Source organism: Ruditapes philippinarum, unplaced genomic scaffold (assembly GCF_026571515.1).
Source record: "Ruditapes philippinarum isolate M1 unplaced genomic scaffold, ASM2657151v2 ctg5120_1_1_1_1, whole genome shotgun sequence".
Taxonomy (NCBI): domain Eukaryota; kingdom Metazoa; phylum Mollusca; class Bivalvia; order Venerida; family Veneridae; genus Ruditapes; species Ruditapes philippinarum.
In genome coordinates this window covers 120,477-221,423 of record NW_026859592.1, presented here as the reverse complement: position 1 = coordinate 221,423, position 100,947 = coordinate 120,477, and the positions used below count along the sequence as shown (strand labels likewise).

Genomic DNA, 100,947 nt, shown 5'->3' with positions numbered 1-100,947 from the left:
TAATTTCCTAAATTCTTGCCAAAAATTTCCATTCACGCGGAATGTTAATAATCTAATGTTAAGGTATTAGAACATCCGACCGGTCGGTGTTCAGTTATGTTTATTTATGATACTTGTCATTCTTGTTAATTTATATATACATATATATAACTATAGCATAGATAGGGCCAATATAGAGGGATCTTTTTGTGTTATATGCTACAATTTGTACATAAGCATAGATTATTTTTGTAATACATTCACTTCTCCAGGTGTTCCTTTCATTAAGAGTTGTTGTTTTACAACTGGGTTTTTTTCTACTTTCTGACAAATATGATGAAACTGATATTGCAAAAGGCGGTATTCATGAGGATTACAAGTGATACAAGACTTTGCATATAGATACATTTAATTATTAAATTAAGAATTCAGGAATTTGTTCTTGGAATGTATTGGTATTTAAAGCAACAGTTTCAATCCTTTTCCCAACTGTAACAAAATTATAATAAAATGAACGGCGGCAGAATCGCAATTTTACTAAATTTGAAATTATAACCATGAGCTGTTTATATATTGTAATGTAGCTTTCGGCGATAGTGTGAAAGAATGCATACAAGTGTCTCGTTGAAATGTAATTTCGGCACGAGTGTCTACCATCCGTCAGGTTTCGAAAGCTAGCCGTTACCTCAATAATCGGTTATTTTTGCTGTATACAAAAAAAAAAAAGATTTGAGACCATCAATATTAAAATTGAAGTGAAAATATTTTGATTAAACCTCCTATCAAACCATCTGTTGTAATATTTTACATTTCCACATATTTTACTTATATTATAATTTTGTTATGTTTTTCATATAAATTCAAATAAAATAAAACAAAATAGATTGTTCATTTTAGTTTTACTTTATTCTTTATTCAAATTAGAGAAGTATTTTCACCAAATTAGCATAATTTTGTCACGATTAAAATAACGTTGTCACATCTTTTACAATTTTTCTGGGCTACAATTTACAGACCATCTTCGTTTAAATTTTACCTTAAAAAGTTTGAGGAGATATAAAACTGACACCTGTATATCATAAAAACATGTTTAAAACATGTAAAAATTAATTTTAAAGTCTAGAATCTCATAAGATACAGTGTCAGGAACATCTATCTTAAAATTATATAAATACGACACTATTATATCAAATTTGACTTTAACTATGACTTTGAAATATACTCCATGTATTAAAGGGGCACCAATAAGGTGCTAAAATCTACAAACAGAACATTTGAAAATCTTATATCGATCAAATTGTAGTGCTTAAAACGGAAAAAAAACATTTGAAAAAAAAGAAAATAAAGAAATATATGCAGAATTAAGTAAATAATCGATATTAATCTTAGCCCTTTTTGACTTAAAAGCGATCTTCAAACGCTTTTTATTTAGTCAGTGGAGTCCTTATGCAGACTAGCAAATACTTAGGAATTATGTACACATTAACATATTTATTTCAGAAGTAAAATAGCTATATGTTAAACACATAGCATCTGAAATTTACAAATACATGTGTATACCATACAAATGCATTATACCATACAAATGCATTATATCCTGTTTTTTAAAAACTTCTTCATAAATACAAGATAGTTATACAATGCAAAACCTCGTGCATGATTATAAGCAGTTTGCCCACATGTCCAGTATACGTTTAGCACATAACTTGAGCACATAACTTGAGCGTAGAAATCATAAACCCGTTTAAATCATATACTAGTATAAAATAGCTGGTGAAGCAGATTCCTATGGTCACAGAACTGTTCGGCAACTATTATTCAACCAATTTAGAAATTATACAATCATTTATATAATTCTTGCCAATCTGCTAAATATAGAAATGTATAATTGTTTACGACTTGTGTCAAAATATTTAGTAACAAATAGGCTGACAAGTACAGTAACAGTAAACTGACAACTTGTCAACAACATGAAGATAATTTCCTAAATATAAACAATTTATTGTAACAAAGATAGAAATATACATCCTTAAAAAGAAAAAAGAAAAATCACAATCCCTACTTTATATAAATACATGTATGCTATATCTTTTAAAAGCTTAAATTCACGCGAGGAAGCAATTTGAATGTAATTATATACATGTATTTAGAAATAGCAGCCCATAATGATGGCCAGTAAAATAAATTTGTAGTGTTATTAGTCGACCATAGACAATGCTACAAACTAAGTGACCAGACATGCTCTTAAATAGTATTAAGAAGTCATAGTTTACCTCTAAACATTTTTTAAAAAGTTTATGCCAAAACATATAGTGATGTATAAACTACCATCCAAATTTATGTATTAAAAATGGAAGAAAAGACGTGGAATGTATCTCATTATTCCCACAATAAATGTTTGTGGCCTGAATGAATGGTCACCATAATGCAATGAGGACCTCAGTATTGTATAAAGTATTTCTTTAATTGTAAGAGTATTTCAAAGGTGATTAAGGTACATAATAATGTATAGGGAGATTCGAATGAATGAATCAATCAATCAATAGATCGATCAATTGATTGATCAATCAATCAATCATAATCAAATCATAATACATATTTTGTTTCAGTTTTAACTAGAACTGCCACTATCATGGCGTGAATACCCCCGCATACCACTTTGTCAGAATCAACAGTGGCCATTTAGAGCTCAAGGACAACCTCCCTGCCAAATCTGAGGTTACTAAGCCAGTGCATTGCTAAGTTATGTATTCTACATGCTTCAAATGTGAAAATGTCAAATCAATACATTGCGGACAGGACATTCTTAAGCAATTGAGAAGAAAAGCTTTTTTTGTCAAGGTCCCTGTGACCTTTGACCCAGTGACCTCAAAATCAATAGGGGTCACCTTATAGTCATGATCAACATCCATGCCAAATATGAAGACTGTGGGTCAAAGGAATCTTAAGTTAATGGTTGGACAAACTTTTTGAAGTCAAAGTCCCTGTGACCTTGACCTTTGATCCAGTGACCTCAAAATCAAAAGGGGTCATCTACTAATCATGATCAACATCCATGCCAAATATGAAGACTGTGGGTCAAAGGAATCTAAAGTTAATGGTTGGACAAACTTTTTGAAGTCAAAGTCCCTGTGACCTTGACCTTTGACCTGGTGACCTCAAAATCAATAGGGGTCATCTACTAATCATGATCAACATCCATGCCAAATATGAAGACTGTGGGTCAAAGGAATCTAAAGTTATAGGGCGGACAAGCTTTTTGAAGTCAAAGTCCCTGTGACCTTGACCTTTGACCTGGTGACCTCAAAGTCAATAGGGGTTATCTACTTATCATGACTAACCTCCATGCCAAATATGAAGACTGTGGGTCAAAGAAATCTTAAGTTATTGGGCGGACAAGCTTTTTGAAGGTCAAGGCCCCTGTGACCTTGACATTTGACCTGGTGACCTCAAAGTCAATAGGGGTCATCTACTTATCATGACTAGCCTCCATGCCAAGTATGAAGACTGTGGGTCAAAGGAATCGTAAGTTATTGGGCGGACAAGCTTTTTGAAGTCAAGGCCCCTGTGACCTTTACCTTTGACCTCAAAGTCAATAGGGGTCATCTACTAATCATGACTTGCCTCCATGCCAAATATGAAGACTGTGGGTCAAAGGAATCCTAAGTTATTGGGCGGACAAGCTTTTTGAAGTCAAGGCCCCTGTGACCTTGACCTTTGACCTGGTGACCTCAAAATCATTAGGGGTCATCTACTAATCATGATCAACATCCATGCCAAATATGAAGACTGTGGGTCAAAGGAATCTTAAGTTATTGGGCGGACAAACTTTTTGAAGTCAAGGCCCCTGTGACCTTGACCTTTGACCTAGTGACCTCAAAATCAATAGGGGTCATGTACTTATCATGACTAACCTCCAAGCCAAATATAAAGACTGTAGGTCAAAGGAATCTTATGTTATTGGGCGGACCAGCTTTTTGAAGTCAAGGCCCCTGTGACCTTGACCTTTGACCTAGTGACCTCAAAATCAATAGGGGTCATCTACTAATCATGACTAATCTCCATGCCAAATATGAAGACTAAGGGTCAAAGGAATCTTAAGTTATTGGGCGAACAAGAAAAAAACGACGGACGGACGGCCGGACAAGCTGATTCCAGTATATCCCCCTTACAACTTTGTTGTGCGGGGGTATAAAAATGCACTAATCAATAATTTGAATGAACAAAATAGACAGAAATATTTTCAACTTTTTAATTTTATGATACCATACAACATTAAATAGCAACAAGCCAATGATTAGGTTATCTTTAGTAACACGTGTAGATAAAATAATAATCTTAAAATATAATGCTTTAACTTTAACAGAACATTTATATAAATAGTTAGAAGACTGATTTTGGAGAGAACATTAACACAGTAAAGTTGAACTACATTTTAATAGATTCAAAGATGGAAAGTTAAGGATTAAATGCGCTGTCATTCTACTGCTTACTGCTGTATTTATGACTAGGAGCCTGAATTCTTTATTATGGTCATTATCCATTCATTTATACAGATGAAAGATTATTCATTAATCTGCTTGAAGTAATTAGATTGTGACCTCAGTATAAAGCCAGGCCAGCATGAACTTACATGCAATCTGCACAGGCTCTACACTGTTGGTAACTTATTTCTGTACTTTGATATTGAAATCCCCTAAACTTTAAATTGACTGTTCCAAAAATTCAAAGTAGGTTAAATCTGGCACAAGTTGGTCAAGAGTTATATTTCACTGCTGTCTTTCTTCATAGTAAGGTGTGATATGTAAATTATACAGAAATTAAACTTTTCTTTTTCTATCAGCTGCAGCTCTTTTAAAGTCACCTTTATGCTGAGTTTTCCATTTTCTATTACGCAACACCTCTGAGCTTTGACCTTGACCTTTAGGTCCACCTTTGACATCATGAGTCTTTGGAGCCTGACTGGGTTTTGCCCTCCCAGCTTTGTATCTTGCCCTTTCTTCAGCCCTTTGTCTAAGCACTGCAGGATCTTCAAACAAAATTGTCACGTTTTTGCAAGCATTTGCATCTTCATCAGATTCTGTAACCATAGCTTCCATGAGAATAATTTTAAAACACAAAATGACATCATATATAAATAAAACTAGAACTATCATTAAAATTGTGATTAATACCCCCGCAAGACTGCTTCAGAAATGAGGAAGTTACTAGTAACAGAATACCTTGCAGAAAAACTGAGTTATGGTTGTGGGCAATTAAAGATAGTTGTGGTTCTTGTATGTTGCATTTCCTTTCAATGTGGTTGACCATTGATGAAGTTTTCTTGAATTACTCTGTAATAAGTCCAAAAAGAGTTATGATTCTTGTGCACTGCACTTCCCCTTATTGTACTTTTTGACCATTGTATGAAGTTGTTTTGAATTCAACCAGTAGTTTTCAAGTTATGCTCCGGACAAGGAAAAGTAACAAAGGGCAATAACTCTGTAATAAGTAAAGATGGAGTTATGGTTCTTGTGCACTGCACTTCCTCTCAATGTGCTTGACCATTGTATGAAGTTGTATGGAATTCCAACCATTAGTCTTCAAGTTATGCTCGGACAAGGAAAATGCAACGGACGGCTGACCTGACCAACCAACTGACCGACCACCGAGTGACTCCTATATACCCACCCCCCCCCCTCAAACTTCGTTTTGGGGGTATAATAATGACTTGAAAAACTTAACATATAGAACATTTAAACCAGTGTAGGGTATAAGTGAAAATGGCTATACTTTAGTTAAAAGATTTGACAGATTATATGTTACAGTATAAACAGTTAAGTTACACAACCCATTAGGCTATATAGCAAACAAATGTTTATATAGAACCATATAACCTGTATGAATATATAACCAAAGTCATAAGGCTATTAAGCAAAAACAACTGTTTATATAGAACCATATAACCTGTATGCATATACATGTATAACCAAACCTATTAGGACACATAGCTAAAAAGCTAAGCACATGTATACAGAACCATATAACCTGTATGAATATATAATCAAAGTCATAGGGCTATGTAGCAAAAACAACTGTTTAAACAGAACCATATAACCTATATGCATATACATGTTTAACCAAACCCATTAGGATATATAGCAAAAAGCCAAGTATACAGAACCATATAACCTGTATAATTTTATAACCAAAGTCATAAGGCTATATAGCAAACAACCATTTTACACAAAGACATAACCTGTCAAGTCTTTCTAACATATATAATACTGCAGAAAAGCAATCTTCGAATTCAAAAATTGCAGCAGCTGCTTATATACATAGCATAAAGATGAAAATTGATGTTACATTCATAACGATCCTTAATTCAACTTTATACCATATGACCAAGTAAATGGCCTTGGTAAAATGTGTCAAAATACAATGTATAACACATTATTTCAAGCAAGAAACGTGACCAATAACTCTTGGTCTCTCTCGCCCTAAATTCTTTTCACATTACAAGGTCAACACATACATATATATATATATCATTTTGTTCTTATATCTCTACTGCCATGAAATAGTCCTACATAATGTAAATAAACCATTGTAAGTTATTATAACTACTAGTATTTGGATGTAAGGCCTTATTGTATACCTCAGATTCTGAATAATTATGTCTGTCTGTCCGTGTTTGACCTCCAAGTATCCGAGGTGTTGTAAATGGTCTGCAAATAAAATATTATAAACTAGAAATGTGTCCATAGGACACGGATGCCCCCACACGCCACTGTTCTGTCAATCTTATGACTCTAGGTCAAATATTTTTTGGACTACATGTGCCACAAGTTGAAAACTAAAAATCGACAAAGGGCCATAATTCTGTTAAATTTGGTCGCAGCAAAAATTCCTTCCTTTACTACCATCTACAATTAAGGTTGTTAATCCTTGGAAAGTTTAAGCAAAATCTGCCATCCGGTTTAAGAGGAGTTGCGTTCACAAAATTTCTACATAGTATATAATGAAAAAATCAACAAAGGGGCCATAATTCTGTTAAATTTAGTTGCAGCAAAAATTCCTTCTTTACTACCATCTACACATTAAGGTTGTTCATCCTTGGAAGTTTTAAGCAAAATCTGCCCATCCGTTTAAGAGGAGTTGCATTCACAAAATTTCTACATAGTATATAGTGAAAAAATTCAACAAAAGGCCATAATTCTGTAAAAAATTTGGTCGCAGCAAAAATTCCTTCCTTTACTGCCATCTACACCTGAAGGTTGTTCATCCTGTAAGTTTAAGCAAAATCTGCCATCCGGTTTTAAGAGGAGTTGCGTTCACAAAATTTCTACATAGTAATCTAGTGAAAAAAATCAAAAAGGGCCATAATTCTGTTAAATTTAGTCGCAGCAAAAATTCCTTCCTTTACTGCCATCTACACATTAAGGTTGTTCATCCTGTAAGTTTCAGCAAAAATCTGCCATCCGGTTTAAGAGGAGTTGCGTTCACAAGATTCGGACGTACGGACGGACGGACGGACTGACGGACTGACGGACGGACGGACAAGTGCAACGCTATATGCTCCCACATTGTGGGGGCATAAAAATTACATGATTTTATTCAAAGTCAGTCAAGCCAATAAACAATGTATTGTTCATCAATATCAAGCAAGTGTATATACATGTGGGATTTTTGTTGGGTTTTACTTCACACCAACACAGTTTAGGTCATATGGCGACTTTCCAGCTTTTACTGGTGCAGAAAGACCTCAGAGGCCCTTCAATGGATTGTTTCAGGCACAAACAGGCACCCCAGTAGAACATGAAAAGTTAAATGTCATGGTAAAAATGAATAAGGCTTACAAGTACGCATTTATTATACAAATGTGTACTTATTAACATTAAGTGTACTACTTTAAACAAATTTGCTCTAATTCAAATAAATTGCCACCAAATTACCCCCCCCACTCCCAAAAAAACCCCCCCAAAAAAACCAAAAAACAACCAACAACATATCTAAACATAATACAAACCATAAAAAGCTGAATGTTCTATTGAATATTATATTGCCCTTAATTTTAGACAAATATAATTAAAACATGATATGTCATTTTTACTACATGTATCATAATTATTATTTGCTCATTGCATATTCAAATTTTTGCATAAAACAGCAGTTTATGAATAACATATAAAATATTAACCTGTCATGGTTTAAAAGTGTTATTATCATTTCCTTCTTTTTCCCTGGATCATTAATTATCGGAAATTATTTGGACTCCTACCAATTAACCAAATTGCCATAAATAACCAACAATGAACCTTTGAGGCTTTCCATTTACTTTTATTCAACCTTTTAAAGATTCTACAAGGAAACTGGTTATCTTTTCAATTTGTCAACAGTGCAGCTAAAACATAATAGCAGTTTGTTTCATATTGTGCATGCAATTTATCACTTTCTAAAGATATCATTAATCCGGCGATGAAAAGTATTTTATCTAGACAAGAAAATATAACTTACGGTAATGTTATGCTGTGACTTAAAAAGTTAAAAGTGAAAGGTTAAGAGTGAAAAGGTTCATGTCCTTAAATACAATGTACAGGATTTACAAACTAAGTTACCAAAAATTAATGTTTTATAATTATGTATTAGTCATGTAATTTGTTTAATTTAGTTAATGTTTTTTTTATAAAACAAGAGCTCTAAGTGTGCTCATATGGCACACCTGAGAATATAAAAAAAATAAGTTTTCATCCATAGGAGTCCTACTAGAAAATACTACATACCAAATATCTTAGCTTTGGGCTTTTTAATTTCAGAGGAGAGGGATTTTAAATCTGTCAACGGTAAGTCAATACCAAATATATAAGCTTTGTGCCCTGAAGTTTATGACTTTTTATAAAGATAAGATTTTACATACTTCATGTATTTCTACCTTTTATGACTCACTTGACCATTAGGCTGGAAGCATTTACACGTATATATCTTTTAAGAAGACCACTTAATCTCAAAATAATTTGAGTGGCTTGGAAGGAGATATTATTTGAAGAAATTTTGAAGGAAAAAAACAATGGATTACTATCATCAGGCCACAAAAGCTTACTTTTTAGCAATATACAAGCCTGAAGGGCATCCTAAAACTACAATACTTATCTGTTCAAGTATATATTAAAATAGCATGTGAGGAAGTTATCCAGCAAGATTGATGTTCAATTTCTACAAAATTACCAACTAGGACATGCAAATAACATACAGAGTGGCAACAATATTATCCCTCCACCAGTAAACTAAAAGTTGCAGCCTAAGACCTATTAAATGTCACATGACTTACAGTTACAACAAATTCTTTAAACCTTATTGTTCGAAACTTGATTACAAAAATTAACAGTTAAAAGGCTAAATAAGAAAATAGTGACAATACTAATTTACCTGACAGTTGTAAGTTCATCAGCAGAGTCAGCATCATCTGCCCCTACGTTATTCACATCGTACGTGTCATCATACTCGTCATCGTACATGTCACGTGTATACGTCACCGTTCCGTCGTCTATCACGACCTCGTGTATCACACCATAGTCTTTACTTATAGCAGACTTTATATCCTTTAATTCAGCTTGGTCACCTATACTGACATTTTCTGTTTTGTCTCTAGAAAAAAAAAAAACTTATTTTTTTAAAACTGCCCAACTTCTAATAAACAACTGTTATCCCTTAGCATGTATCAACGGTTCGATTCAAATAATCTTTAACATCCAATAAAGAAAAGAACATGTATCTAAATGTTCTTTACACCAATACATTTTTAAATTAAAGTTAAAAGTAAATGAATGGGATATTTAGCAACACAGGCTCAGTTTGCTATTTCTCTGTATTTTCTTAATCTGAACCTTCTAATCATAATATACTGTAATACATGTCTTTATTCTCAAAGTTAATACAACAAGCAAATTCGTTGAATTTATATCCCCCACCGAGTACTGGTTATTATTAACACAACAACTGAAGACATAAGGCTTTATTTATATATAAATCATGGCATAAACAGTAATATTCTTTGAACTTGATAAATATTCAGGGCAATAACAGAGCCATAATTTTGTGTTAAATAGTAAAATCTGGAAATGCCAATGAGATGTATGCATACTACATAACTAATCAAGGGCCATAAATCTGAGTTATAAGTATCTGACCGGGAACAAGGCGACTATATGCACATCTCCTCTTAGTATCCCATAAAGTTTCATTGAATTCCAGCCAGTAGAAGCAGAGAAGTAGCGAAGGAAACAAATATTTTTCTATATGGATACTGCATAACTTATCAAGGGCCATAACTCTGAGTTAAAGTGTCTGACTGGAACAAGCCGACGATATGCACATCTCCTCTTGATATTGATGATTCCCATAAAGTTTCGTTGAATTCCAGCCAGTAGTAACTGTTGCAGAGAACTACTCCGGAAACGATTTTTACTCCATATGCATATTGCATAACTAATCACGGGCCATAACTCTGAGTTAAAGTGTCTGACCGGAACAAGCCAAAGATATGCACATCTCCTCTTGGTATTGAAGGTTCCCATAAAGTTTCGTTGAATTCCAGCCAGTAGTTGCAGAGAAGTAGCGCGGAAACAATTTTTACTCCATATGCATACTGCATTACTAATCACGGGCCATAACTCTGAGTTAAAGTGTCTGACCGGAACAAGCCGACGATATGCACATCTCCTCTTGGTATTGATGATTCCCATAAAGTTTCGTTGAATTCCAGCCAGTAGTTGCAGAGAACTACTCCGGAAACGATTTTTACTCTATATACATACTACATAACTAATCAAGGGCCATAACTCTGAGTTAAAGGGTCGGACCAGAACAAGCCGACGATATGCGCATCTCCTCTTGATATTGATGATTCCCATAAAGTTTCGTTGAATTCCAGCCAGTAGTTGCAGAGAACTACTCCGGAAACAAAATTCGGACGGACGGATGGATGGACGTTCTAACAGGAGAGTAATTATGTGGCTACTCTATTGTTCTCTCTATTGTTCTTTTTAGCCACACAAAAGAAAATAGCCACATAAAAGCATTACGGAATGAATGACATCAAAGAGAAAGAACAGTTACCTATTTTCCCTCTAGCCACATAATTACTCTCCTGTGAGTGCGGAAGGACGGACGGACGGACAACGCCGAAGATCTATTTTGTTGTATGTCACATCAGTACAAATGTGAATATCATTACACTTGTTTACTGTTATTTTACAACCGTTTATCAGGAAAAATTCAGGGGTTGTTCTGTACCATTTCAGAGCACTATAATGCACTTGATATCCTTCATATGCTGTAATAACTAAAATATCACCTGATGTGCTAATACATCATTTTTGTGTGGAAAAATTGTCATTTAATGACCTTGACCTTCAACAGATGTCATAACAAATGTGTAAATGTCATTATTACACAAAATGTAAAAATACTGGATATACAAAATTGAAATTTATGGATTTAGTATCTGTTAAAAATCTTTTATGTTTTAATTTTATATGAATGATTATTATGTAATCAAATGTCATTTCTGAAATGAAAAGGATAGCTCGGGAATTCACTGAATTTATTGAAAACGTATCAAAACATATTTGTTCCATGTCATGATAAGATGCATTACTAATTTTATACTCAAAATGACATTTGACAACCTTATAAACATTGCACACAAAATTATAAATACATGTATCATACTTAAATCAGAATCTTAAAATAGGATTTTATAACAAATATATTGCATTTTTAACACATACAGGAAATATAAAAGCTGAGAAAAACAAGTGATATATAAAAACGGTCAGATATTTTATGTTTCTTTAATACCAATAACATAACAACATGTGGTTGTTCATAAACTACATGTACATGTATAAGGAAAAAAAATGGATTTGGAATGGTACAAAAATTCTATCCCATCTTTGTCATAAAAGCACTGAATAAGGAAGAAAACCTGCTGAAAGTTTGTAAAACCAACTTGGGAACAAATGTGCATTAACATTGGCCAGAAGGTATAAAAAGTGGTATGGACAGACAAACAAAACAGTTTCAACTCTGATTTGAACAAACAAAACAAAACTTGATGCATATGGATATTCTTGTCTTGATGATTATATACTACAAAATAAGGATTTTGAATAACCAAGTGTATCCTTGAAACTGATCTGAGGGAGCCCAAACTTGCATTCTGCACATCAACCTATGCTTGAAAGTCTTAAGTTCCTTTCATAGGTCTAAAAGATAGGACAGAAAAACTTGAAATTCGTACTGAGGAACCAAAACCTGTCGTTTGCACATCATCTTGTTATGGTAAACATTTCTGCCATGAAGTTTCTGTTTCTTTCCATCAGTTCAAAAGATAGAGAGCAGACATGAAATTGCTAATGGACCAGGTGCAAAACATTATATGGAAAAAGTAAGATGGTAATAATACAAGTTACCATAAAAAAATATAAAAAAAACAGACAGTAATAATATAAATGATTACTTACAGTTTGCCTTTACGTATTTTCTGTTTGTCTATATCATCTCTGTGGAAAACATCAAACTCATCAAAGTCATAAATATTCTTCCTTTCATGTAACAAACTGGGTGGGGTAACTGCACGTTGCTTTCTGAATGCATTTGAAAAGGTAAAATTACAGGGTTACATAAAATTGACAGAGTCAAAGAAGTTGACTAATGTATTATAAAAACTACATTGTGTAAATCAAACATGGCTTTTATAACAATCTTTGGCAAAAAGATCAAAAGACAGTTATCATCATAATATTTCTATATAGGAATAAATAATTTGAAATTTGCTTTAATGTAGTAACTATATCTTAAGTTTTTATCAGTGCAACATTATTTGGAAAGTTGTTTTTTTTACAGAAAGAGGGTACAAAATATTTTTTTACAAATATTTATTTAATACCTTGGTATTTGTCTATCAACCTCCTGGAGTGATTGCGGCAGTCTATCCTCTAATACAGCATTTATAACTCTCTCTATGTCATAATTCAGCTCTTCTAAACATACCTGCAAATAATCAAACAATATATTCGAAAATAGATGAAACTTTTTCCACAATACTTCATGAAATTGCATTGGCCATCTAAATATCTAGAGACATTATTACGTCAAAATTTTACGATGATTTAATTAAAGATAAATATTTGTTGTGTTTTGATATATCTAACTTCCATGTTACAACAAGATGACCAAATAGTTCACTTGAGAACAAGACAAGGTCTGATAGGCATAGATATAACAGATATCAGAAAAAGATGCCCTAAACAAAGCTTAAAGACAATGAATAACTAGATTTTAATTACAATCACTAATAGGTCATTACTCATGGATATTAAAAAATCTTCAGTTACTTATTTTAAGACAAGAACTGTTCTAAGACAGCACACTCGACTATTATCAGTACAAACAGTTAGAAAAAGGTGCACCATTAACCGGTTTAAACTCCTCAGCAGTCATTATTATGCTGCTGACCGTTCCAAGGCGGCGCCCCACTGTGTTCCTCAGATGTATGTCTATGTTGTTTCATACTGTTTTGGTGACACTTTTGCTTGTGTCCCTTGTTGTTTTCTCGTCTACGGTAAGTATCTTTCCCATTGCCTCTAGTTTTTATTTCTTTGATTAACCCCCCCCCCCCCTTCCCCCGGTCTCCTGTCCCCTTCCCCTTTGTGGGCCTATTATTATTTTCTTTGAATTCCTAATCAGTTGCAAATTATTTATAATTTTAATTAACCTGTCCTTGCTCTGTCTTTGCCCTGTCCTGTTTTTGTTTGGGGTCCGTCTGGGCTCCTTGCCATTGGTTCTTGTTGCTGGGTCATATGGGGGTTGCGTTCATTGAACGCCGCCTTTCCTTGTTGATCTTGTTTATCATATATTATATTGGATAAAATAAGTCAGATTTATAGGACCTGTTTCCATGATGTAAGATAGTAACAGAGAACAAGTGTGTGAAGTTTCAACCTATTCAATTCAGTACTTTTGGAGATACCAACTTGCACACACAAAAAATAACCAACGTGTGAGGGCTATGGCAACGCCAGTATAAAAACAATAGCTCTCTCTTACCTCAATGAATCCCTCACCAAGGTCTGGTAATAAATCTTTCACAGAGGACACCATTGAGTCCAGCTCCACACCTGTCACTTGTGGGGCACATGCTCCTACAATATCCTGTACAAAACAAAATAAAAACTTTCTTACTGTGTCTCCTGTTTGAAATGTGGACATAAGGATATTTATATCAAACATAATGAATCTCAGAAAACAAATGGTATGAGAGCTGTCCATAGGACAGCAACATTCGACTATTTTTAGTGCTTGATAGTAAAAGAGCCTTGATAATATAAAATTATCTAAGTTAACAAAAGGGCAAAATTTTTCTTTAAGTCCATGTTACAGTCATAGGCCTTGGAGAGAGTCCTATTATGCTCTCAAAGAAGAGTATAAAACTTTCAACTTGTTTCAGGCCCATATACCACTTGGAAATATTTGAGGTATTTGAGGTATTACAAAAACTTCAACGAAAATTCTAAGTCGAAAAAGGGGCATAATTATGTCAAAATGCTTGATACAGTTACCTCCCCTTGTCTACAGTTTAGAGTCATGATGGTGTACAAGTGTGCAAAGTTTCATACTGGTTGGAGACCACCAAAACCGGACAACCACCAAACCCGGACGGCCCCGAAAATGCTTAATTTAGTATTTTCTTTGTTCAGTGGTTGTCAGTCACTTTTTTATCAACAATAAGTGCATGTTTCTTTTAAAATTAAGTAAATAAATTTATTTCAACCTCCGTAAATGGTAATATTTTAATGTCTATTTCAAGAATGTTGACGTTGAAATTCGGGGGTCAAGAAAGCAATGCCTGACCTCATATACCAGCTATAATCATTTGCAGAGTGAATAATAGAATATCCAAAACTTCAGCATTTGTGGCTGACATATTGTATATCATGTTTTAAATAAAAAATCTAAACACCCAAGCTTTTATCTGAATTAAATCACATCGTGTTCATATCTGTCCGGACACATGGTACTGTAGTGTAGACAATTTAGGTAATTTTGATACCCTCCTTGTCGAGCCTCAGATATAAGTGTCAATACAATCAGAAATAAACAAACTAGTTTGTTAGTTAGCAGAAGAACCTAGCTGAACCGTGTCAAATTGTTTGGTCTCTAGGTTAAAAATCAAGAAATATGTACGGAAAAATGCTCCAAAAGTGTCCGGTTGATGGTCTCCGACCAGTAGCCATATGTCAATGGACTTTGACAATATTTGAGGTATTACAAAAACTTTAACGTAAAATCTAAGTCAAAAAAGGGGCATAATTCTGTCAAAATGCTTGATACAGTTACCTCCCCTTGTCTACAGTTTAGATTCATGATGGTGTACAAGTGTGCAAAGTTTCATAGCCATATGTCAATGGACTTTGACAATATTTGAGGTATTACAAAAACTTAAACGTAAAATCTAAGTCGAAAAAGGGGCATAATTCTGTTAAAATGCTTGATAGAATTATATCCTCCTGTCTACAGATTGGGGTCATGATGGTGAACAAGTGTGCAAAGTTTCAAAGCCTTAAGACACTCGGTTGATTACAATAGCTCTACTTATTCTTATCGAATAGTCAAGCTAAAAATGTAGACTTTAAATGATTTTATATATGAAGATTATATGTAATATCCCTAGAGAACATTCACATCAAAATTTGACAAAATCTTTCCCGTTTGTTAGTCCATAATAAAACTTGAAAGAAAAACAAGTCCAATATAAAATGATTCACTCTAGAGTAAGGTGCTGATCCTGAACCCTTATGCATTGATAAAAGCATTTCAATGAAATAGATAAAATCAGAACTGTGGAAGCGCATTCTTCATCAAGAGCAATGGCTCATCTACTCTAATTGTATACTGATATTAAAATCTGTAAATGAACTGAAACCTGTCTGTTTGTTCATCTAGTTATTACAATGACTTCAACACAATTTTGGTCATTTCTTGACAGTTTGTCCATATATCAGGCTTTCCTAGATAATTAACCAGTATTATAGAGAATACATGGTTGATGTGGGGATGCAGAAAGTTTATCCGGTGAGCGAGAAAGTGTATCTTGGGGAGCTTTAGCGAGCCAAGATTCACTTTCGCAGCGAACCAGATAAACCTTCTCCATCTTGACATCAACCATGTATTTGATTTATCCTGCTTTTAATCATGTTTTTAGAATAAATAAATGGTTTCATTCTTACTTTTCTCTGATAAAATAGCATCTATATGTTGTTTTGTTTTGCTGCTAAACAGTTGATGTCATCATATGACGTAATGACTGGAGATAGATAAGTTTATTTGTCAAGGCTTTATCCAGCTGATGATATTGACAGTAGCAGGATAAAATTAATTCCTCTGCATGGGACTGACTACCCATCCCACATGCTCTCTGAATCAGCTTTGAGAGACAATTGACCATTAGAATCAATGTAAGAGATCAATCACTGAGAAATTTCGCCTCACCCAAGGATTGATCTAGCAAACAATCGTTTACAAATTCGGTCCTACTGAGCCAAGCTAGTTGTGATCAGCCTTCTAAAACAATGTAAATAAAGCTTACAGAATCTTCTACTTGGTATACATCTGCCGGCACACTTGTAGCCATCTGCTGCACAGGTGATGTGTTTCCTCCACCTACAGCTCCAACCATTTCACCAGACGACCCATCAGGACTTCTTCTCCCACCTCTTTTCATTGCACCTTTTGGGGACTTTCTCTTTCCATATGTAGAGAATGCACTATTAACAGCATCTTGTATATACTGAAGGCGTGTCTCATCACTGCTCTAATGTCAAGGTTATATCAGCCAATATCTAATGTCAATCTTATATCAGCCAATATTTAATGTCAAGGTTATATCAGCCAATATTTAATGTCAAGGTTATATCAGCCAATATTTAATGTCAAGGTTATATCAGCCAATATTTAGCAAGAGTAATACTCCTAAGTTAATAGAATAAGCGTTCCCTCCAATCTAATATTTATAATCAGACATATAATTTCAGCAATTTATAAAGGCAAAATTTTCAAAATTTGTTATCATATTTAAAACACTGTATTTCAGTAAACAGAAATCTGTTTCAAACTACGCAATTAGACTGGTTTATAAAACTTTTAAACTTGGCCAATACTTTGAGGTACAACTAATACTGAACAATTTATACATGTATTGTTATCAAACTGATAAAAAAAGAATGTTCCAAGTGAAAAATCATTGTTTTTAGTAGCAACTAGCAAGTACTAAAAGTTTGATACAAGGATACATTCCACATGCTGCCTGTGACAAAATCTCAATGTCACCTTGGAAACTGTGTAAACTCTCATAATCTGCCAAAAATCTGCAAAAAATACAAACATGTTTGTATCTTCAACAAAAATTAAACTGACATAAGTAATAGAAAGAGCATCGAAACACGAGGCTATCTGATTTGTACGAAGGGGCGTAGCCCCCGAGTATAAATCAGATTGCCGAGTGTTTTGATGTTCTTTCTCTTTTGTATCATAGTCAAACATAAAAACACGTTCCCTGATACCACAAAATGAAACCCCACAAAAAAGTAACCAATGAACGAGCATCTGAATATGATATTTCCATCGCTATCCCTTTCTCTGTCGTCACAATATGTAAACCCCGGACAAAATGAACCAATCAATGGGCATGCTCTGGAGTGCGGGTAACTAATACCTGCACTCCAGTTAACGCACTGTGCATGTATATGTATACGATTTAACTCGAACACATTTTCAACAGCAAGGTCCCCAAACTAAGATACAACAAATTTTGTGAGACTACATATGCCTGTTTTTTGGTCCGGTTGGATACTATATACATCATAAGGTGATTTCCAAGCTTAACTGAAGGTGTAAAAATCAAGTGCCCTTTAATTCATTTTTTCAGACATGAGAACAACCACCAACCTTCCTTAAGCTAGCTTTATAGCTTTCTCACAAGAAAAAATCAAAGTTTCATGTAGAATTTGTAGGGGCTTTTGGTTTAGTGTAAATGTATTTGTGCTACGCAATAACTGTTGAACAATAATTGTATTAATTTATGAAAAATAATAAGGCAATAACTTTAATGATGAATGACCCTCTGAACCTAAACATTTCAACACATAAACACATTAGGATCATACCTTCATATAGTTTTTTTTCCTACGAGTATATACATGTATAATCAAACCCAGATTGAATGTTCATACATGTTTTCTTGATAAAGTATGCATCTAAAGTAATCTCAGAAATAATAGTCCAACAAAAGGTTAAGGAAATTATATAGGATGTGGTTTTCTACCTTCGTTCTGCTAATACAGATGATACAATATGGAGATAATCATCTACAAAGTCTATAACTGGTTCCCTGTAAAATACAAACAAAATATCTGTAAACAAAACATGACAGCTATAAAACATTACAAACAACAATGTATTTGCAAAGTTAAATACCATCTTATCTCTAAAGAAATAGCTGCTTAATTAATAAGTTTTAATTAATCTTAATTAGTCTTAATTAATTTTAAGAAATACATAATTCAATTTTAAATGCAATTCTTAAATACAAGCCCTTGTTTCCTTGAGCAGGAAACTTTACACACATTGCAAGTCATTGCTTAGTACAGGTTGGTTTTAGGAAAGGATTCAAGAGTATTTCAATCAGTTTATAGCTTCCAACACAATGGAACTAAAATAAATTTGTATAAACACACTGTTTCAAGCAATGAGCATAAGCTTGAGAAAAACTTAACAAATACAACTGTCCATTTACATCAAAAATATAATCAATGCCAAGTTTCTACATTTATGTTTATAGCTGAACTTACCTTTTCTCTAATATAGGTTGTATACAGCACTGGGCCATTATAGTTTGGAAAACAGTCAAAAGGCATTTCTTGGCCTGGATTAAATACTGCTTCAGTAAAAGCTTTTCTCTGTAAATGATAATTTTTTTATCACATGTGTATAATACTTACAATAAAAAGTTGGGTTTCCTTTACATAGATTTGATAATACAGAGTTGGTCAGACTACAAAATAAAGAACGGTATACTAACTAGATGCAATTATGAAATTATTTCTTCTATTGAAGGTTATTCCAAAAATTATTTATTCTGATATGTTGATAAAGACTCTTTTTTTACAAAAGAATGGTAATTGCAATGACTTCTGAATTTAAGTAACTGAGTTTGTTGTCCATAAATATTATCATAACTTGATCTTCTTTATAACTTACTTTGTCTCAATGTCTCTCAGTTTCAAAGCTGACAAAGCTTCTGGTATAACAGCTTCATAAAATGATGGTAACCTATAAAACAGAAACACTCATCTTTAATCATGAAGACAGTTTACTTTTTCTTTCTACACTAAGCTCTAGTAATCCTAAAAAGGCCACGTATAATTATGTAAGCTGTCCTGAAATGGGATAATGCAGTTTCTGGCCAAACACTTCATAGCAAACATACAAAGATTAAACAGAATGTTTCAAAGAAAATGTGTTGGTATGATTTATGAAGGTTAAACCCTATGGCAACAAAACAACACCCTTAAAAATTCCACTTTGTATCTTTTGCTTAAGTGAGGACAAAACGGCTCACGAATATCTACCTCACTAGAAAATCACTATCATGAAACGCTTGGCAAGCTGATGGATAAACTTCTAAAAATGAGGTCAAGGTCATTCCAATATCTGACAGATACAACACAATGTCTGTATACTCTGTCACACTCATAGTAACCAATGGCTGTTTCATGTTGCTATGGTCACTAAGCTTCTGTGGAGAGTGGGAGCCACTGTCAAACCTGATTCCACATTTACCCATGACACTGTCAAATACCTGAAATATAAAATGCAGTATAAAATAAAGACTGCCCACTTATTTCTTTAAATACTACTGTAGTAGATCCCTTCCAGAAATGTCTTTGCATCATTTGAAAGTGAAATGCTAAAGCACAGAAAACAAGAAAATTTTATACATGTAAAACATAAGTAACTAAGCTGTAATTATATTATTCAAATGTTATACAGAACTAATTAATGAATTTCTATTTAATGTGGGCACACTCAGATGAGTCATAATTTTTCTTTAAATGACATTGCAATAACTAGCACTGTATACTTTAAATTGGAAGGTCTACATATTTTACAATGCATGAATCACTAAATAAAATTCATAGCTAGATAGTTAATTACTTGCCCCCAAATGCAGCAGCTGTGGGTTTGGACTCTGGATTATCTTATGTGAGGCAGCAGCTAGCTAGAGGTCAGTGGTTCTAGTCCGGTGCACTCTTGTGCCAGAACTAATAAACCGAGTGACACAGAGTTTTACTTCCACCAGATAAACTTAAAAGTTGTCATATGATCGTAATAGTGCCAGTTTTAGTTAAATCACAACCAATCACAGGATATACATTTGTATAAGTGAAAGACATGTCTTACAATATAAATAGAACTGTTTTATATCAAACCTGTGATAGTGTACCAATGGTTTGCTCCAGATCCTCGTTGTATTTTGGCTGCTTGGTAAAGATGTTTTCAATCATTTTGGTCAACAAAGGGCCATTACCCTGTCCATATAGTACACATATGTCTAACAGCTTTGGAATGTCAAATATAAAATTCTCATAAAGAATCTCACCAAATACACTTGGGGTAATATAACATTCCTGAAAATAAAATATAGCACGGTCATTGAAGCATCACATCTCTACTTTCATGATATTTTCACAGTAAATTTATCAAGCACTTTTAATTTGTAAAACAATGTTTAATGAACAAGCAAAGTACATGAAGCTACCTTAAGATATCTATAATTTACATTAATTACATATAATGTTCTAAAATATGCAAACATGGCTCATTTTTAAATTGGACTTCTTTAAGTTTGTGACTAAAGCAACTTTCTCAACAAATTCTGTCAGAAGGTTTCAATTTCATTTTAACTGAATGTTGTGCATTTAATTGAACACCATAACATTATTAACTTGTTACAACTTCAAAACTAGGCTACACTTCATAATTATTCTACACTTCAAAACTAGGCTACACTTCATAATTATTCTACACTTCATAACTAGGCTACACTTCATAATTATTCTACACTTCATAACTAGGTTACAACTTCATGATTAGGCTAAAATTTCATAACTAGGCTACAACTTCATAAATAGACTACTACTTCATAACTAGGTTACAACTTCAAAACTAGGCCAAAACTTCATAATTAGGTTAAAACTTCATAACTAGGCTAAAATTTCATAACTAGGCTACAACTCCATAATTAGGTTACAACTTAATAACTAGGCTTCAAAATCAACTGTATTTATATGTGTGAAAATTAAGTTCACTTTTAAGTGTCTACCATTTCACAAAACCTTCATATAACAAAAGAACTATTTAATTACAGTAGAACTTCTATGAGTCGAACTTCGAATAGGCGATTTTCTCGATGTGTCGAAGTAAAATGAAAGTCCCGATTTTTTCCCTTATATATTCCTTATAAAAACCTATGTATGAGTCGAGATTTTATGTGTCGAGTTTTTCGATGTGTCGAAGTTTTTTTGTGGTCCGTATATAATAAATCTAGTACAATTTACCACAAATAAGTTGAAGTTCTTCGGTTATTTTGACACCTTCGATCTCGAGACATTTTCACACCTTTTCTGGCCACGAAGACGACTTCCGATCAACTTAAGGTACAGGTGTTAATTACACAGCCGAGTGTTCAAACAGTCTTTGTATGCGTTTAAATGTGTGAAAAATGCTCTAATCATTACTATTATAATTGCCGTAGCAGTATTTGAAAGTACATGTAAACAGTAAGAACTATCATTTGAGTATTTCCGTGACCCGGTGTCGCGTGAAAATCACACGCGAAATATTTACTATAAGCTGTTTTAGTTATTGCCCTTTTGTATTGTTCCCCTTTTGTTACTTAATTGTATATGTCACGTCAACAGGGAGTCCAAATCATTAGCCGTGAAAAGTTACTTAACATGTCATATTTATCATTGTATAATGTAAAATATCAGATTTATGAATGAAAGAAAAACATGAAATAGGTTACATTATAGATCTTATAATTAGGGCTAGTCACGGGTTGAAATTTTGTCATGAAATTCAGACCGATTCATGAGTCGAAGTCCTGATATGTCGAAGTTTTTACACAAGTCCCTCAAACTTCGACTTACCGAAGTTCTATTGTATATGTATTTAATACAAATCGATAACTGTATATTTCAGGCAAACCTTGGATTCTTTATATGTCGACATACGGACGCATGTCATGAAGACAAGTCTATGAACTTGATTATGTCTATCTCTAGCATTGTCTGGGAAATCAGCTAGTATATTGTATGATCGTGGAGCAAACCGTAGATAACTGTCTATACAGCGATGCAGTGTCTCGTCAAATATTGCCTGTAATATGAGAGATATTTTTATTTCATACATAATATTAACCTTTATACTGATGACTTTGTGTAATAGATTTACACCCATATGATGTTTAAGGGATATTAACATCAAAATACAAAACAGCTCAATAACCAGCGGTAAAGATTTTACTATAAATCAATGCATCTAATAAATTCGATTTTCTTGAACTTACAGGGAATCATATTGATTTAGAATGAGATAAACATCAAGAGCAAATCACAATTAAATATAAATAATACATATTGAATGCAGATACCTGACACCAGAATTTGTCATGTGGAAGCTGCAGTAGCCAGTGTAGATCATCCTCTATGAACTTTAACCTTTCTAACCAAGCTTCATATTGCCCTTTGTCTGACAGATTTTTGGGTGGAGGCTGATAACTTACAAACTGTACTTGTTCCATCCATCTCGGATCCTAAAAGCAGTTTAATATTAGAATATTTTTTATTTCAAATCTTTGTAGAAAACTTTTTAATTTTTTAAAATTTAAAACAAAAAGTGGCGAGAAACTTAGTACAGATCCACTACGTGAGAATATAGCAATATAGAGAATATAGAGAATATTTGTTGATTTTTCGTTATATCTTTCAATACTTTAATATAGATCATATACCTTGTTCCTAGACTTTTTTTCCTAATTCCAATGATACACATTTTTCCAATGAAGCTCTTGTACTTTCCTGGTATGCTTGCAAAATATGTGAAATATATTTGCAATACACCAATTGACAGTTTCAGAACTAGCAGACGACAGGCTATTCTTATCAGTAGAATTGCAAGTAAAAATAACCAGTTGCGTATCTCACTGTATAAATCATATGTAGAATGGTCTGACTTGTGGTAGGTTTAACCGTCAATTTAAATGCCTTAAGTGTGAAACGATGTGTTAAAATATATACTGAGATGAAGCTAAGATCACAAGCTTTTCATTGGTGTAATAAATTAAAAAAACGGACATTAATAAATTGCGCCAAACTAGCAGTTTAAACACAACTAAATTTGTGTTGTTTTAGCATTAGAGATATCAATTTTACTTGAAGATAATAGAAAAAACTATTATTTTTTTCACCCGACATACCTCGGTTATTTATGTAGTTCATGTACAGACTGTCAATAAGTGTATTGTTAATTTCATTTTGGCTAATATCTTACCCATAATGACACCAGGAAATTTTATTCTTATATGCTACATTTCCCCTTATTTGTCTATGATGTATGTAGTTTTTTTACAAATAAATGAATAAAACTTTATTCACTATAATCTGTCAAAAATCGTTTCTACAATTGTCACCAAATTGGGGCGAATCGTTAGTGGGACGAATATTTTATCGACAAAATAACAGGCTTAACATTTTATCTTACCAATGCTGCAACAGTTTGTTTACTTTTCCCAGATTCTACAATAACATGCAGTTTATCTAGTGGACCACTCATTTTTAATTGTGAACTAACAAAACGTGAAATTGGTTAGGATAGTCAGCCTAGTGTCAAAAATTATTGCGCAACGATAGATCAAGAATTCATCCGAAAAGGATCCAGGAAAGGGAGAAACAATTAGTTACATGGTAAAATTGTATATTTGAGGTACAAAAATTCTACATAAAAAGGTACACAAAACTTAAAAAAAAAATTAAAATTTCAATAATATTTTTGAAAATTGTACAATTAAAAAGCTTCACTAGTTAGCAAGTCTTATTGCGATAATTATTCCATGTAAAATTACTGGTCCACAAGACAAAATGGCAGCCTCCAGCAAGGAAGAATATTTGAAAAAGTATTTATCTGTCAACGCAGAAGAAAAAAAGAAAAAGAGGAAGAAAAAACCTGGAGTTGCTCCGGCGAAAATAATTCGGTACTATTTAATATATAGATAATTGTTAACCAAATCACCAAAACACTGTCATTTGTCACTTTTAATGTTGGCGATTTTGTAGTTGTACGGATAAACGTTTCAAACAGTCAAAGTGTCGTTTGTCTGTGACAGATAACAGCTGCTGTCAGCTATATGCTACAGTATAGAAGTTTTCATTAATTATTGAAGAAAATTTTATAGTGATCCGTTAGGTTAGTCGGTCAAAATGTGGAAAAGTAGATCTATTTCTAGTCCTATAACATAAGACGTTTCCGTTTGTACTACGTACACTCCAACGTCTCATCGACTTCTTCATAAGTTCCTTTAGCAAAACCCGCCCACATGTATACAGGTAAAATGGTCAAATGTATATAGCGGTGAAAGTGGTAATATGAAATTAGTCAAAGCCTTTGAACGGGGAAGTCGTTTAAAAAATTCCTTTCATTCTTTCCGTTTTAAAGGTGTCATTCGGTATTACATGCACCGCTTCCGTTTTCACTCGGAAGACACGATGATTATTATTGATCCGAAAACTTGAGATTTGCTCCGTTATTGGAATACTCCGCGTATTATCATTGAGTTACATTGTGATTGTAAATTGTGGTGCCCGACTAGAACTGACACTGAAAATTTCATTGATACTATATTTTTTTTAATTGTTTATATTTGATTTTCTTTTAAATATACACGTGTAGTCTATAGCCGGGCAAGCCAAAGCCCGGACCCGCTTTGCGGGCCCGGTCTTTGACTTTCCCGTATAAATTGTATTGCATTGGATTTATTTACATTCGAAAGTGAGTCATTTTTTTTTTTGCTGCACATTTATGCAAAAATGTTTAAATTTACTGTCTGCATATCTTTTGACTCAAAATGTTGTTTTTGTAGAAAATTACAACGGTTTACATAGCGCTTCAAAATCGCTGCATGTTTTGCTAAAGGAACTTATGAAGAAGTCGATAAGACGTTGGAGTGTACGTAGTACTAACAGAAACATCATATGTTATAGGACTAATTTATTTCCAAAGATTTGGCAATTTACAAAAAAATCACTATATTTAGTATATATTTTTTTCAACACCTTGTTGGATTTATTGGATGGTGTATTGTTTTTATTTGATTTCTTTTTAAATATACACCTGTAGTCTATAGCTGGGCAAGCCAAATCCTAGGACCGCAGAACATATGAATTCCCCATATAACTTAGGTCAAGGCTGCCTAGGTCACTGCTACTGACAAAAGAACTATTAATGTAGCATTGATTTTCATGCTAAACATCCCAAATAATATTGGTTTGCTCTTATTATTTAAGAGCCAGTAATTAAGCCAAAAATAAGTGTTTATCTGATATATATGTGAACATGTGCATGAACCTCGTAACTTATGAAATTGAATAAGTTGAAAGTCACTAAGGCTTTAGAGAATTTTCTTCATTTCTTTCCTTCATAAATATATGAATATAGCTTTATAATTCAAGAAATAGAGCAAATTCTATATCATGGTTCATACAATTTAGCAATGTTTTATTTTTAACTTCTTAGATCAAGAATTGTTGATGATGATGTTGACTTCAGCAGCTTATTGCCAGAGAATTTAGCTAACACATTGGAAGAGGATGTTGGTGATAATGATCCTCAAGTTGCTGATTTTGTAGATGAGAGACCAGAGATTGTGAAACAGTTAGAGGCATACAGAAAATCAGGAGCATGGAAAGTTCTTGGCAAAGGTTTCAAAGTCTTGATTTTTTAAAATGCTTGATAGAGATACAGACATGTATGATTTATGTGACCAAAGCTTGTAAAGGTTTAGAGAGGTCAGTTTAAGTTGCACCCACCTTTAATTCAGAACAAAAATCCTTTTAAATTTAATCATAACAGATGTCATTTTAACATGAATAGATTGAAAGGCAAGTATTAATCTCGGTCTTTGTCAACATCTAAAGGTGAAAAGTAAAATTTATACTTTGGTGTGTAACATAAAGAATAAATCAGCATGTCACTGCAATTGTTGCCGATGAAAAATACTCTGTTACATGTTAATCAAAACCTTGAATTTTGTGAAATTGGAGAAATTTCCAAGAATATGTATTTTGAAATATGTAAGTTTTTTTTTATTGTTGATTTTCAGATGAAGAAAATAGACATGATTCAGATTCTGACCAATCACCAAGAAGAAGACAAAGGCATGATTCAGATTCTGACCAATCACCAAGAAGAAGACAAAGGCATGGTTCAGATTCTGATCAATCAATACCAAGAAGAAAAAGACATGATTCAGATTCTGACCAATCACCACCAAGGAAACATAAAAAAAACTCTAGTATAAGTATTGAAAGAAAGAGAAAAACAGGTGAAAATACGAGCAATAAATCAAAGTCAAAGAGTGATAGTGACCAATCACCTAGAAGGCAAAGGCACGATTCTGACAGTGATCAATCGCCTCCAAAGAAGCGGAGGCATGATTCTGAAAGTGACCAATCACCTCCAAGGAGGCGGAAACATGATTCTGATAGTGACCAATCACCTCCTAGAAGAAGGAGGAATGATTCTGATAGTGACCAATCACCTCCTAGGAGGAGGAGACATGATTCTGATAGTGACCAATCACCTCCTAGAAGAAGGAGGAATGATTCTGATAGTGACCAATCACCTCCTAGGAGGAGGAGACATGATTCTGATAGTGACCAATCACCTCCTAGAAGGAGGAGGAATGATTCTGATAGTGACCAATCACCTCCTAGAAGAAAGAAAACTGGTACAGGATCTGATCAGTCTGTACCAAGACGATCAGCATCAAATAAAAATGGAAATGGTAATGAAAGTGCAATAAAGTCAAAGACTGATAAAACCCTGTCTGGAAAAAGGGCAGGTTTATCCTCTGCCCAGGAAATGAGAAGAGAAGCAGAAGAGTTAAAAAAGAAGGAAGATGCCAAATTTAAACAGGTTTGTACTGGTTTTGTGTTACAGGCAAGCTGAAGAAAGAAGAGTACTCAATGTTATGTAATTAGAGGTCTTTGTCTCATATTTTCCTATCATCTTTAATCTAATTATGTATATTGTTAAGCAGTATAAGTGATTATTATAATGATAAATAAAACTTTGTACATTGCACAAGAAAGGAAGAAAATCTTAATTTGAATTTAAATACATGCAACTTTTTGCTGACATCCATATATATGTAAACAGCATAACAACTTACATGTATCTTGTGTTCACACCAATTGTTTTTTGTACTGTTTATTATTGTGTCAAGTAAGGCTCCCACGTTTACAATTTTTAGCTAGACTATTCGATAAGAATAAGTAGAGCTATTGTAGTCACCCGAGCGTTGGCGTCTGCGTCAGCGTAACCACTTATGTTAAAGTTTTTGTAATACCTCAAATAGGGGCGTCCGTGGCCGAGTGGTTAAGGTCGTTGACTTTAAACCACTTGCCCCTCACCGCTGTGGGTTCGAGTCCCGACAGGGACTTTGGATTCTTTCATGTGAGGAAGCTATCCAGCTAGCTTACGGAACGTCGTAGGTTCTACTCAGGTGCCCGTTCGTGCCTGAAATAATGCACGGAAGGGCACCTGAGGTCTTCCTCCACCAGTAAAGCTGGAACGTCGCGATATGACCTATACTGTGTAGATGTGACGTAAAACCCAAAACAAAACAAAACAATACCTCAAATATTTTCAAAGTCCATTGACATATGGCTTTGAAACTTTGCACACTTGTTCACCATCATGACCCCAACCTGTAGACAGGAGGATGTAACTCTATCAAGCATTTTGACAGAATTATGCCCCTTTTTTGACTTAGAATTTACGTTAAAGTTTTTGTAATACCTCAAATATTTTCAAAGTTCATTGACATAAGGGTTTGAAACATGTTGAAATTTTATACTCTTCTTTGAGAGCATAATAGGACTCTCTCCAAGGCCTATAACTGTAATATGGATTTAAGAAAAAATTTGCCTTTTTCTTTACTGAGAAAATTTTACCTTTTAATCAAGGCTTTTTTTTACTATCAAGCACTAAGAATAGTCGAGCGTTGCTGTCCTACTGACAGCTCTTGTTTGTAAGGCCCCCACGATTACACGTTTAAACGGATTCGTTTCGATTCCAATTCATTAAAGTAGGATATTTTAACCAATACCTCTAAGAGAATGAACTGTAGTTGATCTTACAAAATTCTTAATCAATAATGCCTGAATCATGGATCCTTCTAAAAGGGGGTTTATTTCCAGAATGAAAGAGAACAGAAGATAAAAAGAGGAGATTCCAACCCTAAACGGGTTTATGGGTGTTACAATGCAAAAATGTAGTGTACTCAATTGTGTATTAGAGTCCTTTGCCAACCATTCTTTATCTATTATGTATTTTACTAAATATTAAAATGAAATACATCTTTGGTACATTCGGAGAAAATTAATTTATACATGCAGTCTGTCATATATATGTAACAGGATAACCCAGACTGTTTCAACGCATCGTTTTTGTACTGTTATTATGTTCAAGTACCACGTTAAAACTGACTACGATAAGAAATTAGCTAGACACAGCTTTGGCGGAGCACCATTATGTTGTTTTGTAATACCGTCAATTTTAACCATTGCTTGGCTGAAACTTGAACATGCCATTACATTAGAAGGAGGTAACTTCTATTCAAGCAATTTGACGAATTATCTTTCTTTATTAGAATTTAGTTAAATTTTTAATAGCTCAATCACAAAGTTCATTGACTGGGTTTGAATCTGTCAGGAATTTTAGCTATTCTTTACATATGAGGAAGCTCATCCAAGCTATAACGTTATAGGAAAGTTGCGTGGTTTCTTACTGCAGAATTCCTTTATCAGCACTAAGATAAGAATGCACGTGCTGTCCGACAGCTCTGTTTGTACGTTTCCGATCGTCAGAAAGCTGGAACGTCGTTTAAATGGTGTATCTATTACTTTTCAAGTCGCAATTGCTGAATAAACTTCTATTTAATACAATTATAAAAATAAAACATCACAATTGAGTAGGCACATATTTTCTTCATTGTATCCCCATTTCGCTCTTTTGAAAGATCAAAGGAAAATCAACTTTCCAAAAAATGTATTATGTCACAAGGGATTTTTGCATGGTAATGCTGTGTGAAGGGTTGTAAACACCCATTTTCCCTTTCTTTACTTTGGAATAAATTAATTAGAACTGATAGAATTCATGATTACAGGCAATGATTAAGATATTTTGTAAGACAATATGGTCATTTCGATTAAACAGTAAAAAATATCGTAAACGTTTATGAATGAAAATCGAAATGAATCCGATTAAACGTGTAACCGTGGGTGCCTTAGTGTCAAGGACTGGTGGCCTGTATCATGAAATAGTTGAGTTGAAACTTAGAGAAATTCACCTATTAAAAATAGATATGCCGGCTACACTGGAACTGGTGAATTAAAACCAAGCTAGATTTGAACAGTATTTGGTTCTAGAACAGATATAAGTAACTGTGCAATTTGTTTTCTTTTTTTATGAATATAGATATCAGATGACAGATTAGGGAAAGGTGCCGCTACAGTATTTAGAGATAAATCAGGAAGGAAAAGAAATCTAGCTGAGGAACGCCTTAAGGAATCTGAAGAAGCAGAGAAGAAAGCAAAAGAAGATGAAAAATTTCAGAGTTGGGGGAAAGGGTAAGACAGAATAATAATGAAGAAAATAATAATAAAGCATAATAAACGTCCCTTATTATAACTCTTTAATTTCCTGACATTGTATGCCAAGGTTTAATTTTTAGTTTGTCAGTAAAACAGGTTATTGGTACTTCTGGGGTGTTCACTTATTCCTAATTTAATGCACAGAAAGGACAACAGAGATCTTCTTCCATTTAAAATCAATCCCTAATACTGGTGTGAAATTCAGCGGGAAAAAAACAATATACAAACCCTGATTCTTATAATCATCAGCATCATCAAAGTCATGTCATATTTTTTATATCTATAATGTATGTCATTATATGCATTTTCACAGCTAATTTCTGCAGAATGGTTTATAGATAATATAAATATAATGATTTTCCAATGAAAATTGATGTTGCACTTAAGTCATGCAGTATTATAAATATACATAATATGAAAAATATCATCATATGATATTTTTTATGCAGTGTTTGTTATAAATATAATAAAAAATTTTCATGCAGTATTTTAAAAATGATGAAATTTTTGTTTACAGATTAAAGCAGATAGAGAATCAGGCGAAACAAGTTGAGGAGGCATTACATGAAGCAAATAAACCCTTAGCACGTTATAAAGATGATGATGATCTAGATGAAATGTTACGTAACATGGATAGGGCTGAGGACCCTATGCTGGCTTTTATAACAAAGAAAAAGAGCAAAAATGCTGGACCTGCAAAAAAAGGTATGAAAGAAGTTGTTTAAGAATTTGCATAATATCTTAAGTTTGCCTGTAATCTACATTTACATTTCTTTCTTTAGTCAAGTGATAAACATCAAAAAACATGAAATACCTTTCTCTGACTTAATGGAGATAATTAAATACAGTCATCTTGTTGGTTGATTGTTTTACCTTGGTGCCATGTTATTATGCCTAAATTATGCAGGGTTACTACTGTAATGTCTTCGTAGATCAGTAAACTTTTAAAAGTCAACGTATAAAGTTAACATTTTTACTTCAAAATTCAAGCAAACTAAAATAAAAAGCATTGGGTATGAAAATATCAAAAGTAAAGTCATTTTGCAATATTAGTTTTGCTACATGCAATGTTCTTTTGATGCATATTTTATAGTTTCTTGATGTGTATTTTATAGTTTTTAATAGAATGACATACAGTGCTGGGATAAACGTAAAATTTAAATAATTTTCAGAGAAACCACAATACAAAGGTCGAGCTCCACCACCAAACAGATTTGGCATAATGCCAGGTTATCGATGGGATGGTGTAGATCGTTCTAATGGGTTCGAAAAACAAGTTTACGCAAAACAAGCTGAGAAGAAGGCTGTCTCGGAACAAGCGTATAAATGGAGTGTTGAGGATATGTGAAATTGTCTGTACTTCATAAGAACATCATGTTTTATTCCTAGGTTGATATTAATTCTGTTAAATTTAATCATGCATAAGAAATTGTGAAGCAGAAATTTTCAAGGAAAGAGAAGGCAGAGTAAAGGAGTTTGAAATTACAAACAATAAAAAACAAAACTGTTTCACTTTATAATGAATATTAAAATGATTTTATCTTTGCTTTCTTAACAGGAATTGAAGGTGCAGCATGTTGTCTTTCAATAAAATTTTGTAATTTTGTTCTTTAAAATGTTGTGTTTGTTGTTTATCAGTTGCACTAAGATATATAGAGGATATTTAAGTTTTTTCTTTTATTTAACAGGATTTATTTTCATTGAGTGGTATAAAATAAATATTTAACAAGTGGCAATAGTCATCAGTGAAATATGATAATTTTCATACCACAAGATGAAAATTAAACCAGTATTTATAGAAAAAAAACTTTATTGACTTATTCAGGAATGGTAATGTCATTAGATCAGAACATGGAAAATAATGTCACATATTTGACACCATTTTATTTGCTCCACTATTTTCATTCTTAGCTTTTGGCATGACCCTCTCAATGGAAAAGTTTAACCTATTGTTTAAAGTTAGTACTGATTTGTTCCAGTAATTTGTGTCTGTAATCTACACAATCCAGTTTAAATAAATTCTGTTTATATAAAAGGTCCATTTACACATTAAGTTCTATCAAAGTTACATGTATTCACTTAAAACTTGATATACTTGTGCATTATTGCAACTTCATGGTTAGGTTTGTTCATTTCTTTTGTTGAATATCTTACTCAATTTCCGCAATGCCTCATTTAGGGCCTAAACAATATAGTTATGAACTTGCTAAGTATTTTCTAGCATCTTAAAAATGCATTGCAGGTCAGACAAGAAAAACTTTAGCTTTCATAAGACAGTATATTCATTTATCCAGTTTTATTGTTGATCTAAAAAGTGTATGCCAACCAATAGAATAATATGAAGAAAAAAGAACATTTCCATATTTTGTATAGCCCTACATATATATAAATGCAAACTTATTTAAAGGGCCATTATGCCCAAGTAATGCTTTTATTTTCCAAAACTTTATTTTTGGTGTCCTGTGATAACTTCAAAATAAATTCTCATAGGCCAATTACCTGAACCCCCTTTTACGTCTGTTGCTTTTTTTTGGGCAATTAGTCCCATTGTAGTGGTTTATTATTGTATATGGTAGTAAAAATACTACTTTGTTTACATGTTGGTACTTTCATAACAAATAATATCACATTCAGCACTACTTTCTTTTTGTTTTAAGCATGTATCCTTATTAAGATGTTATAAAGTAAATGTTTGCCCTTTCTAAAGAAGGAAAAATTTATTTGTTTCTGAGGCAGCATGTGTCTTTACAGGCTTAAAAAATGCAGGCCTTTAGATTAGGGTTAGAATTTTTTTTTTTTGGGGGGGGGGGGGTCATGATTTTGTTTGTATGTAATTAGTTACATTATGCCAAAATTAATAATTATTTTTCTTTCTTTATAAAATTAAAACATCAAGTTTAATAACATTTATGGTTCAAGAGCATGTTACATGCTAAATAAAGCAGTGCTGAATGTGAAAATATTTGTCATATAAGTAGTAATATGTACAGAGATGTAAACAAAGTAGAGTTTTGATTTTCTTACAGAATACTTAATCACTATAACTGTATAAAGAGCCAAAAGGCAACAGAAGCAAAAGTTGGTTCTGGTAATTTGTCAATAAGTAACTTTTTGAAAACTATTACCAAAAATAAAAGCTTTTGAGAAATAATAATAACAGCATTTCTGGGGCATAATTGGTCTTTATGTGCAATGACATAGTCACCAAACGGAAAGTGATGTTAAAGACAAAATCATTGGCTTAATCATTTTTTTTTTCTCTTCAGGTAGTGTAGAACCCCATTCATTTGGAAAATCATATATATACATATACAATAAATATGTAGAATATATGATAAAGTTTCAAATTTTCAAAGTACACATAATTTTTTTTAATTGGAGAGATTATATCAAGCTATAATGTCTAGTTTAATGCTCCTTTATACAGGACACCGTGGTCTTTGAAATTAGAGAACACAAAGTTCACTAATAAGATTTATGTAAATTTGTTAGTCCATTTAATTAATAAGGAATGGTTTTTAACACTTGAATAATTATTTTTTATCAATAGCTATGAAGATAAGTTATGTCTGAGAAAATGAAAAATATTCCTACTGTTGATGATAACAAGAAAATATTTGACATTACAGTGATTTTTTTTTTTTAATTAATGCTGTTGAAAACAGATTGCGTAAGGCGTTAAACGGTTGTGTTCTCAATGAGAAAAGTGGATATAGTCAGTTGTTTCCCTTTGATCACTAACCTAGCCGAGATGACGTAAACTGACCAGACGCTTTAGTCGTAAGCAACTTAGATAATCACGTGATCAATATTTGGATGAACTCTGATATGTACGTACGTTTTGGTTTGAACCTAAAATGGAAATCTTTGTTGACAAAAAAGTTGAAATATCATCTTGATTTCATGCAAAAGTAGTTCTGTATTCACCGAGAAAGGTAAATTAGATATTAGAACTATCGGAAACTATGTTATTTCTAAAACATTTAAAGCGATAGTATCTATGTAACATTTCTGACATTTCATGAAAATTTTGAAAAAGTTCTAGTCTCATCATCAGTTGGGCATCAGCATGCTCATCCTGTAAATCTGTTTACTGTGAAATATTCAGTTGTGATATCTTATTGTTAACTAGATGATATATGCACAATTAGCACAATAATTTTATGTAAAACCACCACTTGGGACCACCAAAACCGGGGTAGACAGACGTTTTACTATTGGGATGGTTCACACCAACTTGACCAAGAGTCAGACGTTTTACTCCCAAAATTATTATGGGAGTGAAACGTCTTGAAGATGTTTCCCTCTTTTTTTAGGGTTTGCCTAAAATACGAAAGTGAGATTTTTGACGAAAGTGAGCGAAAGTGAGCGAAAGTGACTTTTAGAATTTGAATTGTACTGTTTTAATAGAATTTTACAGTAAAATTGCTGTTTGCATACGTATATTATTAGCAACTTATTATATGTATTATAATAAATAACCATAATCATGATTTAATCGCCATTTATTGGCATAATTTCTATATACAAGTTCAGCACTCTTCCTTTCACTTGCATATAAAAATACGAAAGTGACTTGTAAAGTATTAAATATAGAGTTTAAATTGAAAATGTACTATATCTGCAGTTTGTAAACGTGTATTATAAGAAATTACTATTATTTATTTTCTAAATTAATCATTAGACCCCATTTTTTTGCATAATTTCTATATATACACATCAGCGATCTTCCTTTCGCTTAATGAAACATACGAAAGTGACTTGTAAAATATCAAATATAGAGTTTGAATTGAAAAATGTACTTAAATTGCAGTTTGTAAACATATAACATCAGAAATAAATAATTTGATATTCAACACTATATTTCAATTAAACACTATATTTTAGAAGTCACTTTCGTATTTTCTATGTAAGCGAAAGGAAGATTGCTGAACTTGTATATAAAAATTATGTCAAATAAATGGTGATAAAAGATCATAATGATTATTTTTTAAAATAAAAATTATAGATTTCTGATAATATACGTCTGCAAACTGCAATTTTAGTATAAATTTCAATTCCATATTTAATAATTTACAAGTCACTTTCGTATTTTTCAAAGTGAGCGAAAGGAAGATCTCAGAACTTGTGTATAGAAATAATGCAAATAAATGGCATTTAAATCATCATAGACTATATTAGTGATTATTTTTGAAAAGAAATATTATTAGTTGCTAATAATGTACGTCCACAAACAGAAAATTCACTTTGAAATTCTATTAAAACGGTACAATTCAAATTTTAAAAGTCACTTTCGCTCACTTTCGCTCACTTTCGCTCACTTTCGTCAAAAATCTCACTTTCGTATTTTAGGCATACCGCTTTTTTTATGACAAAATTATCCTGTTACTTGTGATTTACTAAAATATACCTTGATTGGATCATCTAATATAATTTTATCTTATTATCTGATTAAATATCCCCGTACTGCCTCTTTCCGATCAGCTAACAGATTTTTCTATAATAACTGACAGTGAAATTCTAAAAATAGAATTTATCTTACAATTCTGCAAATATTATTATTTCAGCTAATAAATGCAACAACTTTTTACAATATAGTTATGAACTTGCTAAGTATTTTCTAGCATCTTAAAAATGCATTGCAGGTCAGACAAGAAAAAACTTTAGCTTTCATAAGACAGTATATTCATTTATCCAGTTTTATTGTTGATCTAAAAAGTGTATGCCAACCAATAGAATAATATGAAGAAAAAAGAACATTTCCATATTTTTGTATAGCCCTACATATATATATAAATGCAAACTTATTTAAAGGGCCATTATGCCCAAGTAATGCTTTTATTTTCCAAAACTTTATTTTTGGTGTCCTGTGATAACTTCAAAATAAATTCTCATAGGCCAATTACCTGAACCCCCTTTTACGTCTGTTGCTTTTTTTTGGGCAATTAGTCCAGTTGTAGTGGTTTATTATTGTATATGGTAGTAAAAATACTACTTTGTTTACATGTTGGTACTTTCATAACAAGTAATATCACATTCAGCACTACTTTCTTTTTGTTTTAAGCATGTATCATTATTTCGATGTTATAAAGTAAATGTGTGCCCTTTCTAAAGAAGGAAAAATTTATTCGTATCTGAGGCAGCATGTGCCTTTACGGGCTTAAAAAATGCAGGCTTTTAGATTAGGGTTAGAAGGTTGGGGGTGGGGGGTCATGCTTTTGTCTGTATGTAATTATTTAGTTACATTATGCCAGAATTAATAATTTTTTCTTTCTTTATAAAATTAGAACATCAAGTTTAATAACATTTATGGTTCAAGAGCATGTTACATGCTAAATAAAGCAGTGCTGAATGTGAAAAATATTTGTCATATAATTAAGTAGCAATATGTAAATAGATGTAAAACAAAGTAGTGTTTTGATTTTCTTACAAAATACTTAATCACTATAACTGTACAAAGAGCCAAAAGGCAACAGAAGCAAAAGTTGGTTCTGGTAATTTGTCAATAAGTTACTTTTTGAAAACTATTACCAAAATTAAAAAGCTTTTGAGAATAATAGTAACAGCATTTCTGGGGCATAATTGGTCTTTATGTACAATATGACATAGTCACCAAACAGAAAGTGTTGTTAAAGACTAAAATCATTGGCTTAATCATTTTTTTTTCTCTTCAGGTAGTGTAGAACCCAATTTATTTGGAAAATCATATATATACATCTACAATAAATATGTAGAATATATGATAAAGTTTCAAATTTTCTAAGTACACATATTTTTTTTTGAATTGGAGAGATTATATCAAGTTATAATGTCTAGTTTAATGCTCCTTTATACATGACACCGTGGTCTTTGAAATTAGAGAACACAAAGTTCACTAATAAGATTTATGTAAATTTGTTAGTCCATTTAATTAATAAGGAATGATTTTTAACACTTGAATAATTATTTTTTATCAATACAGTAGCTATGAAGATAAGTTATGTCTGAGAAAATGAAAAATATTCCTACTATTGATGATAACAAGAAAATATTTGACATTACAGTGATTTTTTTTTTAATTAATGCTGTTGAAAACAGATTGCGTAAGGCGTTAAACGGTTGTGTTCTCAATGAGAAAAGTGGAGATTAGTCAGTTGTTTCCCTTTGATCACTAACCTAGCCGAGATGACGTAAACTGACCAGACGCTTTAGTCGTAAGCAACTTAGATAATCACGTGATCAATATTTGGATGAATTCTGATATGTACGTACGTTTTGGTTTGAACCTAAAATGGAAATCTTTGTTGACAAAAAAGTTGAAATATCATCTTGATTTCATGCAAAAGTAGTTCTGTATTCACCGAGAAAGGTAAATTAGATATTAGAACTATCGGAAACTATGTTATTTCTAAAACATTTAAAGCGATAGTATCTATGTAACATTTTCTGGATTGCCATTTTCTGACATTTCATGAACATTTTGAAAAAGTTCTAGTCTCAGCATCAGTTGGGCATCAGCATGCTCATCCTGTAAATCTGTTTACTGTGTATTCAGTTGTGATATCTTATTGTCAACTAGATGATATATGCACAATTAGCACAATAATCTTATGTAAAACCACCACTTGGGACCACCAAAACCGGGGTAGACAGACATTTTACTATTGGGATGGTTCACACCAAAAGTCAGACGTTTCACTCCCAAATTAATTTTATTTCAATTTTCCTAAACGGTAATATTTCAATGAAAATTGTCTGTTTCAAGAATGTTGACATTGAAATTTTTGGACATCAAGAGTGCAATACCTGACCTCTTTTACTAGCCATAATCATTTGCAGAGTAGTGATAATCAGCAAGGTGTTCCAAAGGTCAGTTTTGGATATGAACTATTTTGAAATCATACTGATTCCTGGCACTTCTTGAAATATAGATCTGCTGGTACTGATTCCCGGCGTGCTTCAAAAATAGTAGGACAGGGAACCAAAATTACCTCCAGTGAAGTGCAGGCAAACTTTTTACCCATAGATTTGCTGTATTTCTGGCAAAAGTTTCAAAATCATCACTTTTGAAGATAGTTGTGTTACGGTAATGCTCCATTTGTCCTTTGGGCCTGTTCTTCTAGCTGACTATAAATTGTTTTAAGTCAAACTATTTTGTATAATGCAATATTGTGTTATTTTGTTGCTTATTTGTGAAAAATCTCCCCTCTTTGACACAGACCAAAAATGTCCCACAATTTAGCATTTGCACATTAAAATATTTTGATTAAACTTGTTCATTGCTTTGCCAGTTGCCACTGATGTCAATCCCATGTTGGGGACCCAGACATGTGCATATAAGTCATGCAAGGTGACTACTTCCTTGGAAAGGGTGTCATAAACATAAATCATATCAGAGGATAACAACTTAAGAACAGTTAATAAAAAGATATTATCTGGAACTTGGCAGATTTGGATTTTTCCAAGCTTATCCAATATCCACTCGGTATAAACAAACTTTTACCTTGTTTAATACCTTTTTAGCTTCATGGTGCAAAAATGTTTGCAATAAATTAGTTAGCCTGTTGCTTTTTTATATGCCCGAAAGAATTTCAGGCATATTATGTTATACCCCCTGGCATCCGTCTGTCCATCCGTCTGCCGTTAGCAATTTGGTTTCCGGAGCATAACTTAAGTTCCATTTGGCGCACAATATTCAAACTTCATAGGATGATTGTCCATATTGGGTAGTCACAGTGTTTTTTTCTCTTTTTTGGGAATGGTGCCGGTACCAGGCTGATTGGGAAAAAATGCGTTATTTTGACTTAAATTGGGAATTTTTTTAATGCATTTTTTCAGCTACAAATAAGATTAGTCATCATGAATAAAGATAGCTACACTGCCTCCACTGTCCAGGTTGAACTATTGTGTGGTGATTTATATGAATATGTTGGATTTAAATGATTTCAGAGAAATCACTTGGCCTTGTGGAAATTTTGAACAGCCATTTTGGGAATTTAAACATTGGAATTTGAATGTCTATTTTCTATTGGGAACAGTACCGTTTTAGGGTAGTAGTTATATAAAGAAAAAAAACACTGGTAGAAGACCCCTATTGATTTTGGGGTCACAAGGTCAAAGGTCAAGGTCACTATTACCTTAAAGCTGAGAACAGTTTCCGGAGCATTACTTAAGTTCCATTTGGCCCACAGTGTTCAAACTTCATAGGATGAATTTCCATATTAGGTAGAAGACCCCTATTGATTTTGGAGTCACAAGGTCAAAGGTCAAGGTCACTATTACCTTAAAGCTGAAAACAGTTTCCGGAGCATAACTTAAGTTCCATTTTGCCCACAAGTGTTCAAACTTCATAGGATGATTGTCCATATTGGGTAGAACCCCTATTGATTTTGGGGCCATGAGGTCAAAGGTCAAGGTCATTATTACTTTAAAACTGAAAACAGTTTCCACATCCTAACTTAAGTTCCATTTGGCCCACAATGTTCAAACTTCATAGGATGATTGTCCATATTGGGTAGAACCCCTATTGATTTTGGGGCCATGAGGTCAAAGGTCAAGGTCATTATTACTTTAGAACTGAAAACAGTTTCCATATCCTAACTTAAGTTCCATTTGGCCCACAGTGTTCAAACTTCATAGGATGATTGTCTATATTTGGTAGAACACCCCTATTGATTTTGGGGTCACAAGGTCAAAGTTCAAGGTCACTATTACCTTAAAACTGAAAACAGTTTCCGGAGTATAACTTAAGTTCCATTTGGCCCACAATGTTCAACATTCATAGGAGGATTGCTATTTGAAGGAGGTAATACTTTATTTAATTCCCATGTCTTACAAATGCTTCATCCTTACTAAAAAAACAAAACACTTTTGGGCATATAATGCTCCGCCTAGCGGTGCTCTTGTCTTAAATTTTGAAATAAGATGGGAAATTCCAAAATGTTCTAAAATTTGGAGTAAGTGGTAAAACAGTGATTTACTTCAAGAATATAATTTTCAAATTCCATTACTAGAATGGGTTTTTACTGTGTTATGTTAATTCCCAGAACAGATATTGACTAACTCCTACAGGACTTATGATTTTGTTATTTCTTTAGAAATGTAATGGCTACATCCATAACTACTAGATTTGCTGTGTTTTTTTGCTGTGTTTCTGGCTATATAGGTCTGTGCTTGTTTGCTGCTAGTGGTATCAAGCTGGTCAGCCTAAGAAATATCTTTGTTCTCCTTCTCTAGACTCCTGCCAGTTTTTGTAGGGTACCATAAGTAGGTATAAAATCTTGAATTATATGGATTCCCAAAAAGATTTTAAAAAACTGAATGCTTAGCAATCTTTTCAAAGTTTGGAACCATAGTTTCAAAGTTTTATTCAACATTCATCCCAGATTGTTTATTTGCAATGCTAAAACCTTTAGACAAGCATAAACACCTTTTTGGGAGCAGAATTTAAATAGAATTTATTAAGACCTTATACAAAGTTAATGCTTAATGCATGAAATTACAGCCAGCCATATTCATATTTGAGATTATGGAAATCTCATTGATACAACTTACAGAATGCGTGCAGCAAAATAACCAGCTCAAAATAAAGGTGATGCTATAGACTTGAATGTTGAAGTGTTCAATATTTATGCCAATTCCATATATCTTATACCCCTTATAAAAGTGACTGTCAGATTTTTTGTGTGCGATAACACCACCAGTTTTCAAAAAAAACTTAACCAATGAAATAATTTTTATTTATAAAAAAAATGAAAATTAAGAATACAGTCATTGCATTGTAAACATGTCTTTAATAAGATTTGTATTTATTCAGTTTATTTTATATTTTAGTGAATCCTAAGAAGGTTGACCAGAAAAATAGACCATGTAACGAGGTAGAAGTGAACATATCTGGAGGGCAACATGGCGAGCTGTGCTAGAAGGTGCATTTTTGTTTTGTATGCAACTACTGACTAGTCAATCAGAGAATTTAAGACCAGAAAACCACAAGCCATTTACTTAATATTAACAGATAGTAAAATTAAAGAGTAATGACTTAAACAGTGATTTTGTAATCCTACTCCCTGATACAAGGTAAAAGTTCCTGTTCCATCTGAAATTCAGCCATTTCATTTCTGAAACTAAGGTGATTGCTAATTTTTCACAGACCAGTCAGGTTAGTTATTTGGAAAACTTTAATTGCCTGACTAAATTACTACTAGCCTTTACCTATCTCTTCTGCCAAGATGGAAGTTACTTGGGAAAGGTCTGGTTTTTTTAATGAACATGAAGATAAACAGTATGAGTTATCATGACATCACATTAATGAGTGCTTAAATTAATACAGTTTAAGTTAATCTCTCAACACAAAACAATACAGAATTGTTACAGATTCTTTTAATGCTCTTCATTAATTTACCCCTTACATTTTAATATACATTATGAATATTCAACTACTTTTTACTTGTGAAATTTTAAAAATTTCCTTATATAATATTATAAAATGAACATAAGATAAAGAATTTACCCTGAATTACAATTGTTGGTGCAGACATGCTCTTGATTAGCTGATAGCAATGGTCCTGAAAATCTTGTATGTTGTTAACAAATTTACTTTGAAATCAATGTTAGTGAAAAACATGTACATGTAGATGTTTTTATATAACTGTTGGTGTATGGTACAGTGAATCATTTTACTAAATGGAGTATTTTTTTAAATATCATAAATGTTCTCTTTTGAATGTTATTCTCACACATTAATTCAGATGCAGCATTTGGTATGAGTTTTAGATTATGTCGTTTTTCTCAGTTACAGTTTCTTTGTAGAAAGACAAATAGAGTGTTATTGACTCTTCAGTCTGAACAGACTCTATACATGTGTAAGTTGACCAGATGGTTATGTTCTGGCTAACCAGACTCAGTATATGCAGGCTAACCAGACTCTGTGTGTGACGTACAGGTTAACCAGACTCAGTATGTCACATAATGTGAAGTACATGTAAACCAGACTCAGTATGTGTATACCTCTATATATATAGACTGACCAGACCCTGTGTGCGGGCTAACCAGACTCTGTGTGTGAAGTACAGGTTAACCAGACTCAGTATGTGTATACCTCTATATATATAGACTGACCAGACCCTGTGTGCAGGCTAACCAGACTCTGTGTGTGTGGTACTGGTTTACCATACTCAGTATACATATGCCTTAGATTAACAAGACTGTATGTGCACTGTAGGCTAAACAAATTCTATATGCAGGCTAACCCAACTGTATGAACAAGCTAACCAGACTCTGTATGTAAGCTATCCAGCTTCTGTGTATGCTGGCTAACAGATTCTGTATAAGTTCATGAAGGCTATTGATACCCTGTTTATGCAGGCTAACTAAACTCATACATGTGTATGTTGACCATCTGAGTTCATTTAGGCTACTAAATATGATAAAGAGTAGGTTTGATTTGTTAGACATGCTAGTTGAAACATTTGAACTGTCTTATCTATTGTGGGAATATGTAATTCTAAGATTTCATAGTACAAATCATTTAATTTTGCAGTTATTTTTTTATTGTTGAATTAATGATAGAATGAAACAGTTACTGTGACCCAGAATCTGGTGAAAAGTAAAGCTTACATCAACATCAATTTAGGATAGGTTTAGGTAAATCATGTACGTATTAACCTTGTTAATGTGTTCTGAAACAGTAGCTGTATGGTCACTGGCCTGATAAGCCAAGCCTGATGTATTTCACTTTAGCAAGCTTTGAACATAATTATCTAGAAGATGTATACTGAGATTTATCTTAGGGAGAATTTTCTTATAATTTGCTTTGAATTGATGGAAAATACTATGGGTAATTATATTTTGTTTTTATATTGTTATACTGAATAGCAACAATATTGTGTGCTTTTATAAAACTTGTAAAATAACAGTTCTTCAGAGTTGGTGTATATTTGCAAAGGTCATTGGACAGTTTATCAGGCTTATAAATTAGAGATGTCAGTGTAATCAGAATACTTGTAAAACATACTGAAGGTCAAAACCTTTTCATAGTGCTGGCATGTACATGTAATATGATCTGATAAATGTATGTAAAAGTATTAACAAAAGATGTAATCCTTCATTGGTTTCAAACTTTTGATATAGAATTTGTTAACTTAATTGTGAAGAAAGCTTTATTAAATTTATTCCTTCATTGGTTGCAAACTTTTGATTTAGAATTTGTTAACTTGATTATAATGAAAGCTATATTAAATTTATTCCTACATTTATTTCAAACTTTTGATATAGAATTTGTTAATTTCATTATAATGAAAACTATTTTACATTCATTCATGATTCAATTAAACACCGACTAATGTGTGCATGTTATTAGCAAGAATCATTTAAAGAAACGTTGGCGGTCCTGATGGTAGCTAAGGTTGAACTTACTAGAATATATTTTATATATAAAATAACTTCAGCTTTCATACTCGTAGAACTATAGAATAATACCATGAAATTTTAACTTTCAAATGTATTGTGAAATATCTGTTTTTTAATATCAAATGGTGAAGAAATCATTAAGATTTTTCTTTTTTGAGAAAATATTAGAAGCAATAATATAGAAATAAGATGTTATGTAGAAAATTGTATATCTTAGAGTGTATAAAGTCTGAACAGTTATAGTAAAAGTAAACAACAGCAATTGGTTGGCAGGAATTGTTTAGAGAACAGACACAAGGCAGCTGTGATGGAAATCTTGAAAATTATATATACAGTTTATTGTATAGAAATAAACTTGTCTAACTTTTATATGTCAAGTGGTTAGTTTTTTTTACCTAGTTTTTTTTTGTAATTTGTCTTTTAGTCAACCTATGCATGTTTCGGTAGTGACAAAAATTAAAAATCATTAGAAGTGGTTTTTAAAACACTTTTATGATATACAACAAGAAAGGTGTTATCACATGAAAATGTTTTTTCAGTTTAAAGGGAGTTAAATTGTGTTTTATTTTCCTGCTTTAGGATTTGTTGAGAAAAGTGCAGGAAATCAATGTTTATGATTAATATCAGGTTCAATGCATTAGCCTGGATATTTGAGGAGATATTGATAGTTGTTGAGTTTAACAAGCTGTTTTTGCCACTGGGATAAACTGGAGGTTTTTAATTGCAAAATTGTACATGCTAAACTGAAAGTTATTTTGATATTAAATTGAAATTTGATTTTATAGTGTACATTTAGCAAATGTTGTTTGTTAATATTCATGGTAAGTGGATTTTATATTTCTGTAGTGAATATTACTTGTGTTAATACAGTAATGGTGTGAATTAATGTATCTATTATGCAGTGAAATGAACATACAAAAATTTCTATGAATGTATTAATGTGAAATGGTAATATATTGAAAGATCTACCTGTGTTGAGTAGTTAGAAGTAGATTTTAAAATGTACCAGGTGTTGGCAATATATTAATCTAAGTACTGAATTCAGAAAGTTTTATTTAAGAAGGAAACTATTGCGATACTTCCTTATGAAATCACCACAAAACTTGATATCCTGTCCGTCTTGTGTCATGTTTATTGTTAGTGTATTGCCAGATCTGGTAACACTATTACGTACAGTACAGTGGCAATACAGTAATGACAAACTGAGACATTCAGAAAGTCAAAACACTGTTGTATTAGGAATGAGTGAACTATTTTGAATTTCAGCTCTTTTCAAAGACAGTTTTATTTAAAATAAAGACCAATGATGATAAATTGACAACTAAACTAACATTAGATATCAGGTGAAAATATATGGAGAAAAGAAGAACACCTGTATTGTTTTTATTGTTTTTATATTGTAATGGTTACTATTCAGTATGTTACTTGTTTACCTGTGCAATTGTGCTTATACCAAATTAAATGCATGAAATTTATTTTTCAAAAGTTAACCAGACAGTAATATGTTTTTACGGATATTGGAAATCAATGAATCTGTAAATGCATCCTAATGAAATTTGTATAAATTTTGCAAAGGTGTTTAATTTCACAGGTTGATTTATTGGGAATTTGGGAATCCTTGTTCATGTAGAGGAAACTTTGTATAATTCATGAATGTATGAAAACATATAAAATGACAGATTTTTTTTTGTGTTGTGAATTTTATTTAAAGACAGAATTTTCATTTTGTTTTCAATATCATAGATTTATTTTTCAAATGAAGATTTGATTTGTCTTCCTTTGACAGTATAATTATGACATTTTTGTGTTTTCATCTGCCAAGTTATTCTGAGTGGCATATTAGTTTCAACATGATTTTGATAACTATCCAAATTCTTTGTGAATTTTTACAAGAACCATTATTGTACAGTATACATGAATTCTCAATAATGAAAGTAAAACATTTGAACTTGCATATACATAAAGTAAGATGTTCTTTTAATCTAGAGATGAAAAGACGCAGGTATAAGCCGTATCCTTTATACAATTAAGCTAGTTTTAAAATGAAAGTGTGTGGGGATTAGTGGACGTTAAGTTGTGGAATTATTGGATAATTTCAAAATAAAAACATGAATGCGTGTAAACTATCTGAGGTATGTTTGCGAATAAAGAAATCAATTATTGATGAGGTACATTGATCATTATCAATGAAGACATTTTATAATGAATCAATATTCTGTGCATTAGCAGATTTTTAACTTGAACTGAACCTAGAGATAACATTGACAGGCTTCTTTGTTTGCCCTGTCTGATTACTGAGATAAAAATGACCTTGGAACTGAGTCAGAATATATTTTCAGATTCAATGTAACCACTGCCAATACAGTGCATTTGGGGCCCTCTGTTTTGTTATTTAAGATAATACACAGTACGTTTTAACTTTTCATTAAAAATATAAGGAATATGAAATAGGAGAAAGGGGTGGAACAAATGGTCATTAGAAGTAAAACCAAGTAAATTGTATCTACCTGGATTAATTTAAATGTAACGTAATTGTGAGATAAGGCCCAGGACACCAGTTAGTCTGTTGTAAGGTACCGTATGCTTATTTTGTCATGTCGGGTTATGATCTAAGTTCCGAAGATGCAATTTTGTTAGGCACATTCAGTATTATTGTCTCAGAAATTTAAGTGACAAAGTGTTAATGGCATTAATTGAATAAGATCTAAATATACATATAGTATCATCCTTAAATTGTTTGAAATCAGTCATGCATAATGTACTTTCATGATTTCCTTAAACTTTTGAATTATCAATCATTAATAGCCATATTATATCAAAAATTTCAGCCAATCTTATTAACTAAAATAAAACAGGATGAAAAGGAGAATCTCTTTGTTCAAGATATTCCCTGAAAGTTTGATAGGTTGAAAATACTTTTACCAGAAGGAGTCAAATTTCTCGGTAAATCAGGGTGTTTACATGCCTGGAATACTATTGCTAAATTTTCTCAGTTTTCCTCCATTGATGTTAAAGTCTGGAGAGATTCCAGTAATTAACCAACCATTCATCATAACTAGCATGCATGTAGTTGTTACCTTGTGCTTTCTAATATTGTTAGCAGGATATATAGGTGTTCAAAGTCTTAACTGTATTTTTAAACCTGAGCATTTGTTACTTTTGCTCTGTGTGTGTGTGTGGGGGGGGGGGGGGTGTGTAGTACAAGAGAATGGCACAAGTCAGGCAGCAAGTGGTTCTCTGAAGAAAAATCCAGTTACAGGCAGATTGTTATTTTATTTTTATCATCAGTGGGTCTGGTAAAATGACAAGGGCATTAATGAGACAATTCTGTCAAGATTTATAGTGCCCACATTATAAATGTTTCAAAATTTTGTTTTCTAAACTAGCGGGTATGTTAACAGAGGGGGGGGGGGGGGGTTTTATTATATTAGAATTATGGCACTGAATGATAAAAGAAAACTTTGCTTGTAGCATATTTAATAATAAAAAATTTATTATGTGGACATGGGAGATAATCTCGTTTAAGGTCTTATATGGCTAAATTAAGTGATATATCCTTTGTACTAGGGGCAATTACCTGGCCATTTGTGATTCAGTTACAAAAAAACTATTACCATAACGCTGATTTTTACAGAATTGATAGTTAAATACTGTTAAGGAAACAATACCTTAAAATATCCAATTACCTCTTTATTAAGCTGTGGATAGATAATAAATAATTGGGGAATGTATCTACTTATTTCTAGATTATTGTGAATTTCAGAATAAATGAACTTTCTCTGTATCGTGGACCTTTGACAGTATCACAGTGGTTATAAAAAGAACCTGAAACAATTGACTGCTTAAACTGACCACAGGAAATTTGTATTTATGCATGACCAGTCCAGTGGACAAAATTGAAACAATTGCTAAAATTCTTTGTTTTACATTATACAGCAGAATGTGCCTGTGAATATATCATTCATGTCAATCAGTGTACTGTAGGAGCATGTATGTGACATTTTCACTCTTACTAGTTGATTATTTCGTGGATGTCCTGTTACATTCCTGTAAGTCAAATGTGTCTAATTTGGGAGAAAATAGAATATCAGCAGATGAATATTTCATTACTTTGAGAGAGAAGTTGGGTTTTTTGGTGAATATTTAATTTCTGTGTTGTGTTTCACACACCTACACGGAATATTGTCTAAACAAAATTAGATTGTTCATTATTGGATTAAAATGTGTAGATTTCTTGCCGCATTTATTGTTCATTCATGGATGCCATATTCGATTTAAATAATAGTTATGAACTTTCAGCTTTTTGGTTTATTGTCAATTATTGGATCTTAAAAATTAAATTGACTTTTGTACACTCATCAAAAGTGGAAAATATTGATACATATCAACGAAAACAAGAAAGATGTCGACTTTAAATGACTTTTAATTTCTGTGCGGCAGTAGACAGAATATGTGTAACGATCCAGATGCTGAATAATGATGTACAGCAATTGACAGTTGGACAATCATGTTATTAATACAAGGACAGTTATCACATACTGGTATACATATTTAACTTTAACATAGAAACAGTATAATAAGTTATAATATCTTTGGATGTACAAGCTCATCAGTCAAGTTCCCTAATGGACATATGGATGTGTTACTTCAGCCGTCTGAAGAAATATTAATAATTTTATTCCTGTTAACAAAAGCTAAATAATTTGGTCATGATCAGGAGACAGAAAAAGAAGACATTGTACATTCTGCTCTATTTAAATAATGCAGGAGATATTAAAGACCTCTTATGTAAACATGATGTTAACTTCTTGTAAAATCATGAAATGTAAGACAATTCTACATTGTTACATTAGTGAGTATAAATCTGTTACAATAAATGTTGCTTTTTATATTTCACGAAAGGAAGAATTAAAAGAGCGGAAGCATAAATTTCCTGACACTTGAGTCCCTTGATAGTCTTTGTTGTTTGTTAATGACATAAAACTTAGAAAAATATACTAATCACTGGTTAATTTAAAGTGGTTAACTGACATGGAAGTAAGTGATGATAGTGAAAAAAATAATAACATTATATGATAATATTAATAAACACAACAGAATTGTATATTTTACTTTGGTTATATAAAGTGTGAAACATGTCGATCAGATTTCTAAATGATTGTTTTCCAAGGAAAGAGCCAGTGGATGGGTTTGAAGATGTTCATATTGAAAGCTGTGACAGGTAACAATATTTTAATCATATTGTTCATTCCATGGTTCTGTATTAAATATATTTACTATTGTCATCTTAAGTCAAGTTATACAGAGACTTCTTTTACCAAGAGGGATAAAGATTTAGAATCGAAATTCATCAATTTATGGACCATAATCCCATGCTCATCCTGTTTGAATAAATTATCAGTTGGTTGAATTTTGGGCTCAAGATAAACTTAATCTTCTTTAATATGGCAACATATCGGAGATTGACCCTTAGACTAGTACCTATTCCTGACATAGATTTCCATCTTTTTTATTTTAGTAATTTTCTTCGTTATCATACTCAAATTTGGGTAAGGTCAAAATGGCTGTTAGGCTAAGAAAGTCTTACGAGAAACAGGAACCAGTGATTAATAGTATGACAATCAATATATCAATCTATACTATCAATATATGGTAGGAAAGTCTGTCTGAAAGAAGTAGGAATGAATTTGTTTAACTGTCTGGATTCAAGCAAAAACAGTGATTGATGCTCGGTACACCTAACCTGAGTCTTCACATCCTGGCAGTCTTTGTAACAAGTGAAGATGCTGTACTTTTTGCTTCGTGAAATGGGCATTTTGATCTTGGAATCTCTTTAACCCATTGCTTCATGAGCATTTTGTGAAAAATGGCTGTTTTCATTGAAAAGTCTCTCGTTACAAGTTCAAATTGCTATATATATATAAAAACTGCTTCAACACTAATCAAACTTGGCACAAATGTTGACTGGACCAATGCGCTTGCAACAACATGCTCAGGCTTAAATTTTCTGTTACCATGGCAACGAGGGGACATCTCAAAATTGCCAAAAATCACTATTTTGCGTTGATTTTTTCCATCATAATTGATTTCAAAGTGCTGCAACTTCTCAATGGATTGAGATAGAGTCAAATGCTTTTCAGCGTTGGTTACACGTTACCTTATGATCAATCTGAGGTCATTTATAGCCTCTCACAAGTCCAAAATTTTTCTTGGCGATGAGGGGGACAAAAACAAGTGTTGGGGGCCTAAATAAGGCATTTTTTCACCATTTGAGACAACAAAAAGGGGGGGGGGGGTGAAAAGGCGTTAAAAGGCGTGTATATGAAGTAATGGGTTAACAGAAAATGATGAAAATACTTGAAATTACCCTAAATCGCGTTTTTCCATGTTTAAACATGGCCTGTCATATAAATTCGAAGAAAAATTGTTGTTTTGTAGATTTTTTGATTTTTTTCATTAACCCATTGCTTCATGAGCATTTTGTGAAAAATGGCTGTTTTCATTGAAAAGTCTCTCGTTACAAGTTCAAATTGCTATAATACTATAAAAACTGCTTCAACACTAATCAAACTTGGCACAAATGTTGACTGGACCAATGCCCTTGCAACAACATGCTCAGGCTTAAATTTTCTGTTACCATGGCAACGAGGGGACATCTCAAAATTGCCAAAAATCACTATTTTGCGTTGATTTTTTCCATCATAATTGATTTCAAAGTGCTGCAACTTCTCAATGGATTGAGATAGAGTCAAATGCTTTTCAGCGTTGGTTACACGTTACCTTATGATCAATCTGAGGTCATTTATAGCCTCTCACAAGTCCAAAATTTTTCTTGGCGATGAGGGGGACTCCGCCCCCCTTCAAACCCCCCAACCCCCTGATGTATCTTTTGGTTGGGGGGCCGCGCCGAAAAAGTGGTCACTTTTTTTAACAACATTTCTCAAACAAAAACAAGTGTTGGGGGCCTAAATAAGGCATTTTTTCACCATTTGAGACAACAAAAAGGGGGGGGGGTGAAAAGGCATTAAAAGGCGTGTATATGAAGTAATGGGTTAAAGGCACATTTAGCCTCAGAAATGAATAGCTATTTCTTAAAAATATGTTTTATAATATTTACGATAATAATGTGTGTTAATAATGGATTTAGAACGTATAAGATGCTAATTATCATAGGCAGATTGCAAAAGAATTTTTGATAAAAATAGCAAAATATACACAAAGTTGTATTCTGACTTCCAGATTAAGATATTATTTAATCACTTTAATAACTGTACTTATTGCCAAAATGAAAACTAAGCTATTCAGCTATATATGGCAAATCAGAACTGAGAACAAAAAAAAAGTTGCATTTTTAAAGCTTAATGGGTCTTGAATTTAAACAACTGATAATCACACTTAATTTAAGTAACCTCTCCTACATAAAGAAGCTTCACATTGTAGGTAATACTTTAAAGTTTAATTTAAAACACGCCTATCTGCTCAGTACATGTTACTGACTCCATATTGTATTTTTAAAACATATTTTAAGTTCACTGATAACCACTTAATAGCTTGATTCACTTTTTTTGTCTGAAGGCAATAAAAATGTACTTTATCTTCATTTTATATCAATATGTATACAATGAACTATTTAATGTTTTTTTATGAATAAATGAGATAAAAGTTAAATTTGACTTGCAGTGCAGGAGTGTTTACTATACCAGCTAGAGTCTATATATATAATTAGTTAAGAAAAACTATCAATGACTGAATTTATTTTTTTTCTTCAAGACATTATATTGTATTAATTGTTATTTCTTTGAAATAAGAGAATAAAATTTTATCAGCTTAAAGGTAAGCATTTATTATAACCTGTAAATATATCTTTTCTTATTGTTTTAAGTTTGGAACCAGTCTGTTCTTTATATTCATTGTACAGTATATTGTAGTGATGTGTAATAAATTATAATTATTTATAAAATTTAAATTTACACATGGTTGGTAGTGTGTTTTCAGTGCTTATGGTTTAGATGAAAGAAATATTGAGTGTTATGCCAGTACAGTCTGACCTATAGCTGAACATTTGATCAACTGCTCTGCATTTTGGCCTTGGAATCTTAGTAACATAAGCAATTGATTAATTATTCCAAATAAAAACCAAGGCATATATATCTAATTATAAGTGTTATATTCTACAAGATTTAGGGCTTCAGCTACATTTGTAATTTACACAATAAAGTTTTTATTCCTATAAACCGGTAAGACAGATTAGCATTGCTATACACATGTATAATTATCCATGTATTTTAACTTAATTACACACAACGTGAGAATATTGTGGCTGGAAGTGAGGAAACCACTACTTTGTACTCTTAAGTTGTGCTGGCGACAAAATTTCCGCAACACTCCTTGTTCAATTGATAAGAAATTATAAAGATAAAATTTGTTTCTGAAATCTCTTCTGGGTTTTAAAATGGCTTTGGCTGCAGCTTTTTATTTTGCTGTCTTTAAGTTTCATATAATAATGGATATTGGTTTATTTTGGTGTTTAGTTGGTCTTAAGAATTGTTTTATCAAAAGTAGATTACTTTAAAGGATTTCCACTTAGAGAAAAAAAGTCTCAAAACAGAAAGATTTGTAATTCTTACATAGATCAAGTGAAGCACTTAAAGTGGAGAAATCTGCAAAGGATAATGAAGAAATATGCTCTGAATTAAATTAAAAATCAATTCTTGTGCCATTCTTAGCCAAATTGAAGTTAAAGGGTTGCAAATTGTTTTCATTTTGGGGTCATTTTGCACAAAATAAAAATGATAACTCTGGAAAAAAACAGAACAAGGGAATAATCTGAAAATGTGCACACAAGTTATAAGTCAATACCTACAATAATACAGAGGACTTTAAAAAATATTTCTAGCCCCATCCTGTCAAAAAACCTTAGTGAGAGTCCTCTTAATAGGTATTATATTTCTTTTACAATTACTAAAGTTTTAGAGAAAATATAGATTTGTCATTATAGAAATCATACTTGACTTCATTGTAACAGTTTCCAGTGATTTATAAACTACCACATTTCTATCATTTTATGACTATTTTTAAGAAACAATGTGTCATTTGTTTACCTTGGCACTATTCATGCATTGTAATTTGCATTTTCTTTCCTGCAGAACCTATAAATTTTCAATAATTCTGTGTTTGCACAGCCATGCATTCAGTTGACAATGATCAATATATTAGGTGAACATGCATTTTAATGATCTCATATTCTAACAGGAAATAATTGTGAAAACCAATATTTTTACCAGGTTGTTCAAAGGGAAAATGTCAACCCAAAGTATTACCAATTTAGAAGCCAATATTTCTACTCTCATTCTATAAAATGATGTAAGAGCACGAAAAAAAGAAATGTTAAAATGTATTGATTTGAGAAAGCTTAGTAATACATGCATATCAGTGAGTAATTCATGGGCTGCATCATGATTATTGTATGATGCTGTATGGTAGAGGTTTTACTGGAGCTGACTTCTAATGTCACCTGGTTGGAAACCAACATGATCAGGTATCTTTCCTTTATAGAAATTATTGATCTCTTTCATTCATAAATTCTTGCTTCTTTTCTTAATATTGTAACAGTTGGTGTTTTTTTTATCATCAATCTGTTGGTGGTATTTCTGTTATTGTTTGTTATTAGAAAATGTCTAAAGACTGTTCATTTTCACTAAATGTGTTAATTCAGGGAGCCTTTTGTTAAGGCAATATCAGCTTTGATTTTAATGTCAAGTTGTTATAGATGTGTGTGGTTAAACTTGCTGTGTTATCTTTTCAATGGTCTGCCCATTTAGTTTAATAGAGAGAGCATAGTAATTCAGGAGTCCCTGGTTTGATCCTCTGTCAAGGCTTAATATCCCTGGTACCGATTGAGTCTAATGGTCAGTCGTCTACCGTTGCTGATAAAGAAATCACCAGGGATTAGTACCCTGTCACTTGCAGAGAAATTGGTTATTACTGATTAGTTGTTAGGTGGATCGACTGAGACATGACTAAAAAATAGTGTGTTAAAAAATGCTAAAAAATTAGAAAAACAAACAATCTTTTCGATAAAATAAAGTTGTCCTTTACATTTTCAAGCGAATATAATATTATAATTTATGCATACTCATTTATTTGAAGGTAACATGCACAATCATTGATTGATAACCTTGTATGTTTGAAATTTGGTGCTGTTTGTTTGACTAAAATGGACATTATAATAAATTACTTTCACGACAACATTTCAAATAAAAACTACTAAAAATTGAACAAAAAATTTAACAGTCAGTTGTCAATGTTGGCTTTGTAAAATCTACTTAACAAGTATGCACCACTAAATTTTGGTTGTCATACTATATTTTATGAGACCTGAAAATTATATTATTTAAAGGCGCTCCTAACAATAAGGTACATGAGTAAAGAAGTAAAACAATAATGTATGGTAATTGTCTGATACGATATTTTTCTTTAATCTATTGTACATAATTAATATTTTATAATTATCACATAGAATTACATCTATGATAAAATGTGACTAACTGTCAGGCTTCTAAGTAATGGGGTTAAATGCTTAAATACATCACCGTTATATTATATACTTTTAAACATTTAAACAAAGAAAATAATCAGAGTAAGCATCAACATGCCAAATGGAATTTATCAGTTTCTCATCTTTTACCAGTATTGTTTACTTTATCATAACCTTTCTAACCTCAACAAGAATATAATATATTCATCTTTAATAAGTGTGTCAGACAGGAGCGAGAGTTTTTTCTAGTCAGATATAATTACAAAAAGGAAGTCATCAATAACTAGAGGCGTGCAGGATTGTATCATACAGTTTAGGATTGTTGGAATATTCCCTATAGAGAACCTCCTCCTCCTAAAAAAATCAATGTCCGACTTCTTTTTGCCTTTTCAAGAGGAAAATGAAGTGTGACTCAGTTTACGAGAGTTTGACAACATCGCAATGCACAATTATTGAAAGCATGCACCATGATGCATTCTTTAAGGAATAGGGGCTGTCATCCGGAGTAACTTAAAATAATTCTTCACAATTATTATTCAGTCAACATGGATGTTCTGGGAATTTTAACTGAATTTGGTTAGTTAATCATCGATTCTTGTCAAAATTGGAACTGATAATGTTATTTCAGAGGAATCTTTGACGAAATTGCCTGACTTAAAAAAGATGTGGAACTCCACTTAAGAATTAATGTGCTGCACAAAGATTTTATGAAAATTACCAGGATTTTGATTTTTACAGGATGCAGAATATTTACATTAAATACAGATACCAGTGCATGATAATGACAGGAATTTTATTGTTTTCAAAACCGGAATATTTTCGTTAAGTAAATTAGATTGGAACTATTGAATAGCTGTGGCATTGATAAAGACAATGTGATGATTAATTCAAGAAAGATAAGTTGAATAGGTCTGGTATTGGTTGGCTATGGTGTTTGAGATCAATACTGAGATAAAATATCAGTGAAACATCTGATACTAGTCTATGATCAAACAACTCATGAAAATACATACAATTTCCTTATGTAGATGATGATTGTGTATAAATGTGATATAGGTAATCAGGATTGGAAACAAGGATATTAAATAAATAATACTGTTTCTTGTTACGCTATTGAAATATACATGAAATATATTGATTTTATTTCCGGTTTTCCATACCAGATGAATCAGCTGATGCTAATTTCAGTGAATTTCTCTCTTGCAAAGTTTTAAAAAGTGAAAGTGATCAGGTGTTGTTATTGATATTAAAAATAATGACCATTCATAGAAATAATTGTAATTTGTCACATGATCGTCGTAGATGTTACGTTTCAACATTCGTAAAAATTTGAATCATTTGTTCGTAAAATTGTGAGCGATATAAGATGAGAATAACAGGAGATAATTAGATATCTGGACTGTAAGCTTGTGACAGATAATTGCTCTATTTAGAATCTGTGATGATATGTACATATATGGATTTAGTTAAAATGGGAGCACTTTTATTTCCATTCTGCAATAACGTGAGGTGAGTAACTCAATTTTGTCCAAATTTACAGTGCTGTTATATAATGTTTTAAAAAAGGAAAACATGTACATTGCATATATTGAACTGTTGATTGCAAGAGAAACATTTCCAATAAGTTGATTTATTGTCTATCTAGAATAGATTTTATTTTGTAACTTACTCTGATTTAAGTAATTTCAAATGTACTGTCTAAGACAACTAACCAAATTGTCACTGAAGGAGTGATTGGTGTAGTCAGGTGCTGAAAATCTCACCAAACATGCTGATCATTGTTCGAAACTCCATTCCATCCCACAAATAATCATTTGTCATTATTTATTATCTATAGTATATCACAGTTTATTACAATCATGGTATAATAATATAATTATAATGATTCAGCACTGTGTATGTATGTGAGATTGTTCATCTCAATCAGTACTGGTTGGAGAGATAACTCCGACACAAAGCAATGTCTATAAACTTATCTTCCTGTATATTTAAAATATTGATCAAAGACTTTACAATATACTACAAAAATATTTATATAAATGGAAATGGAAACTGGTAGTTCTTTAAGGTCCTGCATGAGGTATCCAAAACATGGTCTTTTTTCCTTACAGCAGTAAATAAAGTTATCATGTAAATTTTAATGTAAAAAATTGCTGGAAAATCAGTATCAAAACAATTTCTCAAAAATATTTCCCAAATCTTTGGCCTATGGTCAAGACAGTTGAAACTACCTTATGGTAGATAAGAAGGTTTTTAAGGTAGTTTTTGTAAACAAAAAGTTGAAGTTATTTGACTCTCAATAAAAAGTTTACAAATTAAAGTCGGTCCTGCTTCTATATTACTAGGTGATTATATGCTTGTTTGTTGGAGAACAAGAAGGTTAAACAATACTATTTATCCAGTGTTGGGTTTATCTACAGTGAATGTGTCAGAGTTATCTCTCAAACCAGTACAGTTAATAGAGTATGGGAGATAATAAGTTGTCAAAGATGATGTCACAGAATTATTTAATTAAGATGATGTAAAAAGTTTCATAATATCACTGCACATTTTATGCCACATAGTACAGCATATATAGCTTTGCCCGTGTCCATCTGTCTGTCATGCTGAACATCCATAGATTGATAAAATAGTGGAATGTTGGAGCAATTTATGTTCCTTTCTTGTCAAACAATAATTTTCTTACACTTACTGCCTGGTACATCTGCTTCATGTTCAATAAATAGATAGCAATTTCTTAATTGAACTGTCATTTACTTTCTTTCAGCATTAGTTGTCATATTTTATAGATCAATATCTAGTGTTTATCCTAGAAGTAACATGTGGTTGGAAACAAGATTTAAGATCTTCTGAAGCTATAAACTGTTAGTGACACATGTTACACTGCTATTAAAACTGATCTCATTAATATTGTATATAGTGAACTTCTGAATGATATATCTGTTCTGTTCTATTCTGTTCAATATAATGAAAAACTGTAAATATTGTATGTCATACATTATTACTAACACTAAGTCCAGTGGTATTGGTCATTTATGTTTATTTCTTTTGTTGATATGTACATGTACATGTATATTGGGAGAGTGGCATAGACTGTTGAATTCCTCCAGTCATTCATTTCTATGGCTTAAAGCGTCCTCCATAACAGTTGGAAGGACCATAACTCTGATCTATAATTTAAAAAGAATATAAAAAAATAGAATTTTTTTAAGTTTCCAACTTCTGCCCTTCTTAGTATAATGGGAGCTGATTTCTGTCATGGCAATTTGTTTTGGCAGCACTTGGATTTTTAAAAAGGCTGCTTACTTTGGGGCCATGTGACTGTTTAAGTCTTGTTGTTTTCCTTGCAGTTATTAAAACTTGCCCTTATTCATCAATGAGAAACAAGGTTTCAGTGAGAAATAAGGTTGTGGTAAAAACACCTGAACTTTAACTGATTACAACTGGCACTGTAAACATAAATATTATTGTTATATACTGACTGGTATAATATAGACAAGAGAGTTCATCTGGTGGCTACAGTTAGAGAATGATTCATTCCTGGTCAGTTTATAATTAATGAGACATGATCTTCTCACCTGTATGCCAGTATTTTACCGAGCTACCTATGTTCATGTGGTTGGAAATTCTGGAGAATAATTTCTACCTGCAGTACTGATAATTAAATATTTGCATATTCCTCTTACCTAAATTTGTGTTATGGTGATGCCCTGTTTTGCATTCAGAAATGCATCATTGTAGATTTAAATGATTTAAAAATCTTAATGCTAAAATGTAGTAGGTTTGTTTGTTTGGTTTTGCTGATTTTAACAGTTTTGGTCATATCTCACCAGTTGATCCAACTTACAAACTTTCCTTGATAAATAACCAGTTATTACCAACTTCTCTACAAGTGAACAATTACTAATCCCACAGAATCAGCAATGAATGACAGATGATCATAAGTCTCAATGTTGAAGATCATTTGTCGAGGACAAGTTTGCCTCGCCCAATGATCCAACCGGTGACCTATGGATGACAAATCGGATGCTCTCCCCATTTGATCTATTTAGCCAGCAGACTAAATGAAGCCGGTTGTACTACAGTACACAGTCTGGCCCTACTGCACAGACTTGCAGGCTATGTCCATTTAAGATATTTAGTGTTGAATAAGTTAAGAATGGAAAGAGATTAGATAGTTTGGTATTTTGGACCATTAATTCAATATATACATAAAAAGTTGTAAGTGGCGTCCTAAAGTTGCTGTATTATGTCTATAGAGTGGCTTGTGATGTTTTACAGCAGGAAACATAGCTTCCTATTTTATTGTTAAAAGCCTCAAGAGGGCTATACTGGATTATTTATGATTATTGCCTTAAGTAAACATTGTACTGTTATATACTCATATTGTATATATGGGAATTATTTCTCTTTTGCCAACATTTAGACAGGAAGGCCCTTTTAAGTTAGGAACAAATAGGGATGTTGTTTTGTTTCCTGAAAATTTGATTGACTGCATTGGCAGGAAAATGGTTACAAAGATTCTTTGAAGTTTGGACAGTCAAACAAATCGACTCATTTAAATTTGATCCAAAGCAAGTATGAGTGTTATGACCAAATTACTACCTCAATATAATGAAAGAGTCAATCCCAGTTCTTGTTAATCAATATATGTGTAAGTGCCGTTATTGGTCAACTGTTGGACAAATTTAGAAGTTGACTGTTGTATGGCAAATTATTCTACTTATGCGGCCACTGATGACCAAGATCAGTCTACACTTCCTTGCCATCTGATCTTAATATGCACTGTTCTCTATTCAGTCATATTTTGAAATATTCCCTAAATATGATAAATGGTTTTGTCCAGATTGAAAGATGGACAAGCCCATTTAGGATATTTAGTTTGGACAGGGTTAATTAGTGTGATAATATCTACATGTGTATTGTAGTTGTTTTGTTATATAAAACACTGATTTATAAATGTAAAACTACTGATTGACAGATGATAATTGTCTGTGATTGAGCATTGTGATCTAGTGAACTCACGAATATTCCTACTGGATTTATCTTTGTTTTTTATGAACCTAATTTCTAGACCTCCAGCAGAAATAGGGAAAGTTTTCTGTTGATGCAGCATTTCTCTTCCATAGATGTTTGTATTCATTCAGGGTTGATCACTAGGAATGGCAAGATCAGGCTTTTACTTTATTAGTACATGTAATTTTAAGAAAGAATTATTTTGTGACAAAAAAGACGACTACATACATGTAACAATGTACATGAATGTTTTAATTGTCATATATTTAAGAAGGATGTTTGTCTTAATCCCTTTATCAATATCCTTTTCCTAAGTTTCTGTTAACCAGTCCTCATCTTGTCACCTTGTGCAGTAACGAATTAACTCCTTATATAATTTAAGAAGCTAGCCCATTACTGCACTATTAAAGGTGGCGATCAGTATATTATATAATGTTACCTAAAATATTCTATACATGCACATACTGTAGTTTCTGATGATTTTAATGTAAGGCTGGTCATTGCTGAGTCAACTAAATGTACGTTATTATGAAACTAAAACTTTCTTGTATAGTTTGCATGGAGTTTGCATTATAAAACCTAGTACGCTCATCCTTTGCACAAAACTCTCAGTGACAGTTATCAGAAGAACTCCATCCTTAGTGTAACAGTTCCTCCCCCGTGATAATTATGATATTAATTCTCAATGTTTAATTATTATATGTAATAATCACTTTACGTCATATTTGCTAATTGTATGTTATACAGTGTCATATTTGAAGTTATATTAGGTTGTCAGCTTTGTTGTCATCAAAAACATAATTTATTGCAGGAAAAATCACTGTTGATCTTTATTTGATAATGTAGAAAGATAGCAAATCATGTAAAAACAATGATATATAAATAGGACTTAATCTATTTATACATCAAAGGTAATGATTTAATATAGTGTGGGATAGACATCTGCCTGTAATAAGATGTCATCTTGAGACATTTGTCACCAGTTTCATGAGATTATTATGATCATTATCATCTAAACATTTTGTATACTTAAACAAGAAAAACAAAAACAATACAACAGGTGTTTTGACTCTATAAGTCTTTAAGGATGTTGGTGCTAACAGATTCTATCCATACTTGACTTGTGCAGCCCAAGATCAACTTGCATGTCCCTGCTGCTTATTCATGATCTGCATTGTTTGCTGTCAAGGCAGTACTTATTTTGAAAATTTCCCTAAAGTGATCAATGGTTTTGTCCAGAATAAGGGATGGACAAGTCTATTCAAGATATTTAGCAATGTAAGTGACAAAACAATTAATCTATAGCAAAATATTTTTTTTAGATTTTCAGAACTAGTAAGTAGTTTAGGCAATAATTAATAAAAGTATGGTTATAATTATATTCAAATTTCAGTTTTCATAAAAGGTATATGGTGTTGATGGTTATAATTATATTCAGTTTCAGTTTTCATAAAAGGTATATGGTGTTATGATCAATAAAGTTATAATTAAGATTTGTCCTTTGGCTCTTTATGGGCTAAGTTGGGTTTCAGGTTGCTGTAGGTTTGATCCAGTTTTGCCTCATTATTTTAGGTTGTTATCATTTTAACCAATTAAAGATGTTGAATTCTTTTATATGGTGTTAAATTTTGTGATAAAAGGAATATTTTAAGAAATAATCAACACTACTGTTATTTTAAACAAAAGTCCGCATTCATCTGTCCTATTCATCTGCAAGTAAATCCACAAAAATCTGAAATGTCACTGTACAAATTAAACCTAAAGTGAAAGTAAATTATTAAAAACAAGTAACAAAAAAAACCCTAGAAAACAACAACATTTGTACATTGTGCATTACATAACAATTATAAAGTACTATAATTCACAAAAAGAAAACAATAGTATAAATGTAGGTTATTTATTTATTGTAGACAAGATAGATATAATGTACTGTATGACACATTATGTGTATTAATGTTACTCATATATAATATATAGTCCACATAACCTGCATTATGATTGGCTACAATACACTTCATACATTGTAGCATGTTTACATTGTATATATACGTAAATTATTGTCAGTACATACATTTTAGTTGTTCAGTTGTTGTTTTTACTTTTCTGAATGTTTTGTTTTAACCGGGGATAACTGGAAGTTAGAAAGTTATTCTATGATGTTGAAATGGGTTTAATTGGATGTGTTATATTTAGCATTTAATGGAGAAATGAGCCTATTATCATATGTGAGTTATATTTTATGTCGCAGGGGCCGGAAGTGGTTTATGAAGATAATTTGATAATTCTGAACATAAGTGTTTTTGGGATTTAGGATTAACCAGAGCTTCTAGCTGGGATAAAAAAAGTGTGTGTATATTTATGTGTATTGGATAATCCAGCGATGAAAACAAGGTATTTATAGACATTCTTCAGTAATATTGTTATATTTGTCTTACTGATAAGCCTGTTAGGCTGTAATGTTATGTTTAACAGTGTCTAGATTATTGTTTATGTGTGGCTATATATTGGTTGTTTTCATTTCATTTGTATCAATTATTGAATATCTATCTGTATTTATTCTCCAGCAAAACAACATATACATGTAGAATGATCCATAAACATACAATTACAGGAATTGTGATACTTATATCATACATATATCTAAGATCACAAAAAAGGTGGGAGTGGTAAGGTTATTGCTAGAAATATGAAACTAGAAATCCATAAATCATATTTCAACTCATTATGTTTCATCACAAAGGCCTACAGAGCTTAGAAAGTTTGTCTTAAAGGGAATCTGATGTAAGTAAATAAGTGAACAAAATATTTTTTAGAACTTTGAGAATATAGTGGCTGTTTAAGTCTATAATTTATATACTTTATACATGCAAAATTTGAAATATATGTGTAAAAAATTTCAGTTTTGATATATCACGATGAAAGTTTTATGGCTGCCTCACAAGCTTTTGTCATTTATAATCAAGCTATAAAGTAACTAAGGCCCAGTATAATTTAGACTACTAAGACTAGTATAAACAGCGTCTTCAAATGCATGGAATATTTAACACCAAAAGCTGTACATAAAGTGATGATTTGTTAAAATGTTAAAGAAAAATTGCCTAAGAAGCTATAAACATTAAAATATCATGAAGTTGATACTGAAGTTGCAAATTTTCTTTTTGAGTGTATGCCACCAGTAGTATTATAGCCCACCAGTATATAGCAGACCAGCCAAACATGGTTGTACAGCTTGACCAGGCTCTGTACAAAATGTTGTTTATGAAAGACCAGTATTAAAATGTTGCTAGCAACTTCCTGTGTTAAATATTCAAATTATAAGAGACAGAACATGTTAAGAATGTAGAAATGAACATGGACAATGTACAAGTATTTTATGATGTTTGTATGATGAGACTACTACTGTACTACTATAACCATAAACCCTGCCAATATTTCTTCATGAAACAGCTTCAAAATGTTTTCATTGGCAAAGATACATATTCTATTCTAATACTTCTTGAATTTGCCCCATATTAAAAACTTTATAGACTCTTTGTGTCTTTTAATAATACTTACACATCATTGAAGTTTATTAACATTTGTTAATATGTTATTGCAAAGTTTATTCAGCATCTCATGTAAGCAGAAAATGTGCTTACTTTGAACTATAAAGATGATAGGTAACTGTAGCTGTTTGTCTGTCTGTGTTATTTCAAAGGGATAATTATAAGTAATTTAGGAACCAAATTTATCACATCTGCAATAGTAATAACAGTTCTATGAAACCTGTATAGAGTTTAAGGCAGACTCGGGCCTAACTGCTTCTTGTCCATGCAGTGTCAAATTAAACCAGACTACATGTTCTGTTTTTTTTACCATGCTCAATTGTACATGTAGTTTTACCATATTTAAATTTATAAAGCTTAAACAATACCAATAGCCCAAGATTCAGAGCAAGAAATGATCGTAATATAATCTTCAGCAGTGTAAAGGTTAATTACATGGTAAGAAGAGTTGTGTTACTTTAAATAAAACAATAGTGACAACAGTATAATACTAACTTATGTACTGATATATATTTGAAACTTGCTCATCTTCATTATCATTAACAAAAGAGCATGTGAGGACACTGACTTGTTTTGTTTTTCGGCCTAATATACCTTGCTTGATGACATGTTAACTTAAATTACTTATGACTCTTATTGAAGAAAAAATATGGAATCTTAAAGAAAACGGCAAAATTGAAAACAATGTTGCAGGGTTGATTTGATTGACCTTGTTCTTGGACGCCATTAAAATGTAACTGTAATGTGAGCATATATGATATTATAAGAAAACTGCTCTTTGTTTTATTGGTTAACTTGACTAAATAATACATGTAGAATAAAAGTGGAACATTCTAAACTTTCTTTCTGCCCACACAGAATGTCGAAGCACTTGCTTAATTAGGTTTTGCTGCCACTTAAATTGATGGAGCTGACACTTAAGAAAGCAATTTTAAAGCTGTTGTAATTGAAGCACTGTGAATATAAGCTTACACAATGAGAAACTCAGATACATGGAAGGAAGCTAATTAAGCTTTATGAAGATTGCTCGTATTTTATTGGACAAGCTTTTGTTATTTTATGGGGAATAAATTCCCGAAATAGTGCACCAATTTTTCAAGGGTTTGTTCTTATATTTCTCCACTCAGCTCGACATGGTTTATTGGCCCAATTAGAACACTGCTAGTGACAGGAGTGTTAATGACAGCTACTAATTACTGTTATATCTTGACTCATTTTCATTCACACAGAACTATACAGAAAGTCTGTGATAGATTTGGGTGATATTGTTTCAATATCCGCTTGGGTAGCTTTTAGTAAGGAAAAAAATACATGTTAATTATTGTGTTAAAATATTCTGTAGACATGATGGCATTTTACTGGAGATTTATTGTTCCTTTGATATTTTATTAGGAATTTCTTATGGCAACTATAGATTTAGGGAATGCCTGAAGTGGAAACTGTAAAGTACATTCGAATGAATACTTTGGATTGAGGTCGAAGTATTGTGTAGGGATATGTATGGGGTGTTGAAGATGTAATTGTAATTTTGTTGTTACTCTTCACTCAGATTTTAACGATTTGTTTTTATCTTTCAATATTTTACATCGGCAAACAAATTCTCATTTCATGATATTAAATGGCATATATTAAATCAGTTTGGAACTGAGCAGACTTTTTTCACCAAGACCAGTTGTGTTTTTTGTAATTTGGTAATTTTCTTCATTGAACAGTAATTAGCTGTTTCAGAGGTCAATAACATTGGTCATGCTCTCACCTGGTGTTAGAACACTACATTTCTGTGTATGTAATAAATCGTTGTTCCTGCATTCCATGGTTTATTTCTTCAAGGGTGTGACTAAGGAGGAGGTAGAGACCAGTAATACTGTTAGATTGTTTTTCTGTCAGATATAAGGTGAAAAGTTTTCCAAAGAAATAATTTACAGATTAGAATTTAAGGCAGGTTGATTAAATGATTTGTTGATTCTTTCTACCTGCACTGCTGATAAGAGAGTTGTGACTAAAATAAGTTCCTAAAAAAGCAAAAAACGTTGCATATTGTGAATAAATTTTATGAAAGATGTAAAGATTAGGAGTCATTTATCATCATATATATCATTTTAATAAAGAAAAATTGTCATGAGTGATTATCATATTGTTGGTGGTTTAACCCAGCTGCCCGTTGGTGACTGGAACACTTGCACAAATATTGCAATAAAAATTCGAAATCCCTTATTTTTGTGAATGGAAAATTTGAAATTGAAAATAGCTATCTGGGACAAATCCTTAACACATTTATTTAGCAAGGTATAGAATAGAATATGACAAAATATAGATATGTTGAGCTTATCAGTAAATGACAATCATCTGTCATTTGAAATCCTCTAATATAACTCCATTAATGTGCTATCACTTAAAGATATCACTAAAAGATATGAAAATACAAGTTGCCGCATTGACATGAATGTCAGCATGAAAAATGGTGTATCTTTAAACGAATATAGAACATAGATAAACTAGTTTTGATAATGATTTCTGGATAAATTAGTTGTATTTTAACCGGCAATATGATGTGTGAAGTTGACCGTAAATGACTAATGGATGACAGAAGTAAAGTTAACAGGTGATTGGTGTCTTCCTTTTGATTTTTATGGACATTTTATGTATTACGATAGTTGGGGGGATGATTTTTTTATGATCATATTTTATTAGTCAAATCAGATACGTAAGTAATTGTTTGTTAACGCAAACAGCTAGCTAAATATGTGATGTGATTTTATTTTCGCTATCATTATATTGGTCTTTAATGCATTGTGCATTATTTTTTAATCGCAAGCATTGTTGATGACATGCTGTCATTGCATAGACCAGTTCAGAGCCAGCCATGGTCAAAATCCCATGTGCGCACTATTTTATGTTCAAACTATATGATTTGAACTTAAATTATAAACTTCAAGAAGGATAATTTAAGTTTGTGGTACACATAAAGGGACAAGACTTCTTTGTCTGAATACTAAAATATATTGTATTAAAGAAGTATCAAGACATTAGGTTGGAAGTTAGAGAAATATATATTCCTTAATACCATTTTGCAGCTACCTATTTTCTGTGAACCGGGAGGAAGTTATTGATGATCGAGATATATATAATGAATGGTAATGATAGATAGATCATAGAAGTGTCCTATATCACTTTCTCCTGGAGGGGGATAAAAAGACAAATGATGACTCATCAGTCTGGAATGTTGTTGTATATAAGTTGATGAAACATTATTTATATTTCAGTAGGTCCTGACCCCCAAGCTGTTGATGTATTATGACCTTGAATGAATTCATAAATAAACCATGTTTATATGCTCTGATAATTAGCTTTGAAGTAGAGATATACATTCTATTACTTATTATATTATAGACTCTGTTGCAGTTTTATCTTGCGTTAACATAGGAGAAGATTCATTTTAAATGTTAAAAAATTAAAACGGCTCAAAGAAAGCTGCTCTGTATGAAATAAAAAGATAAGGAACCAAATTTGTATGCATCTCAAATTAAGATTTTAATGAATTTTCTCACCTATGATATAGATAGTAATTCTTTGCAAAAGTCAAACCTATACAGCCAAAGGGACAACAGCATAAGCTTAAAGTTAAGATGTTCTCGGTTACGAGTAAAATTTCGTATGAAAAGACGGAAAGACATTATAAAGTAACCTAGGGAAATGTTTTGTATGATAGATAGATGCATTTTGATGCGCCGTGCATCAGTTACTGCACACATGCTAAGATAGATGGTATGATTGGTGTGAGAGAACTCTAGATTGATAGTGTGCAATAATGTAAAGATTGTGTTGATTCCATACTTAACAAATTCATATCTTGGGTTACAAAATTCATGCAAACAAAAAAAACATATTGAAATTTTTTTTTCAATATTCTAAGAATAGATGTTATTATTTACTCTTAATTTGCTCTCCAGTTTATATTTTAATGTTTGGAGCCTTAACATGATCATCATGTTTACAGGACCATTAGGTTGAAGAAGATATGCTGGTATAATTAAGAGCAGTTGTCATCTATTTTCAAATGATACATTAGACAAGCTACAATAGACAAGCTGTCAATTACTAACTGCAAGTGATACATATGAAAAGTTCTGAAATGTTACAATGGCAAGTTACTAAGAAGTAATTCTAATTCCATTTGAAAAGTGATCAATTGCTTGCAGAATATATGGTGAGTATTGATAAAGAATTCAGGATAACTCATTACTCATTAGTTGGTAGCTGCTCCTATTATATTTACAAGTGGAGGGTATACCTAAAAATAAATACATTGGCTATATCATCATAAATATGTACTTTAGGCAGAAAACATAAAATTTACAGAAAAGATACAGCTCTTTTATCTTCCTATATGATAAAGATATGTTAAGTTTTTTTGTTCTCCATGAATTGATTTCACAGCTTGCCACTGAAGATTACCCTGCAGCCAAATTTGAAATTTTAATTATGTCTCCCCCACCTCGGGGGGAGACATATTGTTTTTGCCCTGTCCGTCCGTCCGTCCGTCAGTCCGTCCGTCCGTCAGTCCGTCAGTCCGTCCGTCCATTCTTCGTTTCCGGACGATAACTAGAGTTCCTTTTGACCTACAGCTCTCAAACTTCATAGGATGAATGGTCTTATTGAGCAGATGATCCCTATTGTTTTTGGGGTCAGTAGTTCAAAGGTCAAGGTCACAGTGACCGTTGGTCAATTTCTCGTTTCCGGATGATAACTAGAGTTCCTTTTGACCTACAGCCCTCAAACTTCATAGGATGATTGGTCTTATAGAGCTGATGATCCCTATTGTTTTTGGGGTCAGTAGTTCAAAGGTCAAGGTCACAGTGACCGTTGGTCAATTTCTCGTTTCCGGATGATAACTAGAGTTCCTTTTGACCTACAGCCCTCAAACTTCATAGGATGATTGGTCTTATAGAGCTGATGATCCCTATTGTTTTTGGGGTCAGTAGGTCAAAGGTCAAGGTCACACTGACCGTTGGTCAATTTCTCGTTTCCGGATGATAACTAGAGTTCCTTTAGACCTACAGACCTCAAACTTCATAGGATGATTGGTCTTATTGAGCAGATGATCCCTATTGTTTTTGGGTCAGTAGTTCAAAGGTCAAGGTCACAGTGACCGTTGGTCAATTTCTCGTTTCCGGATGATAACTAGAGTTCCTTTTGACCTACAGCCCTCAAACTTCATAGGATGATTGGTCTTATAGAGCAGATGATCCCTATTGTTTTTGGGGTCAGTAGGTCAAAGGTCAAGGTCACAGTGACCGTTGGTCAATTTCTCATTTCCGGATGATAACTAGAGTTCCTTTTGACCTACAACCCTCAAACTTCATAGGATGATTGGTCTTTTTAATCAAATGATCCCTATTGTTTTAATGGTCAGTAGGTCAAAGGTCAAGGTCACAGCGACCGTTGCAGTGGGGGAGACATGCGCTTTTTTACAAAAGCATCCTCTAGTTGGATTTAAACATGCTTATTTTATATTAGGAGGTAAATTAGGAAGTTGCAATGATGCTTCATTGGCAAAAGTTTGCAAGTTTCTTAAGTGTAGGTAAATGAAAACATGAATGGGAATTGGAAGTAAAATGTGTGTAACACTAAAGCCCTACCGGACAAAAGCACTCCCGTCCAAAAATGACAAGGCGGACAAAAGCCCTCCTGTCCGCCCTGTCAATTTCACTGGAGGGCTTTAAATGTCCGCCTTGTCATTTTTTGGATGGGAGTGCTTTTGTCCGTTTCCCAAGTAAAATGATTAATAATGGAAATAAATGTAAATGGAAAGTGAATGTAAAATTGAAAGTAGAGTGCTAGGCTACAATGGGAAATGAAGATAAAATGGGAAGTAGTGATAAAAAAGGAAACATCAATATTTTTTACATTAAAGTTATTTCTTCATAATAATTTGTTTCTTCATTTCTTTGGAATAGTATTAATGCTGTCAAAGTACAAAGTCTTAATTTGACATACTGGTATGAATTATTTGACCTATAAACCAACATGGTGCACTTTGAAAGAATTTAGAAATCAACATTTTACTTGTTTCACTTCACACACAATGTCACACAACCTATCATTTGTCAGTGTCATAGATTATGTTGTATGACAAACTAGATTTAATTGACACATTGTAGAAATGTGTTGCTTCATTGTTTAGTGACTTAAAAAATTTGCCATATCAGAAATGTGACTCTGTAGGAAGACGTTGATTTTCCAGATTCACCAATTACATGCAGTCATTCAAACTTAATAAGTTAAAAACTACCTCCAAATAAAGACCGCCCTTTAAATAGATGTCATTTGTTGATAACCCTTCATATATGAAAAAGACCACAAAGTAACCTCTGAATAAAAACCACCTGTCTGTAAAGGTCATGTTTGGTCTTTCCCTTGGATGACCTTTGTTCACATGTTTGACTATAACTGTTCTATGTAATGATATTTGACTGATTAATAAATTCCTTTGCTGTGATCAAATTAAAATGTGTAAGGAATAAAGAATATGTTTAATGTATAAATTTACCACTACAATAATATGTTTACCCTGTAATTTTCCTGAAAGTGCCATGGAGTACTCATCCCTATGATTTACTATTGAAATGTTGGAACAAAAATACACCACTTGTATTATTGGCTTGGCAAAAGTTCTACTGGTGAACATATGGTTATAATATTAATGAGAGACAAGCATGTTTACTATTTGAAATATGATTAATTAGCAGTAATATGGCACACATTATAGAGAGGCTGTATCTGGTACTGCTGCATTTCCTCATTGTTTAAATACGTTGTAGTTTAATGCTGCCTATAAAATGTAGCAGATTTTTAATGCAGATCAGAACAAGATGTAGGAAAATATCAACACCTGACTTAAAATTGTGTTATCCCTGATGTTAAAGGAATAAAGGTTGCTTGAAAATATCTAATAAATTCAAGGAAATGAAAGGAAAAAGATGGGATATTAAATGTTTTGTGTAAAGTTAGGTGATGTTTAATTGTCAAAACTTTTAGTAATATTTAGTACCTATAGAGGAGAACCTGTACTGTAACAATCACTGTCTTATAAATGTTACTACCTGCCTATATGTCTAATTTAGTTTTTTGCACATAAATTTTTAAAATGTTTTTTTATTGAATTTAATGCATAAAGGTAAACAACACTGGTCTTACACTATCAGTAATGCAGAACAAAGTTGTCATAGTTTCGCAGAATAAATCATGCTTATACTATGGTCAGTTGAAAGATGTGGCAGTTTGTTTTTTCAAATTCCTTTTAGTTAAATTTAAGTGACTGTCTTTTATTTCCTGTTAGTTTGCACTAATGCTGGGAACCAGAAGTGTAGTTTGCCATGTTTGAGGTTCAAAACCTATATAGAAGTCCACAGACAAGACGTAAAAACCTAGATTCTTGCCGTCGTCCACCGCGTAACTATACATGGTTTGATTTAAGGTATTGGCATGGGTTTTGGTGTATCATTTCAATGGTCTAGATATCTTATACTATTGTGTGACCCTTCTGTACTGAATTGACTTTTTTTTCCTGCTTGATTAGTGACAAGTTCCGATTCACCTTTAGACTTTGCATGACAAGGTCATTCTCCAGTGATCTTTGTATCATAATCTTACCTACTGAAGATATCCATTCTGTGCCTTCCACTTTTGTTCTTTTGAAAAACATGTTTGTAATTCTGCATCTCTGTGACATACCAGACTTGTTGCCTTGAAGTATAGGACTTCTGCTACTCCTTTTACTTCCCATCCTGTATGATTTACATGGATGTAATCTTTATGACTGACAAGCAAACTGTCTTGCTTCCTTTTAAGGGAGATTAAACTAAAAGTTGTTTGAAAATTATATAATCTGGTACAGACAAAATGCGTGAAAATAATCAGAATAGAACAAAACAGTAACAGTGCCTGTATTTATTTTTAAGTGTTAAAAAACAAATAACACTAGGTATTATCCCCACCCTTTGTCAATAGAGAGGGATGGCATATTGTTTGTGGTCAGTCCGTTTTTCGTTTCACATCACAAAAATTTAACCTTGACCATAACATGGTAGTCTTTCCACATAGAGCCGTCAAATTTCACAGGAGTATGGACCTGGATAAGCTCTACCTACTATACCCATTTACAGGTCACAAGGTCAAAGGTCAAGGTCACCTAGGGGCATTGCATTCATTTGAACATTGCACTTGTTTAATTTACATCACTTACATTTGCATTACTTGCATCAATATTAAACCTGTGAGAAAGTTTTAAGGTGTTAACAATTTCTAGATATGAATTTGCAAAGCTGCTGCTTCTAGCCCAAGGGAATCCTTAAATGAGAATTTGATGAATTCTTATACAGGTAATCTATAAGAATTGTGCATCTATAAGATTACATATCTTTTAGACAGAATGTTACAATAAGGTGATAAGTTTTGTTGCTGCAGCTGAACTGCTGCATTTCAGTTTGTTGTATCTCAAAATAAAATATGATTTACATTTCATATCTACTATATATTATACAGTAGGTTTTATACACATTTCCTGAAAATGAGCTTTGCAAGAATACTTGTATCTGATCAAAATTGACTGACTTGTTTTGCACAGGGGTATTATTCATATAAATAAATCAAGGAATGGTTTCTCTTGTTTCAGAATGTTGTATGTGACAATGTGTTAACTCAACACTAAAATTACTTTTCTTGTTTGATTGGTATATAACTATATTTACCACAAGTTGCTGCTCGGTGGCCAAGTGGTTAAGTTTGTTGACTTAAAACCAGTTGCCCCTCACCACTGTGGGTTCAAATCTTAAGAGGGACTTTGGATTCTTTCATGTGAGGAAGTCGCCATATGACCTATACTGTGATAATGCGTTGTAAAAACCAACCAAAAAAGAAAATGAAATATATCAAGAGTTGTCTATCTTGTTTCAGTGAGACTTTACTTGTTTGATTTATGTATATGATAATTAGAGTTGTCTATCTTATTTTAGAACTGTTCAGTTAGAAGAGGATGACCTCCCTTACAGAAAAGGCAGCAATGCAACAGTTCGTTCAGAAGGCACAGGCACAGAATATTATGCCAAGGTAAATGACGATCTTGTTCTAGTTCTTATTAACTGAATAATATATACACCATTATAAAAATACAAGTCTAAATATAGAAGATCTGTCATGACTACATAAATAACTGCTTCATCACTGGCATTTATTCTGTTCAAATTTACATGAAACATATGGATCAGAAATTCAGCAAAACATGATGTACTGAAATAATTACGTACACCATCAATTATGTTAAATGACTCACTTTTTAGCTCGACTATACGAAGTATATGGAGAGCTGTCCTACTCGCCCCGGCGTCCGCGTCCAGATTTCAGATTAAAGTTTTGGTGCAGTAAAATATTTTTCACTATAACTTTGTTATTTCTTAAGGTATCAACTTCAAACTTAAAATGTATGTTCCTTATCATCAACCACATCTTATGTGACAAGGTTCATAACTCTAGCTCCAATATTTTCAGATTTATCTCCCTTTGAACTTAGAATTTTCCTCAAAAAATATTATTTTTTACTGTTACTTCTTTATTTGTTAAGGGATCAACCTCATACTTCAAATATATGTTACCTTATCATCATCCCCATCTTATGTGACAAGGTTCATAACTCTAGCACCGAATATTTTCAGATTTATCTCCCCTTGAGCTTAGAATTTTCCTCAAAAAATACTATTTTTTACTTTTACTTCTTTATTTGTTTAAGGTCAACCTCATACTTCAAAATATTTATGTACCTTAACATCATCCCCATCTTATGTGACAAGGTTCATAACTCTAGCACCAAATATTTTCAGATTTATCTCCCCCTTGAACTTAGAATTTTCCTCAAAAAATACTATTTTTTTACTGTTACTTCTTTATTTGTTAAGGGATCAAGCTCATACTTCAAATTATATGTACCTTATCATCATCCCCATCTTTATGTGACAAGGTTCATAACTCTAGCACCAATATATTCAGATTTAACTCCCCTTGAACTTAGAATTTTCCTTGAAAAATATTATTTTTTACTATAACTTTTTTAGATTTAAAGGTATCTACCTCAAACTTCAAATACTTATTCCTTATCATCAATTACATTTTATGTGACAATGTTCATAACTCTTGAAGCAATATTTACAGATTTATCTCTCTTTGAACTTAGGATTTTCTTAAAGAAATATTATAACTTCTTTACTTTTTAAGGTATCTACTTCAAACTTCAAATATATATTTCTTATCATTACACACATGTTGTGTGACAAGGTTCATAACTCTAGTGTGACTATTTCTAGAATTATTCCCCTTGATCTTGGAATTTATGTTAACAAATGTTTTTTTACTGTAACTTAATACATAATTATACATAATTGATTTTTCTTTCATAGTTTTGTCCTCCTTACTGCGTCCAGTATTTTATTAGTCGAGCTTCGCTGTCTCTTGTGACAGCTCTTGTTATATGTTCCCATTATAGCTCTGGTTACCATGTCATGTCTTTAACCTTTAACTGCCTAGAACAGAAAGCATTAAATTAGCCTTTGACACCAGTATAGAACCAAGCCAGTCTAGACATGATCTTTGCAGTCTTACCATGCTCTATGCTGTTTGTAGCTAAATTTTTGTACATTTTTGTATTTCGTTATTGAAATCTCTTAAGATTGGAATGGTCTGTTCCAGATTTAGAATTTAGATTTCAGGGCAAGTCCAAATTCAGCAGGGTAATGGCTAAAACATATTTGTTTATTTGCAGCGTGGAATGTTACCTTCCTATGACAGTCAGGAAACAGTTCGAGCCTCACGCCCCATCAGCACAGCTAGTAACAGTAGCATGAGAGTTAGAAGATTGTCCAGGTATTTGTTTGTTTTCTTCAACAAGACAAATTACATCATATTTTATGTTATATCGTGGTACAAAAAGAAATATAAAGCCATGGTGAAATGTGTGGTCGACTTGTTTAATCCCAATACTTTGTGTTGAAAATTGAAGAATCCTTCGGTAAGGGCTTGTGGGCATTGCCTCTCATAAACTGAGTTCATGAAAAGTTTGCAATTTACACAAAATTGTTTAATTGCTTTTCGAGGGATCTTCGTGTTTTGAAATTGATATGATACAATTAATTTATTAGTCCCCTACCGGTTTACCGGAGGGGACTTTAGGTTTACCCTCCGTCCGTCTGTCCGAGCCAACATTTGATTATTATGAGCTTCATTCCGTAGTTAAATAAAGAACATAAACTCATAAAATTTAAAATTAAGAGCTATTTTTTGTTTTTATGAGCTTATTTTGCTTATGGACGTTGGTCCAGGTGGTGTTTATGAGCTCATTTGCCTCATAAACATCAATTTTTGGTACGTCCGTCCGTCCGTCCGTCTGTCAGTCCGTCAGTCAGTCCGTCCGTCCGCAAAACTGGATCCCGCGATAACTTGAAAAGTACTGAAAATATTTTTATGAAACTTGGTATATGGATAGATGGCAGAATGGAGATTATGCACGTCTTTTTCTTTTCTTCCTATGTTGAAAATTCTGGTTGCTATGGCAACAAATAGGCTGAAAATATGGCAAATTTTACACATAAACTGGATCCAGTGATAACGCAAAAAGTACTGGAAATATTTTTAAGAAACTTGACATATGGGTAGCTGGCAGTCTTGAAAATATGCACGTTTTTTTCTTTTCTTCCTATGTTGAAAATTCTGGTTGCTATGGCAACACATAGACTGAAAATATGGCAAATTTTACACATAAACTGAATCCAGTTATAACTCAAAAAGTACTGGAAATATTTTTATGAAACTTGACATATGGGTAGATAGCAGTCTTGAGATTATGCATGCCTTATCTGTTCTTCCTATTTTGAAAAAATATCAGTTGCCTTGGCAACAAATAGGCTTAAAACATGGCAAATATAACAATATTTGTGATTAGTCAAAAAGAGCTGAACATTTTTATGAAATTGCATCTTTAATTCAAGAGTTATCTCCTCTTTAAGAATTTTGCTTTTAAAATGGTAAATTTTGGTAACAGGGATGTTTCAAATATTAACTTTAGAGTGTCTTTCAGTCCGTCTGTCTGTCTGTTCATAAAAACTGTATCCTGTGATCACTTTTAAAGAACTTTTCCAACAAATTTTCTTAAAATAGAGAAAAATTGAAACATTAGTGAATGGCCAATGGCCCTTCAGAATGTTGATGGGGTTCTAACCGGTAGGGGACTTATGGATTGCTTGCAATACTATGATAATTGCTTGTTTAACAGGAATAAATATAAGTTTAGAAATCATGTATTGCGTTCTATTAGGATAATATGGACTGGTGGGATAATATAAGGTCAATAGTAAAGGTATAGTGCAGGTATAGCCAGTAGACTGCCTAACCATACATACAAAACAGGCTTAATTATTTGCTGCTGAACTTTTATAAATTAATCGAAAATAAAACGCAAGACAAATTCAGGATACAAAGTTGTTAAAGAGCAGGTGATATGAATTGTGTCGTAGTTGTCAGACAGTGCGCTGTAATCGTTATGTGCTTGTTCTTTCATGGAAACATCAACTACATAATATATCATTTCCAAATATAGGTCAGATTTGTATAAATGTGAGTCCACTGAGGTCTGGTCAGAAGGGCTAGGCATGTATACTTCTGCTTTGATAAAAATATTGAATGTCTGTATATCTGGAGACATTTAAACTGTGCTTTGTGATGACTGATATCTGTTTGTCTTACACTCTGTGTCTAACATGATATCTTATACATTATCACACATGATACTGTTAAACTTTAATATCTCTCTTTGTTTCATGAATTCTTACATTATGATCACTTATTAATGAAAAGTTAATTCTCATAGATAGAGACGACTAATAAATTAGTATGTAGCAAGGATTATGATTTGAGAAGTTTATTCACTCTTTAGTATAAAACAGGTACTTTCAGCTTAAATTTTTTATGTTTTTGTTTACTTTTCTGAAATAAGCATTACTAATGTCAATGAGAAAAATACATTGTTACCCCAGTTGGACCCGAACTTATAATGCTTTAAAAGGGAGAGACTTTAAAAAATAAGTCACTGGTCCATGTAAATAGAAAAATATGCTACTTTATTGTTCAAATCCTTTTGTTGTGTTCTTTGTTAATAAAAATATTTCTTGATATTTGCAGTTTAACGGATGACAACACAAGATTTCCAAAGTTACAAGATTGTGCACATTTTCACTACGATACTGTTGATATAAGCTCACTACAGGTAAGATATTGTTGTTCTAGAGGAGGTGCATCATTGCAGGGCTGGAGCAAAGTTTCCCCATACCTGAGTCTGTTATATGCCTATGTTAGCATATTCTGAAACTGGAAATGAAGCTTGGGTTATATAGGTTCACATATACTTGGCTATATAATTTGTCAAAAATTGTCTTTTAGAATGTGAAAAAAATTCGGGTTTAGGATTTTAGTGAAAGTTCTTTCTTTACAACCTCATAAGGTGTTCAATTGAGACTTCACACAGAACTTCAGCAATGAAGGTTACTGACTAATACTAATAACTCAACCATTGATTTCTAGGAGTTTTGTGAACTTATTTTTATGAAATTAAGTCATAGTCCATATTTTATTATGATGGTTGAGCATGCTATTCTCTGATAGCTCTTCTTTTGTTTGGTAGATGCCAATGGCCATATTGTAGTTAAGAGTATATTAAATCAGAATCATATCTTAGTTTTTCAATAATATAAAAAAATGTAGACAAAGGCGTGATCATTATGATGAGAGGAAATTGTGTTTATTGTACAGTAATACTGTAGTTACTCCAATATTTCCACTCTTGTCTGTATCTGGTATATTTAAAATGCTGCATTTCTTTTTGATTTAACTCTTGATTTGCTGGAACTGAAAGCGATCAGCCTTTTCAACCATTACAGAGCCAGGTCAGTCTGTGCCATGCAGTCTGACTGTGTAGTTCAAGTTTTGTATTTCATATTTTAATCCCTTAAACTTTAAAAATGGACTGTTCCTTATTCAAAGCATGGCAGATCCATTACGCAAAAGTTTAAGGGATTTCTGTAATTGAGCTTCAACACTACAGAATTTGTCAGCCTCAACAGGTGTACAAACTGGCCTGACCCTATACTGGTGGCAAAGGCCGATTATTCCCAGCAGTGTTAGTTGTCGACTGGTAACCCTGGGTAGAGTTTTAGGCCAATAGGGTCATGGTCACTTTAGGTTAAAGATAGATTTTTTGCAATTCCTCCTAGAAAGGCAGTGTTTTAGTTATGTAATAGCTGTATCATGAATAATTTATTGGTATACTTATGTTTAGCTTTTAAAGAATGAGAGACAACAAAAAAATCACCATGTATATGTGAACTAGAAGCATTAATGTAATTGGGTTAAAAAATACCATGATTTGATTTATCTGTTCCAGAATGCACTGACTATATTATCAAATAAATGACTATGTTCCAAAATATTGATATTACTCCAGTTCATATAGCAAAGTTTTACCTTCCTAATTTATGCAATTAACACTACACATATAATTTATGTGGTGCACTTATATGTCTAATTGCGGTAACCACTTGTTTCAATTAACCTAAGTGGGCTAATTATGAATGATTGTGTGTATTATATTTAGAAAACAATAACAAAATGGCAACTTGGCTGGGGATTTTCATTTGATCAGGATTTCTGTCTTGTTTAAGTGTTTTAGTTTTTGTTTTTTTCTTCTTCTAAATATCGACGGGACTTGTTCTATGCAATGGTATTAAGTAGTTTAGAGGATATAAGAATGATTTAGTTTTTGGAAACCATTATTAGACAATCAGGAAGTAACATTAAAGGATCAAAATGATGCTGGATGTAACTGGTCCGTAAAATAGGTCTGTAATTTGATATCAATCTTGTAACAATTTGGAATCAAATGACAGTTCCAGCAATTTTTTTTCCTTTCTTCCTCATTGAATCTGAATGCATTTCAACAATTAATTTGTGTCTTATATAGGATATTTTTATTTTTATCCAAAAATTCCAAGATAATCAATTGTCCGATTGAACCATGGCTTTTGATATAAAAAAAAAGTGATATCATAATTATACTGTAGATATAATGTCATTGTTTACAAATTCTTGGCAGGAATCATAGTAAGATCATGCTGTTTTGTTGTGAATGATAACTTTGTGAAGAAAATATACTTGAGAATTGACATTCACTTTGGTTGTATGATAGTCCTACAAATTAAGGTATATTATAAGTGATGCAAAATGGTTGTAACTTATAAGCCTTCATGAATATTGCTGTACATTTGTATCTGTTAAGTTAATTGTATATGTGTTAAGCTGATTACTAGTATATATGTGTGTTAATATGATTATATATATGTGTGTGTTAATATGAGTATATATGTGTTAAGATGATAATGTATTTGTTAAAATGGTTATATATGTTTTCAACTGATTGTATATGTGTTAAGATGATTCAAAATATTTTAAGGTGATTTTAAGATGTTTATATATGTTGTTAATTGACTATGAATGTGTTATAATTTCCAGGTTTGTTTGTGTGATGAAGACAATGAACAGTATCATCATAATGGCGAGTCAACAAAATACTTCTATATGAAAATAACATCCAACAATAAAACATGGCTGGTAAGACGAACTCTCCAGAACTTCCGTATGCTAGATCAGAAGTTACACAGATGTATATTTGACCGCAAGTTTAGTCATCTACCAAATATCGCACTCATTGAACCAGATGTTAATACAGAACAGGTACACTATTTCATCCCTTATTTTGTGTCATGGACTCATCTAGCTTTGAATTTTGGAACTTTTCAAAGTTAAAAACAGGGATTTCAGGTTTAATATATCTTACTGTACTGAGTGAAGGCCTAACTATATAAACAAATAAGAGGGTCTAAATGTATAAACAATATTAACAGTAATGATTGCATGGAGCTGCCAATATAATCGTCCTTTGCTTAAATGGATGATTACATGTATAAGATTGATAGAAGATAAAATATTTACTGGTCTTGAAGAGCTGGTTGATTTTATGCAGTATGGCAGAATTAACATAACATACTTGTAAAGGGTTTCCATAAAATGTTGGATCTAAGGAGAGAGTTATTACCATATTATTTGAACGAGAAGTATGTTACAAAACAATGTCTATTAATCACATTTGAATATAAACATTTTGATTTAGACCTTTACCTTGGTGGAGCCAAAAGTCATAAGCCTTTATTACCAGTATTGAGCCAGGTGAGCATGCATATCTGTGCAGTCTGGCCAGACTCTGTACTATTGGCTGACTAACTTTAATTTTCAACTTGATATCCCGAAGTTCTTAAAAATAGAAGCTGGACAAAATTCAGCATGTAACTTGTTAAGGATTAAAAAATCAGGATACATTTTTATGTTTCCAATTTTTATGCTGACTTCAATTTTCAGGAGATATATGGTATACTGGGAGATTATTTGAAACGGTTTTCATCTCTGGCTGGTAGTATGTTGAATTGTGGATCTGTCCTTAATTGGCTTGAGGTATTACATTAATTATTGCTCATCTTGTATATCTGATAAACACACATTTGAAATTTATATCTGTCAATAAAAAGCATGGTTACTTTAAAGAATTATGAATATGTACAATTTTAAGAGTTATACTGTTTATTTTGAAAAAAAATATTCTAAATGTTTATAGGAGTATATGTCAGTTTGAGTAGAAGTTGGCAATTACATGTTGAGAAACGGTTTAAAATTGGTGCCGAGTTCTGAAATATTTGATCTGGAAATATCCACTGCTAATTGACCGAAGTACTATTTAAATGGAGTTACAATAAACAAACAAAAGACAACATCAAGTGTAGAAGTGCATGTGATAGGAAGTTGGCCATTCTGAATACATTGTTTAATGTATTCTTTTAAACACTATAAAACCACTTACAAGGATAGGAAATGACCCATTGCTTTGTAGTGAAATTATTTTTCGCAGTTTTTATTGTCAGTTTGTATGTACATGTAAGAGATTTCTCAGGATGAATTTTTTAGAAAACTTTTTAATTTTCTTGTAATAAAATTGAATAGGCCATTATGACATAGTTGTGATGACAGTATTTATATAAAAGTCAGTATTTCTTAATCTGGTGTGCTTTATTGATAAAGTAAGAATTATTTCATGTAATGAGCAATATAATAGTAGTTATATATCACATCTTCAAAAGAACTTAATATTGAATTTTACTGAAATAATATATAAAAACATGAAGTATTCTTCTGCTTAGCGTAATATCTTCCTGATAATGTCAAAAGTTTGAAATTGAGAGCCTCATCTAAAGTCTAATATGAATTAAATGTAATAAACATCCACTAAGGTTTCTTGGTGAAAACCGTGTATGTTGATAAAATGATCTGTATTGACTGCAAGATTTTTGTAATTAAAGGCACATTATGCCCCGTAAACGAATAAGATTTTTCATTCTGAAGAAAGGGTGAACATGAGTTTTGTAATGTTTAAGTAATGTTTTTAGAGTATTTTAGATGTTTATAACCTAAAGAAAGTAGCCCTTATGTGAAATAATGTGCCATAAAGTAGCAAAATTTAAACAAAGTAATAATTTGACTTCTATACAAAATACTAAATCATTTTATTTTTACTTATTGCCAAAAAGCAACAGAAGCAAAAGCTTGTTCAGGTTATTGGTAAATGAGTAACTATAATTTGGCACTAAAATAAAAAGTAAAAGCATTTCTGCGGCATAATGGGCCTTTAACATACTAATATATAAAAACTGAAGCATCAAAAGATAATGTTTACCTCCTTGTGATAGATATCAAACCTATGTGTACTTTAATATTTTGATTTACTCTTGCAAAATATCCTTTAAAATTGTCAGAAAGGTTTGGTACTTTTAATTTTTAAACTGTTCAATATTGTTGCATTAATAAATTACATTAATTTACTTGTAATATTGTTTGTTCTTGTTATAGATTGACAACAGAGGAAATCGTATATTGGCTGTAGACGATTCCGGAATTAATACTCCTGCTATAGCAGCAGCCCATGCAGTAAAACGGTACACGGCACAAGCTGCGGATGAAATATCTCTCGAGGTAAATCTACAATGAATGATAGGCTTTTTTTGTTCTTCATTTTAATATTTCGGGGTCACTTCTTACATGATTCTAACAAATGACAAGCAGCCAGCGGTCAAAAAACTTGTGAGGTCTGCATGGAAACATTTTGGAAACTTTTACTGGTTCTGTGATTGAGGCATTTTGAGCTCCACTTAAGGAGCTTTTGTCATAAACTCATGACCCTTTTGTTGTCATATGTTCACCTTTTCTGTTGTGGTCCATTTACTAAGATCACATGTCAAAACTCTTCACTTCAAACTTTGTATTCTTGTTCACTATTATAATTGGTATACACTTTTATCAAATTATGTCCCTTTTCTACTTTGCTTTGATAATAATGAGAAAATATGAGTGGGCAGTCTTTGAACATATGATATTTATATTCTCATAGGTAAAGTTATATGCACTTACCATAAACATATACACAATTAATTCCTCCAGAACCCTCTCCCAGAACAGTGAACTTACATCTTTCATGGGAGGTCACTCTAATAGTTTAAACTATGTAAGCACCCATTTCCTTTCCTATACTTTAATTTGTCCCTTTTTACAACCTGTAACTTTGTATGGTGTCTATGTGGCACACTTCAAAAATTGTTATAGGACAATTAATCAAAAAGTGTGTCAAAATACAGGAATTTGTTTGTCATGGAAAATCCTGTTAGCATTATATTTATTCAGCCTGTTTACACAGTTTTTGAGTTGAAATAGGTGATTTAATTCTTTGTTATTGATTGTAAGACTATATCAAGTTTAAGTGAAACATAGAAATTTAAAAAAAATCCTGTCATTGAAAAAGTACAAGAACCTTACAGAACAGATTGACTTTAAAAATGTTGTCTTTATTAGCTAAAGCTGCTGGTTTCATTGTGTTTTGTGGATAATATGTTAAACACAGTCTGGAAGTATATTACTTAAGTTTTTATTTTTTCTTGTAAATTGTCTTATGTAATGTCTTGCAGACATATACTGTGAGCCTTCAGGCTAAAAGCATTCCATTCATAGAAAAGAACATTCACAATATAGTGTCAGTTTCATAATGCATTGTCATTTTCAATAATGAAATTCATTATTCAATGTCTGTTTCACTTATTTATTTACAACACAGGTGACTATATGTAGGCCTTCCCTCGGTCTGACCACACATTGAATATAAATACAGTAAATAGAATGCAGGTGGAATTAAAGACTTCATTCTTTTACAAAAGGATAATAAGCCGTTTCTCTATGTATTATTTTAAAAGAAAATAACAAAATTAATGGATGCCCAACTCCATTTAAGTGGCATATCAGGGCTATGTGCTTCAGTCTTAAAAAGAAAGAAACCACATAAAATGTCGATTAAAGTTTTACGGAGAAATGAGGTCAAAGAAAATACCCATAAACCCCAAATGCATGTACATCAATCTGTCCAAATTACTAGATTAGGTTTAGGTAAAAGATTGATTTTGTACACATTACAATAAAATGGAACAGTCTGCTTGAAGTGGGACAATAAATTTTTATGTTCATTAAATATATGATAACTATAATATTTGTATATTTTAGGTGGGTGATATAATATCTGTGATAGATATGCCACCAACTGAGGATACAATATGGTGGCGTGGAAAACGAGGATTTGAGGTAGGCTTTTATATTAGTCTCATTTTTTATGGACAAATGGAAAATGGGTGAACCTATTGCCATAATTTAATCTTATATTCTCCACCCTGGATACCTAATATTGTTTTGCTCTTTCCATTTTTTTTTGTAAGCAAAGTTAGCAGAAATTCTTTACTTGTTAACTTATTTGTTTGCTATAGATTTGTATGATGTTTTGATTAAGTATAACTTATTTGTTTGCTATAGATTGTATGATGTTTTGATTAATCCTTAATTTTTTGAGCTTGTCTCGAAACATAAACAAATGAGTGAATCACTTGATATTTACGTGATCAAAGACTTACTGTAAAAATTGCCTGGTACTTATACATATTATGATTAATTACTTTATACTAGAAGTTTGCTTACTATTCCCATTTACGCCACTTGCCCCTCACCGCTGTGGATTCGAATCCAGACAGGGACTTTGGATTCTTTCATGTGAGTAAGCTATCCAGCTAGTGTACGGAACGTCGGTGGTTCTACTGAGGTACCCGTTCGTGCCTGAAATAATGCACAGAAGGGCATCTGAGGTCTTCCTCCACCAGTAAAGCTGGAACGTCGCGATATGACCTATACTATGTCGATGTGACGTAAAACCCAAAACAAACAAACAAAAAATTCCCATTTACAATAAACTTCAAACAATAACATTAAATACATGTTTTGAGAAAGGTCAATATTTTTCTGTTGTCGTGAAACAGGAAATTATACAGAGATCTTTGTATCAGGAGAATATCTTATAATAGCTTAATTACGAACATTCTCATACAGTCTACTTATATAGAAACACTCCCTTGTCTGTATGCATTGAAATTTGATTATAAAAAAGACTTACTTGTACCTGATTTCATAGAAATAGCATTAGACACTTTTCATTCAGACTTGTTCATGTGCATGAATATTTTATAAATTTAAAGTGTCCTTTTCCCCATTTCTGAAAGACATTGCTTCCTGTGAATTATCCTGATATAGAAAGGTAGATAGACTCAGGGGTTCTTTAGAAGTAGCTACATAAGTATTTGTCTTGTTACTTTAACTCTATAAGTGAAACTTTTCACAGTGATATTTTATTGTAGCTATTAAACATGGAAATATATGGAGATAATATTGTCTCTTGAAGAATGGGGCCTGATTTCTTACCAGAGTTTGACATTAAATACAAATTATATCTCACAGAATTCCAATAATCCTGGAAACTTCCTGACAATTGTCTTAAATACTTTTTGTATAAAATAGCTACAGAGTGACAAGTAAAGAGGGAATTAAGAGACCTAGCTTTAACATTTACATCAGATAGTCATTTTATATAATTCAATGGGTTTTTTATGTAGAAAATATAAGAAAAGCTTTTAGATTATAACATGATTTCTTTGTCTTTGATAAAACATATGTGTTAAAAAATGTACACAGGGTGGTACAAAAAAATAAATTACTTTTAACAAAGAGTTCATAAATCTTAGTATTGATCTGTATATTTATTATATATTCACTGAATTCACTGTTGTTGTTTTTTCTGTGCTTTTTATTTATATTTAATGTTAATGAGATAGAAAAGACATTTTTTATGAACTCTGAAAAAAACTGAGTTTTTTTTAATGTTTTTCACTTAGCCTTGAAGTTCATTTTTTATTATATTTGTGTATAGTTTACCTGGGATAGCTTTTTCAGGTGGTTGATAGGGTCAAAGTCACGGAGGCTAAAATTTTTTATTTCTTTAATTGACCATTGTTGTTAATATTTGGCATTTTGATGACTTTCTTGAATATGCGCTTGAATTTTATAAAAAGGGAAAATTTCCTTAAGTATACAAAGCCATAATTGTATGTCAGTGACCAAGACCCATAATGCTAGGATAGGCTTAACCTTTTACTACTAAATTATTTACATTTGAGAAGTAATAAAACTCCTGTTATATCTTTTATAATACTATCAAGCACTGAGAATAGTCTCTCAATGTTTTTTGTTGTTGTTGTTTTTTGCTGTATTAAAACAGTTTCCGGGAGAATGTATCATTATCAGAGATTTCATTGTCTTTACCTGTAGCCAGTTATGTTGTATTATATTTGTAAGAAGTTATATACAAGCTTATAATTATTATTTGCAGGTTGGTTTCTTTCCATATGAATGTGTTGAAGTGATAGACAACAAGGTTCCCCATGCTGTAGTTAGTGGTATACCAGAAACACCACAGAATAGGGCATGTAAGTGTAAATTACTAGTTTATTACAATACTCTGGTTGAACGATAAGCTTAACAATTAACATGATGGAATAGAAAGTAATTAGGGTTTACCACCAGTATAGAACCAGGCCAGTCATTATATATGTGCAGTCTGACTTGGCTCTATACTGTTGGTATATTAATTGAATTCATTAAACTTTAGATTCAAAGCAGGGCTAATTTATTACACTTATTCAGCAGTTTAACCCATTACTTCATGAACATTTTGTGAAAAATGGCTGTTTTCATTGAAAAGTCTCCCGTTACAAGTTCAAATTGCTATAAAACTATAAAAACTGCTTCAATACTAATCAAACTTGGCACAAATGTTGACTGGACCATTGCCTTTGCAACAACATGCTCAGGCTTAAATTTCCTGTTACCATGGCAATGAGGGGACATTTCAAAATTGCTAAAAATCAGTATTTGGCGTTGAATTTTTCCATCAAAATTGATTTCAAAGTGCTGCAACTTCTCAATGGATTGAGATAGAGTCAAATGCTTTTCAGCGTTGGTTACACGTTACCTTATGATCGATCTGGGGACATTTTTAGCCTCTCACAAGTCCAAAATTTTCTTGGCGATGAGGGGGACTAGCGCCCCCCTTCAAACCTCCCCTTCTGGCAACCCCCTGATGTATCTTTCGGTTTTGGTCACTTTTTTAAACAACATTTCTCAAACCAAAACAAGTGTTGGGGGCCTAAATAAGGCATTTTTTCACCGTTTGAGACAACAAAAAAGGTGGGGGTGAAAAAAGGCGTTAAAAGGCGTGTATATAGTGTAAGGGGTTAAGTGTTCACTGATATTGAATCAGTATCTTGTGTATGTTGAACACTATTGTTTTTACTTCGCCTTCATGTACTGCTGTACGAAAATTCAAAAAATCCAAAAATTTCAACAAGCTTAGCTAGGGTTACTCTGTTTGTTCATTGATGAAAACCTATTTATATAAATGACTGTTTATGAAGAAAATGTTTCATGTTGATGTGTTTAGAGACAGTTGTATTTCTCTTACTGCCAGGAAGTACTTAAAACTGACTGTATTTGTTATATATGATTATGGTAAAGGCAATAGAGCAATAAACATTGTGGTAATACCATTGTCTAGACAAGAACAGACTGGGAATTACAGTGTATGCAAAACAATAATTAACCTAATGGGACCATTTCTGACTAAATTATCCTAGTTATAGATGTGTAGCAGATATTTGTTTATTTCTGTGACAGATCAAAGTATATTTGTGATGTAAGTGATCATTTAATGCAATATTTGATAGAAATGCCATACAATCAGATCTATGTTGCGGCCACTTTAGAAATGACTTCTTCTCAAAATTAGATAATCATGGACAATCTCATGGTATAGACCCTGGGGTCTAACCCATTAGTATACTATTATGTCATAGATATGAATTGTAATGAATATATACCCATGGTCTATTCCAGGACATGTTACCTATAAAATTTCACAGTTCAGAAATGTTTCTTCCTACTTTATAGACTAGAGAAAATTTAGCAGTGTCCACATTATTTCTTCATTGTTGATGATAACTTGTATAATGTATATAACTATTATGTTACTGTTTTGAAATATCTTATTTTGTATTGTTTATCTTCTTTTTTAAAAGAAACTAAAACATTATTTTATTACAGTATTGAAGAAGCATGGGAAGTTTATATCATTTCTCCGATTGTTCTTTAACACTCGTCCAGCACGTATACAACTGAAGCAGTCTGGTATTGTGCGGGAGCGAGTATTTGGGTGTGATCTGGGAGAACATTTACTCAACTCCGGTCATGATGGTAAGTAATCTATCTCTGTTGATGTTTTTATATGTTTTAATCCTGGGACCCTGAAATAAACAGCATTTACTATCAAGTTAGACCCTTGCCTTCCAGCGTATTCATCTAGTCTGATAGGACCTTATACTGTTTGGTGACTAAGTTCCATCTTGATATAATAATAAATAGTTCTTGGAATTGAAGCTGGAAAAGTTCATTTTAAAAACTCATTAGGAGAAGAGTTAGAAACAGAAATAATGGGTGTGTTTTCAATTCATTTATAAATATGTCATATACCATTGTATAATATGTCTATATATTTCATAGTTATATACATATATGTAATTTGGACTTTGCTTAATCTGCCAATATATTACTTACTTGTTTAATTAATAAAAACTTCCTTGTATAGTAATATCTAGTGTTTTAAAGGAGTGTGTATTTGATAGATATTTATTTATGAGAATGACATGTGTATATTGATGTATTTCAGTACCATTGGTGTTGAAGAGCTGTGCTGATGTTATAGAGAGTCAGGGTCTAGTAGACGGTATATACCGGTTGTCTGGTATCACCTCAAACATACAGAAACTCAGGTATACAATAGTATAACCAGCTTGTTAACATTCACTTTATAGAAAAAGGCTATTTTTTGTGAAGAAATCAGATATTGAAACCTAAATATATTTTTGCTTCACTGTTCACAAAATAGGCAAACCTATTGTACTCCACCTGGCGTATTTGTCGCTTTATGGTTTCATATGAAGTCTTAATCTACCTGTGAAGCATTAAAGCATTTTTGAATAAACAGTTGAATAACATATTTATTGGTTTATACAGAATTTATTTTAGTTTATGCAGGAAGCTATAAGCTTATAGACACACTTTCGAATCGGTTCCTGGAACCAACCAGTACTGAGCAATGAGTGTAAAGTTTCTTGCTCAAGGAAACAATGACTTGCCCCTGACGGGGTTTAAACCCATGTGGCTAGCAATCATGAGATTACTAGACTGATGCGTTAACCACTTGGCCATGCCGCCACTTAAACATATTTATTATCAAAATGTTTATGTTGGAAATATTATGGGGAAAAGAAGAATTATTTTGCTAAAAGTTGTCTTTACCCATTTTCTTTTAAATCATGCTCTATAGTAAGATCCATGTTGTTTTACAGACTTGCATTTGATGAAGATCGTGTACCAGACCTGACATCAGAAGAATATTTACAAGATGTTCACAGTATTTCCTCTCTACTCAAGATGTACTTCAGAGAATTACCTAACCCTTTACTTACATATCAATTGTATGATAAATTTGCTGTAAGTCATTCATTCTGTTTCTTGTAAAATTACGTATTAAAAAAGGAAAAACTTAATAAAAAATATGTGAAATTATTGATGACGAGTTAACAATTAACTGAAAGTTTGACAGTAATACCTGTCTGATGAACTATGAATTCGAAAAAATGAGTTTCTTTTCTGCATTTCTTAAATGTTCTATGGTCATAGAAATGTTTTGAGGAGATACATCAAGAAAGATAACCCCTCAGTTTGTTAAAAGCATCATTCCATTTAGGAAACTTGGATTATGTTTCTTGGATGAAACTTACAGCTTACTATAAGCTTTAAACTTAGTATGAGTTGTTTAGATCAGAATATTATTCATTTCCCACATTTTGTTACAATGTTAGATTGATATAACTATTATTATAACTTAGCATTAACCTGCTGGAATCCTAAGTGATTAACCTCTGACCAGGTTCTAAACTGTAAGAAGCTTAATTTTAATATATTGTTTATGATCTCCCTTAAAATTCTAATGGACTAAATCAAAGTTGGGCAAGCCCATTACACAAAATCAGCAGGTTATGGGATAATGTATTATTGGTTGCTATATAATAATGGATGTTGTATTTTTATTTAGAATGCAGTAAAAGATGAGGAGAACAAATTGTTACGTATCCACGATGTTGTACAACAGTTACCTCCCCCACATTATCGTACCACCGAATATTTGATGCGGCACTTGGCTCGCGTTGCAGCACATGGGCATGAGACTGGCATGCATTCAAAAAATCTTGCTATCGTCTGGGCACCAAATTTATTAAGGTTTGATATTTGTTTAAGCTATGTTTTGAAATGTAAGTACATCAGAAAAACAAAACAAAAAAAAAAACCCAATTTATTTTACAATCAATAGTTCAAATCACTTGCCCCTTATGTTGTGGGGTAGAATCCCACCAGGGACCTTGGATTTTTCATGTGAGAAAGCTGTACAGCTTGCTTACAGACAGTTAGTTGTTCTAATCAGACCCTCTTGTTTGCCTGTAATAATGCACCAAAGGGTGAGATCTTCTTCACAAGTAAAGCTGGAAAGTTACTGTAAGACCTTTACAGTGTTGATGTGACATAAGACCTATCAAAACAAACACTAATGTAAATAACCATTATATTAGGCTTTAGTTGCAAATAGTTCCACATGCATATGTACAATATTATAGGGATATACATTAAAGAAAAAAATTAATGCTTATGATCTTCTCTTTAAATAGAAAATTCTTACATATTTAATCAGATTAATAGTTTGATAATGAAGTAGACTTGCTATTTTGTCCTGTATATTTTAGATCGAAGGAGTTAGAGACGGGGGGAGGGGCGGCTGCACTACAGGGTGTGGGTATACAGGCAGTGGTGACAGAGTTCCTCATTCTTTATGCTGAGATCATCTTCAGTGATAAAATGCCCTCATATTCCTCACCAGAACTTAAAAGTATGTACTTTGCTAAATAATAACCCTAATTATTTCATTATTTTCATGAAAGAATATGTTTTCTTGATCAAGAGATAATTTTTAAAAAGAAAAAAAATTAAATATTGTAAATCATAGATTTGTATGATGAAAAATAAGTTAATAAAGAGATCACAACTGTAATTCTCAGATTTGTGTTTTCATTAGAAAGTTTAGAAAACCAAATAAATGTGGTCCAATTAAGTTGTACAATGTTGAAAATTATGTCCCTTATGTAATATATAATGTATGTTAATGCGGAATAGCTTACTAGAGTGGTACCGTTTAAGTAAAGACATTTACATGTTGTTTTTATATCTGCAGAAACTCATAAAAAGCCGAGACCTAAATCTTTAGCTATCTCGACGCCAACAAGACTGCTATCTTTAGAGGAAGCTAGAGAGAGGGCACTGTTAGGTAGTTTTGTGAAACCTGACCAACGGTACATAGATGTTGGTGGTGGACCATCCAATCTTCCATCTAAATATCACACTGTTTTAGATCTACCTGGATACAAGTAAGTTACAAGTCTTACATGAAAAATTTGTAGGAGATTAATAGGTAACAAGTATCACCATCCAGAAATCAAGTAATAGTAATTTGACAAGCATAAATTTAACTCCCATCCTTACATGAAAATGAAATCAGATTTGTAATTTTAAAGCAATCTTCATAAATTTTATTTTCAACAGCTTTCAAAACGTAAAGATATTAAAGCACTTGAAAACATTTTAAGAGTAGGTGCCACTATGTACTGGTTTGACAAGTTGTTTACAAAATATGTGATATTTATATATTATTAAGTAACAGATAACAAAAGATAAGGCTAATGTTTCCTTTTTGGGCACTTGATTTAAGATTTGCATGCAACTTCATATCCTCAATAACCCTCTGAAGGTATTCACTTGAAACTTCACATCTGTACTTAAAATCACATTTGTAGGTCACTATCCAAGACCCGTAACAATTACGTTGCTATTGACTGAATTAAACCTCATTGCGAAGTGTTTGACAGGAAACATTTGTTCGTAGAATAATTTGTAAACAATATCATCTTTCTTGTAGGAAAAAGGGTGCAAAGGAGGTAAAGGGAAAGAAATCTCCTGGAGGAATCAAATCTCTGTTTACAAAGTCAAGATCTGGTAGTATACGACAGAAGGGACGTAAACCAAGTCTACAGGGTAAATTATTGTGCTTTACATGTCATACATTCAAGTTTTGTTAATTCATTGATTTTAATTTTGAACTTGCAATTGATTTGAAATTTGGAAAAAAATTTATTGATTTAGTTGGCGAATTGATAAATGTTTTTGTGATAGTGGTGCTTAATAAGTTGTTAAAACTTTTATACTTGCCTTTATTACTTCTGGTGTAGTATAGACTGTTCCTTTATCCAATTTTTTTCTGCCATTATTATAGACACCCTTACGTTTGATGCTGGTGAGAGGAAGGCGATCACAGAGGAGGATGTACAACACTGGAAACGTAGGCGTATACGCAGCGCCAAAAGTGCCGAGTCATTGCTCTCGCTCCCAATCACAAGTCGTCTTGGCAGCCCTCTCTCGGAAAGTCTAGATCCCAACAGGCTCATGCATATACTTGCTGGTAAATTATTTAGATGTAACCTTACTCTTATTTTTTCAAATGATTATGGCAGCTGATTTCAATCACTGGTCTGTTTATCGGTATGTGTTGCAAATAGTAATTTATTTTTTTTCATGTAAGGAAATCATCAAGTATGCTAAAGGAAAGTAAAAAGTTTATAATGTGTTGTTCTTCACTCCAAACTTCTTAATTTATGGTAAAATCTAACAAGATTGTAGTCTTGGTGGAGAAAAATAAGACCAGCAATTTCTAATATGAATTTATTTATGACTGAAATCTATAATTAGCATGACAAACTTGAAGTTGTAAATGAATATATGATGTTTGAGTATTGTGGTAAAAATTTATGTATTCAACATATGTATGTTATTACAGATAAGGAGAATGCTAGCCCGAATAAGTACAGATCAATGTCAGTAGAGTCACCACGACCTTTGACCAGCTCACATGAATACTCTATATCATACCCTAGTTTTGTACTCGAGGACGAGGGTAATAGAGAAATGGCCATTGATGTGAACCCTAACGGTGAGTTGTGTATGAATTACATTAACAAAAACTTTTGTAATTTATTGAAATCTTTATATGCAAGAAAAGTATCCATTTTCTGTAATGTTTACAGACTTTTTTTCTATTTGGATGATCTGTTTATTGATATAAGATTTAAAAAAAATTTAGTTACTTTTGGTATTTAATATTCATTTAGAAAGTAGTGAGAATCTGAAATGCCTTTCAGATATCATACAAAGTATTTTGAATTTGATATTTTCACAAAAATGTTAAAGTGTCTTTTGTTAACACAGGAACATGTTATTTTAAAAATGTTTAGGGGAAGAAATATAGTATTGTAAATATGTAGCATGATAAATTATTGTCCCCCGCCTTTTCGAAGAAAAAAGGGGGATATAGAAATAGGCTCCGTCCGTCTGTCCGTCTGTCTGTCCGTCGGTCCGTCCGTCCGTCTGTCTGTCCGTCACACTTTCGTGTCCGGTCCATAACTTTGTCATTTATGAAAGGAATTTGAAATAACTTGGCACAAATGTTTATTATAATAAGACGATGTGTCATGCGCAACAACCAGACCCTACCTCCAGGGTCAAGGTCACACTTGCTCATTCAAGGTTAAAATTGCCTATTTGAGGGTATATGTCGTGTCCGGTCCATAACTTTCTTATCTATGAAGGGATTTTGTAAATACTTGCCATAATTGTTCACAATAATCAGACGATGTGTCATGCGCAAAAACCAGTCACCTACCTTCAAGGTCAAGGTCACACTTGGAGGTCAAATATTAACATAGTCTGTTACAGGGTATATTTCGTGTCCGGTCCATAACTTTCTTATCTATGAAGGGATTTTGTAAATACTTGCCATAATTGTTCACAATTATCAGACGATGTGTCGTGCGGAAAAAGCAGTCACCTACCTTCAAGGTCAAGGTCACACTTGGAGGTCAAATATTAAAATATTCTGTTACAGGGTATATTTCGTGTCCGGTCCATAACTTTCTTATCTATGAAGGGTTTTTGTAAATACTTGCCATAATTGTTCATAATAATCAGACGATGTGTCATGAGCAAAAACCAGTTGCCTACCTTCAACGTCAAGGTCACACTTGGAGGTCAAATATTAACATAGTCTGTTACAGGGTATATTTCGTGTCCGGTCCATAACTTTGTCATTTATCAAAGGTATTTGAGATAACTTGGCACAAATGTTTGTTATAATAAGACGATGTGTCATGCGCAACAACCAGACCCGTACCTTCAGGGTCAAGGTCGTACTTGTTCATTCAAGGTCAACATTGTCTATTTGAGGGTATATGTCGTGTCCAGTCCATAACTTTCTTATCTATGAAGGACTTTTGTAAATACTTGCCATAATTGTTAACAATAATCAGATGATGTGTCATGCGCAAAAACCAGTCACCTACCTCCAAGGTCAAGGTCACACTTGGAGGTCAAATACTTACATAGTCTGTTACATGGTATATTTTGTGTCAGGTCTATAATTTTTTCATAGATCAAAGGATTGTGAAAATACTTCGCACAAATAGTCACTATAATAAGAGGATGTGTCATGCGCAACACCTGCATCCCTACCTCCAAGGTCAAGGTCACACTTAGAGGTCAAAAATTAACATAGTCTGTTATAGGGTATATTTTGTGTTGAATCTAGAACTTCTTCATAGTTCAAGGGATTTTGAAATAACTTGGCACAAATAGTCACAATAATAATCATGCACAACACCTGCTCCCCTACCTCCAAGGTCAAGTTCACACTTAGAGGTCAAAGCTTAACATGATAGATTTTTAAATTCCGTGTTTCATTTTATTTTTTTAACAAATTTATTGTTACATTTGCAGATCTAGCATTGATCATAATTTTGGACTGAATGTCCTGAGGTCCATACCTCAATCTTTTGAAATAGCACAATTTTATGCTTCATATAAAACTCCCGGGGCGGGGGACGTTGGTAACTCTGTTACAAATTCTTGTTTTATTTTAAATCATTAAATGTTTTTTTTTCAGATATAGAAATTCATTTACATGAGGCTGGTAAAGGTGATAAAGAATCTTCTGACAGTCCTGATGGTGTTCAGAGAAAACAATCCTTTATACGAAATGATCAGAAACGTAAAGTCATTTGTCACCGAAGAACACCATCTGCTCCTACTACTCCACGACACGAGGGTCGGGAACATGGGAGCAGTTGTAGGGATGTTGATGAAGTTCTTCAGCAGTATCCAGATAAATCATTATCTCAACCTACGTTAGAAGTGACCTTGACATCAAAACCCCCAAAAGGGTCTTCGGGAAAAATACTGAGACAGGACTCAGAAAATGAAAGATTTTTGGTTAATAGTTTGTCATCGGAAAGTGCTAATGAAATGAGTAGAAGTGGTGAGGATAATGGGCCTGAGAAAAGGAAAGGGTCGAAAACGCCACCAAAAGATAGAAAGAAATTAAAAGATGGGAAGGAAAAAAGTCCTTCAATTGAAAGGAGTAGTGGTAGTTTTAAAGGAAGGAGTAGATGTGGAAGTGAGAAGGAAAATATTCCTTGTGATTCACATGAAAAACGGACTGATTTAATAGAACAACTTCCTGAAAGTCCAGGAAGCAGACGGAAACGTTGGAGTAAATCAAAAAGTGAAGAGCCAACAAATCCGCCCTCAAATACACAAGTTTCTCTGCTGTTTAAATCACCGTATTTTTTCTCGCGCTATCATGATTATGCAGAAATCAATGATGATGATTTGGATGATCCTGAATCACATGTTAGTAAAAGTGCAGCGGATAACAGGAAAAGTGCACCTGTAACTTCTGAATGTGCTGTGCAAAATAGTGTACAAAAGAGGTATCCAGTTGAAAGTATTGACAATGTGCATGATAAAGAATCTCTTAGTGATAGAGAAAGTAAAAATGTGCTTGAAACAGATTTTCCTGCCAAAAATTCTTCCAAAAATAATGTTGGATTACATGCAAAAACAAGTGCTTCTAAAGACCAATTGAAACAAAGTCAGTCAAGTGATTTTGCAAGTGAAATTTCAAAACTTGAGCACAATTTACAAAACATTCAGCAAAGTTATTCCAGTTCAAAACCAATGTCGAAATGCATAAGTATTCCGTCGGACATTCAGAAATCCTTGGAAAATATTCATAGTGTAAGTGGCAGCCATTCAGATATAATGTCCTCAATGACAATCAGTGAATTATCAATGTCACAAGACAATATTTATCCTAATAGTGAGGGCAATGGGTTGGATAGGCGAAGACGTAGTACTTCTCTTGATGGTCTCCATGATGAATCTCCACTTAGTCGAACTTTAAGGGAAATAAATGCACAAATTGATCAAGCATTTAAGCAAGAAAAACATAAGACACAGTCTCTACATGATATTCAGTCATCTCAAACACTCTCTGAAAGATCTAATGAAGAATTATCTTCAGAACTTGTCTCCTTTGAGGACGAAATGTTGGTGACTCCAACAGGTCATAGGTCATTTGGAAGTATGAGAGACATGGATGATGATCAAGTTAATCAGAATAAGTTTGTTGACCGTCCTGCTGCTGAGATTCATATTGCAGATGCCCCACAAGTCATTAAGGCTCCAGTGAGATCAACATGTCCTGGAGAACCTACAACAACAACCCCGACTAGACCATCACCTCCAGCTTCCTTAGATATTGTTTCTCCTTCAACTTCCTCTCAACCAATGGTTGGTCTTTTAGAGTCAGATTCTGCTAATAATAAAAAAAATACAAAAGCAGATGACCACAGCCCATACTGGAATGTGCCAACAAAGATGGGAAGCACAATAAGTGAAGAAGATTTTCAGAAAATTCTGATGTCTGACCCTGATTCTCTTAAGCAATTTGAGCAGAGTATGATGTACAGTCCAGTGAGAGCTAGAAGCAAGGGCTTCCCTGATGGAGACAGGTCAGGAAGATCTAGTGTAGCAAGCCCACTTGAAGGTTCAGTACCAAGATCACGGTCTAGTAGATCAAGTTTGACTAGCCCAGATGCTAGCCCAGGCTCAAATCGTGGTGTCGGACTTAATAGGAGTTTTGGTAGTCCTGAAACGAGCCCACTTGCATCACGTCCACCGCGTAACCAGAGTCAAAGCAGCTTGGAAGCCAGTCCTCAGTCAAGACAGAAACACAGTCAGTCTTTGAGCAGCTTGGAGAGTAGTCCACAGTCAAAACAAAGAGGAAAAATGAAAGGCAGTGCAGATGTTAGCCCTACCTCAAGACAGAAATTACCCAAATCTTATGGTAATACTGATGGGAGCCCTCATTTACGGCAGAAGCAGAGCCAGTCTTTAAGTAGTATTGAAGCAAGTCCACCATCCCGCCAAAAACAAAACCAGTCTTTCAGTAGTTCAGATGGCAGTCCACATTCAAGACAGAAGCAAACCCAGTCACTAAGCAATGTGGATGCCAGTCCACCATCCCGACAAAGGCTTAACCAGTCTTTTAGCAGTTCTGAGGGAAGTCCACAGTCAAGACAGAAATTAAGTCAATCTACAAGTAGTTCTGATGCAAGTCCTAGACAGAGACACAACCAGTCATTCAGTAGTGTTGAAAGCAGTCCTAGATCACAACAAAAACACAACCAGTCTTTCAGTAGTTCTGAGGCAAGTCCTCAAACTGGGGCAAGACAAAAAAGTTTTCAATATGGAGGTTCTAGTCCACAAAGAGATAATAAAAAATACAACCAGAGTCCAAGATCGGGAAAGAAAACCTCAGAAAGTCCTCAACATGATAGGCGTTCTTTAATACCTCAATTGAAATTTGAACAGCGTAAAAGTGGTAGTCTGGTCTCAAGTCCTTTATCTCCTGAGCATAAGCAGCCTCGCTGGGAAGACCTTGCAGGTCTTAATGACAGTTTTAATGAAATAGACATGGCTGTTTTTAATGATAATTGGAAAAAATGTCTAGCTCCAACTGGTGATTCAATACGTCTCTCTGGAAATGCTTCTGACTCCACAGAACAGTTGTCTTCCCATACAGAACCTGAAGTAAGTACAGGCACTGATACTGTTGTGATAGAGAGGCCTTCCATAACTCGTAAAGGAACCTCTAATCTAACGCAAGCAAATGTTGAAAAAGCATCTGCAAAGTCTAAGAAAAAGGAAATAGAGACTTATGATAATGTACCAGAACATGAACCTCTGGTGTTTCAGCATAAATCTTCAAGAAACGAAGATCGCAAAATAACAACAGAACGACCAACTATTCTTAGAAGTCAGACTATGCCTGCTGCATCATCCTTGCCTCAATCACCGGTATCTGCTGTGACCTCACCTGGAGGCTTCCTGGAACATTCCAGTAGTTTTGAATCCAGTTCTTCCATATCAAGTCTGTACCATGGGTCTTCTTATGAATCAGCAACAGGTATTGGTGCCTCAGCTGGTGTTACAACAGATAGATCTGGAGCATTAAGAAAGTCTAACACGACCCCTGTTCTCACTAGACAGACATCATTTGATTCCTCTTACAAGACATCTGTTCGGGTTACTAGTCTTGGTTCATCATTTGAGGAATCTGATGCAGAGTGCAGGTCAAGTAGAGCAAATTTTATACCCCAAGGTCAAGGATCACATGTAATTAGATCTTCAAATGATAGGAGCCTATCAGATTTGAGAAATTACAGTGGAAGGTCTTCCCATCAAAGCAGCCAATCATCTGTGCTAATGAGGTCAGAAAGCAGCCAATCAGCTGATTTTCCATTTCACGAAATAAGCCAATCAAATGGTGAGCTTAATAGTAGCCAATCTAGTATAGGAACACTGCTACCACAAATGTTGGAAGAGATGGATGTTAATGAGAGTTGTTTAGGACTAGCATCACATCAGAACATGTCCAATGAAATGAAAGAAATGATGCAAGAACAAATGAAAGAACATGCAGGGGTTTTGTCTCCATTAGATGAAGTAATGGCACCATTTCCAAATATCACGTCTCCTCACATGCAACAAAGGTCTTTCTTTGACACTAATCCTTTATCTGGTTTTGATATGGAGTCATCTATTGAAGTTCCTTCAGATGTTGGCTTAGTGAACTTACCAGAGATACATTTGCAGATAATTTCTGATGGTCCTGTTGTAATAGCTACTCCAATGGTACTCTCCCAACTTACACCAGACCCACCACAAGTCCATCAACCAATTGATAACACTGAGGAAGAATTCCAAAATGCTGTTAATGATGATTTGGAACGTAACATGGCTAACTTACATAATTACCAGCCACAACATGTGAGCGTATGTGAACCAGCTATAAGAATACATGAGCCAGGTCCAAGAATGCCAAATGAAAGCTTTGTTAATGTGGCTGGTTCCCGTATTCCAGAACATTCTCCTGGTTTGGAACACTTGGTAGCAATAGCAGCTGACTCTGTACAAGTTATGGATACTCCTCCACCAGTCATGCAGGATTCCATGTCCTCATCAACATCCTCTCAGGTAGATTTGATGAGTACTAGTTTCACTTATCCTCAGAATTTTGATTCCTGGCACTATTACAGTCCAATGGTGAACAGTTTAAGTTTACCAGGAGATCTGGCCCCACCGCCTTTGGAGATGATTGAAACATGTAAGTCTACACTTGTTTTCTCTAAACCCAAATCAACACATACTAAAACACCAAAGACAAAGCAACCAAAATCTAATGAAATTCTAATCACATGGGAGTATCCAAAAATCCTTGATGAAAAGGGAAACAGTGAAGCTAAGAAAAGAAGTCAGTCAGCAAAATCATCATCAGTTTCTCAAAATAATATGAGTTCAGAGAGAGGTGAGGAAAAACTAGTTCTTGATAATAAACCAAGCTATAAAAAGTCAAGTGCTATAAATAGACAATCCAAACCAGCTAATACAAAGCTTATAGATTTAGTGGACTCAGACCATGGGGAGAATTCTGCCTCAGAGGATGATGTCTTTGTTGATCCAAGTGAAGTTACACCAGAAACTAGTTTCTATGCAGCAGGGTCAAAGTACTTTCAGAGGAGGGATTTTCTCAGTTATGGACACACTCCAGCTGATCAAGAGAAAAACATTGGAGCAGCAAGAGAAAACAGGGTTTTCAGCTTCGAAATACCAACAAGAAGTTCATTTGATGAAACTCTGATTACTGCAGTTCATCAAAGGAATGCAGAGAACTCTGAAAATGATATGGCAGATTTTCACAGTGATTTAATGGATATTGGACATGAGAATTCAGAAGATATAAGATTCTGTAAAGCTCATAGGTCAAGTAAATTATTAACTTTATGTGAAAAGTTTGAAAAAGAAACTGGGCCTACTTCTCCTTCAGAAGTTGATGAAAGTGGTAAAAAGAAAACGATAACTCCACCTGAGAAGAATATAGTTTCTTCAATAAGACAAATGCATGAATCACTTGAACATGATGGAAAAGAAATTAAAACTGATAATTTCGGGAAGACACAAAAGGGACAAAAGGCTGAGGACAATAACTTTAAATCAGATACTGTTTGCGTAAGTCCAACAGGAAATGCCCCTGCTGGTCAGGGTAAACATGTTACAGATAATGCTGATCCAAATCAGAAGAGTTCAAACATACCCTCTCCTTCAAGATCTATACCCACCTTACAAGGAAAACCACCTTTATGTAGAACCAGCTCCAAGACCAGAACACCAAGTGAATCTTCATTGAATGAAGTAGACAATGCTAAAATACCAGTAAAATCTAATAAGTCTGAAGGTTCGCCAAAATCACGTTATGAAGGGTCACCAAAAGGTCAAAGAGGCTCACTTATATTATCTGAAGATGCTACATCAAACCTTTTACCACACAGTAGTTCACCAAAAGGACACAGATATTCTACTGAAATTTCTCCCAAACTTGCACGAGGTAAAGAAGGACCTCCTGTGTTGCCACGTCATGGAGGTTCTCCTACTGCATCAAGAAGTGATACCGCTTCGAAAATCCCTGTATTTAGACAGAGCAGTTTTACAAAAGACGATTCAAAACCAGATCAGTCTCAAAGAAAAGTCAATAGTTCTCCGAAAATTTTTAAAACTAGTTGGGGCTCAAAAGGATATGAAAGGCTTAAACAACAAAAAGGGGGTCAAAGAAAGTGACACGAGGACAAAACTACTAGTCCAGTAATACAAAAAACTGAAACCACAGGTCAAACTAATGGACAAAAATCTTATGAAAAAAGTGATAAAGATAAAGCTGAAAAGAAAAAGAGACGAGGAAGTATTAAAGAATTAACAAACATTTTTGAAGAAAAAATTGAAAATCTTGGTAAAGGGGCTACCAGTCCCTCACCAACTCAAGTGAAACTACGATCTCGTGTTAGAAGTGTGTCTCCAAATAGTGCTGTGAATAAATCACCAACTTTACCAACGAATGTCCGACATAGTATGGAACTACCAAGCAGAGACTCTGCCCATCATGGTGATGGAACATTTAAAGGTGCAGACCCAAACATTAAACTTAGTTCAGTACGAATAGGCCCTAAACCTTTCTATGGTGCTAAATAAGAATGCATTTAATGTTGTTGTTTTTGTTTACTTAAAAAAGTGTAAAATTAATTGAAATTTTATTGTAGCCTTTCTCTTTTGCATTTATTATGGATTAGTCTTAAACTTAATTAATATTTTAACACAATCATCTAAGAAAAAAGGAGGGGTTTGAGATTTTTAAAACAGCATTTTTCTTTTTTAAAACAATATTTTGATAAGCCAATTTTACATTAAGGTTGTTCCTTTTTAACCTGTCACTTTGTTTTAATGTTAAGTTTCAAATTTCAAGTGGAGTCTTGTGTTCTTAATGAAATTTTGGTATAAGCTAAGGTATGGTTTTTATAACAAAATCTGTATGAATGCATAACTCAACAAAGAAAAATGATAAAATTGAGTTAACACTGATAAATATGTACATTTGTGTATTTATTTTTTATATTTCAGTTAAACTTTAAATATGTACTTCTGTTGTTTTTTTTCTACAGTGTATAAAAACAGTGTATATTTAGTATGTATATAATGAACATATGTATTGTGTCAGTGTTTTTTTTCTAGTCATATAAGACATAATAAATGTTGTGGTCAACTGACTTTAAATTCATATATTCTACATGTATACACTTTGATTTATTCTTAACAATAAATATTCACATAGATATATTATAATATGTTTAAATTCAGTCATATACTCTTCCATTTAACATTTAATCTTACAAAATCTTTACACACATCTTATTTAAATGGACTTGACCGCTTCAAACTTGGAACTGCCTGTTTTTACTGTAAAGGGTTTCGCGACAAAATTTAAATTAATGTCTGGGATTTTGCAGCAGTTTTAATTTTGGGGGCCATCACACAGTTGTACATTCTGGTTTGGTAATCTGTTTGTTTGTAAGTTATAATTTAATTTTGAATCTGGTTTTGTAAGTATTATAATTTTTATCTGGTTAGGTAGTATAATACAGGGTTCTGGCAAATCATTGTTGCTGTTAATGTTCCATCGATAAATATATTGTATACAAATCTATCTCAGTATATCTAATTGTTATAATTATTTTACACAAGTATTTCTGTTTGCATACAAGTTATAAAGAGTAGATCCCTATTTTGGTAGACACTGAACTGCTCACAGGGTGTTGTGTTTTGTTGTTTATTTTTTTCACATGTGAATTAATTAATGCTGTATTCTGGTGAAAATTAATATTAATTTCACACAAATATG

At 32.8% G+C, this 100,947-nt stretch overlaps 4 protein-coding genes across 4 annotated transcripts; 3 read left to right on the top strand and 1 right to left on the bottom strand.

Moving 5' to 3' along the window:
- Positions 1 to 4,217: 4,217 nt before the first annotated feature.
- LOC132757192 (activating signal cointegrator 1 complex subunit 2-like) lies at positions 4,218 to 24,020 on the bottom strand. The gene is made up of 17 exons (XM_060748397.1): positions 23,842 to 24,020; positions 22,733 to 22,894; positions 22,288 to 22,458; positions 20,508 to 20,705; positions 19,647 to 19,876; positions 19,276 to 19,347; positions 18,867 to 18,974; positions 18,341 to 18,406; positions 17,310 to 17,384; positions 16,607 to 16,826; positions 14,068 to 14,172; positions 12,908 to 13,011; positions 12,483 to 12,605; positions 9,385 to 9,603; positions 6,564 to 6,686; positions 5,848 to 5,855; positions 4,218 to 5,059 (listed from the first exon to the last, which is right to left on the bottom strand). The coding sequence occupies exons 1-17, from the start codon at positions 23,911 to 23,913 to the stop codon at positions 4,800 to 4,802; spliced, it is 2,316 nt and encodes a 771-aa protein (XP_060604380.1). The 5' UTR covers positions 23,914 to 24,020; the 3' UTR covers positions 4,218 to 4,799.
- A 160-nt stretch (positions 24,021 to 24,180) lies between these two features.
- Positions 24,181 to 31,633, top strand: LOC132757188 (BUD13 homolog). Its single transcript, XM_060748394.1, has 6 exons — positions 24,181 to 24,331; positions 25,870 to 26,054; positions 26,456 to 27,270; positions 29,836 to 29,987; positions 30,529 to 30,716; positions 31,184 to 31,633. Exons 1-6 carry the CDS (start codon positions 24,219 to 24,221, stop codon positions 31,357 to 31,359), a joined length of 1,629 nt encoding a protein of 542 aa, XP_060604377.1. The 5' UTR covers positions 24,181 to 24,218; the 3' UTR covers positions 31,360 to 31,633.
- Positions 31,634 to 48,422: 16,789 nt separating this feature from the next.
- LOC132757191 (serine/arginine repetitive matrix protein 2-like) lies at positions 48,423 to 99,335 on the top strand. The gene is made up of 19 exons (XM_060748396.1): positions 48,423 to 48,618; positions 71,510 to 71,603; positions 73,306 to 73,406; positions 75,717 to 75,801; positions 78,099 to 78,320; positions 79,002 to 79,094; positions 80,541 to 80,663; positions 82,236 to 82,313; positions 84,439 to 84,535; positions 86,208 to 86,357; positions 86,830 to 86,932; positions 87,512 to 87,656; positions 88,261 to 88,445; positions 88,964 to 89,106; positions 89,449 to 89,641; positions 90,190 to 90,305; positions 90,544 to 90,729; positions 91,105 to 91,257; positions 93,262 to 99,335. Exons 1-19 carry the CDS (start codon positions 48,533 to 48,535, stop codon positions 99,333 to 99,335), a joined length of 8,427 nt encoding a protein of 2,808 aa, XP_060604379.1. The 5' UTR covers positions 48,423 to 48,532.
- Positions 99,336 to 100,519, top strand: LOC132757190 (uncharacterized; the record flags this gene model as incomplete). The annotated part of the gene is made up of 1 exon (XM_060748395.1): positions 99,336 to 100,519. A coding segment is annotated over one exon (408 nt), but the record flags the coding sequence as incomplete, so codon positions are not given.
- Between the last annotated feature and the right edge of the window lie 428 nt (positions 100,520 to 100,947).

Bases quoted from the DNA above. Each gene is read 5' to 3' on its own strand.
- LOC132757191 (XM_060748396.1), top strand. From the start codon at position 48,533: ATGTCGATCAGATTTCTAAATGATTGTTTTCCAAGGAAAGAGCCAGTG. The intron at 89,107-89,448 runs GTATGTACTTTG...TTATATCTGCAG, and splicing joins TTCCTCACCAGAACTTAAAA to AAACTCATAAAAAGCCGAGA. The intron at 91,258-93,261 runs GTGAGTTGTGTA...TTTTTTTTTCAG, and splicing joins CATTGATGTGAACCCTAACG to ATATAGAAATTCATTTACAT.
- LOC132757188 (XM_060748394.1), top strand. From the start codon at position 24,219: ATGGCAGCCTCCAGCAAGGAAGAATATTTGAAAAAGTATTTATCTGTC. The intron at 24,332-25,869 runs GTACTATTTAAT...TTAACTTCTTAG, and splicing joins GCTCCGGCGAAAATAATTCG to ATCAAGAATTGTTGATGATG. The intron at 30,717-31,183 runs GTATGAAAGAAG...AATAATTTTCAG, and splicing joins TGCTGGACCTGCAAAAAAAG to AGAAACCACAATACAAAGGT.
- LOC132757192 (XM_060748397.1), bottom strand. From the start codon at position 23,913: ATGAGTGGTCCACTAGATAAACTGCATGTTATTGTAGAATCTGGGAAA. The intron at 18,407-18,866 runs GTAAGTTCAGCT...TGTATTTTACAG, and splicing joins CAACCTATATTAGAGAAAAG to GGAACCAGTTATAGACTTTG. The intron at 14,173-16,606 runs GTAAGCTTTATT...TGTTTTGTACAG, and splicing joins TATACCAAGTAGAAGATTCT to GATATTGTAGGAGCATGTGC.